The sequence below is a fragment of the Micromys minutus genome (assembly GCF_963924665.1).
Source record: "Micromys minutus genome assembly, chromosome: 8".
Lineage (NCBI taxonomy): Eukaryota > Metazoa > Chordata > Mammalia > Rodentia > Muridae > Micromys > Micromys minutus.
In genome coordinates this window covers 47,085,207-47,208,694 of record NC_137977.1, presented here as the reverse complement: position 1 = coordinate 47,208,694, position 123,488 = coordinate 47,085,207, and the positions used below count along the sequence as shown (strand labels likewise).

The 123,488-nt window shown below is 47.5% G+C and overlaps 4 protein-coding genes across 5 annotated transcripts; 3 read left to right on the top strand and 1 right to left on the bottom strand.

The window, feature by feature from the left end:
- Window positions 1-1,911: 1,911 nt before the first annotated feature.
- AFAP1L1 (actin filament associated protein 1 like 1) lies at window positions 1,912-58,021 on the top strand. The gene is made up of 19 exons (XM_080919694.1): window positions 1,912-2,035; window positions 29,774-29,902; window positions 30,789-30,872; window positions 31,674-31,768; window positions 32,869-32,977; window positions 35,735-35,833; window positions 36,360-36,571; window positions 39,031-39,210; window positions 40,976-41,068; window positions 42,515-42,608; window positions 42,842-42,994; window positions 44,456-44,667; window positions 46,865-47,010; window positions 47,377-47,449; window positions 48,610-48,721; window positions 50,210-50,374; window positions 52,720-52,898; window positions 54,562-54,690; window positions 56,988-58,021. Exons 1-19 carry the CDS (start codon window positions 2,020-2,022, stop codon window positions 57,009-57,011), a joined length of 2,304 nt encoding a protein of 767 aa, XP_080775820.1. The 5' UTR covers window positions 1,912-2,019; the 3' UTR covers window positions 57,012-58,021.
- Window positions 58,022-61,426: 3,405 nt separating this feature from the next.
- On the top strand, window positions 61,427-74,843 carry GRPEL2 (GrpE like 2, mitochondrial). Its single transcript, XM_080919720.1, has 4 exons — window positions 61,427-61,515; window positions 67,141-67,294; window positions 68,198-68,279; window positions 71,153-74,843. Exons 1-4 carry the CDS (start codon window positions 61,442-61,444, stop codon window positions 71,515-71,517), a joined length of 675 nt encoding a protein of 224 aa, XP_080775846.1. The 5' UTR covers window positions 61,427-61,441; the 3' UTR covers window positions 71,518-74,843.
- A 3,065-nt stretch (window positions 74,844-77,908) lies between these two features.
- PCYOX1L (prenylcysteine oxidase 1 like) lies at window positions 77,909-87,857 on the top strand. Of its 2 annotated transcripts, none has more exons than XM_080920042.1 (6): window positions 77,909-78,011; window positions 81,865-82,071; window positions 83,219-83,393; window positions 85,841-86,052; window positions 86,338-86,478; window positions 86,899-87,857. In XM_080920042.1, exons 1-6 carry the CDS (start codon window positions 77,924-77,926, stop codon window positions 87,558-87,560), a joined length of 1,485 nt encoding a protein of 494 aa, XP_080776168.1. In that variant the 5' UTR covers window positions 77,909-77,923; the 3' UTR covers window positions 87,561-87,857. The 2 variants fall into 2 exon arrangements, with proteins under 2 accessions (XP_080776168.1, XP_080776169.1); XM_080920043.1 differs by lacking the exon at window positions 77,909-78,011 and adding an exon at window positions 82,196-82,237 and having other exon boundaries at window positions 81,944-82,071.
- A 5,270-nt stretch (window positions 87,858-93,127) lies between these two features.
- IL17B (interleukin 17B) lies at window positions 93,128-97,290 on the bottom strand (the record flags this gene model as incomplete). The annotated part of the gene is made up of 3 exons (XM_080920567.1): window positions 97,255-97,290; window positions 95,173-95,462; window positions 93,128-93,359 (listed from the first exon to the last, which is right to left on the bottom strand). Exons 1-3 carry the CDS (start codon window positions 97,273-97,275, stop codon window positions 93,128-93,130), a joined length of 543 nt encoding a protein of 180 aa, XP_080776693.1. The 5' UTR covers window positions 97,276-97,290.
- Between the last annotated feature and the right edge of the window lie 26,198 nt (window positions 97,291-123,488).

The following is a 123,488-nucleotide window of genomic DNA, read 5'->3' as shown; positions in this document are numbered from 1 at the left end:
TTAACTTTATTCGTTCTCAGAGCTGTGCATAGATTGAGTTCACTCCCATGTTTATATACTTAATGGGCCTTCGCGGGTCATCCCACAAAAACATGCAAATTCTCATTAGATCTTCGCTCCATTTATTTATCTGAGTAAAAACTTCAAGATCCTTTAAAGTTTCCAAAATTTCTATTTAAAAATGTCTACAAAAGCCACCATCTATTGGACAATGGCAATATTTTATACTGTCTTTTGAAAATGATTTCATCAGAGGACATGGTAGACTGTCACTGTATCCAAACCTCTGGAGACAAAAGGCAAGGTGGGTGAGTTGGAGGCCAACCTGAGCTACTTAGGAAGAACCCTGTCCCAACAGGAAAAAGAAGGGAGGGAGGGAGAGGGGGGGAGAAGGAAGGAGGGAGGGAGGGAAGAAAGGAGGGAAGGAGGAAGGAAGAAAAGAAGGAAGAAAACTTGGGGTGATGCTCCATGGTAGAGTACTTGCCTTGCATGAGGCCCTGGGTTCAATGCTCGGTGCTGCAAAGTATTCTGGGTAAAATGTTGATTTAGCATGCTAGCCTGGGAACTCGGAATGTACTGATGGCTTCCCAGTTCCAAAGTTCAAGCAGTGAACTTGGGAAGCTGAATCCAAATTGTTGGTTAGCTGCTTTAGAATTGCACATGACCTTTTCAAATTGGAAAAGTGGGTAGGACAAAGAGGAACTTGGGAACTCACAATGGCTCACATCTTCACAGCTATTTATGGTTTGTAAAGTGGGTCTACAGCATCCTTTTGCTTGTCCTGCCAACAGTTCTGTGAGGTCAGGAAGAGGTCTCTCCCTCAGCACAGAAGAGCAGACAGGCTTGAAGATGGGACATCACATGCTGCACCTACTGAGTAGAAAGGAGACTCCGAAAACACATCTTAAAAATTATTTTAACCGCACCGGTGCTCTCTCTAAGCACTCTACACACAAATGTACAGAAGAAACGACTGAGGTCATTTGGCCCAGGTAATGTTAATTCCAACCTACAGGTAAAAACTCTGGAAGAAATACTTGGAGGTGAAGAAAATTCAAGATGCCTATTCCTGCATCTGGTGCCTTTGCAGAAGTTCCAAACATTGGATATGCTACAATGCAATCCCTCCATCAAAGCTGAATACTGGGTAAGGCCCACAGTTGGGGAACTGTGTCTAGTCACTGACCTTGAATGGCATTCACAGACTCAAATTCAGGGCTTTCTGGCAGTCCACAGTCCTGCCCAACCAGTAATTTAATAAGTTGATACCCTCACACACCTTAACACTCAATCTCTCGGCTGCAGCAACTGAGAGGCGCGCACCGCGATGCGTTTTCGGTGCTGTTCCACTCCGCGGTGTTCATCACGCGCGATTTTAGCATCTCTTCACAGTTTAACGCATTAGGAACTTGGAAAGTTGAAAGCGGGCCCCATCCACCACCTGTCTTTTTAGCAATTTAAGACCTTTGTTTAATATTTCTCACTCCTTTGTTGTCTTTTTATTTTATTTATTTATTTATTTTTTAACCAGCCTGGCTCAGGAAAGAACTTTGGGAGCGGACATGATAAACTCAAAGCCAAAAAGGTGGGCCAGGCTGAGTCCTTGGGAGGAATGCAAGGAATCCCCACAGGAGAGTGAAGTGGCTTGCTTTCCTGTCACTAGTGGAGGGCAAGCAAAACTGAGTGGTCTAGGCAGGTCTTCCACGCGGGCACGGAACCAAAACGAAGCCTGTGGGCTGTGAGGCTGTCCCTGCTAGCCCTGCAGGAGGGCGGGGGCGGGAGGGGGGAGCAGGGCGTGGCGTTGGCCAGTGTGGGACCGGGACACTCGCAGGGGGCGAGGCGTGCTCGGGTCTATTCCGGGAGCGCGCAGGGCGGGGCGGGGGCGTCCTGCGAGCATCCTGTCTGGGGGAGGGGACGAGCCAGCCGCCCGCCCGGGGCAGCCCAGGAGAGCGCACGCCGCCTGGTGCGGCAGCCGCTGCTCCCTGGGCTGAGTGCTCCAGGATCCACGCCGCCGGAGCCATGGACCGAAGCAGGGGTAAGTGGTTCCTGCGGCGGGGAAGGGAGGCCTGGCAGATCCGAGGTCGGATAAACACTTGGACACAGGTGCCTCCTGCAGCTGGAGTAATCTCTTGTATGTCGTTGATGCTTCCCCCCCCCCGCCCCACCCTCGTGGCCTAGGTCTCAGTCCCCTCGTTGGTGGGAAATTGGCATGTTTGCAGACTCTCCTTCCTAACTTTATGAAAGGCTTCCCAGGATTCTTGAGGTCATCGAGCTACCCACTCCTCGCCACATATAGAGAGAGTGTGAAATCCAGGGTACAGGTTAAACTCCTTGAACAGCCACCCATGCGGCTTCTACTATGCACCATAGGAGAAACACCCCCCCACCCCCGCTGCTGAAGAATGTAGCTGCCTAGAACTTTGGGAAGGCGGAGCTGCGTGAGATGCTTCTATGCAGCTGCCTCTGTTTGGTGGACATACTAGTCCTGAAGACTAGTCAGTTGGGACTGCCTAGTGCAAAGATAAGGGCTTCCTGGGACCCAGGGGTGGGGACAGCAAACATTTTAGTAAAGAGGACAGTACCTGTGCCTACTTGAGCGTGGGGGTAGCTCAAGACTTGGGTCCCGCTAGCACCTCTGGAATCCTGAGATCACAGGTGTGAAGGCACTTGGCAAATTGCGTGCTGTGTCTTTACAAGAAGCAGTTTCTATTGTTGTTGCTGTTAATGGAAAATTCCTCTCCGTTCCAACAACCATCCTAACAGCCCGCCCCCTACTTGCTCTGCTGAGGCCCCAGGGGCAAAAGGGAAGTGTTTGGGCCAGGATGAGTGCTTGAGCAGGTGTGTGGGGTTACCTTCCTCACGCTGTCAAGGACCCTCCACCCCATCCTCCTCATCCACCCCGCTCCAACACAAAATTCAGCACCCACCTTCTCCTTCAGGGTCCCTAGAGAGCAGGGGGACATTAGAGGAAGGGCTCACAGATGATCTTCAAGACTGAGGCGTGATTTGAAGGCAGCTCTCTCCCTCACCTGTTAACTGCCATCAGGGGAGTGATACACCTCCCACCAAGGCAGAAAACACAATGGGCACCTCTTGTCCCTTCTGCTGTCTCCCAATGCCCTGGCCTCCCAAGGAGTGCAAGGCAAAGATCGTCCTCAAATTCACATACACTCTACTTCGTTCCCTGAACCAAAGTCTGTATGGAGAACTTAGGTTTTAATGTTTCATAAGCAATGTGCTCACTTCAAATAGCAGCTTCCAGACACTGTAGTTAGGAGGTGGGACCTCCCAGGAGTTTCTTGGTGCCTGGAGCATTCAAAAGCTCTGACCTTTTCTACCCTCCTCTCCTTCTCCCTCCCAGCTCTTGTCACAGGGTCCTGTTAGTGCTGTGGTGTTAGCTTTCTTAATCTTGCTCCTGCGAAGAGAAGTAAACTTCTAGAAGCCAGGAAGCAGAGCTTGTGAGTGTCTAACACATGATGGGAACTGACCACTGGGACTGAATGAGAGAGAGAAAGTTTTTGTGCACCTCAAGTTAATTAATCATGTTTGTTTATTGTTTGGGGGTGGGGTTAATTTGTTGTTGTTGTTTTTGCTTTTGTTTTTTGAGATAGGGTTTCCTCTCTGTAGCCTTGATTGTCCTAGAACTCATGCCTTAGACCAGGCTGGCCTCGAACTCTCTCCTGGCATCTGTCTCTATGTGGGGATTAAAATTGTGTGCCACCACCACCTCCTCGTAATAATGTCTATTTTTTTAAAAAGAATCCTGCAAAATTCTCACAAAGGAACTTTTCCATGTGCTGCCAAAGCCAAGTCAACATGTTGACATGCACACAGACCGTGTTATCTCGGTTTCCTACATTTCTAATACCGTGCCGGGAGCAAAAGGAGCTGTATTGTGGGTTAGAATGCAAAATTCTGTCTTTGTCTTTTTTTTTTCTTTCAATAAAAACTAGAATCCGTCAAGTTGATAAAGCCAGCTATTACAGTCTACCGATGTAGTTTCTGAAGTCTTATTTGGAGGCAGTGTTAACGGACACATTCTAGAATCACCTGGGAAGAGCTTCATTGTGGGATTGTCTGGATTGGGTTGGCCTGTGAGCGTGCCTTTGAGTGATTCTCTTGATTCTGTTAGCTGATGTAGGAAGACTCAGCCTCGCAGTGGGCAGCACCGGTCCCTAGATTTGTGCTGTGGGCCGTATAAAAAGGGAGCCCATGAGCTGGGAGCAAGACTGTATGTTCTCTCTCTGCTCTTGACTGTGGATGTGACTCGCTGCTTTGGGGTCATTTGGCCTTGACTTCTCTGCAGTGATGGGTTGGAACCTGGAGTTGTGAGAAGAAAAAAAAAAAAAAAAAAAAAACACTGCCCCCAACTAAATTGTTTTTGTGGGGGTATTTCGTACATCAACAGAGAACAAGAGTAAGACATAGCCTTCCTTGTGCCCCTGCCCTCCAGCAGACAGAGCACTCTCCTCCCACGCCCATGTCAAGGAAAGTTTTAAATGCAGGTCTCACTTTAGCCTCTTCCCACCCAGGGTGGGATGATCTTAAGCAGGATAAGGTTGCCCTGGGCAAGAACACTCATCATCTGCATTTGCAGCAGTTACTTTAGAAATCACCACTTCCAATCACCAGGCAAGAGGCTCCCTGTTTAGGTTCTCACTCTGGTTTTCTCTCTGAACAACTTCAGGCTATACCATGATTCCCAAAACCAGGTCTCTTTAATAGCAGAAAACTTTCTCACAGCACTCCACGCTGGTAGCCCAGGAGGAGGCCCCTTCCTAGCTTTCCCTCTTCTCTCTGTATTTTCACACGCCTCTTCTCTGTGCTCTTCCAGAAATCTGCCCCATCAAATTCGGACCCCATTCTCATGACCTCATTTAACCTCATCTGCTTCCTGGAGGCCCTGACTCCAAAGGCAGTCACCTATGAATGGGTAGATGGAAAGGGTAGACCGGAGACACAAGTCAGACCACAGCAGCCACTGATGTTAAATGCTGACACTTTCTGTGATACACAGAGCAAGATTTGAACACAGCCCTGATTTTAAGCATATCACTTAGCTGCCTCCATGGTGACAAAGGACTGGGCAAGTTCTCTGTCACAATGCTGCCATCAAACCCCCACATGGAGAATAGGAACAAACATGGGAGACAGGATTTCTCTTCTCACGGCACAGCGTCTTCCAGTGAGCAGAGCAGGATTCCCAGAGCCCAGTCACATACATAGATACCACTCTACAGAATCCCTTCCCACAGGATTTCCTGGTGTAAGCCTGTCACACAGAGAGAGCTGGCGTACCACTAGTGAGGTAGTACACAGATAAGCCTCACGACTCCATCTTCTACAAGGCAAGCTAGCAAACTTTCCATCCCCAGATGAAGCTAAAATGTGCAAAGTGAGAATACCTTTTCTTGGAGGTGTGGATATGACATGTAGCCAAAGCACAGCACGCAGTTAGTGCAGATGCTGCTGCTAACTCCCTCAGCTAACCGCCAAGGGCTCACGTTCTAAACTCTATCATTCCCCACCATGTCAGACGAGCCTGCCGTGGCTTCTTCTCTTGTGAGCTCAACTACATGAAGAGCTTTAGAGGAAATGGGGGTGATTATGAACAAGACAAAACTTGAAGGGTGAGGCTGGTTAGTATTCCTCTGGGAAAGGTAGTAGAAATATCTTCCAGAAGTTTCTATTAAAGGAGAACCAAAAGGCTGATGTGGACTCCACTTAGAAGTCTATGAATAAAAGAAGTGTTCAAAGCCCGAAGCTGGGTGTGGTGGGGAATTATTGTAATTCCAGGACTCAGGAAACCGAGGCAGGAAGAGTTCTACAAACAGACCAAAAACAATAAATAAATAAAGAAATGAAAAGAGATTTTTAAAAAAGCAAGTGCTGCCCTGGGGCATAAGGCAAGGGTTAAATCATCCTAAACGAATATATAGGCTAAGGACTGCCCTCACCTACACCTAAAGTTCCAAATTCCATAAACACCTTCCTTCACAGTGGAAAGAACAGGGCTCCCGGGTGTGTGTACTTGGACCTAAAACATTCTGCTTTTACTTAGTTGTGTGCTACAGTGGATTTAATGGAATTTACGGATCAGAGTGTGAAAATGGAATCTGAGGAGATGGGGGTCTTATGCGGTTCAAAGTGATTGTTGAAAACTAGTGGACTGGAGAGATGGCTCAGTGGGTAGAGACAGTTGCCCACAAACCTGACTACACGGTGGAGGGAGAGAACTGGCTCTCGGGTTGTTCTCTGATCTTGGCATGTGGAGCATGTGTTCCCTCTCCCTCTCTCAATAAAGGAAATGTAAAGAGAAAAAGAAAGAAGGGGAAAGGGAGATGATCTGTTGGCCTGAGCAGACCTTCGGCTGGTTTCTCTCTCTAAGCTGCAATCCTTTGTCCCCTCCATCAGCTAACTTCCTCTTGCTGGCTTGACTCCTTCCAGCTCTGAATGCTCTGTGCCCATTGCTGGCTCACTCCACTAGCCCCAGTCAACTGTGCAAACATCTCTTCCCCGGGGCAGTAATTCCCAGTCTTCCCAGCTGCCTCTGCTCGCTGACGCTCGTGCCACTAGTGTTCATTTCACAGCCGCGGTTCATGGAGGCTTGGAATGCCCTGTTGGAGCTCCTTGAGGACAGACATGCCTTTCCTAGCTTGTTCATACTTCTTCAGTTCCCCCCGCCATACCTGGCACTAAAGCCAGGAAGTGTCTATCAAGATAGTGAAGAAAAGAAAGTAAGAGGACCAATTTTGAGTGGATCCTGGATTCGTCATTTTTGGCACCAGGATTTGCCATGTCACTGATCGTGACTTGAGGGTCAGAGTTATGGCTTTGTCATTCATTATCCCTTGTTTCCTTGGCCTTCCTCCTTTGTATAGACAGATCCCAAAGCCTGGTGACTGTTCCTGGGAAATGGATCTTGGGTGGCTGTTTCTTCTATATCCTGTTCCCCAACACAGAGTCTTCCTATTTCTACTCTTGGATTCTCCATAGAGTCTTAAGGGCCATTCCCAATGTGTCTAAAGTTGTGCTTCCCTAATCTACCTGGGCTCCAAATCGTACCATGTAGAGCCCAGAGGAAACATACTCCCAACATCTGATTAGTAGTTCTGGGGTGAGATCTGCCAATCTGCATTTTTAAACACCCCTGGATAAACTTGTCCTCACTGGCAAATACCAAAGTTCTTATGCACTGCGCTGCCATGCCCTTTGACCCTGCTCACACAATCTTCCTGGGTCCCCTATTTGCCAGCTCTAAGTACGTGAGGGGCTATAAAGGCCTTTCCCACTTTGAGCCAAGTGGAACTCTGTGGTCTGTACCTATTACTCAATGTAGACTCCTTCAGACTAAAGTTCTCTTAGATTAACTCTTAAATCACCAGGCACAAAGTGGTGGCACACACCTTTAATCCCAGCATTTGTTAAGCAGAGATACATAGATCTCTGTGAGTTTGATCCAGCCTGATCTACGCATAAAGTTCTAAGTCAACCACAAGTACATAGTGAGATTGTCTCCAAAAAAAAGGTAAATAAATAAAAAGCCATGCAAATTTTTTATTATAGCCCATGATATATCTAATTCTTGCTAACCCTGCCCTGCATTTTTTTTTTTTAACTTTGAAGGGCACTTGACATCTCCCCAGTGGTATTTACTTCATCCTGCCTCATGGATGCTAAACATCTATAGAAAACTTTTGTCAAAGGCTAGACTTCCCTATGCCCATGGTCATCATGTATATTGTCACTTAGCAACCATTTATGGGCTGGGGAGGGCGATGCAGTGGGCAAGAAGGAGCCATGTGATAGTCATCAGACTGAGAAATAATGCTGGAGCCCTGTCTCAGACACACTTTTATCCTTGCACTTCTCTTCGTTGGCTCTTCCTAGCCGTGGCAGTGGGCCTAGGAAGTGGACAAGGCAGCCATTCTCCCTGTTGTGCAGGCGATGAGATTGAGCGTGTTCCAGAAAGAGACCAGTGCAGCATCACCAACCTGTGGGGTCTTATTACCGTACCCCCTTTTAGTTCCCCTAAGGCTTTCAGTTACCAATCCCTCCTCGGAAGTCTGAGCTTTTGTCTTCTTTGTACATGTGAATCTCAATGCTGAGGACTGTCGTCTGCATTACATTTCCAGGGTCTATCCTATGCCGAATGCTGAATATCTGTAGTCATATCCTATTTCCCCGTGACTTCAGTCAATGTAGATACCATCGTTACCTGCATCTTACAGATAAAGATGTGGAGTCTTAGCGAGTCTGTGTGTCTACTCATCTCTGCCTGCCTCCAGATCTCAGTTTCTTTCTTATCAGTATATGTTTATCATACAAAATAATAAGCTTCATTGTGGCATTTTCACACAGGTAAGTAATGTACTATAACAATAAATTCCCATGGTTACCCAGATTACACAAATATTTCTTCTACATCTGTGTTTGTTTGTTTGTTTGTTTTGAGACAGAGTTTCAATGATTAACCCTGGCCATCCTAGAATTCATTCTGTAGACCAGGCTGGACTCAAACTCAGAGATCTTTCTGCCTCTGCCTCCCAACTGCTGGGATTAGAGGTGTGCACCACCACTGCCCAGGTCCTGTGTTATTTCTTAAATCTAGATTACCCATATGAGGGGGGAAATACATATACATTTACCTTCATGAGTCTGGCTTTCTTCACTCATAGTTCAGTTCCATCCATTTTCCTGCAGGTGATACAGTTTGGGTGTTGTTGTTGTTGTGGTGGTGGTGGTGGGTTTTTTGGGGGGCTTTTGGTTTTGTAGCTGAATAAAATTCCATCATGCATACGCACTTCATTTCCCCCGAGTCATTCACTGATCGGCACCTGAGCTGATTTCTTGCTTGGCTGTCGTGAAAATGCCACAGTAAACATTGGTGTGCGGGTATCTCTGTGTTATGACTTAAGAGTCCTTTGGACACACACTCAGGAATGGTCTAGTCAGGTGGTGTAGTAGTTCTAGCTTTTGTTTCTTGAAGAACTCCTGCCCTGGCTCCCATTGTGACTGCAATCATGTTCCCTCCCGACCCCCATGGGTGTATATAGGCCCCTTCCTCCCCACCTCTTCTCCAGCATTTGCTGTCATTTTTTTCTGGCCATGGTGGCTAAGAGTATTGGTCATTTTTCCCATGTGTGTGCTAGCCCTTTGTACTTCTTTTGAGAACTATGATTCATTTGTTCATTTATTGGTTGTTTAATTTTAATGTTTAATTTTTGGGTTCTATATCGTTTCTCCAGTATGAATTAATCTCCTGTCAGATATGTAGTGGGCACAGTGGTCACTGTGGATTATTTGCTTTGAAGCGCAAAAAACTTTTTGGTCTCTTGCTGACCCATTCACCTTTAACATAGTTCTTTGCTGCTTTGCATAAATGTTGGAGGGAATCACCAGGTAAGGACTGCCAAGGTGGGGATGGGACAAGTGACAAGAGGAGGAGACTTGAACCATTCTTGGGGACACCCTCTATCAGTGAAAGAGTACAGCCAAGTACCCTATGCACTGAGTTAAGTCTTACCCTTCCTAACCTCCCCACCATAACGGGTGTTTAAAATTACAGCAGCCACCAAGGAGGCTGGCCCAGGAGGGCCACAGGCTAGGTTAGTCCTCCATGTAAAGTGCCTTCGGAATTTGAGTGGGAGATAGAGGTGCGGAGCTGGCCAGGCGTGATTCTTCTCCTGGCACAGCTGTCAGGCCACGGTGGGGACAGAATGTGGCACCACATTGCAGTCATTCCAGCTAGGGGGAATTCACCAGCAGCCTGCTGCCCAGGAGGCAGGCCAAGGGGCTTTTTATAGCCCTCCAGGAACCTGGAAGAAAACTGATCTGACAGAGAGAAAGGGGGGCAGGGCGGGCAGCACATGTCCGGGTACCTTCCTCTCAGCGTGGAATTCCCAGAGGCCCTCAGTTCCGCTTAGAGCAGGAGAGTGAGTGAAGAGTGTGATGGTCCCTGACCCAGCCCCTGGTTCTTTCAGTCCTCTTCTTTGGCTTCTGCATCTGACAGAATATTGTGCCGTGACTCTGCTACAGTGCTGAGGTCAGCAGATCTCAGCCCACGGGCCGAATAACAGACTTAATAGTGTTATAGATACAGAGCCATGCCCATTCCTTATACATTTTGGATGAGCTTCCTCGGTACAAAACCACAGTTGAGTAGTCGAAACAAAACATAAGCATCCTTCAAAGTCTATAAACCATGAACGGTGGTCACGGCCAGCCTTTCTCAACCTGTAGGTCATGATGATGACGCCTTCAGGGGCCAAACGAACCCTTTCACAGGGGTTGCCTATCAGATATCCTACACATCAGATATTTACATCTTGACAGTAGCGAAAGTAAAATTATGAGGTAGCAACAAAAATAAGTTTATGGTTGGGGGTCTCCACAACATGAGGAACTGTATTCAAGGGTTGCAGCATTGGGAAGGTTGAGAACCACTGACCTAGGCCTTCCCTAGTAGAACGTGTTTGCCTACTCTGAGGAAGGCTGTAGGGAGAGTGCAGACCCTGCTGGGAGTACTGTGCTGGGGTGTATTCCATACAGACAAAGAAGCAGTGTGCCCCAACAGTGCAGGGAATGGGAACATTGTTTCTCTCTGTTTTGCAGATTACTTTTAGCCTCAAAATTATTTTGCAAACAAAATTTAAGCAATCAAGTCACAGTGGGTGGAGTGAGGGTCCTGAGCAGCCTCCCTCCCACATAATCCCTACGTAACCCCTGTGGAAACCAAGCAAACCCCATGGATTTTGCCAAAAGAGCAGATGAAAGCCATGTGTCCCCGCACCCCACCACTTTTACTGTGGGGACATGAGGTTCAAGGGCAGTAGCTTCCCTAACCATGTGGCAGAGCCCCCAGATGACCTTGTGCAAAATCACTAATGTCCCAAGCAGAGAACAGGCCCATCTCTTCAGGGGACAGGCCTGTCTGTTAGCTGGGCAGAGCCTGCTGTGTGTCTGCACTGCAGCCAAGGCCAGCCCTGCTGATCCAGAACCTCCAGAGGTCAGATCTGGGGCTCTGATGGACACTATGGAAACCGGCCTTGCCTTACATCACTACGGCTGAGTCAGGTTTGAGAACCTCTTTTCAGAGAGACCCAGAACCAAAAGAAAAATATTAAAATCTTTATTTTATTTTCCATTTCGTTGGTACAAAGACTTTAAAAAAAAAAAAAAAAAAAAAAAAAAAAAAAAACCTCAGAGTGTATATTACAATTGACATGTTAATTTATTCATTCTTTTCTCCCTTTTCTAAAAAAAAGCTGTTATTCGGGAGATAAAAACATCTTCAAATCAGTAGCATCTTAAGATGGAGAAATTATGATAATTTATACAAAAGCTTTCCTTTGAAGATGGAATCAGATTCATTCATTTGTAGAATAAATATTTACCCTTCCTGCCCATTCTTGTAGGAGGGTGTGCTGAGGGCAGATCCCGCTGATATGTGACTGAGGAAGATTTTTTTTTTTAGCTCCACTCCAAGAAAACTGATCTCCTGGGACAGTGCCAGGAAACCAGGGAGACTAATGGCTTTTCCTCTACTCTAGCTAGCAGCCAGGTGTGTCTCTGAAGGGCTGGAGGGAGCAAGCTCGAGAAAGAGAGACTCTGCCTGTGGCCCGAAATCATATCTGGTCGCTCTGCATCAAACAGAATGTGTAAAGGACCAGAAGGCTCAAGGGACACTTTGTAGCCAAGACTGTTGGAAACTCTGCAGATGATGTTCCGGGTAGGGAAAGTGATAGAAAGGAAAGAAGGGCCCAGAAGTTGCAAAATAAATGCCTGAAGCCCAGAGGAGCAGAAGGAAGCAAGCTAAGCCTTGAGTGGCTCCAGAGAGGAGGCTCCCTACTCCCAGGGTCTCTAACAGGGTGTGTCCCTACTCTTGGAGGTTAGGGTGCTTGTGATGTGCCTAATTATAGAGACAGATAAGGTCAGAGTCAAGGACCTTACTTAGCTGCCTGCTGGTGTCTGGTTACCTCTTTTGGATCCGGTCTGTACCTGCTTCTATATAATTCAGTTTCTTCCCCTGAAATGGTCAAGAGGCTCCAGACAGGCATGGAAAAAAATGCCCTGCCTACAGGATGCATTCTGGTTTAGTTTTTCAAAGTGAAGCTTGAAGTACAAGTTTGTAAGTGATTGTATTTCTTTTTATTTATTTTTTAATGTTCATTTATTTATTTTATGTATGTGAGTACACTGTCGCTGTCTTCAGACACACCAGAAGAGGGCATCAGGTCCCATTACAGATGGTTGTGAGCCACCATGTGGTTGCTGGGAATTGAACTCAGGAAGAGCAGTCAGTGCTCTTAACCGCTGAGCATCTCTCCAGCCCTCACCTTCAAGGCTCTTATTCTTATGCGCCCTTTATTGGCGCTGAAGGAAGACCACAGGCTTGGAGATGGCCTTGGAATTGGGTGAGAGGCCATTCTTGTCTAGTCTGGCAAGAATCTGGCTACATTCTGCCTGTATCCTGGGGTCAGGCTAAATTCAAAAGTAATGGGTAATGTATTTGCTGAAAGGTAATTTGAAGACAGGGGCATTTGGGCTGGCTCTTGGAGCTCTTTATTCCAGTCTATAAAGAGAGAAGACAAAAACAAACCTGAAGGACATGGAAAAAATGTGCAGTTTGGCAAGAAAAGGAGTTGAGTTTAGAGTTGCTGACAAGGGTGAAGAGCCACTGAATTGTTAGAGGTTAGCATTATTCCAGAATGTCTGTCTCTGTACCAGGACAACGGCCAAGGTGCCAAGGTGCCCTTCACCCATCCAAGGCACACACAACCTACAAAACCGGGAATTCATTTGAAAGGAGAGAACATGAACTCGGTATGCCACCAAAAGGTTCCCTGCTGGAAAGGAACTGCTTAGGGAAAGTGTTTCTCTGATTCAGCCACCAAGGCATATAGAGACAACAGTTTGGGTCCAAGGGGTGCCAGGTTACATCTTGAGCTGGAAGTGAAAGGTGGCAGCATTGTCCTTATGGTACTGAATTTGTAGGCAGAACAATGTGGCTGTATGTTTGTGACTTCACAATGGACTGTCCCTTCAAACTGGGGGCCAGAATAAGCCCTTTCTCCTTTAAGTTGCTTGTGGTTGGGTATTTGATTACAGTACTATCAAAATTAACTAGTGCACTCTGTTTGGGTGGAATTTGAATGATTTCTGTTTTTGCTATGTCTGACCTACTTTGGTGAGTGTGCCCAAGCATGTGTGTAGAGGCTCACACCTGTCTGTGCAGGCATTTTAGCTAGCATTCCTCAATGCCATCCACCTCCTTTTCTGAGAGAGGGTATCTCTCTCTCTCTCTCTTTTTTTTTTTTTTCAATGTGAAAGTTGATCTTTTTTTTCAGACAGTATATTCTGGATGCAGTTTCCCCTCCCCAAACCCCTCCATGTGCTCCCCATTTCCCCAACCACCCAAATTCACCCCTTCTCTCTGTCATTAGAATACAAACAGGCATCTAAAATAACATCATCATCTACAAAAACAACAAGAAACAGAAAAAAAAAGAGTAAAAGGAAAAGCCCAATAAATCTACACAGATGGTGAGACACATACATTTACACACAGAGAAAAACCCACAAAAAACAAAATGTATGGGGGGATAGCACACACCTTTAATCCTAGCATTTGGACACAGAGACAAGAGGGTCTGTGAATTCGAGGCCAGCCTATTCTGCAGAGTTAGTTCCAGGACAGCCAGGGCTACACAGAGTAGCCATGAATGAATGAATGAATGAATGAATGAATGAATGAATGAATGAATGCCATAATATATAAGAAAAATATCTGTAAGGTTTCTTTTGTGTTGGCTATTCAGCCTGCCCCTAAGTATGGTTTGTATACCCAATGAGACTTCACCAGTAAAAAGTAGTTTTTCCTTTGAGAGCAGTTACCAGCTGCAGGTTGCTTCTAGTTAACAATACGTAAGCACTGGGACCCCATCTGGCTTAGATGTGTGCCGGCTCTGTGCGTGCCATAGTCTCTGTGAGTTCGTGTGCCTCAGTCCTGTTGTGTCTAGAAAGCTGTGCGTTCTCGGTGTCATCTGTCCACACTAGCTCTTACACTCTTTCCATCTCTGCTTCTGCAGTTTCCTGAGCCCTAAGGGGAGGAATTTGATTGAGATGTCTCCTTTAGTTCCAAAGTCTCTCCCTCTCTGCACAATGCCCAGGTATGGGTCTATAGATCTGTTCCCATCTGCCCCAGCAGGGATCTTGCTGAGACAGCGTATCTCATTGGCCCATGACTTGCCAAGTAAGCTAGACTGGTGGCCAGTGAATCCCAGGAAGCAGCCTGACACTGCTTCCCAGAGCTGAGACTGCAAGTTCCAGCCAACATACGTAGCTTTTGTCTGGTCTCCTTTTTAATTTCTGAGATACTTCCCAGTGTTGCCTCCTACCGACCTGTGTTCCAGTGGTCACTGCCTACAAGCTATGTCCCCTCAGGCAAGATTTCTAACGTCTATGTGTCTGTTGCCTCCTCTCCCAAATGGAACTGAATATTGCCGTGAGGATGCAGAACGCCACAGGTGGCTTCACACAAACCAGATCACTCCTCATTACTGCCTGACGTCTCCCGCTTTCCTGATAGTTCCTGCTCCTCCAAAGGTTTCATTGAATTTGATCACCAGCAACTATGGTGTAAGGAGAGAACTCACACCTGAGAGTTGTGCTCTGACCTCAGGTCGTGTGCCATGGCATGTTATGCATGTGTTCACACACACACACACACACACACACACACACATTGGATGGCCAAGGATGGCCTTGATGTAGAGACTTCTGCCTTCCTCCCTTGTGATTCTGGGCTGATGAGCCTGCACCTCCACACCATCCTGTGAGAGTGTTTTAAACACTTGTGCTACCCGAACAGGTAAGGTCACCCTGCTCTCGGTTGCAGAACAGAGTTGCCCCACGTCCTTTTCTGACAAGCTGTGAGCCCATGAGGATAGGAACAGTGCTTCACTTAGTGTGTGTCCAATTGGCATGGTGTCCAGCCAGCAGGGGGTCACAGCAGGTACCCTTGGAGAGGGGCCAGGGGATCCTCTTAAAACAATCTATCCAAGGATGGAAGGGCTCCCAGGAAGACAGGGCATCTTGAGCAGAGTGCTTCTTGGGTAGTAGAGTAGGGTTGACTGCATTGAAGAAGTTTTTAGCCATCTGGACTAAAATGAGAAGCAGATGCCCAAGATGCCTCTGTGGAAAGACTACAGGTCAGCACGGCTAGTAGTGACTAGCACTGTGAACTGAGGTGGGAAGTGCCCAGAATCAAATGGATTTCCCTTCCTTTCCCCGGCCATCTGGGCAGCTGACATCCCTCAGCAAGCCTTTAGTTTCTCACCTGTAGGACAAAGATCACTAAGAAACGTGAACAGTGTCCAGTCCATCAAGCAGCTGGGAAGCCTTTCTATTATTGACAGTAATGCTTAGTAAGTGAGATAGATGGTCCAGGTGGGATGCTGAGGATGAGCTCAGAATGGCCCTTTGGACTGTCCTCTAGTCTGGAAATCTGTTTCCCTGCTTCCCTTCCTCTTGCCTGTAGAAACCTAATGTGCCTTGAATTGCTGTGAAGTTGGCTGTGAGTCAGGCCCCCAAGGCTTCCCCTGAGGAGACCTCAAGGGAGGGATTCTTGTATCAATAACAATAATGCAGCAACTTGATTACAGGTCATGGGAATAGATGGCCTGAATAGGCACTCAGAACCTCATTTCCCCATTAGACTTGAAGTTCTACCCCTTTAACTCCACTTGAAACAAGGCTTTGTGGTTTCTATTCCTCACAGCAAGATGACTTTATTTTAGGCAACTGTTCCCATCTGAAGTGTTTGTTCAGTCCTAATTAGCCACTTCTGTCCAAATGCCCTCTTTCTACTCCTCCGTGAGTTCCTTCTTGCTTTAACAACTAACCCACACTACAACGTGTATCCTAACTTCTTCCAGCCCTGCAGGGCCCAGAACACCATTTTAACTTTGGGACCCAAAGAATTAAGAGTCCTTATTTCCCTTGGGAATCCCATGAGTCAGGCTTCTGCTTGTCTGCATTTCCCACCTGCTTTGTCTTCCAGACTCCCACTGGAATGGCCCACGAAGCTCTGTTTATAGCATTTTAGGGTTTCTTCAGCTCCTAGCTTTTCCATATTCCTCTGGGGGAAATAAAAACAAACATCAACAAACCTCATAGTTAGGTTTATTACATAATAACCCCACTGCTGGTACCCGTTTTATGAATTAACTTTTCTTGTTATTGTGACAAGAAGCAGCCTTTTGGCTTGCAGTGTGATGTGGCTTTAAGCCATAGTAAGGCTCGGCTTGGTTAGCATGAGGATGCTATGCAGTGCTCTACTGGATGCTCACAACAACTTTATTATTTCCACTCCACACATGACACGTAGGAGTTCAGTATTTTGCCCCAGGCCATATATCTTGTAGGAAGTGGCCATTGGAGCATGGGTCAGTAAGAAGACACATCATACACGGACAGAACTGAGAAGAGGTCTCAGATACTAAAAGAAGGTCAGACAAAAGCTACACAGAGAAGTCATGACTGTGAGGCAGTTGGTGACATTGGTCTGCAGGTGAGGAGTAACTGGGGGTAGGCTATGAAATCTCAAGGCTTACCCCCATCCCCACTTCCTCCAGTGATACACTTCCTCCAGCAAGCCTTTATATCCTACATCTTTCCAAAATATCTTGTTGAGGACAAGGGTTCAAATCCCTGAGCCACAATGCAGAACAAGGCTGTATGCATGGTCACTTCTCATCCGTGCAGTCTGCGGCACTGTTGATTCTTCTCTGGATGCTGAGGTTCTTGGGTGCCGACCTCCACCTCAGCCTGAGCCTGGGCTGCTGCTTAGCTGCGCTTCCTGAATCTTCATGGAGTCTTTCACATGATTAGAACCTTTATTGTTCACCACATCTTTACCGTTCACTGAAACTGACCAGTTTCCAAATCTCAGTTCACAGAGTGCTTTCATGTCATGGCGATGTGGTAAGTCTCACACATTTAAGCAGGCAGTTAAGAAAACTGAGGATTTCTCAAATGCACAAACCAACTTGGCCAAGGCCTGTAGTCAGTAAGGAGGTAGCCAAGCTTTGAATCTCTGGATTCTGGCTCCAGTACCTGTATCTTCTCTACTATACCAAAACACAACACACCATGGGTGGCCAGAAAAATTTCACTGTGGCACCATGACCTGCAGCAAGTTCCAGAACCACACTGTACTTCAGTAAAACTGAATTCCTACAGGTCATTAGAGGCACATACCTTTAATCCTGGCACTCGGTAAGCAGAGGCAGGCAGAGATCTATGAGTTTGAAGCCAGCCTGGTCCACAGAGCAAGCTTCAGGACAACCAGAGCTACACAGAAAGAGTGTCTCAAAAAGCAAATTAGACAAACAAAAAAATGCAAAACTGAGTTTCTACTATATAGCAATGTTACAGTTTCTACTATATAGCAATGTTACAGTTTCTACTATATAGCAATGTTACAGTTTCTACTGTATAGCAGTGTTACAGTTTCTACTGTATAGCAGTGTTACAGTTTCTACTGTATAGCAGTGTTACAGTTTCTACTATATAGCAGTGTTACAGTTTCTACTATAAAGCAGTGTTACAGTTTCTACTATAAAGCAGTGTTACAGTTTCTACTATATAGCAGTGTTACAGTTTCTACTATATAGCAGTGTTACAGTTTCTACTATATAGCAGTGTTACAGTTTCTACTATATAGCAGTGTTACAGTTTCTACTATAAAGCAGTGTTACAGTTTCTACTATATAGCAGTGTTACAGTTTCTAGTATATAGCAGTGTTACAGTTTCTAGTATAAAGCAGTGTTACAGTTTCTACTATATAGCAGTGTTACAGTTTCTAGTGTATAGCAGTGTTACAGTTTCTAGTATAAAGCAGTGTTACAGTTTCTACTATATAGCAGTGTTACAGTTTCTAGTATATAGTGGTGCTAACAGTGGGAACAAGCACAGAGTGAGGCACAGAGATGACCCCGTGGTAGAAAAGCACACAGCCGTCAAAAGCAGGGAATTCAAGGAACATCAGCATCATGAACAAGTCCCTCTGCAGCACAATAATAAAATAACAACAGGTTATTTATAGCGTCAAAGCCCCCTTAGTAAAGTTCGACACTAAAACTTTAACATGGGGATTTTCAGTATCTCATCTAGTTACAATAAAACTATGAAGAAAGGCTTTTTCTCTCTCCGTTCCCATGTGTTCCTGGCTGGACTCTCTTTCTAAACCCATTGTTCTTCTAGGTCTCCACTTCTCTCCCCTCGTGACTCTGCTCCTGTCTGTCTGCCTCCACCCCTTCTCTCCCTCCCCTTTCCCCAGATATTCCTCCTTTATACCAGGAAAAACAAACAAACAAACAAACAAACAAAAGCCATGAGGAAGGGAAGCAAAGGCAGGCAGAAAACAGCTCTGAAGATGACGTCAGGGGTCACAGAGACCGGGGCTGTCAAGATCCTGGCTTTCATGTGACGTGCTAGGCTGTTGGATGCTTAGGGCAGATAAAAAGTAACCAGTTACAGAGATAATAAAAATAACTGATGACATAAATTAACTAAATTAAAAAATGGCCTGTGTGTGTTTGGTCTAGTGTTGAGAGTAACTCCTGATGCCAGAATTAGAATTAATCCAGTTTTCATCCCCCTGAGGCTCCCTGTCCCTTCTAATAAAGGAGATAAACATACTCAACATAGAACCTCCTTGCAGGAAGTGCTAAGTAATGAGATGGGCCAGAAATGATTATCTCTGGGGACATGAGAAGCTTAAACTGAATTGGGTATACGTGTGAATCATAGTCTGTGCTCTGGGCATCTAGGGAAAATGACTGTGGCCTTTGAGCCTCCCCTGGTCCATGCACAGAATAGCAGATTCTACCTCCTGTGCAGGATGAGGAGAAAACGAGGCAGCGTAGCTCAGTGCTTAGTGCAAAATCTGGACCTCCACTGAAGTGCTGCAGATGCTAGCTGTGTGTCTCCACCCCCACTCTGCCCGCCTTTGGTGAGGGAGACAGTTTAGACTGTCCAAACGGAAGCAAGCTCCCATCTTGTGGGGGAGAAGGAGCTGGTGTCACAGTTTCCCACTTCCTCCCAGAACTGTTTCCGTTGTGAGCTAAACAGGGAGAAATCCACAGACAAAGGAACAATTATGGGAGAGCCCACTTCTTCCACAATCAGAAGTTATTTCCTCAGAAGTGAGAAGTCATCAGTGAGCCCCCACCTCCTCCCATGTGCAAATGGCATGATGTCAAGGAAGCTGAGGCTTCCCTGGGGCCCAGAACTAGGAACAGGTTCCCCAAGCAAGAGCCCTCAACAGGAACAGATTGCTGCTGGGATTGGCTATGAAGACACTGAATTTCCCTGAGCCTGTCCCCAAGCCTGGCTCAGAGACAGAGCCCGCAGATACTCCCAGTTGCCTGCCTGCCCACTGACTATGGCCTTCCCGGCTTCTTACCTTCCTGTCTCGCTGAAATGATAGCAGGCTAGAGAAGTGTGCTAATGTACTCCCCTGATAATAACCCCTGCTTTAAAAGCGCAGTCACTCCCCCATCTCTCCGAGCCGATACATCTGTGAGTTCAACATCCTCAAACCTAGGAGGAAACTGATGCTCAGAGATTGAAGTCAAATCCTCAACTTACATACACCTTCCCTCTGACCTTGAGCCTCCTGCCTACAAAGTCAAACCTACCCTCTTCTTCCCAGTGGGAAACAAATGCTCAACTTAACATACACGAGCCTCCCAAGGTGTCTTCATCGGGGGCAAAACTGAACTCCTTGAAGATGCTGATCACCAGGACAAGGCTGGGCATATGGGATGTCTCTGTTGCTCCTTCTGCATTCCATTTTCACCATTGTCTTCCTGTGTAACGGGACAACAGGAAATGTTTACTTTGCTGGAAAAACAAGACTGCTAATCCAACCAATGCGGTCACGTCCAGCGTTCTGCCCACTGTGTGGCTGTTCCTTGGTCTTAGAGAGAAGCACTTACAAAGCCTCGGGAGAAAGCATGATCCCCTGTGGCCTCAGCCAGGAAGATCTGCAGCCAACTGGAGGGCAGCTTCCTCAGAGAGGGAGAGCGTTCTGAACCTACGGATTGAAGGGACGGTTCTGCAAGCCTTGCCTGAGGTGCCAGTGGCCTCTGCTGATCTACCCTAAAACTAGACAAGCGTGAGAGCAACATTCTGGAGGAAAGGCGCCACAACCGGCCCCTCCCTTTCTGCCGTCCTCAAACCTATGAAGCATGGTTAGCCCACCTTGTACAAATTAGTGCATGTGAATAACGTGTAAGTCTTGTACAGTAGGTAAACCACCCATGCTGGCTGAGTGCCTACCACGTGCTAGATACTAAGTTCTCTTGTGTCAAATACATTCCTACAGAGGGGGCATATTGTGGGTTAACAGTGGTACATGTGGAGCCGGGGGTCATTTGTCTCACTCATGCATGGCCAGGAAGTGCAGCAAAAAGAGCTGAACTTTGGGTGGGCCAGGGGATAGAGTTGTTACTTGACTTGTTGCTGTGACAAGAACAACTTTTAGAAGAAACCGTTTGTTTTGGCTCCCGGTTTGAGGTCACAGACGATCATGAAGAGGACATCACGACAATGGGAGTGACAGGAAGCAGGAGAGGTGGATCCTGCTGCTTTCCGTTTTATTCAGTCCAGTTCTGCAGCTTACAGTACGGTACCACGTCTAGGGCAGGTTTGCCCACCTCAGCCATTCCACTCTCCAGCTACAAACTGCATCACAACTGTGTCCAGGGATTTGTTTTCGAGGTGACTCTGAATCCCAGCAAGAGAACAGTCACAGGCCATTTCCACGGTATCTTCTGATTACTACCATCCCCTATATATGTGTTAGAATTCACACCTACCACCAACACCCCACAATCACAGCACAGTCTTTGGGAGCTAAGCCAAAGGAGAACTTGGGCTTCTGCTTCCTATTATAACCACAGGTCTTGTGGGTTTGCTTTTCTTTTTTCCAAGCACCTTTCTACTCTGCAGAGCAGCTCTCAGGGTGGACGTGTTTGTTTAAACCACATTAGCAGGCTGTTAGAGTTTATCAACACAAGAGAAAAGTTTGTGCCCATAATTCATTCATTTCAGGCCCAAATGAGAGAAGTTAACAGAAGGAAGGGAGAGGGGGAGGGAGAAAGAGTCTATTCCAGCACTATATAATATAAAACAGCCAGCATGATGCTGCTCCTGGCACTTGTCTGGAGGATCAGAAGTTCAAGACCATCCCCCTGTCTGAGGCTACACAAGAATACACAAGACCCTGTTTCCCTGAAAACAAACAAACAAATAAAAAATGGTAAGGAGATTTAAATGTTACAACGTGAAGGCTGGAGAAGGCTCAGCAGGAACAAGCACTTGATAATCGTCCATAACATCAGTTCCAAGTCTGACTTGCCCTCTGACCTCCTCCAGGCCCAGGCACATACATGGTGCACACACACACACACACACACACACACACACACACACAAAGGCAAAAAAAACACATACACTTAAAAATAAGTAAATAAAAATTTTTAATAATTTACTTTTATTTTTATGTACTTTAGTGATTTAACTGCAAACAGTCTTGAGCTACCATGTGGATGCTGGGAATTGAACCCAGGTCCTCTAGAAGAACAGACAGTGCCATCTTTCCAGCCCCCAAATAAATCTTTTTAAGACAGTCTTACCACATGAAATGCCAGAGAGAACTCAAGTTATGACAGCATAAATTAGGAGAGATTAGTGTGGTCAGGAAAACAGAGCTTTTCCCAGGGAAACACGATGGGGTGGAGAGCAGAAAGCAGGAGAGGGAAATCCTCGGGGGTCAGAAATACTTGTGCACTGGGGATCCATCCCATATGCAGCCACTAAACCCACGCACTATTGCTAATGCCAAGCAGTGCTTACTGGCGGGAACCTGATATAGATGCCTCCTCAGAGGCTCTGCCAGAGCCATACTGATACAGAGGAGGATGCTTGCAGCTAACCATGGACTGAACACAGGGACGCCAATGAAGGAGCTAGAGAAAGAGCTGAAGGAGCTGAAATAGTCTGCATCCCTATGGGAAAAACAAAATTATCAACTATCCAAACCCACCACAGCTCCCAGAGAATAAAATACCAACCAATGAGTTCACTTGAAGAGACCACAGCTTCAGGTGCATATGCAGCAGAGGACAGCATTCTCTGGCATCAATGGGAGGAGAGGCCTTTGGTCCAGTGAAGGCTCGTTTTCCCAGTAGGGGAACACCAAGGTGCTGAGGTAGTTGGGAGAGGGAACACTTTCATGGAGGAAATGGGAGGGGGAGGGAGATGATGGGGGGGGAAGGATATAACATCTGAAATGTAAATACAGAGAATACCAAATAAATAATGAAAACAAAGAAATACTTGTGCAGAATGCCTGAGCTAAGAAGCTGAGGACCAACATGGGGTGTCAGGGCAAGATCTCCCTGGGTCATAGGAAGACTCTTCTTCCCTTTATCTCCCACCCCAACACTCAGTCTCACATCTGATAGGCACTCTGCCTTCATGGGCAATGGGTGGGTAACTTTCCGCCCAAGGTTCTTATAGGCCATACCCCATTAATGGGCCTGCTTGTTAGAACACAGCATACAAAATTCTTACTTCCTTCCTCTCACCCTCTTTTCCTCCCTCCCCTCCTCCCTTTCTTCCTTCATTCCGTTTAGGTTTTTTGAGACAGGACCTCTCTGTGTAGCCCTGGTTGTTTTCAGACTTACTATGTAGACCAGGATGGACCTCACAGAGATCTGCCTGCCTCTGCCTCCCAAGTACTGGAATGAAAGGTGTTCACCACCACAATGGGTTCAGACATCTTAATGAAACAGTTTTAAAGAAATGGCTTGGGGTGGTGGTGGAATACGGTTTTAATTCTAGCACTTGGGGAGAGCAGAGGCAGGTGAATCTCTGAGTTCAAAGTCAGTCTACAGAATAAGGTCCAGGACAGCCAGGACTACACAGAGAGAACTCGTCTTGAAAAAAACAAATTAATTAATATTTTTTAAATGGCATGTTCTCTTTCCAGACAGATGGTTATAAGAAGGAAATTGGGACATTTTGCTGCTTAGAACTTTGAGTAAATCAAAAGAAAATTCTGCAGACCCTTCATAAAACCTCACAATGGCGCTCTTCTTGCTTTCCGTTTAAAAATGTGCTGTATCTGCTTTGACAGCAGACAGAAGTAATTTGACTCTGTGATTCGTTAAGAGACCTGTAAGGTAGCAGATTGAAAGGTGGGCCGGACTGACCTCAAACCTGGAGGAGCCCAGTCAGGGTTTATTATGCCTGTGGTTTGCAGAGGGGTTTTGAGGTCCACTGGTTTTCTCTTTCATAATGGAAATTAGATGTATTACCTTTGAGCCCTTCTGTAAGTCCCATTTTCCCAGTATTCTTACTGGAGTTCTGTGCTCTCTACCTGCGAAGAATCCTTCTGGCTAAAGCTTTTGTTGAGGCTGCATTAGGGCCTTGGGTTTACTCTCTGATACACGGCATCCTGTTTTTATTTTGTTTCAGTAGGGAGTGGTGAGATCTTAGTCCGGGATGGGTTCCCTCCAGAAACAATCAGAAGTCTAATCTTAGGTATGTCCCCCAAATTCCAATTTTATCTGAGAACCCTCCCTGTAACAGGGAGAATAACCTCTCCTCATCTTGAGTTTCTGTGTCTGAAACCTTTGCCTACTCTCACTTGAAAGATCAAAGTTCTGTGGACAATCAGACCATTTTTTTTTTTTTTTTCTGTTTCATTTTAGTCCTTAGAATTCACTGAACTACTCTGGAACTAAACCAAGAGCGCTAGAGAAATGTATTCTAAATAAACTTTAGACATGAAGATTAGTGTGTTCTGTTCTGATTTGCTGAGTTGTAGAACAGTTCTGTGGACTTGACTGGACTAAAGACATGGCAGACAGACAGACAGACAGACAGACAGACATCAAAAAGCTGGGATCAGGTAGACTGGACCCTCTGGTTGAGGAGATGCAGAACCTTGGAAGCTTGGTGTGTTTATTTTGTACAGAGGTGGCAGGTGTTGGGTCAGGGAGACAGGTGTAAACTCTATAGGTAAGGCGCAGTCAGTCTCCAGATCATAAACGTGGACATACGGCAAAAAACAAACAAATCTATGGTGTATGTTTTCTGCGAATGTGGTCAATTTCATACCTGGGCTAGAGGAAGGCATTTCTATCCCTCTGAGCTCACCGCTGGGGAGCAGAGAGACTTTGCATTTTCCCATGGGTCTGAGGCTATTGTCTAGATATGGCTGTGCCCATGTCAACAGCACACATTCCTGTAGGGTCTCCCCATGCTGATACCCTAGTCTCTCCACAAAAGCCCATGTTACCTGGACCAGGAATAAAGGGGAGAGACGGGTTATAAATGTAACTGGGAAGAGTAGAGGCCTGTCCCATGGGTGACATTGCTGGTTCCTCTAACTAAAGAATCGTGTTCCCTCTTTGAGCACCTTGCATGAAAGAAGAAGCTCTGCTGCCTCTGCCACGACCATTGCCAGATCAGCCAGGGCCAGATCTGCAGAGTCCCCGTTCTTACACACACACACACACACACACACACACACACACACACACACACACACCTGGAGTACCTTCCTGGGGGCAGACATGGATACAGACTGTCTGATGCAGTCACGCCTTCATCGTCACCGTGTGGGGAGTCACTGCTAATCTACTGTTTGCTAAGACATTGGGAACTTTAAAAGGTTTAGAAATGTTTCCAGGATCTCACTGCTGGAAAACGGCAGTGACCGGAGGAGGACTCTGGCTATCTATAGCCTCTAGCTTTTCTGATGCGATTCATCTTAAGCATCAGGCTCAGGTAAATTGTCTGTCAATTTTACACTGGATATTTCTTTTCCCTCAACTGACTGCTTGACCAAGTCACATAACCTCTTTGGCCCTCACTTTACAAATCTTTAAAATGAGAGAGCTGGGCTAGGATCATCCAAATATCACTGCCATTGATGACTGTTCATTGGACATCTGCCCTGTGCCTTGAGTTAGAACTCGGATGGCTCATCATCCACAAATATCTGGTCGGTGCTTTGGAACCCAGAAGTTCTTGAGGGTGTTAATAGACAACAACAATTCTGACCACAACACACAGCACAGCAGTTGTTGAATGAGTGTTGGCCACAGGCAGAGCAGGAGCTTACCTAGTCCCCTGGGGTTGGGAGCTCGCCAGTTCTCACTTTGCATACTGCAAAAGCAGAGCTCAGCACAAGTGCAATATGAAAGTACAAGAATCCAAGGACTCGTTATGCATTAGACCCAAATTGTCAGCCACTAGGTGAGACTGCCCTAAAGCTGTTTGTCATCATCTGCAGGAGTGTCCATCCCTTGCCTCTGTTGCCCCAGAGGAGACAGTCGATGTTTCTTAAGTGACACAGGCTTTCCTGTAATTACTATAGTTTATAGATGTTTGATAACATATTTGGCAAATGTTGGACCTTGCATTGCCAGGGCAAAGCACCTGAGTCTTTGCTAAAACACCAGCTTCTGGGCCCTGGTTCAGGCCTGCTGAGTCACTCTTTGGCCAAGGGACCAGGAGTCCATGTTTCCAACAACTCCAGGGTATTGGTCTACCTAAAAATCAAGGTGACCTGCTGACCTGGTGACATGTAGTTTGTCATCTACATTATACACAGAAGCTTTCTCTTTAATTAAATTCTCTGATAGTTAAAATATCTGGTAGAAAAATTGCTCATAGAAGGAACACACTTCTGAAATCAACACTTTGTAAGAAAGAGCAAGCTTCCTGGTGTGAGCTCTATTGCTCTGGAAAAGCCTAGAACAGGCTAAATGGTTCTGTATATACCTCAGTGTATATATAGCATCTCTGGGATGTGATCCCTGCCAAGTAACTGTTCTGAGTGCTAGTCTCTCAAGCAGTCAAGGCTGTGATGTTTTGGTAGGCTGACTGAGAAGATGGCCATGCAGAAGAAACCTCAGCCCTTTAGAAAGAGTCTCATAGGTAAAGCAGTCACCTAGCACTGTTAGCAAAGAGGGCTTGGAGAGAAAACCAAGCCAACCATTGTATCTGCAGTCCCCCTTCCTGCCCTGGCCTCCAAGCTGCTTGGTTGAGTTGAGTGGTAGGATCTTAAAGCACCAGAGTTAGCTTTGATGATAGGTCCAAGGCCTATCCCTGACACGTATATCTCTTTCCCTGAGCTTATACTTCCTCTTTCCTAGGTCAGTGGAGGTTGTCTTAGTTACTGTTCTATTGGTGTGAAGAGACACCATGACCAAGACAACTTATAGAAGGAAGCATTTAATTGGGAGCTTGGTTACAGGTTCAGAGGATTAGTCCATTGTCATCACTGCAGGTACCATGGCAACATGCAGGGAGGCATGGTGCCCGAGCAGTAGCTGAGAGCTCACACCTAGTCTGCAAGCTATAGACAGAAAGAGAGAGAGGGAGACTGAGCCTGCCATGGGCTTCTGAAACCCCAATACCCAACCCCCAGTGACACACCTTCTCCAACAAAGCAAAGCTTCTAATCCTTCCCAAACAGTTCCACTAACTGGGATGAGCATTCAAATATATGCGCCTATGGGAACCATCCTCATTCAAACCACCAGAGGTTTAAACAAAATAATGTGCAGTAACTGGCCAGTGAAAGATGACTGACCAGCCCTAAGGAAAAGCCTTGTTCATTTACAGCAAGCTGAGCTTTCTCTCTGTAAACCACTGCAGCCTGGGTAGCAGTCCACACTGTCATCTTCCTCCTGTCTGTTTTAACTTCTTCCTCCTCCTCTCTCTGGTTGAATTCTAGTGATCCATCTCTATTATTCCTTTAGGTCTCAAAGGGAACCCCAGTGGTTCCCTAGGCTGTCCAGGTGCCCTGAGTTTAATCCCCAACAGGAGGGGGGGGAGTAACTAGAAGTCAAGGTGTTGTGTGCAGGATCCCATCAAAGACCAGAAGGGAAACAGAACTCTCCTTGCAGAGTGTGGTACTAAAGCCCAGATTTTAAGGTCAGAGAATTCACTCAACCTAGTTCCTAATTAGGGTGGCCAGGCTGTGTTCAGAGCAATAAATACAAGCATGACTTCTGCAGAAGCCAGAATGATGCTGCCCTTGGGCACTTGCAGGGGGACTGGAAACACCCGAAGATCCCAAGACATCATCAAGGGGACCACGAGATCAAAGCAACATTTATGTGGCCTTTTTGTTGTTTGTCGGGATCTTGCTATGATTTCAGACTGGACTCCCTGGGCTCCAGTGATCCCCCTGCCTCAGACTCCTAAGTGCTGAAATTTCAGGTGTGCACTGTCAAGCCTGGCTCAAAGCCATTTCAGATAAGAAAATATGTCCCTTCTTTGTGCTCCTTCTGCACAAGTGTCCAGGGCTGGTGTCTAGGGGCACGTGAAGATGGCAGCCCTGAAGGCTGCTGGGATGAGTATGTATCCTTGTGGTATAAGGATCTCTTGGCTTAGCCTGTCATGGTGGTTCATATCTTTAATCCCAGCAGTTGAGAGACAGAGGCAGGGGATCTCTGAGTTCGAGGCTAGCCTGGTCAACAAAGTGAGTTCCAGAACAGCCAGGGCTATAGATACCTATAGGTCTACTTGTTATGTGGTATTGATTGGCACAACCCCCACAGAAAAACAGAGATTCGGGGGACCCTCAAGAATTCCTGAAAGTATAAAAGAATTTTGAGACCAATAGAACCCAGAATGTCGGGTGTAAGGCTGTTCTGCCCAATAGCTCTGGGGTGCTAACGAGCAGGGCAGCAAGACTGTCCTGTTGCCTTTTCACCATGACTATCGCCCTTGTGAGTGGTTAGGTATGAATGTGTGTGTTTGTGTGTGCGTGCGCGTGAGGGGGGGGGATAAATTCTACAGGGAGACAATCTCTCTCCGGTGGCATTGGGGACTCGGGCCCTGAGGACAACAGCTCTCTTCCTCTGCAAGCTTGGAGCTTACAGCTGGGAAGCAGTGGGTTACACCCACTCCTTTGAAGCTGTACAGGTCTCTTCACTCTGCTGGCTGCTGGACATCCTGGAAAATGGGTCTCCCTGCCAGACCACTCATGGCAGCCTAGTGGGGATGAGTTAGAAAGTACTCAGAAAGTGGTACCACAGCGTCCAGTGACTGGAACATTCTGAGGCAGTGGCCCTGTCTGGATTGGCAACCTTGGTTCATTTGCTTCAAACTTGGGTTAATGCTTAATGCCACAGAGAGATGACATTGCTATCTGTCCCCAACAATGACAGTGTGCAAAAGTTCAGCATGAAGCGCTCTGCTGAGCAGGCTACAGCCTAGATACTTAGAAAGTGAAGCACCTGGTCTTGCTTACACTTCGGAAGCCTTTTGAGCATCCAACCTAAGTGGGGTGAATTCCAGAAGCAATAAGAACAGCTGAAACATGGCATAAGAAACCCTCACAGCCCCACTACAAGATGTGTTGTGGTTAATCCCTTTAGAGAGGAAGAAAGTGAGTCACTGGGAAGATAAAGCTTGTGGAAGGCCCTGTAACCCCGAATTGAACCAAATATTCTGGCCCCAGAGTCTCTAGAGCGAGGGTCTTCCAAGCATCTTCAGCCTTCACAGGTTCACATCCACACCTCCTTGCCTCCTGGTGGATCTGAGAGTTGGGTCCCATGCAGAAGTCCCAGCTCTTCTAGTTGCTTCTGTGTGACCTCTCTGTCTTAGTTCCTTTATCTGAAAACTGAGGTGATCCCAACACCTACCTCAAAATCATTGGTAGGATTAAACAAGACACCAGAAGGCACTAAAAGAATAGGGTAAGAATTCAATGGAGATGCTTGTAGATGTTTTTATCTGACTTCCCGAAGTCTTCCCTTCATTTCTTATATAATGGTGACAGTAAAATGCTTGATCTGGGGTATAAACGATATAAGATAAATGCTTACTAGCACAACTTGTAATAACTGCTCAACACAAGTTACTATGTGCAAGTGTCTGTCATAAAGCAGGCCTATGTTACTGCTTCGATGAAGCTGCCCCTTTAATACAAAAGAAATCCTATATGGGACAGAGAGATGTCAATGACATAATGTTCTTGGCATGCTTCTGTCTTTAAAGGACTCTGTGCTCTGAGATTTTTGCGATTTGCTGGGGTCTCTGACCTGGGAACTTATCAGAAACACAGAAACTCAGTTCATGCCGAAGACCTTCAGAGCCAGACTTTGCATTTTGTCAAGAATCCAGGTGATTCCTGTGCACACGTAGGGTCAAGATGCACCGGTGTACGGATGGAAGGAGCAGCCGTGATAGCTTTGGGCATGGAGAAGGAAGGGTTAATGTTTCATTTGGCTCTGGGACAGGAAACAGAAGGTTCCAGAGATTGAAGCATGTGGATGATGAAACAGGAAGACTCCCTTCCTGCCTGTGTTCTGGGCAGCTGGAGGCTGACTGAGATATGTTCAGGGCCCCCGTGCCTGCAAATCAGGCTGAGGCAAAGGAAGCCATTCTGCTCCTGTTTAGGGTGGCCTGGACTAACAAGGGCCAACATGAAGGCCCTGTCCTCAGGCCAAGGCCATCTGAAGGCTAAGGCAGAGGAGGAAGGCCAGAGGAAAGCCACCTGGTCTGAAGTAGAGCCCTCCCTAGAAAGGTTGGTGACCAGCCATGGGACAGCTTGTGTATGGGTCCCTGTGTCTCCCTGGTAAACAGGGCCCTGCCTTCTAGCCCCTGCTGCCCCAGCCTCAAGGGGGGGCATGGACAAGATCTTAACTCAGCCTGCCTGTCTCTCCTCAGTGCTGGAACAGCTAATCCCTGAGCTCACTGGGCTCCTCAGCCTCCTGGACCATGAGTATCTCAGTGACAGCACCCTGGAGAAGAAGATGGCTGTGGCCTCCCTCCTGCAGAGCCTTCAGCCCCTCCCAGGTCAGCCCTAAAGAGTCTCACTTACACAGACAACAATGGTAGAGTTCACCCCATTGCCTATATAAGGGGATGTCTAAGCCTCGGGGTTAGCTCAGGATAGCACAGTGGGTTCTAGGCTGTGACCCAATATGCTCATCCACCAAGGCCCTGCCCCTCCGCTGCAGACTTGGTTGTATTGTATGTCCTCCTCCAACCCAACCCTCCAGAGACTCTCACAGAACATGCACATGCATATTCGCCATTGTAATCCAAAGCATAACTCTCATGCATAATATACCATATATACCACACAGGACACACAGTAAGCAGTCTCATACACCATATACACATATAACAATACATATATAAATACATCTCTGACTACATTATAAGATACACATGCATGTAGAGCGTGCAGTTGCAAACAGACGTTCACTCCTGCATGCTCTCTGACACACTCATCCACACAAGTCAAGACAGTTCCCACCTCTTTCCTCGTGCCTCCTCAAAAACCATGTACTTTTGCCTCACTGCCTACCCAGCAGCCTGCCTCGGCCTCTCTGAGACACCCCAAGTCAGCAGACAGCGGACATCTCTGCATGACTGACAAGCTATCCCAGTCTTGCAGGCCTCTTGGAGCGTGAAGGATAAGGTTGAAAGTCACCATTCATAGCTCTGGGCCATACAGTCCCCAAACAGAATGTTCCCTGATGCCTCACAGGTTCATTGTGGGGATGCAAGGGGCAGAGGTTCCTCCTTGCTGGAACCCGTTTTTCTGGACATCCCTTGCACTGCCCTGTGGTGTGGAGACAGAGCACACAATCACATTGACAGTGCGAGCAAGTGGGAAGAGGTGTGTGAGGTGGCCTTCCCTACTCACGGTAGTTTGTCCTCCTCCCTCTCTCAGCAAAGGAAGTCTCCTTCCTGTATGTGAATACAGCTGACCTGCACTCGGGGCCCAGCTTTGTGGAGTCTCTCTTTGAAGAATTTGGTAAGTTGCCCTCTAGCCATGAAACTTAGCCATGAACCATCCCTCTACACACACGCACACGCACACGCACACGCACATGCACATGTACACAAAGGTGTCTTGTGCTGCTCTTGGCTTTCACACTGAGCCACTGGGTCTCCGTGGGGTCCTGTGCCCTGGCAGCTCAGTAAGCTGCCTCAGTCTGTAGGTAAGGTCTCACCCCAAACTTGCAGAAGGGAATGTGCAAACCAGGTAGCAAAGGCCAGGGTGGTTACTTTACAGCCGCTGCCGCCCATCAGTCATGGCCGCTGAGCTTGGCTGAGAGGTCCAGCAACTCGGGAGAAAGTAGGAGCTGTGACGGGGGAGAGTGGCTGCCTGGGCCTGAGAGCAGCCATGCTGGTGTGTATGTGAGAGAGAGAGAGAGAGAGAGAGAGAGAGAGAGAGAGAGAGAGAGAGAGAGAGAGAGAGAGAGAGAGAGAGAGAGCGCAATCTGACCATCATAGAGAAGAAAGCACTAAAGAGAGAGGTATGGTCTAGGGAAATTTTTTGAGACTACAGTCCCTGTCCAACAGTCACGGCAGCCCTCCCCCACCTCCGTGTTACACCATCAAAGGCCTCTAAAGCACCTCACAGGCATAGTCTACTGTACTCTCTCCAGAAGCCAGGCAAGTGCAGCCAGCCTCCAGAAGATGCGCAGGGCACTCCATCAGCTGCTTGTTCAGATGATGGAGGAAGTCGGGCTGGTTTCACAGGCATGCCTCCTGGACCCCAAACCCAGCCATCTTTCCCCTCTGGCATGTTTGTCCTTGGTTTTCTCTGTAGACTGTGACCTGGGTGATCTTCGGGATATGTCAGATGATGGGGAACCCAGCAAAGGAGCCAGCCCTGAGCCAGCCAAAAGCCCATCTCTGAGAAGCGTGAGTCCTAGCCCCATCTAGCAAGGGTGACAGAAGCTCTTCCTGTAACCCCAGGAGCCACTGCTGCTATACAGGACCATCTTCTCCACGGTGATGGTTAAGGACACATATGATACCATGTGGACATATCACTGACCCAGGACATGCTTACAGTGGTTCATACAGAGTTGGAAGAAGGTAGTGAGCCTAGTCTGGGCCCTCTGGCCCAAAGGACTTCACCCAAGCCTTGGGTTATATATACAGGCGAGAGGGGAAGCCCTGGGCCAGGAAATGTGAGCTTCTGCCAACCCTGCTGCGCTGCTCAGAGGCTGTGAGCCAAACACCTTTCTTAGAGCCTGAGTTTTGTATACTTACAAAGTAAAGGATTAGTTCTGGTGGTCTCAATCCTGGGACTACAGTTAGGGACAAGCTTTGCTTGTCAACCACAGAACCTTATCATCATCACCTTGGTCACAGGTACGAGTTGCCAACATGCTATGTATGCCCTTCATGTGTGTACGGCAGCCAGATGTACGTGGCACACCTGCTATCCCACTTTACAGATAAGGCTCTGAGAGGGCAGGTGATACACCTAGTGACCCCCAGCTGGTAAAGGACAGCGCCGAGCTGAAAAGCTGAGGTTTCCCGACCCCAGGCTTCACGGCTCACTCAATTACATTCTTCGAGTTCACTTGTTCCGTTGCTGCTCATGGGGTGGCAGAGCCCACGCTGGTGTTGGAGAACTACAGGTGTGCACAGTCGAAAATAAATAAATAAATAAATAAATAAATAAATAAATAAATAAATAAATAAAGGTGCCACAGCCATTCTGGGCAACAGCAGAACTCTCTGGCGCTTGCAGAATTTACAGCAGCAGAAAAGCACAAATAGGCTCTCGGGTTGCCAGCTCCCGGCATGCAGGAAGGAGGGATGGGAACACTGCAGCTCAGGGCCAGCCTGGGCTACATAATGAGACCTCAAAACACAAAAACAGCTCAGATTCACATTCTGACTGCCTCTGGCCTCCTGTCCCACCAGCCTCCCTCCCTCCCTCATGTCCTCTTCCCTTCTGCTGTGTTCACAGCCACCTTGTGTCACAAACCCTATTTGTTCCACCGCAGGCAGCTGACGCGCCTCCACCCTTGCCCAACAAGCCTCCGCCTGAGGACTACTATGAAGAAGCCCTTCCCCTGGGGCCCGGCAAGTCCCCCGAGTACATCAGCTCTCACAGTAAGCTCCGGTCCCCTCATGGCTTACAGGATTCTCTCTCTGAGCAGCAGCAGGTCAAGAGCTACTGCCCCACCAGCTCCATCACCCTTTCCTGGGAGGGGCTATCCTGAGCTTCTAACCTTAGAACCAATGGTGTGGCTCAGGAGCCTGGTTTCTAGTCTCAGGTCTGTGTGTCTTCTGAGGATCTCGGTTTCTCCACTCTTAAAACAAAGAGGCACTAGATCCATTCATAAAAGGGCGTTGGGACCTAAGTGACAATCATTAGATTAGCCCCGCTTATGGCTTCATAGTTTGTCTCTGTTGTGCATACGAATGGGTCTTATTACCAAGATATAGGATGTGACCCATGGTCCAACCCAAGCTTCATGGTTCAGCCCCAGGGAGCCAGCCATTGCACACAGTGGTACAGGCAGAGGTAGTAGAGGCTTTATTTATGTATAGTTCAACCCTTTTTTAAAACTGTGAATATTTTGTACTTATTACAGTTTTCTTATAACATAGTGCTTATAAACAGCATATATGTAATTTGTACATAAATATATACAAAAAATATGTGTATGTATTTTTACTGATGGTACAAACTCTTAAATTAGCCTCAAAAGAAAGTCCTTGTTCTTCTGCTGACTTTCCCAGTGTACAGCATCCTTTGCATGAGGATCACATGGAAGCCCTTTAGCCAGCACATTACACAGGGAGACTGTGGGTTGGGATGTCCAAGCATGCTCAGCTGAGTCTGTAGATGGCAGTGTCGGTGGTCCATTTCCTGGCCACTCTGCAGCTCAGCAAAACGTTCTGTACCCACCGAACTGGAAATCAAGCAGATCTGCTGTGATCCAAAGCAAACTCGCATGGCACATGTAAATAGCACCATCATGAAAGAAAATTAAGCACAAAATACTTTGCAGACATGATTTCTTTTGTTTGTTTGTTTTTTTCTAACAGGGCGTGTGTGTGTGTGTGTGTGAGTGTGTGTGTGTGTATACATTCATGCCTTGATTTTAACAGTTTTCCTAGGACATGCAAGAACCTAGTAATAGGGTTGTTTTTCTATGGGGAATGAAGAGAAATCCAGGTGGGACACTGGGCAGATAGGTCAGGGTCAGAGCACTTGTATAAAGTAAATTAATAATAATAACAACAACAACAACAACAATAGGTTAGTGTGATATGTAATTTGAAAACATCTTATTGATGACATCCACTAGAATCCCAGCCACTAGGAATCTGAGGCAGGAGGATGGCTTCAGCCCAGAACCGCTTCTCAAGAGAAGATAGTGAGGCGGAAGGGGAAGAAGGGAGTAAATCTGTGAAGGGAACGTGTTTGCTCTTTACAATGGTATTTGCCCATGGGCAAAAGGTTTTTCGTTATGATAAAATAGAAGATGACTGCCACACTGGTTTAGAAAGGTGTCCAGCTGTGCATTTAGCATTACTCGGCTACCATTGCTATCTAGTCCCTAAGCATTTTCCCCATCCCCAAAAGAACCTGGACCAGGACACACAGTCCCTCCTCATTTACTGCTTCTGCATCCTGATACCCCAGCCTCTGCCAGTCATGTCTCAGCTTTCTGACAATATGGCTTTGTCTGTTTAGGACATTTCTTATAAGTGAAATCACCTGACACATGACCTTTCTAGCGTGGCTTCTTTCACATTTGCAAAGTCCGTCCATGTTGCAGTGTGGGGCAGAGTGGCTTCCTCTGTGCTCAACCCCCTTTGCTAAGGACATGATGGCACACGAATCTTATCTTTCCATTGCCTGATGACATTTAAACTGTTTATGCCTTTTGTCACACAGGTGAAGCAGGCAACTTCTCCTTTATGGTCCATTAAGGGCAAAGGAATAAGGAAGGAGCAAAGTACTTACTGGGCCCCAAGTCATATGTCAAGAGCCCTGGTGAGAAGAGGCTCCCTAGCCTTTCCAGAGAACTCACTTCCTTTGTACAGGGCAGAGAAACTCCCTCCTGAAAGGCAGGCCTCAGGAGAGACCACGGACACAGTCAGAGCCTACAACCAAGCCAGCCAGTCACAGTGTTCTTCCTCCTGCACACAGCATTCAGGCATGCCCCACTTCACGTACCGCTGACTCCTCCAGTCCACCTTTCAGGTCATGCTGCCAACACGTAGGCCTCAGAGAGGCAAAGGCAGACTCCGAGCCCCGCTTGAGGAGTGAGCTAGGCATTCTGTAGCTCGGGACTTCAGTACAGCTTTTCTCAGGAAACATGGACAGGTGGGACCTAACAGCCCAGAGTGGGGCTCTAAAGAGCGTCATAATGAGAGAGAGACCTAGCCTGCATGAATGAAGGTATCCTGCTCGGTCCTGATCCAGGTTCCGCCACTAGCAATCTCTATGGGGCCTGTCACTCTGTGTAAAATGGAACCAGAGCCTACCTTTAGCAGCAGGTACCCCAACTTTAGTACAGAGAGCAGAGTATGACTTGGGACATTCACAGACACTGAATGCCATTGGGAGATGATAGGGGACATCTTTGAGCTAGGTCTCCAGGGGTGCGGAGTACTCCTATGATGAAAATGTAAGAAGAAACAAAAGAGTAGCCTGGAGGTCCGACGGGGCTCAGCAAGGCACGTTGTGGTGACGGATATGTAGAGTCAAGTGGGAAGTCAGAGCATACGTAGGGTCCTACACCCAAGCTGAGGCTGCCCTGAGTCCCTACTCTCTATCCCTGGGGCTTTTCCAGCCCCACCCTTGGATTCTGCCCATATTTCTATAAGCTCAGCTCTCTGACAACCCCACAGATGGCTGCAGCCCAGCACAGTCGATTGTGGACGGCTACTACGAGGACGCAGACAGCAGCTACCCCACGACAAGGATGAATGGAGAGCCGAAGAACTCCTGTACGTACTGGGCAGCTGTTCACACAGCTGTCCTCCTGAAGAGACCCTCGGCATGCACACACCCACCAGCCCTTACCAGGCTGAGATCACTGAACAGGCCCCAGAGCTCTTGTTCTCTCAGTGGGTTGGGTGGGAAGACCACAAGTTCAGTTTCTTTATCTGTGCTGGGGATTTGCCGGCTCAAGAGGATGCTCGGGGGACAATGGCTGCAGACAGTGATGAGGTCAGAGCAACAACAGTTCACTGAGCAGTTATTGGTATAAGACACTTAGCCAAACATTATCCGTATGAAGTAGAATCTGGTGTTTATCGTGACCACGTATTGGTGAGGACAAGGAGTGACTTCTCAAAGACCGCAGCACACAGGCTAGTCCAAAGCAAAGCATTTGAGTAAAGCCTACAATCTATCCTTGTCATTCCTCTGCCTTCTATGGCTCAGGTCCAGAGCAGGCCGCCTGCCAGGATAAGAAGGGGCTTTCCTAGGAGTGGCACAGAGACTGAGGGTCCTTTCTCATAACGCCCACAGACAATGACTCTGACGCCATGAGTAGCTCCTACGAGTCCTATGATGAGGAGGAGGAGGAAGAGAAGGGGCGGCAGCCCAAGCACCAGTGGCCCTCAGAAGAGGCCTCCATGCACCTGGTTAGGGACTGCAGGATATGTGCCTTCCTGCTTCGGAAAAAGCGCTTCGGGCAGTGGGCCAAGCAGCTGACAGTCATCAAGGAGGAGCAGCTACTGGTGAGTGATTCACTGGAGGCCTGTGTGTGTCCCTTGCGTGTCTGAGGGTATAGCTGGTCTCTGCACAGAACCTTGGGGCATGATACATGATACATCAGAGCTCCAATGCACACGTGCACACGCGAAAACACACACACACACACACACACACACTTGAAAGCCAGATGGAGGCTTGCCTAGATTTTTTCCAGATTTTTTAAATTTCTTAAAACATCCATTGTTCTTTATTATGCAAGTTAGTGTACTTACTCATAAACTAGGTGAAAGTTAGGAATGTAACTCAGTATCCAAGTACTTGCCTAACATGCACCAGACCTGAAATTCAACCCCCAGTATCACAAAAACAAACAAACAAACAAACTCACTAGACTAAAAAAAGAAATGATTTGAAGAAAAAGATCTTTGCTTTTAACTCCAGCGTTTGGGTGGTGGAGGCAGGAGGATTTTCATGAATTCAAGGCCAGCCAGGGCTACACAGCAAGACCCTGGAGAGAGACAAAGCAAAGTAAATAAATGTCACTGACTAAGAGATAATCAAGATGGCTCAGCGGTTAAGACCATGGGCTGCTCTTGCAGAGGACCTGGGATAGATTCCCAGCACCCATGTGGTGGCTCACAGTGGTCTGTATCGCCAGTTCCAAAAGGATCTGAGGCCCTCTTCTGGTCTCCTGGGGCACTGCATAAACACCCATAAACATGAAACTAAAGTCAGACACACTCCCCGTTTCTGCTGTTGTTTTCACACATGTGTCTATGCCGCAATTCCTTCCTACACATACAAGTCTATAAGTCTCTAAAGGAAGCTTTTCTTTTAGTGTACCATTTCTAGTTATCGTTATCCCTAAAGAATTAGGGATAATTAATCCCAACACTCAGGAGGCAGAAACAGGCAGATCTCTGTGAGTTCCGGGACAGCCAGGCCTACACAGAGAGAAACCCTGAGCACTGAGAATTCCAAAGTAGGAAAGTGAACAAAACTGTGGGAAAAGATAATAGCTATTTCTCCTTAAAAATAAAAAGTGTTAATCTGTTTGCCGGCCATGATCAATACACATGGCTTTGGTACTTTTCAAACCCTGGGCAGTGAAGACTCACCACAGGCCAGGGCCAGCCTAAGGGTCACAATGGGGGTGTTTCCAGTATTTACACCTCCCTTTCTCTGCTCTGCCTGACTGCCTGCTGCTGCCAGGCCGTCCATCCCAGAGATAGAGAAGGAAGAAGGCAGCCAGTCTTGGCCCAACTCCAAAGGGAACGCCTTAGTACTTCTCAAGTATGGGTGGCTCTTACTAAGGTGTTTGTGAATGTTCTTTTTGTCTCACACGCAGGACAGTCCCCTCCTCTCCACTGATTCCTTGCTCTATAACACATACAGTCCTGAATTTTATCAAGTACCTGATTCTGCCTCTCTTGAGTTGTGCAACTTTTCTCTCCTCTCTCACTATGATGAATTATGTGGCTAATTTGACTGTTAAGCCACCCCTGTGTTCCTAGAATAAACCAGTGACGGCCCCTGTGTTTTATAAGCAGCTAGATTTTCTTTGCTAGTGTTTCATTTAGGATTTTCAGCTATGTTATCAAAGAAATTAGACTATGATTTTTATCTTTAAAGTTTTTTTCATTTATTTATTTATGGGGGGGACACCCACTGAGGCAGTGTGTGTAGCCTCCAGAGGACAGGTTGGTGGAGTTGGTTCTAAGCTTCCACCATGTGGGTTTCGGGGATCAAGCTCCAGTCGCCAGGCTTGGTAACGGGTGCCCTGACCCACTGGGCCACATTAACCTTTTTTGAAGCTTTTAGTAGCGTAGTCACAGGTTTCACTATGAAAGATGTATCTACGCGTGCATAGGCTTTGCTCACAGTCACCTTGGTCACCTTCTCATCCAACTTGAGATTATCCCCTCCACTTCCAAGTAGCACCTCCCACTGCTCTGTGTGTGTGTGTGTGTGTGTGTGTGTGTGTGTGTGTGTGTGTGTGTACCAATCCAGTGTGCTTACTTATTCAGGATTGCTTACAGGCGTGTAGACACCTTACCAGTGCAGACACTACTGAAGGAAATGTCCCTCCCTCCCCTGGCAACATTATCCCTTTCTAGATTCCATTTCCATCCCATCATAGAGCTCTTTGTGTAGCATTGTGGTCCAGATTAAGGCTGGCCTTATTATAAGAAAGCCTGCTGCTTCAAGGTCAGCTCTGCACACCTCCTGCAGCCCTTCGAGCTGACGCCCTCCCAAACCAGCCTATTTGTTCTCTGGTTCTTCAACCCACATGGTCTTCCTAGTATTGTGTTGTAGTCTGCCTTTTCCCCATGGCCAGCAGTGCTGGAAGATTCCCAAAGACCCTACCCCCTCCTCGGGCTTCTCGCTGTGAGATATGGCTCACAGTGGGACTGGGTGGGGCCTCTTCTCTGTATGGGAGGGTTTTCTGCAGAAGGTTCTGACCCCATCTCTCCCTGTGCAGTGTTACAAGAGCTCCAAGGACCGACAGCCACACCTGAGGCTGGCACTAGATGCCTGCACCGTCGTCTATGTGCCCAAGGACAGCAGACACAAGCGGCACGAACTGCGCTTCTCCCAGGGGGCCACAGAGGTGCTGGTGCTGGCTCTGCAGAGCAGGGAGCAGGCTGAGGAGTGGCTGAAGGTATGCACCACAGGACACACAGGAAGCTGCCATCCTGACCTCCCCGCCTTCCTTTCTCTCCCCAGGCCTGGGGTCCTAACCTTGGGAGAAAATGGATCCAGGTTCCATTAGCATGATTCATCAAATGGGTCTTGGGTGTGCACAGCAGACAGACCTCATGAGGGTGGTCTTTCAGCTTCCAGTTATTTAACTCCTATCTAGCAACCTACTGTTTGCCCAACCTACACTTCTGGAACAGTGAGCTTCATGCCTTTGAAAACTGGTTTTACCATTAGACCAGCTAGCCTTTTTAATATTTTTAAAGGGGGGGTAGGAGGAAGAGGGATGGATCCCTTTCTTGTTTTTAGATGGAAATGTACATTGTTGAAATGTCTACTGGACCCCAACGTCTTTATAGTGTCACAGACCCATGAGGCGATGTATTAATCACTTTGTGCCATGCAATGTGCCAAAGGCCTTGTGTTGTTACTAACATTCCCAGGTGAGTAAACGGGGGCACAGGGGACTTAATGTGACTGCCAAGGATCCCAGACAGCATCAGGTGACTGAGGCCAGGATTTGACACTAAGTAGATCTGCTCCAAAGTGGGCATGGCGGCACCGTGATGGCAAGGGACTTTGGTGGTGCACGGATCTGAGTTCAAGTTCTAGAACTAAACAACATTTGCTGGCTGTGAGACCTTCTGCAAATGGCGTTGTCCCTCCCCTCCCCCCCCTCCTCCCCACCCCTGTCCTTCCCAGCAGACCTTCTAACCCTCTTCTTAACTCCACTGGACAACCTGGTCTCCCCTCCTACCTTCCTGTTAGAACAATGAAACCAGGCCCCTCCTGCTAGCCCCTCTTCTCCCTTCCTCCCTTGATAACCAGCTCTCCCAGGAATGTTTGGTTTTCTCATCCCTACCTTCGTGTCCTGGAAGGAAGGAAGGAAGGAAGGAAGGAAGGAAGGAAGGAAGGAAGGAAGGAAGAGAGCTTGCCTTCTGGGAGCCTCAAGCCTCAGGCTCCATGAGTTGGAAGCTGGAGCCTGAGGCCTAGGGTTCAGAGGAATCTGCCTGCTAGTCTAGCCCAAGGCAGTCACATAGCCTACTTTGGTCTGGCTCCGCAGCCTCCGACCAGGGCCTTGACCTCCCTGAGTCACATCATCTCTCCTATAACTGGGGGATCACAGACTGCTGTGGGGATAAATGCTGCTGTCTCGTTGAGCATCAGATGGTGCCCTCTTTGTTGTTGCTGCTGTTTTATTTTGAGACAGGGTTTCTCTGTGTAGCCCTGGCTGTCCTGGAACTCACTCAATAAACCAGGTCGGCCATGAACTCAGAGGCCCACCTGCCTCTGCCTCCAGAGCGCTGAAATTGAACCACGACCACTTTAGATGCTGACTTCAGATTGTGTCACCTGCATGCATTTTCCTACGACCTTTAGTAAGGGAATCAGTTTCCATGTCACTGAAAGCAAGGTGACGACTCTAGCCACCTGGAGGCTGTGACAAAAGTCCTAGTTCTCCCAGAAGCAGGCCCTGCACCATTGTGAGTCTTCAAGATTCACACCACTCTTCTCCAACAGCAGAAAGCAGTGTCCTTGAGGACATAGAAAGCCCTTTCAGACAGACTCAGACATGCCCATGGTTATGCAGATGCCTAATTCAGCCCTACTCTGCCTCCTGGTGGCCTTAATCCTCTTCACAACAGTCTTGATCCCACAAACACCAGCAGCCAGGCTTCTGTCCCCGGAGCTGCGCACCTGTTCCCAGCTCTGTGTCTTCCTCACAGGTTATCCGAGAGGTCAGCCGGCCCATCGGAGGAGCGGAGGGCTTGGAGGTCCCTAGGTCCCCAGTCATCCTGTGCAAACTGGATCAGGACAAGGTACGTCTGTCCTCTGGGTAAGGTAGTGGACACTAAGCCACAGACTCACAGGCATGTGGTTGAACACACACACACCATCCCTACCATAAACAGCTAACGGAGGAAAGCTTTGCTGTGGGCCAGCCCACAGTCAGCCCACCGGATGTGTGCTACAGACCTTAGGCGATGCTGAGCATCAGAGTGCTATTGCAAAACTAGGACTAGGTGGGAAATGTGTAGGCAGGCAGTGCAGCTCCTCATAAAAGACCGGAAGCAGACAGGGAGGCAGGAAGGGACCGGGTGTATCTTCTCTCAGGACGTGCCCTCCAGAGACACCTGGCCTAACGAGTTCGGCCGCCTCCCTCCGTTTCACATGGTTTAGCCACAAGTGAATGCACTGAAGGAAGAGCCCTTAGGATCCCTAGTCCTTTTTCAGAAGCCCCACTTCTGAAATGCTTGTGTTGCAGACAGATTTCCAAAGGAGAAAGCTGTAACACCAAGTCCAGTAGTAAACGAGGAACAAACCAGGGTTTAAGCCCACAGGCTCTTCAGGACTCTGCTTATGGCAACAGAGCACTTTAAACAACACTTGGCAAATCCTAGAGAGGCTCCACCCATACCAGGCTCCATGCAGGAACCAGTATGACCCTTGGCCCCACAACACCTACAGCCCAAGTCAGGCAGACAGTGTGTGTGTGTGTGTGTGTGTGTGTGTGTGTGTGTGTGTGTATGCATGTCAGTGTGTGTGTGTGTGTGCATGTATGTCAGTGTGTGTGTGTGTATGTCAGTGTGTATGTGTGTGAACATGTGTGTGCATGTATGTCTGTGTGTGTGTGCACATGTGTGTGCATGTATGTGTGTGCACATGTGTGCATGTATGTCAGTGTGTGCATGTATGTCAGTGTGTGCGCACATGTGTGTGCATGTATGTTAATGTGTGTGTATGTGTGCGTGCACGTGTGTGTGCATGTGTGTGTGTGTTCCTTCACCCTCTCACTCAAGGCAGGATTATGATGGACTCCTAATGATCTTCGGGGTCTTATGACTCCTTTGTAAACACCCTCTAGCTCATTCTTTTTCCTCTGTGCCATCACCTCGGTCCGTCCCTTTCTGAAGCTTAATCCTGATCACTCAGGACTGCCTGGTGGCTCTTCAGCATCTAAGGTTGTCCCCTCTCATCCATCCCTTCAGTGCTACTGGATTATATCCACATCCCACTTACATGCTTGCCCAGCTCCCTGTCACGTGCCGGACACGGTGCGCCTTCCAGACCTTGCTGTCAATGCATTATGATTAATGGCCCTACTCCCCCAGTTGAGTGTAACCTGAAGACAGTGCCTAGGTCGGTGCCATCTTCCTGGTCAGATACATGATAGGTGCTGCTTGGAGAATTGGAGGAAGACTGGGAGGATAAGAGAGTCCTTCTGAGAGTCCCCCTGATATGAGGCTGGCTGTGTCCTTCTCCAGAGATTGTCCCAAGAGAAACAGAACTCGGACTCCGACAGCCTGGGCATGAATGACAGTGGTTCCACTCTTGGCCGCCGTGAAGCCTCTGAACATGGTAGGAGCTTCCATGAGTTTCCCCTAGTCCCTGCTGGAGAATGTCAAAGGTGGGGGGACTTTGCTACAGGTCCACAGTGGCAGAGCAGATCCTGGGGACCAGAGTAAGGTCTCTGGGCCTTTTGTATCTAGTAATTACAGGCAGGTTGCAAGGGCTTCTGGGAAGGCCAGAGATGGGCAGAAGTGGGTCCATGGCCTCCTTCCCTATCCCGTGTCTCACTCCTGTGCCACCAGGCAAAGGGAAGAAGAACAGCCTGGCTGAGCTTAAGGGCTCCATGAGCAGGGCCGCCGGCCGCAAGATCACGCGCATCATCAGTTTCTCCAAGAAGAAGGTGCTGTCTGAGGACCTGCAGACATTCTCCAGTGAGGACGAGGTTCCGTGCTGTGGTAAGTACTGACTCTGAGAAGAAGGGCAGTGCAGATTCTTGAACCTGGGCTCCTGGGACTAATTCCAGGGAACTCCTCGTGTCCTGGTCCTTGCCCCCTTCCTCTGGATAGCTAGGCTCCCCTCAATCAACATCCATGGTATGCATCCTTCGCTCCCATGGGGGAAAGGATCACCTAGGAAGGAAAAAACAACGGACTATGGTATCTGATTCCTGGGTACCACACCACTGTCCACCCTAGGCCTCCATTTCCCCAGCTAATATGAGATAGGAGTAAATTCACGACATTTAATGTGCAAGGCCTTTTCTGCACTAGGTAGTACAAATCTAATTCCAGAACCAGTGAACTGGAAGCAAGAGGGTCAGGAGTTCAAAGTCATAGGTCATCTGTGTCTACATAGTAGGTTTGAGGCCAAAGGCTTGCCTGGAGCACATGGGACCCTATCTCAAAAACAAACAATAACAACAAAGAAGCGATCGGTGTATTGGAAGCAAATGGATATGCAGCTTATATCCTGGCCCTTTTAAGCTAGAGAAAAAAGTTACTTAAAAATCAAGACTGCTACTTTTATGGAGCTGGAAGAACTTTAACTCGGTGTGGGGAAACTCTTCGTAGATGCTGGAGTTGCTTGCTTGGAGGGTCAAGCTTCTTGAATGGCAAAGGTTTCTGGTTTATAGACATGTACATATATGCATAACTATGTAGATTACAGCCTAGTCTGGCAAGGAAATTGGGATTAAAAATATTAAGTACTTTAAAAGATAAATGCATGTTAGTAGAAAGTGTCTGGTAGAGAAAGGGTTATTTGGTTCATACAAGTGCTGTGGTTCATGTACTGTGACCCAGTAAGGTAGTCACCTGTTTTAAAGCATATGAGGGTTCGTCTAGTGGCAGAGCACTTGCCTAATCCCAGGTTCCATCCCAGCATAGCAAAAAAATAAAAATAAAATAAAATAAAATCATCTATTCTGGATATGCAGAAGTACTCTATTAGTGTAAAATCTATGGTTATAAAGAAATAGTTCATGATCATTGAATCATAGCATGGTAAAGAAAAAAATACATACATGCTCAAAGGAGAGTGTAACTCCATCTGTGGTCCACCGTCTGCTCCGGTTTAATAATCCTGTGGCAGGATGGTGGTGTTTCTACATCCTGCCACTAGGTGTCAGCATCGCCCAACATTTTCCATCTTTCAGTACCATTTATTTTGGGGGAATGAAGGAGATAGTTGTAGCTTTTGTTCTAGTGTAGGCCATTTCCATTCCATCACACTTGGTGTGGTCCTGAGGCTGAATGGTGTTTACAACATACACTAGGCTGCTGAGACACAAGGATGAGGGTTCCCAAGGTGCCAGGCCTTCCTGCCAGCTAGATCACAAGGTTTGCTTAGAGATCACACCACTCGGAGCCTTTGCCAAAGGAGCTATAAAGAGGTCATCACACTGTCTCCTGTCCCAGGCTACCTGAACATGCTGGTAAACCAAGGCTGGAAGGAACGGTGGTGTCGCCTCAGGTGCAACACTCTCTATTTCCACAAGGACCGCACAGACCTGCACACCCACGTGAATGCCATTGCCCTCAGGGGTTGTGAGGTAGCCCCAGGCTTTGGACCCAGGCACCCCTTCGCCTTCAGGATCCTGCGCAATCGACAGGAGGTGGCCATCCTGGAGGTGAGAGAAGGGGGTCCAGGTAGCCCGGGGTAGTGGTCTTATTGCTACTCTACTCCAGGAACTTGGGGGAAAGAACCCAGGGGGCTTGTGGGATAGCACCGGGGACACCTTGTATGCTGCAGTTCCAGATAAACAAAGAATCCTGTTATCCCAATGAAAGTATCCCAGGCAGTCTGGAGATGTGCCTAGACTGAAAGGTTATATGTTGTTTGTCTGAAGTTCAAACCCAACATAGCACTCTGTGTGTTTGGTATCCTAATTCTGGCAGCCCCAACTCTAGAGCCCAAGGTTTGCTTATTTGCCCTGACTTTAAAGTTCCAGATCTAACAGGCACCTCCCATGGTCCAGCTGAGATCTGACTCCAGCGTTTTAGCTTAACCTTCCCACTAGGAGTCATCGACTTCAGAAAAAAAGCACTGTCCTTCAGGGTGCCTGTCCCTCGCACTGAGCAACTCCAGGCTCTGTGAAGGGTTTTCCCACGCTGAGTTAAAATCCTTCCAGCTCTGTGCCGGCAGGGCTGCAGCCATGCTTCTGTATATATTTATCGTTCCTACCCCATGTCCAGCACACGCTGCAAGCTCAGCTAGTGCATCTTAAACAATGGATGGGTGGCACTTGCTCACTGGCCTTCCTACCCTATGGCACTGCAGGTACTCTCGGATTGTTCAGAGGACACGGATAACCCTCCAAATGACAGCCCTTTGGATATTTAGAATTCAAAATGTTGACCCAGGAGGCAAGCTCTTATGCCTTCCTCCCTGGATTAGACAAGAGGCCAGAGCAGCCACGTGATCTTCATGGCTCCCCAAATGCCGGGAGCCTCTCCCTCTGCCCCTCGGAGTATCACTGTCAAGAACTGTGATCTCTGCACTGTACTTTTGAGTCTCTCATTTCCCTTGCCTTACACAAGAGTTTTCTGGGGTTCCTCCTTGTTAATTTTTTAAATCAAGTTTGCCACTAGTAGCTGTGTTAGTTAGGGTTTTATTGCTGTGAAGAGACACCATGACCACCACAGCTCTTATAAAGAAGAATATTTCACTGGGGCTGCCTTACAGGTTCAGAGGTTTGTTCCATTATCATGGTGGAAGGCATGGCAGCATCCAGGCAGACACAGTGCTGGAGAAGGAGCTAAGAGTGCTGTAACTTGATCCATGGGCAGCAGGAGACTACTGCCACACTGGGTGTTACTTGAGCATATAAGACCTCAGAGCCAACAGTGACACACTTCCTCCAACAAGGCCACACCTCCTAATAGTGCCACTTTATAGGGCCAAGTATTCAAACACTTGAGTCTATGGGGGCCATACCTATTCAAACTACTACACTAAAAAATAAAATAAAATTTTTTTATCAAAAAGCTAAATTGACTTTATGATAATGCTTTTTAAAAAAGATTTAGTTAGTTATTTAGTTAATGTATATGAGTATATTATAGCTGTCTTCAGATGCACCAGAAGAGGGCATCTGATCCCGTAACAGATGGTTGCTGGGATTCGAACTCAGAACCTCTGGAGGAGGAACAGTCAGCGCTCTTAACCGCTGAGTCATCTCTCCAGCCCATGATAATGTTTCTTAAATGAGAATTAAGTATGTGTTTAACTCACCAACAGTTTATTTTGGGAAATTTGCCTGTAAATGGTACTATAATGGTTTGTTAAATTCAGTCTAAGAAAAAAAATATGGAGGCTGAAGAAATAGCTCAGCAGTTGAAAGCACTTGCTGCTTTGGCAGAGAGCCCTGTTCTGATTCCCAGCACCCACGAAGTGGCTCGTAACCATCTGTAGCTCCAGTTACGGGGGATCTGGTGCCCTCTCCTGCTTCTACAGACACCAGACATGAATGTGCATGCATGCAGGCAAAACAATCAGTCATACACATAACATAAAAACAATTTTTAAACAATATGTTTCCTGGCTGGAGATGTGGCTCAATAGTAGAGGCCAGGTCTTGTATACACAAGGCCCTGGGTTTGATTCCCCAACATGAAAGAAGAGGGAAGGAAGAAGTTTTGAGAACACTTACATGCTGCTTTTATATCAAAAATGGTTGGATCTAAAAACGCAGAGGTCAAGGGTAGAGGTATGACGTCATACAGAAGTAATCAGAGATCCCCCATTTATGGGTTTCTCCGATGTGAGCAAGCAGTCAGAAGGCTTCACGGTGGGACAGTGAACCCCACTGTGCCTTCTCTCCCCAGGCAAGCTGCTCAGAGGACATGGGCCGCTGGCTCGGGCTGCTGCTGGTAGAGATGGGCTCCAAAGTCACCCCGGAGGCGCTGCACTATGACTACGTCGATGTGGAGACCTTAACCAGCATCGTCAGTGCTGGACGCAATTCCTTCCTGTAAGGGTGGCTCCGTGGCCTGCTCCTGCTAGGGTATTCTGCCTCAGCTCCATTTCCAAGGCTCCGCATGCAGCCTTGAGCACAGGGACGGAAGGAGAGGGGCAGGCACGGGAAGTCTGATTCCCTGGGAAGAATGGCATGTTGCTTGCCATTCTGGAGCTTATCTTCCAGCTTACAGAGGATGCTGGGAATGAGCCACCTGTGGTCAAACTTGTGGTACTCACACATGCTTATGTGGTCCTCACAAGCACAGGACCTTTTTTTCGGTCGACATTAAAAACTGCTGCCAGTATCACTTGAGAGAAGTCAGGAAGGCAGTGTAAGCCACAAACTGTTACCAGGATCATTGAACTTTTCATGTTCTAGGTATGCACAGTCCTGCCAGGATCAGTGGCCTGAGCCCCGCATCTACGATGAGGTTCCTTATGAAAAGGTGCAGGTACGGGCCACAGCTCAGTAGCATGGCAAAGGCCGCTTTTCATTTTCTTCTTTCCCCTTCACGGCCCACTTCATCCTTTGCTTCAGAGAAACTGCCTTCACTAAACTGCCTGCTCTCAACAGCATGCCCTGTGCCTTCTCCTGGGAAAGAACTAGAAGGCAGGCATAGTGCAACCAGTGGGTGGGCGGCATCTAGAGGTCAAGGAACAAAGCTGCTGAGAACACAGCCTGTGAGTCAGGACCCTGGACTAGAAGATACTCTGCATTCGCCCCTCCACGATCCCCCTTTTCTAGAAACACTCCCAGCATGCCCTTTTGTTCCTAAGGCCTTCCTTGGATGCAACTTGAAGGTTTTGCTTAGTTGGAGAGAAGCTAGTTGGTGTGTGGCTTTAGCACTTCAGATACAAAAGCTGGAGCAGGGGCGACCTCAGCCTTTCTTCGCAGCCCCGGCTTTCCACTCTCTGCCTCCATCCTTCTGAGGAGTCTTTTGAGAACAAAATAAAATGATCTGTGTTGAAAAGAAGGCAATTAGCAGAACTCCCAGACAGGGAACGTTCTGTTCAGAGAGAGAGAGAGAGAGAGAGAGAGAGAGAGAGAGAGAGAGAGAGAGAGAGCAGAGCTGTTTGGAATCGATGTTAGATGACTGTAATGTACCACACCAGGCTCCCAGCATGTTGGCTGGACTTGGAGCATGAGAAATACTCTTAAAGCACAAATATGCAGCCAGTTTGATATGTTGTATCTCCTGTCATTGGCTCCTCTTATCCATGGCATGGCTTTCCTCCTCCTCTTCTTCCTCCTCCTTCTCTTCCTCCTCTTCCTCCTCCTCCTCTTCCTCCTCCTCCTTCTCTTCCTTCTCCCCCTTCTCTTCTGAGGGAAGACTGTGCATTAGCAATTCAGAAAATAGGAGCATGCTTTTAAATGAAATGAGGACAAAATGCCTATAATAATGGTCACCCACAGTTTCCTGAGCCCTCTAATTTGTCCTCTCAGTCCAAAGAAAGGTATGAGGTTTGAATGATGCTCCTAGTGAAGGTGGCCTGTAAACTAAAGTGTTGCACAAATCTGTATGTCTAAGGCCAAGCCCTCAGAGGCGCTGCTTGCCTCAGTGGGTTGAACCCTGTGCACACTTAACGTTCTTCCTCTGTGTTCCTTGCCCAGGATGAGGAGGCCCAGCGCCCGGCTGGAGCTCAGGTGAAGCGCCACGCCTCCTCCTGCAGTGAGAAGTCCCATCATGTGGATCCACAGGTCAAAGTCAAGCGCCATGCCTCCAGTAAGTTCTGGGTTTTTCCTGATGAAGGGGATAGCATCAAGTATTTACAGGGGTCTCAAGGCCAGATTTCCCCAGGAGTGAGGGATCAAGATGATCAAGTAGTGCTGTGAGTGCACCAGGATGCTCTACCCTAAGGAAAGTAATGGGACTGGGCGGTGTGGGAGCACTTGGCGGGTGTGGTAACACCTAAGCTCCCAGTCCTCAGCACAGCAACAGAAACAAAGTAACATAAGCAGGGTGGTAGAGGGCAGGGGGTGGGGAGATTGCAGAGGTAGAGCACTTAGGTCCCAAATGCGGAGATAGACCCTGTGTGGCTTCCCCAGGACACACCTTGCAGCATTTGAATAATTTGCAGATTATTCAAAAGGCCAGAAATTAAACTTCACATAAATTGGGTGGAGGGTTTTGTATTTTTGAGATAGGGTATCCGTGGATAGCCCTAGCTGTCCTGGAACAAAGAGAGATTGCCTGCCTCTGCCTCCCTGGATGCTGGGATTAAAGTCGTGTGCAAGCACCACCCAGTGTGTGAATTCTTAATATTAGCTGATAATTTAAATGTTTTTTAGAATACGTTAGTATTATCTGTATAACAGTTGAGCGTTTAAATCTGTATATGCATATACAGATATATGTAAATATGTGTGTGTGGAGGGAGAGAGGGAGAAGGAGAACGCTCATCTCTAAGCCTGTCTTTTCTAGAAGACCAGAGTTTTGGTCTCTGACCTAGGGTAGTATACAAAGTACCAATCCCTCTGCTGTCCCTGGGCAGGTATGCCACCTGTCCACAGCTCACTTCTGTGCTCTCCAGACCTCACAGAGCTGTCATAGAGCAAGTCACATTCCTACAAAACAGTGTGTTTCTTTCCCCTGCACAGGGACTTTTCAGTCTTTGCTTTTTGAAGATTTCTTTAAGAAACAAAACAACACATTCCTGTCCCCTCACTCCATTGATTGGTATAAATCATTGCTCTTGGGACTCAGGAGATCGGCTTCTATTCCTCACTTGGCTGAGACAATTGCTTTGAGCAAGTCCTTTCTCCTGTCTGGTTTGCTCAGAATGAGGGATGCATACTGTTATTGAGAAGCTTCTCAGATAGGCACTGGAAATACAGGGCTTTATAAAAGCCTGTATTATAAGAGGAAATGGAAAACCTTGTGTAATTGGCATGCCACGGTCCCCAGGAGGCTGAGACAAGAGAATCACTACAAGTTCCAGGCTAGCCCGAGGGATGCAGTGCGCATGTACCACACACGTAACAGCCCGCTCTCGGGGCATGCTGATGAGATACTGGAGGGCACACCAATCAGGTAGCAACACGAGTCTCCTGGGCATATTTAAGCAGTGCACTTTGCTTCCTCGGGGTCCCCTGCTCAAGAGTACTGTACAGTAAAGGTTGTTCTCAGAAGAATCCTGTTGCCGTGCGTCATTCTTGCTGGCGAGACGTTAGGCGCGCGACACAGACCTGAGGACCTCTTGCTTTCCTGTAGGTGCCAATCAATACAAGTACGGCAAGAACAGGGCGGAGGAAGATGCCCGAAGGTACCTGGTAGAAAAAGAGAGGCTGGAGAAAGAGAAGGAAACGATTCGGACGGAACTGATGGCCTTGCGACAGGAGAAGAAAGAGCTGAAGGAAGCCATTCGGAACAACCCAGGTACCTGCCAAGGTGTTGTCTGGAATGCACAACCTGGGTTGTTCAGCCTGAGCACTTCCCCTGGCAGAGTAAGGGGAGGCCTCTTACACAGATCTCCTGGTTTCCCAGCCAGGAGGGGTCCCCCCAAGCCCCATTGCCTTCATTCACCCTGTGTAAAGAAAGCCTGGCAGTTTAGCGACTGTTTCAGATAGAGGGTGGGACCATCCCTGTATGGTGGAGCTGAGACAGATGCTTGCCCAGCATCTTGCAAACACCACTATTTTGGGCCCTGCATTCATTCACTCTGAGGTAAGACAGTGGCCCAGCTCTTGGTTTGGTGAGCAGTGATATTTCCCAGGATCTCTGAAATCCAGAGACCTCAATAGGCCTTGCCTGTTCTGCGTGTCTCTAACCCCATTTCCCAACTGTTTCTTTGAATTCTTTACCTCTAGTTGCAGTTCACCACTGGGTTTCTCCCATGTGTTCTGGGGTACAGGAAGTCCTCCCTTATAGAATATGCATGGCCCTTACGGAGCATAGAATCTATGGACTCTTCCCTAAGGGCAAAACACACATCAGAATGGTAGAGGGAGATTCAGGGGGCCAACCTTAGAGCCCACCCATAGATGGGCTTAAGATGAGGACTTCTGGTGTAGAGAATGAACACACGGAGCCAGGCATGGTGGAACATGCCTTTATCCTGGCGCTCCGGTGGCGGAGGCACGCATATCTCCATGAGTTGGAGGCTAGCAAGTTCCAGGACAGCAAAAGTTGTGTAGTGAGACCCTGTATCCAGAGAGAGAGAATGAACACACAGGAGGATGGCAAGGGAAAGCCATTTGATTTCAGTATGAGGAATTTGGGGGGTTAGGGATGTAGCTCAGTGGTAGAACAGTTTTCTAGCTTATGCAAGGCCCTGGATTCAATCTCCCATACCAATAAACAAACAGACTCAACCCCCAATATAAATAAATTAATAAATAAATAGCAGGAACTTTCCAGAGGTAAGAACCACAATTTAGAACAGACTATCCTTCATACCAATTAATTAATTAATTAGTTAATGACAGTAACTTTACAGAGGTAAGAACCACGATTGGAACACACTATCTTACCAAATATTCTTGTCTGTATCTCTTTGAAGTATAGATATGTTTATTATATTCATTACTTTTCCTTATATTTGTCATTTATTTCCATATAATATAAATTATACCTTTACTTATATTTATATATTTACTTATATATTTGTCACACGTGTATAGAAATAAGGCAAAGATCTTCTCTGATCCATTCCAAGGGTCTAAATCAGTGCTTGGTATGTAGTAAGAATTCAGTAAACAACTACTAAAGCATTTAGTATGGATGAACCATTTAGCATGACCTTCTAATGTAGGTTAAAGGATGGAGACGATCCGAATTGAGATAACACTGTGGCTCATTGGTATACTGCTTGCCTGGAATTCATGAAACCCTAGATTCAATCCCCAGTACCACATAAACCAAGCTATGGCAACAACACCCTAACCCCAGCACCCTAGAAGCAGGGACATTTCCCAATACATAGTCTGAAGCAAGTGGGCTATAGGAGACCCTGCTTTTTAAAAAAGACGATTCTTTTTTTTTAATTGAGAGCTATGGGATAGTTCTGAGGCAGAGCCCTTCTTAGTGTGTAAAGCCTTAGGCTCTGTCTCTACCACTGCTTCACCACACACACACACACACACACACACACACAGGAGGTAATGGAGCTTGTTAGTGTGAGAGAAGTATTAATGAAAATTTGGCAGCTTAAAGTAAATAAGCAGCAAGGTCCTCTTGGAAAACCTGCTCTGTGGAAAGCTCCATGCTGTGACTCTAGTACACAAGTAATAGAAACCCAAGTCACGCCAGCACGAGACAGACATGCAAACTGCAAACTGAGAGATCGGGTGTAGGGAAGTACAGGGAAGCATGATTCCATTCTGTCTTTGTGGGGACATAGTGGCTGCATAGTACAAGCCTTCACCCAGTCCTTTTGGACACTCCAGCGGGGGTGGGGGTGCGCTTGTCTCTTCCCAGAGGCCACCACTGAAACCTCAGGATTCCCTCCACTTGAACTAACTCTTAAACCAATCACTGTGATTATGGGACAGGCCAACCCACTCAAAGCATAGAGATGAGAGGGCAAGGATGGCTTTGTGGTGGGATGTTAGGGTACTGTTTCCTGAAGATGGAGGTTGGGCAGAGAGACCACATCAGTGTGGTTGTTGACGCACCTCAAAGTCCATCTTTTAACTGGACCCATAGTGCTGGAAAGGACCTCCAGGAGAGACAGGTGGGGCCTGCAGTCCCCCAGACTTTCTCATCAGTGTCTCTGGACTCAGGAGCAAAGCTGAAGGCCTTGGAAGAGGCTGTGGCCACTCTGGAAGCTCAGTGTCGTGCCAAAGAAGAGCAGAGGATCGACCTGGAGCTCAAGCTGGTAGCTGTGAAGGAACGCTTGCAGCAGTCCCTGGCCGGGGGTCCAGCCCTCGGTCTGTCTGTGAGCAGCAAGAACAAGAGCCAAGTGAGTCTGGTGCCTCCTCTGTGGTGAGCCACCTCTGAGTCCTTCACACTGCACACACCCCCATGTATGTTCTCACTCCAGTTCTGACACTCAAAAGTGTCATCCGAAAACCAGATGTACCTGGGAAGGCAGGATTACCCACTAGGAAGCTATATATTGCCAATGGTTGTATCCATTCTTCATCTGCAAAGTCCTGAAGCGGGGGATGGTTGGGGGGAATGTGTGTCCATCTTTATCTGTATGCTCTCGAGTCCTGCCCCGAGTAACTGGTTTTATTAAGAATTGAGGGAATTGGGTATGGTGCATAAAGTACATGCACTGGTATGTATGAGGCTTTAGGTTAGATCGCCAGCACCAGGAACAACCACAGGAGCTAGACTGTTTATCATATCCCTCTCCTCAGAGTCTGGATGAGAGTATACCAAGTGTTTGCTGGATGATTAGATGCCCTCCCTGCTCTCAGACAACAGCCCTGACTTGTCTGATAAGTATGAGCTGATTCTGAGAGCTGTGTTGCAAGCCACTCTCTATGGGCAGACCACACCCCATGATCTGAAGCCACCCACCTCTTCCTCTTTTGGCGGGGAGGGGCGGTGTTAGCCTCACTTTACAGATGGAGAACCTGATTTGCAGAGGGCTGGGGAAGCTTCGAGAACCATCCGCTCATCCCAGCTGCTGCTTCTCAGCAGCACGCTCGGTGCACTTCCCACTACCTCTGATCCTTTTGATGCCCTTTGGAGTTAGAAAAAAAAAAGTATTTTCTAAATGTTTTGCAGGGTTGCCTCAGTTAGGGTACTGCTGTAGTGATGGAACACCATGAGCAAAAAGCAGTTTGGGGAGGAAAGGGTTTGTGTGGCCAGGATAAGAATTCAAATAGGTCCTGGAAGCAGGAACTGATGCAGAGGCCATGGAAGGTTGCTGCTTACTGGCTTGCTCCCCAGCCTAGGGATGGCACCACCCACAATGGGCTGGGCCCTCTTCTGTCAATCACTAATTAAGAAAATGCCCTACATGCTCAGCTGCAGTCGGATCTTATAGAGGCATTTTCTCAACTGAGGCTCCTCCCCTCAGAAGCTTGTGCTAAGTTGACAGAAAAGTAGACAAACTTACAATGCTGAATGTTAAGCAGTGATCTGGAAGATTTAAGTGTGAACACAGTGTAGGCAGTAAGAACACTGGGCAGAAGTTAGGTGCATATGCGTGAAGCTCTGTGTTTAATACATGAAGCTCTGGGTTTCAGCACTAGCAGCGCCCCACCCCCAAAAGTAATAGTACAGCTATGGGATTCAAACCCCAGCTCTCATAGTAAGCAACCACGTGACCTTGCACAGAACCTTGACCTTCCTGATTTTACCTATAAAATGGAGTGATTAATTAAGAGTACCTATTTCACAGGCTCATGGGAAAACACTCATATTAATTCCTTAATGCCTGCCTGATGCATAGAGAGGCATTTTTTTTTCTGTGATTTTGTTTGTTACCGCCTTTACTCCAGAGTCCCCAGCATCTGCCCCCAAACCCTTCTTGCCCTATTCAGTGCTGGCATATTTGCCTAGTGCTTTCTAATGTAAGGTTTGCTTATCCTTCTAAATGTAGGTTGGGTGCAAATAACCACCACTGTATCTCACCTACTTAAGGGTTTTGTTTTGTTTGCCATTAACAGGAAACTCCAAATAAACCCCAGAGCAATGTCCCAGAGCAATCTCTCCCTGTCAACTGTGTTTCTGAGATGAGAAAGAGGAGCCCATCCATTGTAACCTCCAACCAAGGGAGGGTGCTACAGAAGGCCAAGGTAAACTAATGGCAAGTCACAGACCCGGATCTTTTTGTACAGGACCTATACCCCAAACCTAGACCCCCACCTGGGAAGGCAGGCAGGGAACCGCTGGGATGGTTATACAGAAAAGCCAATATCCCACCCTTCACTAACACAATTCTACCAAGTTGTCATCTGATTTTGGGGTAGTAAGGAGACAAGAATGGGAGAGAAAGCCTGGCCCAAGGCTAAGCAAGGAGCCAACATAAGGACAGAGAGACTCAGGGCTCACTTTTTGAAGCTGGTCCTCAATCTCTCCTGTGTAATTCTTGGAGGCAGCTGATAAGAACATTCGGGGCTTTAAACCAGCACATTTCTTAAGATATGAAAAATTCTATAGTAGGTTGTAAGAATACACACACCATAGAGTAGAAAATTCCTTTCCTCAGGTTTTGCCACCAAATAAGTTTGTGCCAAAACACCTAGAAAATATGCCTATTTCATTGTTCTCTGAATTTCAGAAGATACAGGTAAGATAGTGTAGAACTAAAAATACAAATGTTCAACATTGGGCACAGTGTCACTTCCTGCAATTCTAGCACCTGAATCTGAGGCAGGGGAATCATGATTTCTAGAGTAGCCTGGACTGTGTAGGATAGCAAGCTCAGCCAGGGTGTTCAGTAAGCCTCAGTGGAAGCTAACCCTGACATCTTGGGTAGTTTGATCTAGAAGTACCCAACCTAAGAGATGTGGAGACCAATGGGATTTCTCTACTTTAAGATGAAAACCTAAAGCTGGCCGAGGTGGTGCATGCCTTTAATCCCAGCACATGGGAAGCAGAGGCAAGTGGATCTCTGAGTTGAAGGCCAGCCTGGTCTACAGAGCGAGTTCCAGGACATCCAGGGCTACACAGAGAAACCCCAATTCGAAAAGCCGAAACAGAAAAGAAAAACGTATAGCATGGAAGCCAAACAGTCTGTCTTTCTTTAGTGGACTCAGGAAGATACCACCTCACATACACACATAAATGAAAGCTATGATGCCAGGCCATAGTAAGGCCTCTGAAGTGAAATAAAGCAGAGGAAAAGGTGACAGGTGACTACCTGGGGTGGTTATTTTAACCATTGATAGCAAACGCCTTTGCAGCGGGTCACACACAAGCAGAGAGCTCAGTACAGTGTGAGGGAACCAAAAGGGATTGGAGGGAAGGGTAATCCACGAAGAGAAAAGCCTGTGCCAAGTCGATTGTTTGTGGACAATCAGACAGAAGGCTGAGCACAAAGAGTGAGACCGAAGAAGGACCAGCCAGGCCGGAGCAGCCAGGCCCAGGAGCCAACAAACTTCTCCTGGGAGGGACAAAGACAACTACTAACTCGAAGAATATGGCTGCCTCCCAGTAAAACTTCATTTCATTGAAAACTGAGATTTCAATTCTGTGTTGCTTTTACTTGTCACAAAATACTGCTATTCTTTTGGTATTGTTTCCAAGTGCTTAGAAATGTGACCAAACATTCTTAGCTGATAGTTTGTTAAACTATAAAAGCAGACAAGCCAGACTGAGTCTACAGCTGATGCAGGTTCCTCATTTTATAAACTTCAGACTAGAGGAGGAACTGTGGATTGTAACATACTGGACAGACTTGAGCAGACTTTTGGGTTTATTTGTTTTGTTTTCTGGGAATTTTATTTGGTTGGTTGGTTAGTTGGTTTTAGGTTTGTTTGGTTTTTCAAGACAGAGCTTCTCTATGTATCCCTTATTGTTCTGGAACTTGCTCTGTAGACCAGGTTAGCCTCAAACTCAAAATCTACCTGCCTCTGCTTTCCAAGTGACAGGATTAAAGGTATTCCCTACCACTGTCTGGCTTGAGAAGACTTTTGTAAATACCAAGTACATGTTTCAAAGACCATTCTGGGATTTGGAGAGAGAGATGGTTCAGAGGTTAAGAACAGTTGCAGAGGATGCAGGTTCAGTTCCTAGCACCTATATGGTTGCTTATAACCATCTGTATACCTCCAGTACCAGGGTATCTGATACCATCTCTCCTAGTCTCCATGGATACCATGCACAGACAGGCATGCAAGCAAAACCCTCATACACATTAAACAAACAGACAACCCTGGTTAGTTAAGTAATCCCAGCACTTTGGAGGCTGAAGCAGGAGTTTGAGGCCAGCCTGATCTACATATTGAAACCTTGTCACCACCACACTGCTGAGATGAAGAAAGGGACTGGTTTGGGGGGGAGGGTACATTCAGAATACAGTGAGTGTTCCAACCTACAATCCCACTAGAATCCTCAACAAACTTATTTTTCTCATCTCTCTGTGCTTTAGGAATGGGAAATGAAGAAGACCTAAAAAGGGTGAGAATTCCATCCTGAAGCTGTATCAGCTTGTCCATCTAAGGAGGAAACGCTTTCTTCAAAATGACATCAGGAAAAGACTGGGGCACCCAAAAGACCAGCTTGACTGTCTGGCATGATTTTAGGGATTATGGGAAGGGAGAAGTGGAAGCATCCTTCTGGCTTTACAAAGGGTGGGAGTGTTGAGAGACAGAAGCATCCACAGTTGTAAAGGTTTTATTAGGTATCTTTGCCTTCTGATGCAATGAAAGCACATAAGCCATTCCATCCTTTCCTCGGCATACCAGTCCCAGTCCTAAGGCAAAGGAAGCCAGTGTTGACGTGCTGCTAGTGTTGTGATAAAAAAACACTCCATCACCTGATCACATTTAGGCAGGCTGTATTCCTATTGGGCATTACAGACAACTGTGGGCAGGGGTAATGGACTGGAAAATCAACATATCCCTGCCTACACAACAGTGAACAAAAGCTACTGAGAATGCAAAATTCCCAGTGTTCTGTTTTAGAGCCAGACAGACTACAACCACTAGAACCTTCCAGGTTTGGGCATTTTTAAATCAGATTATCTGAGAATTCAGAGGGTAAAGGGAGCTGATCAGCTGGCACATTTTAAGCACAGTGACAGAGGTATGGAGTTCTAATGACAACACTGTTGCATGCATTGGCGGGTGGAGTCCTTTGCTGTCCGTCAAGTCCTTACCTACTTAATGTGACACTGAAGCTCCTGGGACTGTGGTTGGAAGACTAAGTCTCTGGCCTGAGGAAGTCTTTATCTTGTACTAGGAGGCCCACAAGCCTGTTTCCTTATCTGCTACAAAATGAGACTATTAAGGAAAACAAACAGGGTGGTGGCTCCAGTCTGCCACAAGGGTGCTAAGCCTTTTCCAAACACTTGATATTTTTATAGGACCTTTTCTATGCCACTCATGACTGTCTCAACACTGGGCTTTTAGGTCTGTTTTTAACATATTCATCTCCAATAAAGATGAAACTGTTCAACTCTGAGAGGTCAGAGGGTAGCTGGCACTTGTGTGTGTGGGGGGGGGGGAGTTGTGTGTGCCTCAGAATAACCAGTGGATGGGTCTACTAGTCTCAATATGTCACCACACTAGCCTCACTGAAACCTTACCAGTCTTTGAAGTAGCTGGAGACCAGAGCAGGAAAACCACCTCAGCAGTTACCTCACCAGTAGGCTTACACATTGGGGCCATGGTCCTGGGTCCAGTTTGGGCTGTCTGCTGCTGAGGATAACCTCAGCCATGTCATTGAACGCCTCTGGTTTGCATTAGAACAGGCTGTGATTGTACTCTCACCCCAAGACTCCCGGTGGATATTTAATGAGATAATTGAGAGGAAGCATCTTATACTGTTCAAAGTTGGAAATGCTCAAGTCACAAGAGGATTTTATTATCAGCTGGATGAGAAAAGTGTGACTCAGAAACCTTTGTTCTTGCTGTAAAGGGAAAAAATGATTTAAATAGTAACAGCTATCAAAAGATATCCAATCCAAAGGGAGGGTTTTCATTCCAACTCTTACCTCCGTGTCTTCAGTGACAGAAATGTGGGTTACAGTGCTCTCTAAAAGATTCTGCGTTGGTGCCTACCACTGTGCCTCAAGTATCTGTCACATTCTTTTTTAGGCAGTTATTTTAGGGTTAAATGCCTTTTGCACAAGTAGATCTTGAGCTCCAAGAAAAAAGGGCCCTGCATCATTAATCATTAACATGAGAACATGCCACCTGCTTGGCAAAAGCCTGTATCACCTGAGGCCCATGTTCAGAGCACACCCTGTGTTTGCCTTCTGGAAAATGTTTCTCCTTAATCATGTTTGGACAAGAGGTTCTGCATTTTACTCTCGTTTAAAGAGTGCATCTGGAATCCAGCAACATGGCTCAGGATGTAAGGGGGCTTGCTGCCAAGCCTGAGAACCTGAACTTGACCCTCAGAACCCACACCACCGCTGCATACCGACATACCACACACAAAATAAGCATTAAAAACAAAATTTAAAAAGCAGCCAGCCCTAGTATTTATTACCCGTACTTTTACACTAAGCTTCTGTGAGACCAGTTAAAATAACTTTTTTTTTTTTTTTTGTAGTTCAATGTGTTTCTAGAACTCTTATTTCTTAAATCTAAATTTGTGGGTCTCCATTCAGAAGCACACTTACACCTAATAAATGAATAAAAGCCAAATTTAAAGTCAGCCTGGTCTACATTGTAAGCTTTAGGCCAACCAGGGCTACACAGAATGTCTTAAACCCCCCCCCACACACGCACACAAGGGTATGTACATATAAATAAGTGTATGCAAGTACTTGGTCTAAGCCTTACCACTAAAAGAACTATAAGTACAACCACTCAAGCAAAGACCAGCTCCTTCCTAAATCTGAAGAGTTACAGTCCTAGGGCCACTCATCCTCTGGGATGGGGAACCTTACACAGGCTCACGAATTGGTCAGGGCCTCAAGTTCCTCATCCTAATTACATTCATATAAAACACCACATGAGGGCGATGATACTGTGTTAGGTATCCCATCTGAGCTGGACCTTAGATGAGATCAAAGATACAGAAGACTCTATCTGTCTTCATAAAACTTGAACAAGTAGAGTACAAAGTCTGACCAAGTTGCCATAGTCAAAGTAAACTTTATTTTAGCATTCAGACTGCTGAAGGAGCATGTCCCATTCCTTTTTTAAAAAGTAAACTCAAACACGAGCTCATTTTCACATTCAGACATCCTTTCATCAAAATTTCCTAATTTTTTTCCTAAAAGAAAGGTCACATTAATCCCAGTACTTGAGAAGCAGAGAGAGGAAGGAAGATCTCCTGAGTTTGAGGACAGCCAGGATCACACAGGAAAGCCCTGTCCGGAGCGGGAGTCATGGGAAGCAGCTCTGGCTGACCTAGAATTTAATGTGTAGACCTGGCTGGCTTCAAACTGACAGAGATCTGGTGCTGGGATTAAAGTCATGCAACACATCACCAACCAAAACCCTAAAATGTATCTAAATTTTGGGCTGGTGAGATGGCTGAGCAGGGAAAAAGGTGCTTGCCACCAAGTCTGGTGACCTGATTTCAATCCCCAGAACCCACATAGTTTTAAAGACAACCCTGACTACTGCAAATGATGACTACACGCATTCCTTGGTGTAGGCATATACATCCATATACACACGTATTAAAAATGAAATTGACCTATATCTTCACAGACATCATTCCACTTCATTCATTCAACAAGTATTTATTGGGCAAAATATTAGTGATCGAGGCCTACTACAAAAGTCAAATTCTAAACTGCAAAAGAGAAGCAAGAGAAAATAGGATGTAAGCACAGCGACTTGCATCGGGTTGTCTACGGTGGTAGGGCAGAGATGGCCTGCACTGCAATCCCACCCAGCACTGAGAGTTCAGGGATGCATAGTAAGACCCTCTGCCGGGAACCAGAACCAAACATTCCATCCTCTCTTGCCTGGGCTCTTCCAGCAGAGTGTCTCCCCACTCCTCCCTTCGATTTGCTCTGAACAGCAAAGTGACTTTTTTCCAATACTGAGGAAAAGCCTGGCATGTCCTAGGCAACCTCTAGACCACTGACTGAGCCGTATCCCCAGCTCTCTGGTATTTTGAGACCGCCACACTAAGTTACTCAGGGTGGGCTGGATCTTGTGATCCTCTTGTCTTAAAATGAAGTGGCTGGGATTACAGGCCTGAGTCACTATACCTATTGTCAAGTTACTGTAATCATAAGTAGCACTGAAAACGCTTAGATTTCAAGAGTTAACAACATACACCATTAACACACAAGAAAAACCGTGGGAGTGACCAATTTTCCAGTCTTAACGTTACCATATACCTTCCCCATATTTGAGGTTTACTCCTTCCATCTTTCCCTCTTCACTGGCTTTCTTTACAAAGGATGTCACTCTGTGAATCACTTTTCAGCCTGTATTCTAGTCTTTCCTTTGCAGTTTTGTATGTGCATGGTGCATACATGACTGAGGTGAGAGTGAAATCAGAGGACAGGTTGAGGAAGTCGATTCTCTCCAAGTGAGTCCCAGGATCGAACTCACGTTGTTGAGGCTTGGCGGCCAGCTCCCAAGCCCGGGTAGCCATCGCATCGGCCCTGAATACTACTAAACGTTCACAACGTAGTGCCCCTCTCGTTTAAGCATTGGTCACATACATTTTATCGCATGTTCGCTTCTGGAGGATGAGGTGAGAACCCACTTCGCTCACCGTGAACCTCGCACCTACTACGAGCCTCTTGGGACAAGCAGCCTGGAGGGTGGCGCCATGCCCGGAAAAGCAGGGTAGCGCACAGGAAACCGGAAGTTCCGCGCCTACTAGGGGGCGTGACTTCCAGAGAGCGCGACTCTCCACTTGGCTCGAGTGCGCACGCGCAGTGTCGGCGCTCTAATCTCGAACATGGCGGCGCGTTCGCTGTGGGCGGTGCAGCGGCTGCAGCGCCTCCTGGCCTCGGGGGCTGTTTCTGAGAGCAGGTAAGAGGGGCGGCGGGGCCGGGAAGGCAGCGGCGAGAGCGCGACCATGGGCAACCATGGGAAGGAAGACGAGGGCTAGCCGGGCTTTGGCGAGGACGGGCCTCAGGTCCCATGTCCCGGCGTCCACGCCGCGTCTCTTGCAAGGAAGGCTAAGGCCCATAGGCGCGATTTTCCCGGTCAAGGAAGATAAGTGGATCCGAGGTCATTCCTGGGAGGTAGAACCCTGAGCATGACTGAATCGGAGATGAACTCTTCCCTAGCCCCTGCTCACCTGTTTCTTGCAGTGATGGATATTTTAGGGTTCTTAGCCGGACTCCATGTGGTCTTAGGGCAGGCAATCTACACCTTCTCAGGGGTGTTCTTCACCTGAGTGCAAAAGGAAAGCACTAGACCTGGCTTCTAATGGCCATCCCATCAGTCTTAGGGATACTTTACATTACAGTTGCCATCAGTGCGCTGCCGAACTACGGTTGGTTCTTTTTATTATTTCATGTTTAATACATGAGGGAAACTGGAATTTAGGAAATTTTGCAAACTCCTCCAGACTTAAATCTTAAGGAAGTTACCCTGTCAAGAAACCAGTTGTGATTCACGAACAGGTGTTTTGTGTTAGTTCATTCCTGTGAATGAATAAAAAGACTGTCTATGAGTTAGAGTACTCGGACTTGTAAATTAGCCTCGGGGAAATCCAGGAAAGTTGCGTGGCTATTTGTCACTCCCCTTATTTTTATTTTTATTTTTATTTTTTTATCTTAGTGCACCTGACCTCACACCCGCCATACCAGAGCTGTGAGATGTTGTATTGAGTGCTTAGGGCAGGGTGGTTTGTTTCAAACCTTTGGCAGTTGGTTGGGTGAGGTAAGGAAATAAAGGTTAGTTTCTTCTGAAGGAGTAACTATTCTGAGCAATGGCCTTTTTCTCTTTAAATTGTCCCTGTTTTGACCAGCCATTTGTTTATCTAAGATAAATGTAGTTTTCTAAGTGGATGGTCTTTGACCATGTGTACTTTGCTCAGACCTATCTATAACTATGTTTTCTGAGCCAAATATTTGGAACCATGTAGAATTGGATATCAAACCATAATAAAATCCGATGCCAGCCTGAAAAGTCTGGGAGATGGAAGTTCTCTCATCTGTGTCTTTAAGTTAGCTCTGCACTCTGCCTATAACGTCCTCTTTAAAGCACACTTTTACCTCTAACCCTTAAACCTTTGTTTAGATTTCAACCATCTCAGTGACCACTGTTCAGTATATCCCTGTTCCCATAAATAATGAACTGCTTGCTTTAAAGGGCTCTTGGACCCACAGATTGATTAACCTGGTAGCTTTTTTTTTCCACTTGAAATAATTACCAGGATTTAGGAGAGGATGACGAAAACTTCCTTAGAGGTCAGGACTGCCAGACTCCAAGATCTTCTCTGAATGAGGTCCTAGTCTACACTTCTATGTAAACTGAATTATTTTAGTAATGCCAGGTGCAAGGGCTCACTTCCATATGCCCATAGAAGCCAAGGACAGGTACACACATAGTTTTCTATGGTTGAGGAAGTCAGGAGCAGAAAGTTTACCTCTTTTCCTGGCCAGTTGATAGGGGAATTCTAGGGAGAGGTGTTTTTCTTGTTTCATTTTGGTGGTGAGCGTGGGAAGGACTGTTCTTCCGTGCTGATGTAAATGTCATCCTGCCTCTTCACAAGTTGTGTGTTTTTTTCTAGAGGTTGATTATGTTTTGTGCTTGTGATTTTGAGCTTGTACTATCAAGTGTCATTGTCGAGGCAAATTGGCTTGTGGGAATGTCCTGCCTTAAAAAGCCTGGGTGAAAGTGCTTGTGGGAATGTCCTGCCTTAAAAAGTCTGGGTGAAAGTGCTTGAAAGGATCCTGGGAGCAATTCCCGAATGTATGCTCCATTGTCGGGACCTTAGCCATTTCATTAGCTGTGCAGCATTTTACCTTACATAACTAGTTGAACAAAACCCAACAGACTAAAACAAAATTCTGTTTTAGTGACCTGTGTCCATAGGCTGTATCAGTCGGAATTCCTCTCTCACATACTGATCCTCTTTCCTCCCTGAAAGCCTTACAGTGTGTGGTCACGACCTCTTAGCTAAGTAATTTTCTACTTCTGTAAGATAAAAGAGTTAAACCAGAACCGTGTTACTTTGTGTGAGTTTGTGTGCTAAATATCCTGGCTCAACAGAACACTAGCTCTGTGTTTCTTTTGTTTTTGGTTGAGGGGAGGGTGGTGGTAGTGGTGGTGATCTTTTGAGGCAGGCTGTTAACCATGCTACCAGAAAGGTCCACCCATATCTGCCTCCCAGTACCTGATACTGCAGTGGTCACATGCTGCTATGCCTAGTTTAACTCTGCGGTCCATAACAAGTCATTAAACCTCAAGCCTCTCACCTTGAATTTTTCATCACTAAAGTAAGGTTTATTGTGGGAACTGGGGAAAGTCCTGAGTGAGTGTAGTCCTGAGTCTTGCATGTGTTGACAGGGACCAACCAGCCCTCCCCAAAACTCCAGAGTCTCAGACTTACGGAGGAATGACAAACCTTCCTGAGGGGACAGAGTGCTAGGTGTTGACTACAATGGACTGTCACAGACCCACCAGTTATATTAAAAAATGACATGGATCTTTTTAATATTTTTAAAGCTTAGGCCTTTTGCTTGGGTAATCTCTCAGCTAGCTCATCTTCTTAACCTAACCAATCCTGGTCAGTATCTTTGCTCTGCCATAGTCTGTCCTGTTCTCTCCATGTCCTCTGGCTTCTCCCAGACACCCTTCCTCTGCATGGAAATTACACCCTCCACTTCCTGCCTAGCTAAAGCTCTTTTATTAAAGCCATTCAGCAATCGAGGAATGTGAAATGTTTACACTCTCTGCCAGTACAGAACTTAACAATTGAATATGCAGGGATACACCTTCACATAATGCATCCCAACAGTTAATGGTGGGAATGCAGAAAAGGTCTACTATAGCTTTCTCCCCCCTTGATGTTGACTGGTCCCCTACAGAGATTGTTTCTACTGAGACTAACTAAACCTGCCCCCTCTATCCAGCTGCATACTATAAGCTCTGTCTCATTGTTTATCTGTGAGAACCTCACCTTGTTCAGCTTTATGCCATACCCTGCCTCTCTATTCAGTCCATATACTAAACTGTATATAATCGAAGCTTCCAGGATGCTGAGGTTTCTCCAGCCAGGAGACCTGACTAGCTGATCCCAGCTTTCTATCTCTTCCTGCTCTCACCAGCCCAGCCATCTATCCCTGGAGCCATTTGGATGCAGCAACTGGCACATAACCAGGGACATGGACAGTGACTTTGGGAAACTCTTATTGGTCAAATGAGGGACCACTTCCACGAGAAAGTGTGCTTGTGCAGGTGAAGGGGAGGGGGGAATAAGGTAGAAAAAGATAAGGAAAAAGTGAGAAAGACATAAAGCTAAAGAAACAAAGGGAGAGAGGGCATGCAGTCCTAAGCGTTGGGCACATAGATTCTAGAGATAGACAGTTATATTTCAGTACTTAGAGATGTTGAGAAACCCTGGAAGCAGGATAAAAAACATTGCAGCCCCATCAATGTACGACTAGGAGACAGGTATTCCTTAATAGATTCTTTTCACTAGTAGCCCCCCATCAATACTACAAGGCACACCCCCCCCCAATGGAATTTTTTCTCCTAGGGCACTTGACTATCAGAGAAACTGGTCTATAGATAATTGGCCATATCACAGCATCGGTTGGAGTATTCACAGCAACTACTGCTTTGGTGGAAAACAATTACAGGCCTAACAGAATGGTCCGGTAGTCCCCAGAACACCCAATCTTTGTTATAGAAAAAAAGAAAAGAAATGGGGTAAGTGAGGGTTGTTACAGGGTTTAAGAGCCATAAAGTCATGCAGACAGCAGTGGATCCCTACAACAGGATTGACAATCGCCTACTGCTATACTGTTATGTTTCCATTTAGTTAAGAGATTTGTTTTCTTCCCATCAATGTTTACAGTGACAACACCTATATAGTTAGAATAATGCAAGCCTTGGAAGTGGGTACAAGCCTGGATCAAGAGTTATACCATCTTTTATGTAGGACCCAGAACTCTTGCTTTGTCAGTCATATTTGGTGACACTGAGGTCTGACTCTGCCCTGCTTCCCTGCTGCTGTGTAGTCTGGCTTAATACTAGCTCTTTATAGTCATGCTCTGTACCATCAAAATGATACCTCTTTATGCCATGAATTTGCCACCTCCCCAGAACCGGCTAGGCAAACAGTTAAGCAGTGCACTCACTGTGTTCTTTTCCAACCTGTCACACAGGAAGTGTTAACCCCAGGGGGTGACATCACAATGTTCTCTGGCAGATGGATGTTACTTGAGTCTCTTCCTTTGGGAAATACAGCTTGTGTAAGTTTAATGCTGATACCATTCTCAGATTGTTTATGCCTCTGTTCACACAGGAGGCTGCAGAGCACACCACACTGCTCGCTGCGTTGCTGCGTTTGCCATTTCGAGCTATCCACAGCATCTTTAGGTGGAAAATATTACTACTTATACATCTTCTGCCCAACATAAACTAGCTCACAACACAAGCATTTCTTAGAACCCCAAGGGACAGGCTGTTGTAGAAAGATCCCATAGGTCTTTCTACAACAACAACCTAAAAGGAGTAGAGCTCCACCCCTACCCAGTTATCTAAACAAGGCCTGTTTACATTAAAACTTTTTAAGTTTTAATAGTAGTAGACAACCTCACTGTGTAGAATGATGCTGGTCACCAAAGGGCAGAGGAGTAAAACCTAAGGTGCTATGGAAAGATGTCGTGGCAGCAGAATGATCTTATTATGATCTGGCCTGTGCTCATGTGGGGTGAGGGTTTGTGTTTTTCCTGAAGGGTCAGAACAGCCATGTTGGGTACCTTCGAGGCCTGTAAAGGTTCATGGATCTAATGAAGAGCCTGTCTCCAGGTCGATGGAGTAATGGCAAAGCCTTCCTCTGGGGACTGGGTGTGAGTTGGGTGTGAGTGTTGGCAGTGTATGCAGAAGCGGTCCGCCATAGCTTGTCCCCTCTGGTTATTTATGACTTAAAGACTGCTCCTCTACAAAGACTACTGGGATTAACTAAACCTGTCCCCTCGATCTACCTGTCATCGCCTAAATTCCCGTGTAAGCTAATATTTTCTACTTGTCAGTAAATTCATTCTATTCCTATTCTTTTTAATTAGAAAGCTTGTTAGTATTTTTTTTTTCCTCATCACAAATACATGAATGAATCTGAAACACATTCTATGGGGAAAACTGCGTTTGAGTGACCATCTGTTATGGTTTTGTCAACACTAAGCATCCATAAGGCATGTCTGTAGAAAACAAATTATTGTCAGGCTTCCCTGGGACAGACATTTAAAAGGAAATGACAAGTGCTGTAATAAGTACAAGAGTACTTTAAAATCTAGTCATGCAGGTATTGGGTGATTAAAAACATGAGGCAGACCGAGTAGAAAAAAGCCTAGGAAGGACTTCATCGTTTATCACCAAGACTGATTGAAAACCGTGGAGAGTGTCAGTGTGGGTGCTTTGGGCTCTAACTGTTGTGGTTTTGTGTTTGTGTGTTACTGCCCTGCCCTACCCTCTTAGGGGATGGCTACACCCATTCAGCACTGCCACCCAAAGAACTGCTGGGGAAGACTGCAGTTCTGAAGACCCTCCTGATGGACTTGGTCCCTCCCTTGCTGAACAAGCCTTAAGGCTAAAAGCTGTTAAACTGGAAAAAGAAGTTCAGGATTTAACAGTGAGTAGTAGATTTAATGTGATTTGTTGTTTATGTCTCTTTTCTGGTTTAAATGTGAAGTGTGTGTGTGTGTGTGTGTGTGTGTGTGTGTGTGTGTGTGTGTGTGTGTGTGTGTCTTTTTAAAAAATAAATTTTCCTCTAAAATGGTCCTTTGACCTCTTCTTCCATGGGCTCATTAGGCCAAAAAAATAAATAAATAAAGTCTGTGGTTTTTAAAATGCCAGGTGGCTAAGGATGTGCCTCCCCTTTGTTCCGTCCTGTATTGCAGCATTAGATAGCTGGTGGCTCAGCACAGTAAAGGTGATGTGGTGCCTGCCAGTGAGGTGACAGAGCAAATATTTGTTGGGTGTGTTGGGTCTCTGTACTCTACTAGTCAGAGAACATCTGATTTACAGGACACAGTCATGATTGGGTGCTTTGAGAAGAATTAAAGCAGAAGAATTTCAAAGCACAGCAGAGCTCCTTAGGACTAAAGGGTGCTGGGAAGCATGTCTTAGAGCAATTAAAGACACCAGGAATTATAATCAGGAAGATTAAGCAGACTGAGAACTACCTTGAAATAGGTGATAGGTTTTTAAAACTTACTTTTAGTCATATTAGAGTTCAAATTAATGAAAGAAAGCTTAGCAGTGTTACCTAAATTCGAAGCTCTTCTCTGAATAATGAACTTGAAAACTGGTGTGTTCAAGCTAGTCGGAATTACTTACAAGCTACTGAAGAGGAAGTAGATTACCTCTTCATTAGTTTGGAGAGCAGCCAGCTTCACCCTATTTGTTTTTAACAAGTAGTTTTACTGGAACCCTTATGCATGCAGAGAGCCCTGTCACTGTTACAAGCATGAGATTTATAAAGTAAAAGCATTCTTACCTGATGATTTCCCATCCTTTGAATTTTGATATTTAGCTGAGATACCAGAGAGCCGTTGCTGACTGTGAAAACATAAGGAGGAGAACCCAGAGATGTGTGGAAGACGCAAAGATATTTGGTAAGAGATGATTCACAAATAAATAAATGTAGTTGAAGAGGATGCACCTTTGAGCACATTTGTAAACTGAGCGAAAGTAGAAATATATGAGTCCCCAACTGATCTCACCCTCCCACTGTCCCCACAGGCTTTTTCTGCTGTTTGTGGGAATGCTGTTTGTTCTTGTTAACCATTGCAATAATAATGCTGGCCTTTGTTTTTCTAAGTATGTATAGTTAGTAAATTTCCAACATTCTAGTACACAATGTTTTCTGACATTAATGAACCAGTGAGTCTTTAAGACATTCAGAGGAGAATCCAAAGACTAGTGCATAACCATGGAGGCTAAATTTTGCTTAATGTAAGCAACATTGGTCTGTATCCACAGGAAAGTCTGCGCTGCTGTGGACAAGAATTCTGTTTCTATCAGTATTCCACAAGTTGGTAATTTATAGGACAGCCTTAAGGAAGCTAAAATTTGAAAGGGAGAGTGAGTATGTGCGGGTGTGTCTGTATCTGTGTGTCTGTCTGTCTGCCTGCAAGTGTGTGTTTGTGTCCAAGTTTATAGCAAAACTCAACAGACCATAGCCAGTTAATATATACAGTTTTAAATTTCATGATTTTTTTTAAATCCATATAAACTTGTTTTCTCTTTACCTACAGAACATAAAGTCCTTGGCTTTTGCCTCTTTTCCCACAAAGCCTAAAATGCTTCCTGTGTGGTCTTTTACAGAAAACAGTTGTTGGCTGCTGAGTTATGGAAGTGTCTGTTGCAAATAGCACAGTTTTAGCAATGGGAGAACTTCTGATGTTCCACCTGCTTGATGAGCAAGATGGATGGACACCAGAAGTCAAGCTTTGAGTTAGAACTAGTTATTATCAGTTTACTCAAGAAATGGTAAGACATCGGGAACAAACTCATGTTAGTTAACTGCTAGCCATTTTATTAACTTAAAATGTATCTAGCCGGAGAGTCCATAACAGTCATTAGCCGAGGGACTTTCCTCCTGGTGACCAGAGTTACTTAGGAAACCATAAGGGTTTTTGGATGATCGTGGAGGGAGAAGGAATGTACAATGGGTTTTTTGTTTTTGATTTTTGTCTTTTGAGACAGGGTCTCTCTATGTATCCCTGGAGCCCTCTATGTAGACTAGTTCGAGGCTGGCTTCGAACTTACAGAGATTCCTACCTCTGCCTCACAAGTGCTAAAATCAAAGGTGGTGAGCTATGTGCCTGGCAGAAAGTGTAGCATTTTTTACAGATATACCATGACAACTGTTTCACCTCCTTGCATGCATGGTTTTAACCTGTAGTCTATCTGGGTCACAAACATTATTTTTTCCAATAGATTACTACCTATTAAAATAATTAACAAATTGAGACTGAGGAGATGGTTTGGTGGATAATTTCCTTGCAAAAATGAAGACCTGAATTGGGATACCCAGAATTCATGAGGGAAAAGAAAGGTCAGGTGTAACTAACCCCAGTGCTGGTGGGGAGGAGACAGGCAGATTCTGGAAACTCACAGGGCACTCAGTTTGGCTGAAATGTCCAGCTCTGTGTCCAGTAAAAGACTGAAAAACCGAGGGCAAGACATCCAGTGTTAACCTATGATGACTTCTGCGCACACACAAGAAAGCATGTGTACACAATACACACACAAAACAATCCTCATGCAACAGTGAGAATGCAGTCAGAGGCTGGGCCTTGGTGTAGCAAAGAGAATTTGGGCTTCTGTTTAGCCACATTTCCACCGCTTCACCGACTTAGAAGCAAGGTCTTTCTTGGCAGTACACAGGTCAGCACAGAAGCATGCTTTCAAACTTGTGCTGGAGGGCTGGAGATGTAGCTCAGTGGCTGAGCAACACTGAAAACCCACAGCCTGCTCTCAATCAGGGCTTGTTTGAAGCACCTTCTTCTCACCCCTCTCTCTCCTGCCTCTTGTCACTCTAAACTAGATGATACCACACTGTTTCACGTGCAGTCGAGGTTGTTCCTTCCTTGTGAGCCCATTTGCATGCCTGTAAATCAGCAGGCACGGTGCTGATACTGCTGCCGTTGGACTAGCTTGAATCACATTCCCAGTGTTTTCCTCAAGGAACTCTACAGAATCTTGTTTACTGGCACTTAAAGGGAGAGTTTCTTCTTCCTTTCGTCTGCCACGTTCTGGCCAGCTTTCTCAGATCTCTCTGACAATGTTTTCTGTTGCTTACATGTGGCTAGTTTAGGTAGCTGTCCCTTTGGCATTGCTGTAAATCTGTCCATGAAGTCCTTACTCTTCACCTATCCTTGCTGGGCTTTATGCCCTGGATGTCTAATGATGAGTGCTTCTTATCCCAGTCAGAGTGCCAACAGTAGGTTCTCGGCAACTGAGTTTTGTTTTCATCTTGTAACAGTTCACATTGCTCTAAAAGTTTTCTGTGGACCTTTTCCAGTACCTTCCTGATAGGCCATAGGAAGGACTATCTAGCCAGCCTCAAGAACAAGTGGCTCTTGGCATCTTTAGCATAAGGTGTTTTTCCTATTTGGTGCTCCCAACCTGTACCCTCCCAATGAAATCTTCCTATCTTACCTGTTGAGAATGGCCCTTGTACAGCTAAGATAAACCTGTTTTTGGTCTGCTTTATGTGGACTTACTTAGTCAAGTTGTAACTTCCCAGTTTCCCAGCAGGATTCCTAGAGATAGCTGTCTATCTCCAGACAGACACACTTTACAGAAAAGGCACTGACTTGTCAGGTGAACTGGGATGTTTAAGCTGATCCCAAGTCCTGTGTGGCAGCCTTCACATTCAGAACTGTGAAGTATAAAGTGTACTAGCTGCTTCCCTGGGCCTCCTCCAGATTCTGCCCCTAAGGTCAGCATTGTTCTCAGATGTGTTTTGGTCTCTCTATAGGAATCCAGAGCTTCTGTAAGGACCTTGTGGAGGTGGCAGACATTTTGGAGAAGACTGCCAGGTGCTTTTCAGAAGGAGCTGAACCTGAAGACCACAAGCTTACTCTGGAGAAAGTCTTCCAAGGGCTGTCCCTGTTAGAAGCAAAGCTGAAAAGTGTGTTTACCAAGCATGGCCTAGAGAAAATGACGCCCATCGGTGACAAATACGACCCTCATGAGCATGAACTTATCTGTCACATGCCAGCAGGTGTTGGGGTGCAGCCTGGCACCGTGGCATTAGTTCGGCAGGATGGCTACAAACTTCATGGCCGCACCATTAGACTTGCACAAGTGGAAGTGGCAGTGGAGTCTCAGAGACGGCTGTGAGCACTGGAAGCCAGCCCTCTCCCAGAGTCAGGCACCCACGCCTCCTTTATTTATTAAGCTGGTTTGTATTATACATGAGGTCCTTCGTGTGCTCTGTTTCGGATTTAGTCACATTGGCTGTATCTCTACAGTGTCTTAATGAGTTTATGTGACCTGTTTGGTCTCATCAGGAATCCTGCCACTTGGCATTTGAACAATGTGACAAGTGTCATGTGGCCTTTATCAAAATGTTTACAAAAATCATTTAAATTGGTACTCTGGTGACTGAATCCAAAATCTTCCCTGTGTTTTCATCCAGCTGCTGGATTAGTGCAGCATCTTGTATTTTTTTGGGAAAGGGAAATGGTAGGGATTGGTTTGATATTTAGGTACGTAGATGACGATGCCTTACCCTTGTGTAAATTTACATCATTTGGACTGGCATGTAGAGCTTTCCCAAGGCTCCTTTTTTATCTCCTTTTTCATTCAGTCATCTCTTGTGCTGTATTCCCGGCTAGGTTCACACTCACCGTTTCTCAGCCACTCCTTTCCACAGGGCTAAAGGGTCAGGCCGGTCTTCCTTTTTGTTGTTGGTAAGGTGAATACATTTATCATTAAACTGGTCTCAAGTCTAAGAACAGGCAAGCCCTGGTTGCCTTGACAATACAACCCAATCCCAGGGAGACCAAAAGCCTCCATACATCAGAAGTTGGAGAAATAGACTTTGAGGACCAGGCATGATGGCTGTCAATTCAAAAATAAAAACAAAATATTCAGGTGGATAATTACTTTTTTACAGTATGATTTACATAAACAACGCTACTGCCTCCCTTGCATGGACTCTTCCATTCTAGATTAGGGGGAGGGACTACTCTGGAGAGGATGTTAAAGTTACTGTCACTTTCACCATTCCAGTTTTTAAATCCTGAGTCAAAAGCACCAAGAATAAGAATTTCTTTGTGTATGTATAATTGACAGAACAGAGTTGTCTCAGTTATGCATATGTTTTGTTAAGAAGGGCTGTGCCGTAATTTCATCACTGTCCACCTAGAGCATTGGCAGCGCACAAAGGAAGGGCCGCATTCCTTGTGTTCTTCCTTGGTATACTACCTGCTGAAAGGCTGAGGTGCGGCTGCCCATCCACACAGAGTACTTGTTCATGGAGAGCAATAATGTTGATTTTCCTGTAGTAATCAGTGCCTGAGTACATGGTGGTACAACCAGCCAGTACTGTGTTGGCTTTGAGGTCTTTGCTGACATTGACACCACACATGTCACATGATGGAATAGAAGGTAAGTTCATAGATGCCATCGTGTTCCACACCCAGAAAAGAAGGCTAGAAGAGCAGCTGGGGACAGTAGAGTTGGTTCTTGCCAGTAACAGTGACCTGGCCATCAGGCAGCTCATAGCTCTTCTCCAGGGAGAAGGATGCAGCAACAGCAGCAGGTATGTGGTAAGTTCTGGGCAACATGGCACAGTTGGCCATGGTGAGGCTGTAGCATGCTCGCTCAGGAGCTTCATGGGTAGTCTATAAGGTCTTGTCCAACAGGGTCGCATAAGGAAGAACATAGTTCCTGTCAGTAGATAGTGTGGGTGAGCTTGTCTCCAGAGAACATTGGGATGCAAGTGGTACTGTCAAGACAGCACAGCCTTGGTGGCTGACTATGCATGGCTGGGTGTTGATGGTCCTGAACATCATCTGGGTCATCTATTCATGATTGGCCTAGGGTTCAGGGAGCCTTGGTAAGCAACACCGAGTGCTCCTCCATGGCCACATGTGTCTCATTGTATAAAGTATGGTATTGTCTCTCATCCAAGTCGCTAACAATTACATCCTCTGGATACCTTGGGGTCAGAGTGCTTCTCTTGCTCTAGGCCTTGTCACCCATGTAGGAAACCTGGCTAGTGCCACCATCACACCCAGTGCGTTGGGCTACCACCAAGAAGCAGGAGAGACTTAGAAGCATCTTTGCCTTTGAAGCCAGCTTTGTTAGCCCCAGTACAACAATATCTGCTGCCATGGCAAATGGTGACAGGTGGGGATCCAGCAGTGGAGGATCTGAGGGAAGCCTGTGATTGCCAGGTAAAGGTGTGTACTACAGAGTAATTTCCCTTATACACAAGAAGCTATTTTCACAGCATCTTGTGTATGAAGTAATTTAGGCAGCACCAACAGCAAATGACCCAAATACAATTGTATAGGTAATTAATTACCTACAGTGGCTACTTCTACCAACCCTGATTCTTAGCCTTTGATTAGCCCTGGCATCCTATATTAGATTATATGGAGAGAAGACAAAAATTCTGGATTCTATAATTTCTCATTAAATACGGTTGATGTGTGCCTTTTTCCCCCATTATAGGGGCTGACAAATTACTACCTCTCACATCAACAAAAATTGTTTTTAGAACTGGGGATTGAATACAGGGTCTCTTGAATGCTAAGTAAGCTCTCCACAACTCCCAGCCCTAACAATGTTTTCTAGTTTTTGTATCTACCTTAGGCCTTACTTGTATGAACATCTACCTTGTAAATTTTGCAAACCTGTATGATTTTTAAGTCTCACTATCTGATGGTTTGTAAAGGATTTGCCTAGTAAATACCTTAATGCATGAATAATACATGAGGTAAACTTTATACAGGTTTTAATATAAGAGATCTTAACTGACAGGAGAAAACGAGAAGTTGATGTCATAAGCTTGCTTAGGAAGTACTAAGTAGAATTTAGCAAAAGAAGCACTCTGATTCAATATTTCTGCCAGGCAGGTGGATGGCCTAGGGTTAACAGCTACCTGAAAAAAGCAGTGCTGGTCTGTCTTGATATAACCGTGGCAGTATCTTACGTTGTAAATTTCTCCTTTTGTCCAAACAACCAAATCTTGACATTTCTAACTGCGAAATATAGTGAATGACTCGAAGTATAACCTGGAGCCCGGAAACTATCGGTTGGCAGAGGTTTCTGTTCAGGGCCAGTTCTCCAGGAGCCGGCGTGTGCTGATCCTAAGTTTTCCCTTTAGTAGTCTCTGAGATGGCGTGACTTCTCCTGGGAAGACATAGCAACTCTATGACATCACCATTCTGCTTCTGAAGCTTAAAAATGGAGTCTCTTCTAAGACTAGACTGGAGACAACCCTTCTAGACAATTTGATTGGATCACAAATTAAATTGGCACCAACCAACTGGATTGGAAGAACCAAATTCTGTTGTATACATAAATACAAGAATCCCACAAAATCTGAGACTGTCAGAAAATTGGTGCTTAGATCCTGTCATCCACAGAACAGGACTGAGGTCTAGAAACTAGAAGAGCAGAGTGAACTATAATGAGTAAAGGTCTTGTAGACATTGTCTGGGGAGTCCTTTGATACATGAAACAGCTGATTGTAATTATACAAATTTTCAACTTGTGTATTAAAAAAAGGAAAAAGTCAGCCTCTTGAGTTCTCTGATGATTGCAGTTTTCCAAAAATAATACCAGCTTGATGTGTACCACACAATGAGGTGGCATATTCTAGTCTCCGCCCTCCAGTTATTTTCAGGTGGGACCCTCATAAGTAAGATGTGTTTAAATGAAGCCATCTTTCTTTGGTCTCCACCAGATCTAAACATTTGGGCAAAGGTAGGGCTTGGAGTTGGTAATGTACTGAGAGCAGTAAATAACCACTTTAGAAAATAATTATTACCATCTTATGTGCATGGTTTGTCTCTAAGTCTGTCCTATGTACACCCCTGGTGCCTGTGGAGGCCAGGAGAGGATATCAGATCCCCTAGAACTAGAGTTAGACAAGGTTGTAAACCACCATGTGGATATACATTAAAGGTACTACTTGCTGGGGGCTGGGACATGGCTCAGTGCTGAAGAACACTGGCTGCTCTCCCAGAGAACCAGGCTGTATTCCCAGCACCCTCTGCAGTCAAAAGATTCTCTTGGCAAGGCGTTAGTTTACTCTTCCACTAGGTGCACATTGTAAATCTAGTGACATCCCACAATTGGAGCTTGCCCTCATTTCTGCAGGACAGATGGAAACAATGAAAAATGAGCCATGTCTATTTTGGAGTTACTAGCTGCCCTTCACAGGAAACTGGGACGAACTTTAATTTTAGGAATTTCTATTGATCTTCTTTCCATGTAGTTTTACAAGTAGATTAATACTATGTTCTTTTACTGTTCTGAAGTTTTTACAGACTTCAATCATAAATTCAGAATGAGATGAAACTGTAATAGCAAAAAGTTGGAAGAAAGGAAGGAAGCCAGAACAGTGTAGTAGAACTGAGGCTTGGTATAGACTCTGAGCCCTGTTCTGGTTCCTGTGACTTCTGGTTCTAGTCCTTCCCCACTTATAAAATGGTTATAATTTGTGTTTTATCTGCATTTTTATGGTTGCCTTAAAGACTGGTTGAGTGAGAATATTAATAATAGTTTAATAGTTAATAAATTGTTAGCTAATCCGTGACCTGTGTGGCTTGAGCCCTGAAACTGTGGCAAGGGAGGGAGTAAAGAAAGGACAGACATACACATGTACCCATACCGTGAAGCTGGAATTGGATGGGGCTCTAACGTTGCCACTACCACTGGAACCTCTGGGTATTTATTAGATACAGCACAAGGGGGGAGTTAATTAGTTACTTATAGGAGATGTCTGGAGGCCAGCAATCTCAGACTGTAAGCATCCAGGAGGATAAAACCACAGTTGTTAGTCTTCGCAAACACTGAGTCTTCCATAGACACTCAAAGACCAGAGAAAAGTTTTGCTAGTTTTCCATGGGCAGATTTGTCTTGGAGTCTGCTGCAGGCTGTATCCATATCAAAATACACATTCACTCAGAACTTCACTCACTCAGACTTCCCTATCGCTACACTGACTCTCTTAGGGTTATTATTAAGATGAAATACCATGAACAAAAGTTGGCATAAAAAGGTTTTAGTCTGCTTACATTTTCCTATTGCTCATTATTGAAAGAAGAACAGGAACCTGGAGGTAGGAGCTGTTACAGAGGCCATAGAAGCTCACAGAGACTGAATCGACAGTCACGGACTCTGCATGGCCCTGAGCTAGGTCCTCTGCATATACATTATGGTTTTATAGCTTGGGTTCTTGTGGACCCCTAACAACAAGAATGGGGGGGGTGTCTCTGACTCTTTTGCCTGCACTTGGGACCCTTCTATGGGGTTGCTTCAGTCAGCCTTGATAATGAGGCTTTGTGCCTAGTCATATTTGGTTGATATCCCTGGGAGGCCTGCTCGGTTTTGTTTGGTTTTGTTTTGGGTTTTTTTTTTTTAAGGAAATGGAGGAGTGGATCTAGGGGAGGGGGGTGTTAAGGGCTGAGGGACTGGGAGAAGTGGAGAAGTCAATATGATTAAAAAAAAAAAACTTAAGTAGTCAGCACATAAGAGAACCTGACACAAAATGATAAGTAAATGCTTATTTTAAAATAAGGACTAAGGACTGAAGAGATGGTTCAGTGGTTAAGAGCTCTTGTGCATCTGGGACCCAGGTTCGGTACCCAGTATGCACATAGCGACTCACATCCATGTTTAATAACTCTGGCTTCGTGGAGTCCCACGTCCTCTACTGATTTTAAAGAAGAGCTAAGCATGGTGGCTCAGGCCTGTAATCCCAGCAGCTGAGAGCCCGAGGGAGAAAAGCCATTCTAGGTTACCAAGTGAGACCCTGTCTGTAAAGATACGGGAGAGCATCCCAGCATCTGAGGGGTGGAGGCGGGAGGCTCAGGAGATCAAGATCATCCTCCACTACATAATAGGGTCCAGGACAAAGCTACCTGTATCTAAATTAAATAGTTAAAAATAAAGGAGGGGAGAGACGGTAGAAGGCAGGTGCAAAATGTTGAAACTGGAAGGAAATACTAAAAATTCAGGATCTAACGCAGACCCGCTTGTCTCAGCACATGCTAGCACGTCTAGTCACGCAGGTCGCCAGCTTGGTCAACAATTTACAGCACTGGAAAGACAAGCCCCCAAAGGACTTCCCCCTCTGATATCTCACGTGATCATCACAACCTAGAAAGATAGAGCGCAGATTATTCTGTTCCCTGGAAACAGACATAGAGAAGGGACATCACAAAGCAGGTTGGACTCCCTTCTGTGCATCTTTCTGCAGCTGGGCCCTGGTCCTGATGTTGAGATCCAAAGTGGCACACCTGCGCCTGAGCAGAATGAGCCAACCAATGAAGAACCCGCATCCAAGGAGGAGGGACAGGGGCGCTACCAATGACTGAGCTCTCTCTGAGACAGATGTAGCTAATGAGGACTTCGTACTGCAGAAGGACGGTTGCTCGACCAATGAAAGACAGAGACCAGCCAGCCGGCTAGGCCGGATCGCCAGTGGGGCGCCAGGGCGGGGCGCACAGTCGAGCGCCAACCGCTAGAGGCCGATCTGCAGCGTGCCGCCCGGTCACCACCCGCCATGGCCCGCGCTGCCCCGCTGCTCGCCGTGCTGGCCACACTCCTCACCGCCGCAGCTGCAGGCGGAGACGCACCTCCGGGGAAAATCGGTGCGGGAAGGATGCGGTGGGGTGCTCACTGAGGACGGGCGGGAAAAGGGTTCGCAGCTGACCGGGGGTAGGGGAGGGCTGCTCCGGAGATGAACCGGCTGTAGGAGAGGTTAGGGGCTGCTGAGCGCGGAAGAAAAGTGCATTGGGGAGGAGGTGATGGCGAGGGTGGCTTGAGCAAAAGGTGAAGGCCACCTGCGGAGGAGGAGGCCTGGGTTGTAATAGCCACTGACGGCTTGCTGTCTGCAAAGCACATGGTCACTGCACATTTGCTCTAGAGAAGCTCTCGGGTGACAAGACAGAAGCAGGGCGGGCGGTGGCGTTCCCAGAGGTCCGCTGAGGGCCTTGTGTGTAGCAGAGGCTCTGACTGTGGTTCCTGCAGGACCAGAGGCCCTTCCTTAGGATGTGAAAGTTCCGTGTCCGGAGAGCGCTTGGCAGGTTCTACCAGCACTTAAAAAGGTTTTGGAAGAGTGACATTTAACCAGAACTTCCGGTCTGTAGAAGGCAGTCCCCTGCACAGGACAGAACAATAGGTTGCTGGGGGTGGATTTGTTGAGTGACAGAGTGGGGAACTTTTCCCCCTCAGGCAAGCTAGGCAAGCACTACTGCCCAGCTCTGCAGCCCAATATAGAGAACTCTTAATGACAATTTTTTTTCAACTATTATTTGTGTGGTTCCCCCCAACATTCATTCCGAAGTTCCTCAGGCATACGGCAAAGTTGAAAGAATTTTACAATCTCGTCCACGTGCCCGCCACCCACTCTTGACATTTGATATTAACACCACTTACATTTCGGTGCATTTCACTTGCACAGGACAACTCACTAAATACGCTGTTGTGTAGTCGTGGTCACTAGTTGTGCGTTTGTTGACAACTTTTTTGTTTTGTTTTCACTCTGCATGACTCAGAGATTCTCAGAGCTCTTTGTATGTGAATTCCTCCAACCAAAAATGCTCAGCTTCTAATTGTGGGCGAGCAGGTGGGAGTGCCTTCGGTCATCATAGACTTGCCTGGACCAGTAGAATTCTAAAGTCTAATTGTGTCAGAAAACTCCCAACAGGCCACAAAGGGTTAAAGCTGACCAAAGCATACTGGAGATCGATTTATGTCTGAGAGTCCATGAAAGAAAGAATCATGGGGGTTGGGTATTAAGAGAAGGCCTAGTGGAGGTTGACTTTGCAGACTTGGCAGGATAATGAAGAGTTGGGAGGGCAGGGACCAGGGATGTACAGTACTCATTTCCCAGCAAAACCAAATGGGGATTCCGAAGCTTGCATCCCCAGCTTGTCTCCAGACACACCTCACTCAAGTCCTTCCCTGTTGGTGACAAGCTGCCCTTTAGTCGTTCAATCTGAATGTCTTCAACCCCTTGGTGATTTGGACTGTGCCTAGAAAGGAGGAAGGAGAGGGTGCTTCCTGTCTGAGGGCGTAATCCTCGGTCTCCAGCAGGGTTTTATCTCAATGCTTCTGGGTGGCTCTAGGACCCTTTAGAGTGTCCCTGATGGCCTGCTCACGCTGTCCTTTCTGCTCTCGCAGCCATGCAAGTTTTCCTCAGGATACCCTGAAAGCCTGTGGTCCTACTTGGTTATGGATTGTTCTAGCTGACTGTCTCTGCCCATTGGCTGCTTAGGCTCCTGGGAACCAAAACCCTCTTTGGTTCATCTCTATTTTTTTTTTAAGATTTATTTATTTATTATATGTAAGTGCACTGTAGCTGTCTTCAGACACACCGGAAGAGGGCATCAGATCTCATTACAGATGGTTGTGAGCCACCATGTGGTTGAACTCAGAACCTCTGAAAGAGCAGTCAGTGCTCCTGAGCCATCTCTCCAGCCATCTTTGGTTCATTTTTGAGCCTTGGTATAACTTATAGGACAAACAATGTTATGTATATTACATAAGCCTGTTCACAGTGGTGTGACATCTTACTCATAGCCTGGGAGACTTGGAGTTGAGTGACACCCCCAGACTCTGAAATGAACATTGCTTTGGAGAAAATGGTTAATTTGGGACTCTCAAGAGGAAGGGAGAGAGCAAAGAGGTTAAGAAAAAGCTAGGGTATTTCTGGAAGTGACTTGTTTGTTTGTTTGTTTGTTTGTTTTTGAGACAGGGTTTCTCTGTGTGGCCTTAGCTGTCCTGGAACTCTGTAGACTAGACTGGCCTCAGAGCTCAGACAGCTGCCTGCCACTGCCTCCCAGGTGCTGAGATTAAAGGCGTGACTCAGTCTTAAGGACTGAGGAAAAGGAGTTGGTTATTTCAACATTGCAACAGACAATTGGTGGAGTTTGCTACCTGCCAGGGTCTGGGAACAGAATAACCCTGCTTCCTCCCTGTCCTCAGACCTTTTGAGTTTGCTGTGGCAAAGGCAGAGCTGCTGCTGGTATATTTGTGAGAGATCCCTGCCTCTCCCTAGAAGGTGGCTCTGAGTTTTAGAGAGTCGTTCTCTTCTTGCCTGACTGGGTAGTAATACTGGGCTGTCAGTGGGAGGAAAGCAGTGCTTCAAATAGAGGACAGACAGAATTGCAGGGAAGGCAACAGCCCAGCCCAAGGGTTTCATAACAAGTTCTCCCTCCTCCCTCGGGGCTGCTTGTTGACTCCTGTCTAGACAGTGGTTCCCAGCAGCATCAGGTGGTAGGTTGGACTTTAACCAAAGGTTGACACACTTTGCTTATAGAGAACCAAAGAGTAAATATTTGGGGTTTTGAAGGTTATCATGACAGTAGGTAAGAGAAAGGGTGCAGGCTTTATTGGCAGGTGTCAACAGCATCAGGAGACTGAGAAGGAGGCTCACCTGAGTGTAGGAGTTCAAAGCCCACCTGAGCAGCATGGTGAGACCTATCTCAAGAAAGACAAGACCAGCCAGGCTTAGTGACTCATACCTTTAACCCCAGCACTGGGGAGGTAGAGGCAGGCAGATCTCTATGAATTGGAGGCCAGCCTGGTCTATATAGGAAGAGCTTGTCTCACACACACACACACATACACACACACACAAAAGGTGGGGGGAGGAAGGAAGACCTACGCCTGTAAAACTTCTAAAACAAGCCTGGACTTTGATTTTGACCTTTGGGCTGTAGTGTGCTGATCCTGAGCTAAGGAATGGTTTCCAGCCACCAACAGAAGTGTTTGGTCAGTAACTTTTCACCAGTTAATTCTGAAATAAGCAAAATGGAGGAGATGGGGAATTGTATAAAAATCTAAATTTATTATCTGATTTTTTAAAAACATTGATTGATTGATATATATGGAGAGGGCGTACTTGTGTGGAGTGCATTTCATGGCACTTGTGTGAAGATCGGGGGACAACTTGCAGAAGTTAATTCTCTCCTTCTACTACATAGGTTCTAGGGACCAAACTTTGGGTCAGCAGGAGCCTCTACATGGAATCATCTGGTTGGCCCACTTTCTCCCTCTCCCTCTCTCTCATTGTTTTATTTGTCTGCTTATTTTCAAGGAGTTTCTTCACATAACCATGGCTGTCCTGGAACTCACTCAGGCTGGCCTCAAACTCAAAGATTCATCTGCCTCTACCCCATCCCCACCCCACAAGTGCTGAGATTAAAGGTGTGCACCACCACTGCCTGGCTCAATCGAATATTTTAGAACATTCTGAATTTTGAGATTCTCTCCTCTTCTGCTAGGGTCTTCCTTTGTCTGCTGAGGGTGGTAGTAGATACAAGAGGTGAGGGCAGCCCTTTAATTGTTGGGCTTAGAGTGTCTTAAAACTCAGGCCGAAATTACCCCTTTGAAATCTCATAAGCCTGCTAAGCACAAGGCCCAGGAGCCTGTTCTCTGCACAGAGTGGTGTAAAAGTAACCAGCCTCTCTCTTGTGCCTTGTTTGGACTTGCTGACAGCTGTTATTGGAGCTGGGATTGGGGGCTCTGCTGTGGCCCATTTCCTTCAGCAACACTTTGGACCTCGAGTGCAAATTGTCGTCTATGAAAAAGGGACTGTAGGTGGCCGCCTGGCCACCATCTCGGTCAACAAGCAGAACTACGAGAGTGGGGCCGCCTCCTTTCACTCTCTGAGCCTCCACATGCAGGACTTCGTCAAGCTCCTGGGTGAGTGCCCATCACGGGGGGGGGGGGGGCTCCAGTGCCTGGTGCCTCGTGCTCCAGGGGGCCCAGACGTCCCCCAGACCCTTAAGGTCAGAGAGTCATTTAGCTCAATCTCCTCATTTTACAGATGGAGCAGCTGAGACCAGAGAGGGGAAAGAACTTGCCTGAGGTACACAGTGAGTTAGTTGCAGAGCCGGGATTAGAACTCAGGTTTGACTTCCAGACCAGTCTTTCCCTTTCAGCTGACTGCCTCTTAATTATACAATTACATCAGTGTCCACGTCCTGTTGCACACCAGATACCTGGTGCTCTGCTAGGTAGTATGTAGACAGTGACCTCAAACCCTACCAGCCTTCAGGATGAGACAGATCTTGCTCTAAAGAGACTGGAGCTCAAACCATTAACATACTTCAGCTGAGACCACAATGCTATATAGGTAATAAAGCTGGGACTCAACGCCAGCACCATCTAAACTCCAAATACACACCCTGTTTGCTCAAGAAGTCCCAGCTCTCAGAAGTGGTCCTGCAGGATCTTGTAGATACACAAAGTGGGTACATGCAAATTCACTCACCACATCAGGGTCTGCCAAAGCACAAGGTTGACATGTCCTCTCTGCCCACCCTCTCTGTACTTGGGATCAAGCACAGTGTCATGTAAGCACACAGACTATCCAGGACACAGGATGCTGTTGAGGAGTATAGTGTATGTTATGTCGGGGGGGGGGGGGGGGGGTAGGGAGGGACTGAATCATGGCCATATACATACATATTCATGAGTTGAGTGTCCTTTGGAATGCTGAGAAGCTAGAACTCATGTGAGGTCAGGGCCCCATCTCAAAGCCAGCCCTGTCACAACAGCCTTTAGACATTCTTGAATGGTAGCCTTTCCCCCACTTTTGGCTAAACAGATCGCTGTTGAGAGAAATACAGAATGGTGTTGTTTTCATCTTCATTTCCGTATTCACTAGGAAGAGCAAACTTTCTTTGTGTGTATTCATTAGCGTGCTGCTTACAGACAAGTAACATATAGGAACAAAAGACAGTTCTAGCCATTTGTATCAGGAAGGCCCCAGCTCAAAACTCAAGGCACTGCTTGGGCCTCCTGGGATCCTCGAAGGGGAGCTGAGGGGGCTGCTGGTCTCCCGCAGGCCTGAGACAGCGACGCGAGGTGGTGGGCAGGAGCGCCATCTTCGGAGGAGAACATTTTGTGCTGGAGGAAACCGACTGGTACCTGCTAAACCTCTTCCGCCTCTGGTGGTACTATGGCATCAGCTTCCTGCGGCTGCAGATGTGGGTGGAAGAAGTCATGGAGAAGTTCATGAGGTAAGGAGACCAGGGACACTCTTAGGCAGGAATTGATATGGTTGGAAAGTGTGAAAGGGAAGGGAAGGTAAATCCCAGGGCCCTGGCACAATTCAGTGCAGGCTCAGAGCAAGCCCCAGCCTGAGGAGTGTGTAGAGCAGCTCCCTGCCATGTCTTACTAATCTCCACTCTTCCTTCCTACCAAAGTTCTGAAGCACGGGTTGCAAACTCAGAGACTTAAGAAGGCAGAGATGCAGCATGTGTGTGTGTGTGTGTGTGTGAGGTGCTGGGGTGGAAGAGGGCAGGGAGGCAGAGTAAGGTCATCTGAGGCAGCCAGCTGCAGCGCGCCCATGGCCAGCCACAATGAATCGTGTCATGAAAATTTCCAACTTTTCAGTGTTATCTCCAGTTGGTTTTGTGACCCACACAAAACACTTATGCAGGCTATATGCAACCTGGGGTCACTCGCTGGCAAGCTTGCTGTTTCCACTTTTTTGTCTCTCTAGAACAGTGGCTCTTCACCTTTCTAATGGTACGACCCTTTATTACGGTTCCTCGTGGGGTGAGCCCGAACCATACGATTATTTTGGTCGCTACCACATTTTTGCTACTGTTATGGATCTTAATGTCAATATCTAATATGCAGGGTATCTGATATGCCAAAGGGGTCACAACCCACAGGTTGAGAACCACTGGTCTAAAACAATCTCTTTTCTTTCCTCTTGAGTGCCAGCCCCTTCCTATTACCTCTAGACACCAGGGACAAGTGGTCTGAACCCACTTTGTACTCACACGCCAAGCAGCCACGCCTTTTCTGTAAGCCCCCTGCTTCCTGGATCCCTGAGGAGAGGCTGCCCTCCTGGCCTCATCACTGACCCTCTTCAGTGTCAGATGCCCAGCTGTGTCCCTCTCCGCCCTCCTCCACACCCTTTCCACTCTATGGTTAGGCCATGCAAGGTGACATGCCTTTCTGACATTCTCAAGATGTCCCCCGGAGATGCTGCACTTCTGCTGTCTCTTTCTTCTTCCTTTTTAAATTACTTTATTCTTTGATAATTTTACACATGTATGTAATGCATTCTGGCCACAATCCTTCCTCCTCCTCCCCTCTCCTCCCTCTTCCCTCCTCCCTTCTTCCTTCTTCCCTCCTTCCTTTTTCCTTCTCCCTCCTTCCTCTTCCCTCCTTCCTTCTTCCTCTTCCCTCCTTCCTCTTCCCTCCTTCCTCTTCCTTCTTCCCTACTCCCTCCTTCCTCTTCCCTCTTCCCTACTCCCTCCTACCTCTTCCCTCCTTCCCTCCTCCTCCCTCTCTTACTGGCCTCTCTCACACTCCTACCATGTCTTTGTCCCACGTTTGTGTCTTCTGCCTTGTTTTTGTGTTTGCTTTGACATCCACTGTTTAACCAGGGCTGCTCACAAGGGGATTGGTGTGGAGCTGTCCTCTGGAGAATAGGTTTTTCTAGTGAAGACAGTAACGTCCTTTTCTCCAGCAGCCCTGACTTGCCTTTAGCTTCCTAGGGTAGACTGGGGTTCCGTGAGCTCCTCCCCATCTGTGACCGAAGGTTTATAGGGCTCCGTGTAGACAGCCACAGTTGCTGTGAGTTGTGCCCATGGCATGCCCATAAGACTACTTCACGACCCTACTCCCCACTACCGAGCTTTTTTTTTTTTCCTTTTTATAACTTTTCTGCTTTTGCTTGACACAAAGTCTCACTCTGTAGTCCAGCCTGGCCTCAAACTCACAATCCTCCTGTCTCACCCTCCAAGTCCTGGGACTGCATTACTTCTGCCATGTACACAGTCATGTTCCACCCCCTCTTTTCTTCCATGACTTTTCTCTCTTGTTAGTTTTAAGTAACCCTGCCATGCTGATTGTTCCCTATTGTGGAAGCAAGTTCTACCTGTCTTCTGGTCCCTTACTCCTATCCACCCTCTCGATACTGCTGTCTAGTGGCCCAGTGGAAAGCCAAGCCATTCAAAGGCAAGCTAGTTCAGAATTGTATCAGCATGTGGTTCCTATCTGTGCTAGTGAGTGGGGGGCGGGGAGGGGGGTGAATGGAGGAGGGATAAGACAGGAGCTCTGAGCAAGTGAGATCAAGCCAGAGGGGAGGGCAGTAGTGGCATGAGGCTATTGCCATCAATCCAGCTTGGTCCTTGAAGCCAGAGCAGATTTAACGCTAGAAAAACAAAATCCACTTGTGTTCAGAGACATATCAGCACCTGAGGCAGGAAGTGTGACATAATTGTCATCCAGCAGAGCCACACTAGGAAGCCAGGTCCTGTGGGATCCTGGACTGTGTGTCTTTATCTCTGCACTGTCTCTGGCCACCAGTGATGAGATACAGACAAGCCTAATATAAACTAGTACAGACATCCCTAGGCCAAAGGGATGGAGTGGCAGGCCTACAGGAGGATGGGTGGTCAGCCCAAAAGCTTTCCTGCACAGGGCTCCAGCCTCTTCCTTCTCCTAGGATCTACAAGTACCAGGCACACGGCTATGCCTTCTCGGGTGTGGAAGAGCTGCTCTACTCACTGGGGGAAGCCACCTTTGTCAACATGACCCAGCGTTCCGTGGCTGAGTCCCTGCTCCATGTGGGCGTCACACAGCGCTTTATTGATGATGTCGTCTCTGCTGTGCTACGGGCCAGCTATGGCCAGTCGGCATCAATGCCCGCCTTTGCTGGTGAGTGTGCGTGTCCTTCCTACCCATACACTTAGAACAAGCTGGGTCCCATGAAAACCTTCTGGCTTTTTATCGTTATCCTCATTCTCTTCCTTCCTTCCTTCCTTCCTTCCTTCCTTCCTTCTTTCCTTCCTTCCTTCCCCCCTTCCTTCCTTCTTTCCTTCCTTCCTTCTTTATGTTTTTAATTTCAAAATCACATTGTATTTAATGTTGGCTATCCATGCTCATGGTTGGGAGGAGTTTTGTCCTGGGATGAAGGCCCAAGATCTCTCCTCTCTCTCCCAGGAGCCATGTCACTAGCTGGGGCTCAGGGCAACCTGTGGTCCGTAGAAGGGGGCAACAAGCTGGTTTGTTCTGGTTTGCTGAAGCTCGCCAAGGCCACCGTGATCCATGCTACAGTGACCTCTGTGACCCTGCACAGTACAGGTACGTGAACGGAGCAGAAGTTATGTCTACACCTTTCCTAGCCAGCCCTTCTTTCTCTTCTGTGCCTCAACCTACTGGTCCATGTAGGAAGTATTTTTTCAGAAAATCAGTGGAAGGCCTATCAACACTAGAGGGCACTGTTTGGTTCACTGAAAGAGCTAGGACGCTTCCTTCCATGTATCTAATTCCTCTGAGCACTGAGAATTCAAGCGACATCCTTACCCCAGCCAGTCAGCAGCAGAACCAGAGGAAGGGCTTGGGCTTTCTAACAATCCGATCAGGGCTCACCCAGCAGCCGCATCAATACGGACAGGAGACAGCCCAGTGCCCCTGTCACCAGATTCTCACTGCACCCCCAGTGCTGGGTCCCAGAGGAAAGGTGGGTGGGTATAAATGAACGTTTATGTTCTCTCCTGCTAGAAGGGAAAGCCCTGTACCAGGTGGGGTACGAGAGTGACAAGGGCAACAGCTCTGACTTCTACGACATCGTGGTCATCGCCACACCCCTGCACCTGGACAACAGCAGCAACAACATCACCTTTGAAGGTTTTACTCCACCCATTGATGACATTCAGGGCTCTTTCCAGCCCACAGTGGTCTCCCTGGTCCATGGCTACCTCAACTCTTCCTACTTCGGTTTCCCCGACCCTAAGCTTTTCCCCTTCTCCAGCATACTCACCACAGACTTCCCGAGCTTCTTCTGCACTCTGGACAACATCTGTCCTGTCAACATCTCAGCCAGCTTCCGGCGGAAGCAACCCCAGGAGGCTGCAGTGTGGCGAGTGCAGTCCCCGAAGCCCCTCTTCCGGACGGAACTGAAGACCCTCTTCCGTTCCTATTACTCAGTCCAGACAGCGGAGTGGCAGGCCCACCCCCTCTACGGCTCCCGCCACACCCTCCCAAAGTTCGCACTCCATGACCAGCTCTTCTACCTCAACGCCTTGGAGTGGGCAGCCAGCTCCGTGGAGGTGACAGCTGTAGCTGCTAAGAATGTGGCTTTGTTGGCTTATAACCGCTGGTACCAGGACCTGGACAAGATTGACCAAAAGGACTTAATCCATAAGGTCAAGACTGAACTGTGAGGGCTCCAAGGAGAGCCCAGGAACTCTGTCCCACACTGAAGATGGAGGCCACCCCAGCAGCACAGGACTGGCTAGGCCACATTCATGGGCCACGTGGCTTTCTCTGCCCTCATGTATTGAGCAGGTTCCCCCGTGTGGATCCAGGTGATCTACTGTCTGCTTATCTAAGGATCCTCTTAGAGGGTTGCCTTTTTTTGTTTTATGAGGGAGAGCTTAAGAAAAGGGAAGCAAATTCAAGTCAGTGTTTTGGGGTTTTGGTTTTTTTTTTTTTTTTTTTTTTTTTTCTTTTACTTTCTGGAGTTTGGGTTTTACTTTGGTTGTTGGTATTTTGGGGTTTTTTGTTTTTGTTTTGTTTTTTGTTACTGCTTTTCAAGAAGAAATTAAAAATTTATCCTCTAAGCCACTCACTTCTGGCTTCATTTTTTCACCAGAAGGGGTATAGAGCAGAGAACTCGGTTTAATTTCATTTCTGTCTTCCATTCCCAACTTCCCAAAATGCACAGCCTTGCAGTAAAATGTTTACAACCAGCTACTAAAAGCAGAAGGCAAGATCAGAGAAGAAGCGTTTGGATGGGCTGTTTGGAGTGGGCTGTAGTTCAGAACGTCCTTAGACACCCATCTCCACACTTGCGACTTGATCCAACCCGATCTGACCTGAGGGACATTTACCCATCACCCCCTTCAGTAGAGCTCTGGGCTGCTTGTCAATCATTACAAATAGAAATAACTGGTCAGAAGAAGGGACGCTTTTGACATCCCCTGGAGATACTGGCCATCTCTTTATGCAAGGGTACAGGAGTCAAGTGACGGATCCGTATGCAAAGGAGTGGTCCTACCTCACTCCCAAAACCTTCTCCTAGCTGGGCAAAAGGAGGCATGGGATGGGATTTTTAGGAGCTTAATATGCTGTTTTCTCTAGCCCTAGCTTAAAAGAGAATTCCTATAACCTATAAAGATCAGTAGGTTGGAGCTGGAGATGTAGCTCAGTAGGAGAGTGCTGGCCTAGCATTTGGGAGGCCTTGACGTTGGCTCCCTGAACCATTAAATAAATAGATAAAAATTGATATTGAGTACCGGCATAGCTCACTGGAGGGCTTATGTTTGGCATGTGTGAAGCCCCTGGTTCAAGTCTCAGCACCACCACCACCCCCCTCCCTCCAAAAAAATTTTAACAGTGAAGTGAAACTTGTCTTCATTCCCTTGAATCTGGGCCTTTCTACTGAGGGAGCACAGGAATAAGTATAGCCAGGATGGGCTGCCTGCCCACACAGAAGCAAATAGATACATGCACACGCCACTCAGATTTGCTAAGGTGGGTTTTAGGGGAGATGCTTGGATGCACACAGGAAACATTACCACCCTAGGATTCTAGCGTGGAGGTTTGCCCAACAGATAGTCCTGAGAATCATCTGGCTGCTTCCTTCTGCAGGGAGGACAAAAGCCCCACATAAGTGAGAACATAACTTGTCTGAGGTCTCCACTAAGTTTTAAAGAACCCAGGCTTGGAGCTTCACTCTAATGGCTCCTTCCACGCAGTGGAGCTCCACCAGGTGACAGCAGTGGCAGGGCAGAGATGCTCTTTAGGGCACAAGGGATCTGCAAGTGGCAGGTGTTACAGAAGCTGGGACGACTGGAAGACTGGCTCACCAGTAAGACAAATTTGTTTGAAGTAGAGAAACAAATGAAAACTGCTGAACAATAAAAACAAAACTGGTCAAAATGGCTTGAGGCCACATGCTGAGCACTGGGAAATTCCCAGATTCTTCTGGAACAACCAAAGACTGTTGTCAACAGCACCCCCAGCCCCTGGGAAGTTCTTCCACAGCCACTGAGCCAAATTCCTAACAGACCATATAGACCAGCCCTGCTCCAACACTCATGGCCAGGAAAGAGCCAAGTGCTGATTGGTTGGGCTTCAGACACCCATCTAGCAATGGGGACAACAGAGTAAACTGATTTTCTTAGAATAACAGGTTCTGGTAATATAATCCCTGGAGCAGAATCTTACCCAGATGTTAAGACTGTGTACTCCCCCAACCACCCAGTCTCCAAGTTCAGTGACATCAGTCAAAACATGTGATAGTGTCTTTCCATGGTCAGATGGCTCAGACTGTCTTTGTATGTCAGAGGACCAAAGACAATGCAAAACATACTCTGTTAACCATCCCTCCTTCAGATCCCTACGGAGGGTATGGCTTAGACCCCAGGGCAGGTCCTGGGCTGGGCTGAGGCATCATGCTGAAGCTGGCTGCACTCAAAGCCTTCCTTTGCCTCAATGGGCTGGCCAAAACAGCTCTAATCCAGACCCATTCCCAATGCCCTCAGGCTTGCTTGCCCAAACCTTCAAATTGGGCTTCAACTCATAATCACAGCACTTTCAGGACAGATTCCAGACAGTGGAAAGCCGGTCCCAGGGCCCAATTTAGCCTTTCAGGTCAGAACTAGCACTCCCTCCTTAGAGGGGCTTGTGAATCTAGCCAGTAAAACAGAAAAGGCACCACCCTTGTGGTCCATAGTCCTCAATACAGTATAAGGAGCACTTAACCCTGCACATAGGCTAATCTCAGTGAGTAGAGTTCTTGCCTCGTATGCAGGAAGCCGAGAGGAGAGTCACGGTCTTTTCTGCTTGCAGTCCCAGCATTCAGGAGGATCAGAAGTTCAAGGTCATCCTTGGCTACATAGTGAGTTTGAAGCCAACCTGGGGTCCATTAAATTCTGTCTCAGAGAAAAAGAAAATTAAGGAAGGAAGGAAAAGAGACAAGAAGAAAAAAGAAAAACATAAAACTGCACAGATGTTCTACTTTCTACAGCAGATGACCCAAGATGGCCAACCTTTGGGGTGGAATGTAAAAGAATGCCTTGTTCCTAACCTAGTCATGAAACAGCACTAAGGAAAGCTAGGGGCGGATGGTAGGGCCCTCGAAGCCTGCCTTTATTTACATGTTGTGTTTCTGTAAGTGTGCTGTGTACCATCAAGGCAGAGGAGGCCACTACCTCACAGACTGGTAATTTCTCACGGCAAGTGGAAAACAGGAAAAGTATTTAGCTTTAGACCCAAGTACATTTCTGAATTCAGTCTCAGTTCACTTTTCCCAGTCCCTGAGTTATCCTTAGCCCATGAAGAGGCCAAGTTTCAGGCCAGCAAGATGGCTCAGTGGGCTAAGACACTTGCTGCCAAGCCTGAAGACTTCAGTGCAATCCCAGGACCCACAGGGTGAAAGGAATTAATTCAGTGAATTTCACAACTATGTGTGGTATGCAATTCATACACACATCCTCTCTCTGTTTCTGTCTCTCTCTCTAAATGTTAAGAAAATTACACCTTTTAAAAAAGATTTGTTTAGTACATATAAGTACACTGTAGCTCTCTTCAGACACACCAGATGAGGGCATCAGATCTCATTACAGATGGTTGTGAGCCACCATGTGGTTGCTGGGATTTGAACTCAGGACCTCTGGAAGAGCAGTCTTAACCACTGAGCCATCTCTCCAGCCTTACACTGTTTTTAAGAAGTGGCTACAGCTTAAGTCACAGAATTATAAAGACCGGGAAAGAACTTGATAGTGAAATTTCATCTGCTCATTTCACAGATGAGGACCCAGCACCATCCGCACATAATAAGTATATACTAAGCGTCGCCAAGATTCTGACACACCTCTAAGGATGGCTCCCTCCTACCTTCCCTACCTGTGCTCTCCCAGGACTTCTGCAGCTCAGCTTCTCTTAAGGTGACTTCCAGTAAAGCCTTGGACCGAGAGAGCACAGGGTTTTGTGAATAGGTAGCTCGGTGGCTATCTATAGTTCAATTGGCATATATAAAGCCTGGGTTTGATTGCCTCATATTTAGAGGCACAAGAGACCCGGATAGCATCTGTGGGAGTCTTAGAGACAAGCAACCCCTGCAGAAGGGCTGCTAAAGGGATCGGCATGAGCTGGCACGTGGAGCATATTTTCCATGTGTCTGGAATCAGGCCAAAACTTCCCCGGGTAATTTTAACCAGTATACACTCTACAACAATACCAAAAAAGGTAAGTTACTTTCCAGCACAGACAGGCACATACCTAACCATTGGCTTTTTGTGAACTAGACAATTAAAACACTGCACATTGAAGCTGCTGGATGCATAGGAACTCAAGCAACCAAGTGAAACATTCCTGCAGGGGGCTGTTGACCCTTTCCCAGAGGGTAACTCCAAAATGCTAACTCACTCACAGAAAATAGCCCAAGCCCCTCAGCTGTCCTGGGGGGAGGCAGGGTATTTTTAGAGCCCAGGACAGCTGATTGGGGATTTGCTGTAGGGTTAGAAGGCGGGGGGTGGGAGGGTGGGGGGGGAGATTCGATTACAAGGGGGAAGAGTTAGCATCAGGGGGGCAAAACCGCAAAACCTGTAGGGGCTTTAGGAAACTCATTCTATACTGCCTGTGATGGTCAAAAGAATGTCTTGCTGTGACCCAGAGTTTGGTCACAGATGGCAGCATAAACAGCCACCAAGACTCACAATGGCAGAAATTAAAAGAAGTCACTGCACTCAAGTGAAAAGATAGCAAGCCCCGGCTAAGTCAGCACCTGAGTGTCCGGGGCCAGCATTGGCTGAACAAGCTTCCCAGATGGCTGACTCACACTGACATATTGAGGATACATGCATTCAGCAACTGCAGATAAGTGGCTGGATCTAAAGGGAAAAAAAAGAAAGACCCGTCCAGTTTGCCTTACAACTCTTGAGTGTTTAACGAAGCCAGAGTTCATCTGCTGACACACACATTGCTCTCTGTGTGTGTGTGTGTGTGTGTGTGTGTGTGTGTGCACGCGCTAGTGATTGTGAATATTTTCTTGCCTTTTTGGCAAGCAGAGGTCCTTTGGGGGAGGTTAGGTCTGTTCCGCAAAGAATCCTGGGACTGAGGGTAACCTTTCCAGTCTGTGACAAGGGTCAACTCCACAAAAACCCAGGAGCGGCTGAGCCCTAGCTTGTCGCTGCAGAGCCTGAAGCCAGCCTCTTCTTACTAACTTAAAAGTCCTAGTAACTGAGTTAGCTGGGTAGCATATCTGCTTAAGACAACCAGGCTTCAATTACCCAGCTGCTACACAGACTTAAGAGCCCAAAGAAAGCCTGCCACTATCTTAAATGAGAAAAATGAGAGTAGTGTTTGTTTCCTGAGAGTCTCATGTATATCCAAGGCTCTGCTCATAGCCAAGGTGTCTTTGGCCCAGAGCACAGGGAATACACAGTGGACCACCCCCATCGGGTTTATAGAGTGCTAGGGATGGAACTTGAGCCTTCATTTGTGCTGACACTCTTACCAACTGAACTACATACATCCTCGGCACGGCATTTTCTAACAGCCTGGTTCACTGTTGGAGAACTTGGAAAATGCTCACTCATGCTGATCTGGAATCTGTGTCCCAGGGATCTCCAACTCCGACACAATTTTAGCTTCCTAGTCACAAGGAGCAAGCCCAACGCCTTTCTTTACAAAGAACATTTACTGTTTATCAGCCTTGAGGGTCACAGTGGGTGCAGGGAGGGAGAGGATTGTTGCAGTAGCCACCTGGTTGGGGGTTGGTGGCTCAGAAGATGCAGGTGCAACCCACAGCGATGGTCTCCATGACGACACGCTGGCGGCAGGGCCCAGGGCGCGGAGGTTGCGGACAGAGGCGGCGGCGCACTGGCACCTGGCTGAACACTGGCACGCTCACCATGGTCCGGTCCTCCTGCATGGTGAAGGGGTTCACGCAACCCAAACATAGGCACCGCGCCTCGGGCAAGTCCGCAGGGATGCGGCTGGGGTCGTGGTTGATGCTGCAGGGAGCAAGTGGGCCGGAGAGAACAGGGTGAGCACCAGGAGGAACAACAAAGGGCTCTGCCCATGCCAACACCAAGGGGTCTGCGCGGTTAGGGTTAGGGTTAGGGCTAATGACAAGGGGTTTGTGTTGAACGCCTCCTTCTCAAAGAGACTTAATCTGGAAGTTAGTCGCTGGTAGTCAGAGTCTGAAACCAGGTTCCTCCTTTCAGCCAGAAACATATGATGGGGATATGGGGGTGGGGGGTGTCATCTTTTTTCCTTCTTTAACCTATTTTTATGTCGTGGGAATTAACCTACAGAGATAAAATGTACACCATGCACGCATGGGTGTAGAAAATACATTACTAGAGAATCTAGGCCTGTGTTCTGTTGTGTTACTGAGCCTCGGAGATTCAACAAGCTTTGGAGTGTTGTGGTTTGGTTTGGATTTCTTTTGTTTCTTTCTTTGCTTTCTGTCCTCTTTTTTTTTTTTTTTTTTTTTTTTTTTTTTCTTCTTTTGTTCCATTTTTGAGCTGGTCTTGTTTTGCAGCTCTGGCTGACTTGCTTGCAATCCTTTTGTCTCAACCTTCCCAGTGATGGAGTTATACCAGGCTCAGCTCAACAAGCCATTGTTGGTTTGTTTGAGTCAGGGGAGACCTTGCAAGGAACTGGAGGACAACTTTTGGGAGTCAGCTCTCTCCTTCCATGCTGTGAATTCTGGGGGCTGTGTTTTTATACACATCCCAAGTTATAAGCATTTCTGTCCTAGACTTCCGATAGTCACCGGGGAGCAAAAGAAACAGAGCTTTCTGGGGATTGTTCCAGAATTTCTTTGCTTCTTTGTCTCGACTTCCTTCCTCAGTTAAACAGGAGTGAGAGAGGTAAGAGGATTAAACCCAGGAACCTATGGCCTCAGTCACCTCGCTTTGCTTGGGAGCTTCTTGGAAGTGAGTTGGAAACCTCCTGAATGAGCCTTCAGTTTTACAATCTCCCCGACTGACAGACACATTGGCACAGCCAAGTAGGAACAAGCTGTGACCTGAAGAATCCTTACTGGCCCTGCTGTCACATTCCAGGGCTACACCTCTCAACACAGTAGCCACCAGCTCCATACGCCAACTTGAGTTTCTATCTATACTAGTCCTTTAGTCTTAGTGGTCACGTGGCTACCACAGACTTTCTTAAAGGATGTTCTGGCAAACAGGGCTATTCTAGGGTCTTAGCAGCATTGCTGGGAGAGCTGTGGACTGAGTTTGTGAGTGAATTAGCCATTTCTTTATTCCATTTAACCCATGTATCTTGGACTCCTTCTGCATGCTGACCTAGAGGGTGATGATGGGCATAACAGACTCGATTGCTTCTGCAGCCCAGAGCAGCAGAGAGATTCCCAAATCAAAGCAGGGACTGTGCACCGTAAGCAGGAGAGACAGGTAAAAAACACTGTGGCTTGGGAATTGGTCCTAGGGAGTTTGGCTGGGTGAGCTCAGGAATGCTGACGTGCTTCTGAGGCAAACATTAAGAAGGCACCCATCTGGCGTGTAAGATGTGAGCCTCACCAGCCAGCGTCTAACTGTGCTGGACAAAATACCTTGGAACCCCACCCCCATTTTAAAAAAAGCACTGTTTATAATAGCTTACAAAGAAGTTTGTACTGCCTTCACTTCCATTGACAGCCGGGGAAACTGAGGCTCAGCAAAACTAATCAACTGACTAAAAAAGCCTCATAGTTGGTAAGAGGCAGACATGGGGTCAAAGCTCATCTGAATCCAAGGTCTTGAACACAGTGTTTGGGACAGTGGGAAAGGTGTCCCCTGTGCCCAGCTGACCTACCTGTATCCCCATGGAGACAGGCTCCTCTTGTTGGACAGCCACAGCTGCAGGTTGACTTCACATTTCTTCTTGGCTGGCTCAGAGCTGTTCCTCAGCTGGGCCACCATCTCTCCAAGGTTCCTTTCATACTCTTCGATTCGAGCGTAGGGCTTTACTCGAGACACCAGGTCCAGCGGCACTTGGTGAGGCCCAGGGGCCAAGGGGCCAGGCCTCCCTTGCCCCTTCCTTTTGCCTTTGGTGTTCCGGGGCTGGCTTGGCACCAGGAAGATGGAGATGGCAAGAAGGAAGAGCTAGAGAAAAAGCATACTGGTCAAAGGCCAGAGCCAAGTCTCTCTGGGCCAAAGCTCAGGGTTAGGTCACAGAGAAAGGCCTCTGCCTATGGACACCTGCTTTGTGTTGGGCACTGGTAACACCGCACTGCCCCCCACAGCTATCTTGAAGTAGGGTATCTTTTGAAAATCCCCCTATGCAGCCTACTTCCTCAATCTGTAGACCACAGTTGCTTCCCAGGACAACTCCACCACCTACTGTCTATCTGGCTTTCCCAAATCCATCTGGCTTCTAGTCAGCTCACCACAGCCAGACCAGCAGCAGCCATTGAGAAGCATATCTGACAATATCATGTTCCCCTTAAAGTCCTTCCTGAGGCCCTCAGGGGTCTCCTGTAACCCCCCTCCCCCACTCCTCTGTGCCTGTGCTCAGCAAGTTCCTTGTTGCTTTGGGAGGAATTTTACACAGGCCTCTGCCCCAGAGATCTACCTTTTGCATTTTCATTCTAACACCTTGCCCAGCTGTGGGCTCAAGTTCACTGCCTCAGCATCACTTCTGGATGTCTTGGAGTTGTCATGACCCACATGTCATTTGCACATCTGAAAGTGTTCTTGGACCTGCGATTTTTTTTTTTTTAACATCCTCTTTGCTGCCCCAAGTACCACACCCCCAAGGCACTGACTCCCTGAGAGCACAGAGCTCCTTCCCACACAATTTACCCCTCCTGTCTGTATCTTCACGGTGTCAGACATCCTGGAACACAAGAAGAGAGAATAGATTCCACTACCCAGCCTGCCCTGAAACTCAGTTGTGACCATTGTGGGGGTGGGGTGGAAAAGTACCAAGAATGACAAGTGGGGGGCAGGGAGGCTGGGGCTCACCCTTGGCTTGGTTCAGCAAGGTGGTTGGGCCCAGTTTTTCTATAGACTCATCCAGTGGAATAAGAGGGAGGAAGCCTGAACTCTTCCAGGGATGTGGAAGACTGAGAGGAGGTTTGGAGCTGCTTACAGCTGAAGGGAAATTAGTTGAAAGAGAGTGGGCGAGAAGAAGGAACACCACATGAAGCTGGCGCATGGTTCCTGTGAGACTCCATTTCCAGATCACGAACTCTCCTCCTCCTCCTCCTCCTCCACCACCACCACCAACCTCCCTTCCCCATTCCTGTCTGATTTTCCTCACTACCTTTCTGAGTCTTACCAGAGTCAATGCCTTCTCTGAACCTCTCAGTCCACAGGGACTGGGACTGGTTTTTGTCCAGGCTACCCAGCAAGCCTGGATCCTTGGAAACAAGTTCCAGCATAGCCCCTCTTGGCAGAGCCACTTGCTGGCATAAACGCCGCAGCAGTGAATCAGGATGCTAAATTCTTCCTTTTGGTCCTCTATTCTGCTGCAGAAAGACTTCCCTCACTCCAGGCTTTCTCAGGGACGCTTCCCACACACTCACCTTGTAGGGGAAGCACAGAGCAGACTCAACAGCCCTTCCCCCAGTTTCCAGATGGGAAACAAAGACAGAAGGACTTTCTAAGATCACCTATTCTGCCCAGAGTCCTGAAGCGGGGCCTGGAAAAACCCTAGTGCCTGAGTCTGTCCGGATCTCCCCGGTTGCTTTTGTCTGAAAGGGGTTCAGTGTTTCCAGAACTGGCGCCCTAGCCTTGGGCCATGACTGCAGGCTAAGACCAAGCTCTGTTTCTCTCTGGGCTTGGAGGAGAGGACAGAGCTGGTCCCTGCAGATTCCAACACAAACAGCCATTAATCAATGGGAAAGAAACATTTACAGAGAAGGTGGAGGTGGGGTGGGGAAGCACCACGTACCAGGCTGTGCGGCCAGTCCATCCCATCAAGTCAGGCAGCAGGCCTGCAGCTGCCACCCGCCAGGAGCCCCAGATGCCGTAGAGAGAGAATGGCAGCAACAGGATGGACCGAGGCAATTATAGCTCCACAGGGGGCTGCTGGGGGGTGTGGGTGGGTGGGCTCACTGTCAGCTGGGAGCCTTGGGCCCCCAGCCGGCTGTGTCTTAGCACAGTGGCAGGCGGTGAGGGGTGTGGGGGCAGGCCAGGCTGAGGTGCCCAGGGGCTGTTGACCAAAGGACAATGTCCTGTGTGTCTGGTGGGGCCCTGGCTGATGGCACCTCTGCTTGTGGCCTGCGGCTGGCTGACCAGCCAGCACCCACAGCGCCAGTTGAGACAATCAGCTTCGTTTGCTTTGGGGATGGCAAGGGGATGAGGGTGGAGGAGGGATGGGCTGCTGGTTGGTCAGGAGAGAAAATGTACTGAGGCCGGGTTGGCCCAGAGCCAGGAAGCACTATCTCCTAGAGAAACAACTCCAGCCACCCCAACCAGCCTCAGGTGAGCTTGGCTGCCCACCCTCTAGGTCACAGGCAAGGAAACTGAGACCTGAACAAGGAGAATTTCCCAGTATTCCATGTGAGTGAGCAGTGTCAGGGCTGCTCTTTGGGCCTGGTTCCTATCCAGAACTCAACACAGCATCCCACACTGTTTGTGTTGGGATATTTTCTGCACAGTTCTGCCCCTCTATGAACATGTTTCTGTCGGTGTGCTCCACCCAGGCCAAGGTGCAGATGCCTAAAAACTTCATAGCCCACTGTTCCAGCCTTCGTGGAGTAACGGGTGCCACCTTCCAGGAGAGATCTCCATCCCCTGTATGACTGACTAGTTATGGCCTTCCTTCTCTCAGCCTCGGTTCAACTCTCTATATAATGGGAAGAGTGGCCCTGCCGACTCCTACTTAAAGTCTAAGTCTGTTTCTACATCTCTTGACGTTCCTTCAAAGAATAGAGAAATGGGCCACGTCAGACCTGCCAAGGATTGGCACAGGGTAAGCATTCAACAAACACTTGACTGTTTATTATGAAATGATGCTGTGATAATTATTGTGGTTTTTTTTATTATAAACAACAGCTGTCTTCCAATTAGGGCTTATGTGTCTCAACACCTCTCCCGTGTACCCCTCAAACCCACCCTTTTGGCTGGGGTGCTGCACGCAGCCTTCCCAAAACAGGACATGGCTTCAAGAGCCCAGGTGACCCCAGGGTTCATGAGGGTCTCAAAAGCTAAACGAGCCATGCTCTGTGCCTAAGCACATTGTGTGAACAGCCAACTGAATGTGAGCAAGCAGCAAACATATTTTGTGGGAGGCAGGAATGGTGACAAGGGCAAAGGGGGTGAGTAAGCAGACAAGTTCCTCAGCCCTGTCTTGCTGAGGGCCAGTCTTGGCCATTTGCAAGAACTGGAGAGAGGGGGAGGGCAGGGTAAGAGGCTCCTGAATGTCACAAGATTAATCTGTGTAGGGCAGGTTTCCACAGCATAACTGGGGAGCTGGCTGAGGCATGAGCTCCTTGAGAGATACCACCATATTTGGTCAAATACTAGACAGGGCTCTGTTTTGTCCTTGGAAACTCTGGAGGGCGGGAGACTCTGAAAATACCTCTTTGGGCAACAAGCCCCCACCCCCAGCCCTGGCTGTCCCAGCCCCTCTTTAAACAATGAAAGAACCTGGCTAAGGAGTGAATGGGGACAGCTTGACTAGTTCTTCGCTTTCTTCTGCTGCTACAGTGGGGTCCGTAGACAGAGGAGGTGATTGAAAGATATACACTGGAATATGGGGGTTCCTCTGGCCTTCAGGACCCCACAAATACCCATTCCTCTTACTTGCCAGTGCATGCAATGTTCCTCCTGATTCTTGAGGATGAAAGAGCAGCTGCCCAGGACCCAGATACAGGGTGTGCTAATGGAGATTCCAAAATAACGGAGCCTGGCAGCGCAGCCCATGTTTGCATCGTTTGGGAAATTGAGGCAAAGGGATCAGGAGTTTGGGGATCTCTTCACCTGCACATCAAACTCAAGGCCAGTCTGGGATACAAGAGGCCCAGTCTTAGGCATAACAGAAAGAGGAGAAGGGTGTTGGTTGATTTCTAGCGTTTTAATCCAGAGATCTTGACAGAGGAGACTCAGGAACCTTCATTTTAATACAAACCCAGTCTGGGAGTATCAGAGGTCCTTACTGCTCCCCATCCAGGGATACAGCTCAGGGTAGGCGGGCCATCCCAGGTTCACAAGGGCTTGCCAGGGTCACAGAGCACTTGTACTGGAACCAGAAAAAGAATTAGCTCCCTGCTTCTATTCGATGCTCTTCCCTCAATGCTTAAACTGACAGACAGTCTTGGGCCAAGCTGAGCCTTCTTGCTAGTCTATAGTGGGCAGAGGAGCTAGGTCATTCCCAAGAGCTCACAATGGGCCCTAGGGACAACAGAGGAACCATCATTAATTTCCACGTTCCCCCATTCTTGGACCAGACAGAAGCCTCCTCCTCCTTAAGCCTTGACTTCGACACACCACAGAAGGGTCATTTTCCCATAGTAATGTCTGGCCTGTGGACACTCTCAGAGGTCGGTGCCAGGCTCAAGAAAAAAAAAAAAAAAAAAAAAAAAAAAAAAAAAAAAAAAAAAAAAAAAAAAAACGAGTACTTGGGGGCTCTTCTTGCCTCGTGTATGGGGACGGGGTCCTTGGGTTTTTATGAATAAGGGTTAGGAACACATGTGAGGAAAGGCATAGCAGATGGTTGGATTGGCAGCTGAAGTAAGTGTGATACAGGAATCTCTGGAAGGTCTACTGCAGACCTGCTGAGAGCCTCGTCCTACTTACCACTAGATGGCACCAACAGAAAGCTAGATAACCCTGAAGAGCATCCTGGCTCATTTCTTCCTCCTGGGTAACCTGAGGCTAAGCCGGGTCTCCAGTGGATAGACAAGGCCAGCGCTTGCTGCCTCTGGCTTCTTAGTAGCACTGTTGTTAGGAAGCAATGCTAAGGATGTCTGCTATATCAGAATAGGGATAGCCAGCCCAGCCTGTGGACAGCACTTCCTGAGAGTTTCTATCTGGCGACCGCAAGTACACCCTTTCCTTAGAGCAATGTAAGGCCTTTAGTATGTGAAGCCTGGTTACTATATTCTCAGAAAATGGCAACTATGGAGCTGGGGAGATAGCTCAGTTGATAAAATGCTTATGCCACATGAGCATAAGGGCTTTGGTTCCATTCCAAGAACCCAAGTAGAAAGGCCATGAGCTCTGGTGTACACTGTACTCCCTGAGTCAGGAAGGCAGAAACTGACAGATCCCTAGAGCTTGCTGGCCAACCAGCCTAGCCTACTTGGCAAGCCCTTAACCAGTGAGTGATCCTGTCTCAAAACACAAGATGGAAGCCAGGTGTGGAGGCACACTCCCTTACTCCCAGCACTCAGGAGGCAGAGGTAGGCAGATCTCTGAGTTTGAGGCTAGCCTGGTCTACAGAGTGAGCTCCAGGACAGCCAGGGCTACACAGAGTAACCCTGTCTGGAAAAACAAAAACAAGATGGCTGACTTCCGAGGGATGGCATGTGAAGCTGTCCTCTGGTTGCCTCCACCTACACATAGCAGCACACATGTGCACACATACATACACATGTACACATGATTAAGAGATGGGAATAGAGGGAAGAAAATAATGAGGAATAAGAAGTTATTGGTTGGGCATACCTCCTGGGTGCCAGGCAGGGGCTAGCTCCTTCAAGTTTGTTGTTTCATGGAACAATCCCAACACCACACCTGGAGCACAGACCTACTCTGCTTTCTATACCGAGGATGCTGAGGCCTAGAACTTCTATTTTACCATTTTCCCAAGGTCACAGAAGACACAAAGCAAGTTGATTCTACCCCTTTGTCTCCCGTGGTCCAGGTGCAAGACGCTGCCCCCCAAGTGGAGTAGGGGCAGCTCATCAAAGAGGGCCTGTAACACCTCAGCCTCACCTTCCAGTCCCAAACAAGCCAGTTGAGGCAAGGTTAGGAGCTCCTGGCAGGAACTCCAGTCCTTTGGAGACCTGAGAGCTCCCAAGTTTGGGGGCAGTTTAGCTGTAACATCTCGGACATACAGAAAGCACAGTGTGAGATATTTAATCAAACCAGTTGTAATATGGGATGGAGATGCTGGAACTCAGGGTGAGAGATCAGAGCTGTGGGAATCCAGAGGAACATGTGCACCCTCCAGAGTAGTTAGGACTACACGGGCTGATGGATTTTAGTCTTGGTCCTATCTTCTTCATCATAGCTGTGTGACCTCAGGAAAGAAGCTGCCTTGTTTGCACCTTTGTTTCTTCTGTTCAGTAGAGATAATAGCTTGGGGGTGGGAGTTCCCTTGGTAGTTAGAGTGCTCGCCCAGCTTGCATAAAGCCCTGGGTTCAATTTCTGGCAATGCATAAACAAGGTGAGGTGGATCACCCCTGTAATCCCAGCATTCAGAAGGCAAACGCATGAGAATTAGAACCTTAAGGTCATCCTTAGCTATATAGTAAATTTGAGGCCAACCTAGGCTACAAGAGACCCTGTCTCCAAACAGCAACCACTTGATTTTCCGCGGATCGTGGTAAGGATCTAATGAGAACGCTCGTTAAAGTGCTCTGTGCAATGCCTGGCCAAAGTGAGTGTCCAACTCATGGCAGCAGCAATTGGGATTGCTGTTAGAAAGATGACTTTTGGCTTGGCCTTTCCGGGATGCTTCCGAGGTGCTCCTGAGTAGAAGTTTGGCATTATGAAATGAGTGGGGATGGGGCTATCACCAGCGGGAGAAGGCAAAGGCTTTTCATTCAGGGTGTCCACCCTGCGTCCCCAGCCAGACCAGGAGAGGCTCTGAGGGATGCAGGCCCAGACCTTAATCAAGGAGACCCAGTGAGGTCAGGGAGGCAGGAAGAGACTCCCAGGCACTCTTGCAGGGCATCCCTCCAGGACGCCCGGCCTCTCCTGCCATGCTGCTTCTCCTCCCTCCTGGGTAGGAACCCTTCTCACAAGCCCTTATTTGCACAAATGCCTGCCTCACTACTCACTGCAGAGCCCCAGCCAAGAGGGGCTATTTTAAGCTCCAGAGACAGGAACATTGTTGATGGGAATAGCTCTAGCCAACAGGCTCCCAGTTCTCAAAAAAGGGAACGTAGCCGGGTAAATGAGACGTGTTGAGGAGCAGCCACGTCAGCAGGACCCTGGGCCTAAGCCAGACACTAGCATCTGCACCCCGAAGGGTGGATGTCAAACGAGTGTGAACTGGATTTGGGTTCTCTAGTGACTGATCCCGAGATGCCTGTCGGCCAGTGTTCAGCCCTGAGAACACTAAGGCCGTGCTTCTAAGCTGCCAATTGACTTGCTTTGTGTCTGGTTAGCACTCACTACCCAAAGACATCCCCATGGGCAGGGACGCCCTGCCAACCCATCCAGTGTAGGGTTTTTGCTGGTGACCTCCCTGCCTTCCAGAACATTCTTCTCTCAGGATACACATTCTACCTTTGATGTAGCAGGCACTTCGTATTTGGTCTCTTTGGGCTATTTTTATTGTAAATTCGTTTCTCACACACTTTCATCGGTGTGCTCTTGCTCTTTAGTTTTCGTGAAGGCTCGTGTTTAGACTTAGACTTTGAACCAAAGCAACCCGAACCCCAATCAGAGGCGTGCAGCTTCTGAGCTATTTGTGGTTCCCTGGGGCAGACACCCCAACTTCCATCAATGGAGAGGGAGTAACGAAAGTGAGCTCATACGTGTGACATGTCTGTAAGTGTGGCATGAATGGCCCAGCGACTGCTTGCTTGAACATACTGTTCTCAGCTCTGTCTAACCAGGTAGCATGGCATAAATCTAGTCAGTTCAGTTCTAAAACCGTCTAGTTCCCAGAGAGACCCCAAACAGAAGGAAGAGCTCTAGGGAAGAGTGGGCACCCCATATGTTTCAGCAGAGGCAAGAAGCCTGACTGGGGACACTGTGCAAGATGGGGACAGTGGTGGTGGTCAGGCTTCCTAAGCTTTAGAATCTCCCATAAAGAAGTCCCTGATCTTCCGTACAGGCCTCAGGATCCCATAAGCATGGTTCTTTAGCCAGTGCTAGCTCAGGCCTGGGTCTGGAAGGAGCAGGATATAAACAGCCTGTCTGCGTGGCCCAGGCACCAGGCTTCCTGCTCACCCACATCTGCACCTCAGACCTAGGGGATGTTTATAATCTGTTAGAGTCTCCAGAACTCTGACACCCATCTCCCAAGCCACCGCTCACCACCACCACTTCCTGGGTGGCTCTGTGTCTCTTTGGGGAAGGAGGCCCCACTAGCCAGCAGAAAAGTGGTGGTGGGGGGGGGCGGACAGCTGCAGAGCTCCAGTCACAGTGAAGGAACTAGCCAGGCTGTGGGGACAGGAGATGGCATCTTTTGCCATCTTACAGGGAGTGTTGGAGGGAGATGGGCTAGAGTGGGAAGCCGTGCCATAAGCAGGTTAGATTTAATGCTAGGCTCTAGCCGGAGCACTGAGCAGTTTTATTTGGGGTGGCTCTCTGTTGTGGATCTGGGGATGTATGGCCTTGAGGGTAGTGTCTCGGTGCTTCGCTACACTTCTGAAGTAAATATCTTCAGGGAGCACTGCTTACAAGCAATGTGTGTGTCTTATTCACCTGCCCTGGAGAGCCTAGGACCAGGATAACCACACAGATTTGCTTGCACTCTCCCCAAGGGCAGCTCACAACCCACCATTTGGGAAACAGACAATAACTCTGAGCACAGTCACTTACACTTGAGCAAGGAACCTTGGTGGCCATTGCTAGGACCTCTGTCCCTATCCTAGTGACCACTAGAAAGTTTGTAGGTGCTTAGGGCTACAGTGACTCGCAACTCCCTGGTGAGCTTGTCTATGTGCTCTGGAGGAAATGGTTGGTGATGATTAAATGTATCCTTTAGCTAGTGAGCGGTGTCCTTATTAAGCAACTGCTGGGTGCCCGGCATTGCTCTAGGCCCTGGGGGACAACATGGAACACTTATTCTCATTCCTAAACTTGTGCTCCAGTGGAGAGTGGCAGATGTGATGATGTCCATGCTGAACTCTTCTGCTCAGCCTTCGGTATCTCCTGTATCCATGACAACATCTGCATCTTCTGCAACATCCATGCTACACCTTCTGAGAAGCCTGACCATTCGCGCAGCTTAAATGGAGAAAAGTAATGTCCCCAGAAGGCAGAGTCTCACCAAATCTCCATGGGAGCTCAGTTCTCTACACAAGGGAAGAAGAGCCAGCCTAGTGATGTTGGCCATTTTCGGAGCCTGGCTCCCAGGAAGAAGCTTTGTTGTCACCTGATGTTGGAAGGAGTTTCATGGTCCCCAGCTCTGGAACACAGTAGTCTAGGTCCTACACAGAGGCAGGTGACCACTACCTGGGAATAAGACACTCCTCACAGGTATGAGGCACTCTACCTTTTAAAAGCAGTCAACTCTGTGACTTCATTTCCTCAGTACAGGAAGTGACGTCACTATAAATACAAGAGAAGAAGAAAGAGTCCCAGGGAGGAGAAATAACCTGCCCATAGCCATACACTGAGAGAAAGACAGACAGAGCTTGGGATGAAAAGCTGAGCCTATAGCTTCCCTAGTCTTTGCCCTGGGTTAGAGAGAGATAAGCGTACCAGGCCATCTGAGGTCAGAGGTTGGTGACCCATCACTAGATGGCTTCCACCAAGGGCCAAAGGTAGGATGATTTCAAACTGCTCACAGCTGCCTGTACTCTGTACACATCTGCAAGGGAGACAATTTATCTGTCGTCAGAAGGCTTTGTGCCAGAGTGCCAAGGCACTGAGTAAGCCTTGTAGAGATGCAGGGGTCAGGCTGACCCGGCTCTGTCTTCCCAGTGTGCTCTCCTGAAGACAGCTTGGCTTGTCTGTTATACATGGCTTTCTTCAGAGGACTTTCTCTTCTATACTAGTATCCCATTATCTTAGCCCCCAAACTAGGTCTGGCTGGGCATTGTAGAATCACATGTCTTCTTAAGGAAATCACTGATCTCCTCTTTAGCTCTCAAGCTCCAAGAGATCATTCTTCTGACATGCCTATCAAATGTCTTTTAGTCTTTCATCTGAACCTTTGCTCTGCTGCCCTTACATTGACTGACAATGCACAGAGCAAGCCTGATGCCTCTGTCTATGCCAAACAGGCACAGTCGGGACTACCCTAGTTGTGCTACAACAACTAGCAGACCCCAAACTGAAGGAGGCTGGTGCAACAAGATGCCCTCATCACCTATACCACATGACCTGTACAGGTCACAGAGCCCCTTCCATCCGAAGCATTCTGAGATGCAGAGATGGAAACTCTCCCATCATACTCATGACAGATTTGTAGGTGACCGATCTACAGAGGCCAAGGATAGGTTTTGGAATTTGTATTACAGTCATAGACTTCATTTGGGCAAGTTTCCTCTCTCCCCCTCCCCCAAGGCAAGGCAGGGAATCATACCCAGGGTCTAGCATATGACAGGCAAATGCTCTACCACTGAACTGCATTCCCAGACCTGTTTTTTTCCTCTGTGTTAGCTTCTTCTCTGTAAAATGAGGGTGATGGGGAAGTAGCCACCTTGTTACTTTGCTGGCGGTTGAGCTGGCAGGATGGAGGTTATAGTGGTTTGCACATGTTGTAGTCCTGTTGGAGTAGGTGTGTCACAGCCAGTATGGGGTCTAAGACCCTACTCCTAGCTGCCTGGAAGTCAGTATTCTGATAGCATTCTTCAGATGAAGATGCAGAACTCTCAGTTCCTCCTGTACCATGTCTGCCTACATGCTACCATGCTTCCTGCCTTGATGATAACAGACTGAACCTATGAACCCGGAAGCCAGCTCCAATGAAATGTTGTCCTTATAAGAGTTGCTTTGGTCATGGTGTCTGTTCACAGCAGTAAAACCCTAGCTAAGACAGAGGTTAAGTTATCAGAGTCTGGTTCAGAGTTTTCAGTCCACTCTCATTATAGGAGCTGGTATGACCGTCTCTCCACAGAAGAACCCTGGCTCTCCCCAAACCCCCCAATTTCAGGCCTGCCAGTCCCTGTCTCGTGTTTGTTTGCTTTTTCATTTCCTTTCAGTGGACGGAGACTGGGGACTGAATACTGAGGTGGAGGACAGTGTATCTATGTGTCTTTCCAACTTCCTCCCAGAGGTATGCAGCCCAAGTTCATTACCAAATTCTGTGTCATGGAGGGAAGGAGAAAGGAATTTGGAAACGAATCCTTGCTTGAGATGAAACTCAGTGGTAAACACGGAAAAGAAACAGCCTCTGTTGGAGCTGGAAGAGGCGCTGAGAGCAATACCCCTCGACTCTTACTTTAAGAATGGACAAACAGAAGTCCAGAGACGGAAAGAAACTGGTGCTGTGCCACACAGCTTTCCGTGTCAGCACTGGGAGGAGAGCCCACTACTCTGAAGCTTGGGGCTTTCTATATACCACTTAAGGGGACAACATGCTTCGCCATCAAGACAGAGCAAGGAGGGGACCATCTCGGAATTATGGCATGTCCTCTCTGCAGGGCTGTACTCCAGCAGAGTTACAAAGCTAAGAACCTTATAAACATTACCTTATTAAGTCTTCTTGGAAACCCAAGGTCACAGATCCTCTGGGTCATGGGACACCCAGCTGAGTGTCCAGGGAACAGAGAGAGGACAATGTTACATTTTTCACTTCGTCTAGCAAACCTGGTTTCTAATTATAGGATTTGTTTAACAGTCCTGAGTAGTTTACAAAGGAGATGGAGTCAGCAGGACTGAAGAGTATCAGATGGAAAGACTGGGCAGGGTATCTGGGGGGAAGGGAGCCCCTGCAGCCTGACAGAGGATGGTCTATGCACAAACCATGTAGGAGGGGGTGTTAATTTCCTCTAATTCCACTAGCCAGGTTGCTCTCAGTTGGAAACTCTGCCTCCCAACTCCTCTCTGATAGCATAACCCCTGGTGCCTGGGGAGAAATGTGGCTCTGGCCTATAGCAAGCAGGTACCATCCTGCTGTGATACCACCTCATCCATCACCATGGTCCAGCTCTGCATCCACAGAGATGGGGAGGGGATGCTCACAGGGAGGAGGAGATTCATGATGGAGGTGAATACCATTCTGCTCCTCTGCAGCCAAGCTGAGGGACAGAGAACTTGCCATGATGCCCCTCCATGTGCCAAGATGGGACCAGCCCATCTACTAACTGTCACGATCCTCCTCATTCAGGACCACATTGCTCGCTCACCACTTAGAGACCCTGCAAGCCCTTGCCATGTCTCCAGTCTCCCAAACCTCACAGCACATCCACCCATGAGTTAGCATACATGCGAACACCCCAGAACCTCTCAAACAGAAATGTTCTGAACTTAAAGCAAAGGCAGCATTCCCAAAGTGGGTGGTGTTCTATGCTTAGGGGGAAATATATATATATATATATATATATATATATATATGGGGTTTGTGGTTTTAATTCTATTCTAAATTCCACTTTTTAATTTGTGTTAAATAATATGATAGCACTTCATAAGGTGTGTAAATCATGGGGTGTAAATAGTAAGATGGCTCAGTGGTTAAATGCGTTCCTGCAGAGGAGCTGAGTTCAGTCCTTAGCACTCATATCTGATGGCTCTCAGCTGTCTGTATCTCCAGAAGTCACAATGCCTTCTTCTGGTCTCTACAGGCACCCATACACACATGGGATATGCTCACTTAGAAACATACCCATAAAAAATCTTTTAAACTTATGAATAAGGACCAGAGAGATGGCTCAACTATAAAGATATTTGTTACCAAGTCTGGCAACCTGAGTTCAATCTCCTGGACTCAAATAAAGGTGGGAGGAGAGAACCTTCCACCCACTAGGCAAACACTCTGCTGCTGAACTATGCTCCCAGACAGTATTTTGTTTGTTTGTTTGTTTGTTGGCAATGTCTCCCAGCTGGCCTGAAATTCATGATCCTTTTGCTCACCCTCTCCAGTGCTGAAATTGTGTGTATGTATGTGTGTGTGTGTGTGTGTGTGTGTGTGTGTGTGTGTGAATCCTTACAACAAGTCACACACACAGGGAACGGGGAAGAGGCTAGGGATTCTTTTAAAGCCTTTCTTGCCCTGTTCTGAATCCTTATAAACTGTTTTCCCAGAAGTTCCCCAGGCTTCCCAGTAGGAACTGAGCTGGTGGCATGCCCTTTACATCACTGTGACAAGAGAAGCGTAATTAGTAACCGGTGTCTACTGGCCTGCCTACTCCCGGGACGGTGACAGACCCTTAAATCAGGCAGTCTTTATCTTTGAAGCACCCCACTTGTCTTTATGAAGGTCAGACAGGAGTTAGCATCTCAACCCCAATAAAGGCATGGACAAATGCCTGAGAACATTAATCCCACTGCCTTCCGAAATCCTCCATGCTTCACCAGACCTCTCGTGTCTTCTGTGCAGCTCCTGACTGTGGCTGCCAGTGACATTGCTCCTCCCCCAACCCTTCCCTTTTTAATTTCCCAGAATGCATTCTCAGAGTACAAGACAGATGTCCCTGGATCCAGACGCTTCTAAGCTGAATCTACCCAAAGGCTTCAGTCACAAGGGCCCTCCAATGATGTTTTTGTCCCTGGAAGAAATGAGTTCTCCTTCTTCAAAAGGGAATATTAGAAAATACTACGCAGTAGAAATGATCTGACTTCCCTGCCTCTCTGAGGTATCCACCTTAGTACTCTGCACACAAGCAATACTCAGGCACGTTTGTCTAGGGCGGGGGGAGCAGCCAAAATATCTGCGGCCCTCAGCAAGTAAGCTCACTATTGAGGAGAGCAGACACCGGCAGAAAGACACATCCACACCCTCTTCAGTGCCCTGCTCCATCACACTCCACCAAGTGAGCAGGAAGCATGGGCCTTTCTCATGATTGGGTGACCAGGTCCCCACCACCCACAGCAAGGCAGTGGCCAAACAGATGGATAACCTGGCTCCCTGGTTCAGATCCCTACTCATCCATTTGTAATACACTGGAGGAGAGTGTGGTCTGGGCTGCGCATGCACTCAATTCCCAGGGCCCAAAGAAAGTGGTGGTGGCAGGAACTGTCACAGCTGAGAAAAGACTATTGTATTTTGAAGTAATCCTAAGATTAAAAATAATAAAGGGGGAGTACTGGAGAGATGGCTCAGTGGTTAAGAGTACTTGCTGCTCTTGCAGAGGACCTGGGCTTGGTTTCCGGAACCTACATGATGGCTCACAAACACCTATAACTCCAGTTGCAGATTAGATGCCCTCCTCTGTCCTTTGTGGGTACTGTACCCACATGGTGCATGCACATACATGTAGATGAAACACTCATTCACATAAAAAGTGAATACATCTTTTTTTTTTAAGATTTATTTATTTAATGCATTTGAGCATTCTGTCGATGTCTTCAGAGACACCAGAAGAGGGCATCAGATCTCATTACAGATGGTTGTGAGCCACCATGTGGTTGCTGGGATTTGAACTCAGGACCTCTGGAATAACAGTCAGTGCTCTTAACCTCTGAGCCATCTCTCCAGCCCAAGTGAATACATCTTTAAAATATTTTTTAAAATTGTAACAGAACAACAAATTAGTTATGATAGCCCTGTGTAAAGAATTTATAAAGTTAGTTCTCAGCATGTGGGATTAGAGTCTAGTCTAGAGTATGTAACAGCTCTGGGGTCCACATCGTCTTGAGTAAATTGTGTTCAATGGAGTTTCCCAACCAGTAGTGTTGTGTAAGAGACTTTTCCTAGGGAGAAGTGAAGCAACACCACACACACACCCACACCCACACACACACACACACACACACACACACACAGCCCTACTCATCCCAGAAAGGGAACCCATGAATGACTAAAGTAATGATTACACCAAAGTCCATCCTGGCGAAGCAGTGGGTTTTTATTAGGGTTATTAGCAGGAGTCTAAGTGAGTGGTCACTTACAGGAGCAGCAATGAGTCAAAAGCAGCTACATCACTGAAAAGCTCAGTACCAACAAGGTGATGACTCATGAAAGCTACAACCCTGGAACTCTCTGCACAACTTTTCAGGTCTAAGAGAGCCCTCTGCAACGTGGCTAGTCAGGGTCAACTTCCCTCGGCAGAACTGACTTGCTAGAGCTGCTTACCCCTTCTAGAAAGCCTGGTAGGAGTCCTTAGAATCTTCTGATCTTCTAAGTCTTCCCCATTACCCCTACCCCCTGCCACTCCAGACACATGACCTTTTGTCTACCTTGGGAGTCTTGAGTCTCAAACCTCCTCCCCACCCCACCCCCAGAGGGAATATTTCAACTCTGAGGAAACTATTAGTCAAGGGGTAGGTCTGATTAATGATGGCTGTCACTTGTCAATCATGAGTTTAACCCTCTCCACCTCTTGATTTCCGAGAACAGGGAAATTTCTAGTGGACTCATGTGCTCAAGATCTGAGATTGAGAATGACGGGGCAGATGAATGGTGTGGTAACTAGGGCCTATCGGGTTGAGGTTGAAGAGTCTTTAGAGTATCTTTTTCAACCCACTCAAACTAAAATCTAAACCGGAAACTACTTCACCCAAACTTCTTGGAGGAAGGCCATTGTTAACAGCTGTTGGAAGCGCCAGCACATGGTCATATTTATAGCAATGTCTCCTCACTCATGTCTTGTAGACCTTCTCTAAATTAGTATGATAAGGTCCTAATCATCAGCACCTCAGAATTTGGCCCTATGATACGACCAAACTCCTGTTACCTTGAATTCCTCACCATGACAGACTAGGCTTTGAACTATGAGACAAAATAAAGTATTTCTCCCTTAAGTTAGTTTTGGCAGAGTATTTAGTCACAGCAACAGGAAAGACATTGACCTTATTTGGAAATAGGCCTTTCCAGGTATGATTAGAATGAGGTCACATCAGCATCCAGAGAGACAACCGCCCCTTAAGATAAGGGGAAATTAAAGACAGACACAGAAGTGAGGCCACAAGAACACGAAGGTGGAAATGGGAGTAATTCATCTACAAGTCAATGAACTCCAGAGATTGCTTACTCCTCAGATGCTAAGCAAGGGTAAAAAAGGACCATCCTTTTCTCTCATAGTTTTAGAAGTATACCACCTTGTCAACCACCTGACTTCAGACATCCCACAGATACATGCATACATGGGCATATACCATCACCCCATGCATTTGGAAACTAAAAGTCAGGAGAGCTGCTGGTATCATATTCAAAGGCTGAGGAGCCAGGGTGCTGCTAGTTTCTTTCTTGGAGACCACAGGACAAGACTGGGATCTCCAAGGTCTAAGAGCAGGAAACGAATCTAGATGGGGGTGAACTCACTCTTCCTGCTTTCCATTTCACTTGCACTTCATTCGATTAGAAGGTGAGCAGCCACTCTAGCAAAGGTAAGCTTCCTTTACTCAGTTCCTGATAGAAATAACACCCTATGACACATTAGAAGAAGTGTTTTACCAGCCACCCAGCATGGCTTAGTCTAGCCAACTTGAATTAGAAGACTAACCTTGGCACTTCTTTCTGATGTAAAGAGTACCAATGGCAAGACAGCTCGGTTGCATTATCCAACTTGAACATTCTTTCAACACATTCTTTCCAACAATGCATTTTGGGGCACACTCAACCAAATCCAAACTCACCTGTATAACTGAAGTGTTCTTATTTCTGGTGTGTGTGTGTGTGTGTGTGTGTGTGTGTGTGTGTGTGTGTGTGTACCGATGCACACCCATGTGTGTGTGGATTCCTGTCTCTGTACTACATGCATTCATGTATGTAGTGTCCTCAGGGCCAGAAAAAGGCATCAGATCTCTTGGGACTGAACTTACAGTTGTCTGTGAGGCATCATGTGGGTGCTGGGAATTGAACCCATGTCCTCTGGAAGAGCTCTTAACCACTGAGCTACCTCTCTACTTCTCTAGGCCCTGTGATATGTTCCTTTGCACTATTTGGGGGGTACAGTTAATGTATCAGGGTTGTCCCTGGAGGTTCAACTGTTCAAGGCCCCGCCTCATGTTGGTAATATCAATAAGTCAGAAATGCATCTCCTCTGTTCTCTCCAGCTTGCATACAACCCCCCTCCCCTGTCCTGCTAGATTTTGGTGGGTGGTCTACAGATCATCTAAGCAGTGTCAGCCCCTTTGGTCCTGTGAGTTCATTCCCTGTGGTGAAAAACATGAAAAGACCAACTTAGGCTGATCTCGGCGAGTTACTGCCTGAGTTATGGGGTCAAATTCAGGACTGCCAAAGGGGCCAAAGGGTTGGAAGCCAGTGTTCCCACTATACCAGGAAAGGGTCCCACGCCAACTAATCAGAGTCTTAGAATGCAATCTGTTGCCATTTCCTGTCAGTGTCCCATGCCAGGCTGTCCTAGAGTTTTGGGAGAACTATGCTACACATTGTTTCCTTCACCTCCACAGCCAGTCTTCCTTGCCGAGCAGCACAAAGGGTCTGTTACATCCTTCTTCAGGACAATGGGCAGCTCACCCTCCCCTGCCATTCCCAGAGACGCTCCCTCAGGCACTGCATAGTCAGACTCTGTCTTGGCTTGTCTGTGCAGAAGACGATGGGAGGGACAAAATGAATTCAGCCTGGCTGCTCACACACTCACCCACCTCAACCCCTCACAATTATGTGTCATTCCAGTGAGATTCTACTGTGTGTCTTCAGTACTTGGCTTGATAGAAAACTTCATACATAGGGAAGCTCTCTAGCATGATCTTTGAGAATTAATGCATCCTCTACTTTTCCAGTTGAGCTGCTGAGGAGGTACATTTTTGAGAGGATAGTTTGATCACAAAGCAAGTAATAAGACTTTTGAGCCAGGTATTGGCGAGTTACACCTTTAATCCCAGCATTCAGGAGGCAGAAGCAGGTGGAATTCTGTGAGTTCTTAGGAGCCTGGTCTACAGAGTGAGTTCCAGGACAGCCAAGGCCACACAGTGAATCCTGTCTTAGAACAACAAAAAGAAGAAGATGAGGAAGGGGATGATAAGAAGAAAATAATAGAATTCTAAATTAACTACTTTCCTCCAAGAAGCAACTTGTTGGGACAATGCGACGGCTCAGCAGATAAAGAAATGTGATGATGACCTGAATTTGACCTGTGGAAGAAGAGAACAGACTCTGAAAAGTTGTCTTCTGACCTCCACATGTGCACTATGGTACTACACACACACACACACACACACATATACACTCCCATATATAATTTAAACTGTTTAGTGAAAAGATCTTCACAAACTCTCAGAGAGATGTCCACAGCTGTTCTAAAGCCAGTCAAGTTGACAGTGGAGACGAACGTTCCAAATTTCAGCAGTGAAGAAGCCACGTAGCCTCACCTCCCGCATTCAAACACCATTGGAGAAGGCGTGTAACATGTAATGGGGACTGAGAATTTTTTTAAGGTTTATTTTATTTTATGTATGTGAGTACACTGTGGCTGTCTTCAGACACACCAGAAGAGGGCATCAGATCCCATTACAGATGGTTGTGAGCCACCATGTCGCTGCTGGGAATTGAACTCAGGACCTCTGGAAGAGCAGTCAGTGCTGTTCAGAGAGGTGGTAGAGCCTTGCTTGGGGAAGTACTTCACTGGGTGTGGGCTTTGAGAGTTCATAGCCTTGTCCTGCCTTCAGATTGCTCTCTCAACAGAAAAGTAATTAATACACAGGCTCTTAGTAATTCTCCTGCCTCAGCCTCCTGAGAGCTGATATAGATGTGTGTCACCATGATTAACTTTTTTGCTTCCTTTTTTGTTTGTTTGAGACAAGGTATCCCTATAAAGACCTGACTGTCCCAGAAGTCACTATATGGACCTGGGAGGTCTCCCACTCACAGAGATCTGCTTGCCTCTGCCTTCCAGCAGATTAAAAGCATGTACCATGTACCACCACCACCCAGCTTGGAGCTTAACTTTTAACTTAGTTTCCAGTGTCAGAGAACCCCCTGCTTTACTAAGACAATCCCTCAAACCTATTATCCTTCATGTCTTCACTGGTTGTTTCCAGGTCCCTTCAGGGCTGGGGATGTATGTAGCTCAGTTGCCAGAGCGCTGGTCTAGCGTACATAAGCAGTAGGTTGGGTCCCTAACACTGCGAAAAATGCCTGTGATCCCACACACCAGTAATCTCAGCACTTGGGAGCTACAAAAACCTCAGGAGTTGAAGGCCAGCATTGTCTACATAGCAACCTTGAAGCCAGCCTGGGCTACATGAGACCCTATGTCTCCACCTATACAAATTAGAGCCCTCTTCCGTCCCCTTGCAGAATTAGAGGCAGCCCTATCTTCCCAGGTCTCTTTAAGTCCTGGGTCATGACAACGGATTTTATTTTTAAGAGTGGGATTTGGGTGAGACAAGGACCTTGTCTATTGGCCAGTGTGGCCTTCAATTCCTAGACTAAAGCTGTGCTCCTGGATCAGCCTCCCAAAGAGCTGGGATAACAGGTGTGTATACCATACCTGTACTGGCTGGTTCTGTGTCAACTTGATACAAGCTGGAGTTACCACAGAGAAAGGAGCCTCCCTTGAGGAAAGGCCTCCATGAGATCCAGCTGTAAGGCATTTTCTCAACTAGTGATCAAGGGTGGGAAATGCCCATTGTGGGTGATGCCATCCCTAGGCTGGTAGTCCTGGGTTCTATAAGAAAGCAAGCCAGTAACATCCCTCCATGGCCTCTGCTTCAGCTCCTGCTTCCTGACCTTCTTGAGTTCCAGTCCTGACTTCAATGTGGAAAGTGTAAGCTAAATAAACCCTTCCCTCTCCCCCGTGCAACTTGCTTCTTGGTCATGATGTTTTGTGCAGGGTTACAAATCCTGACTAAGACAATACCTGACTGGCCAGTGGACTTTCTGGTAATCACGCTGTTAGCTCACAGGTAGAGCCAGCTAAGCAATGCTGCAGAGCTGGTAAGTGGGGGCAATGGCATGTCCTCAGAGCTCACACTGTGGCTTCATCTTCTAATAAGCCACAATATGTGATGGAAGTTGCATGGTCTCCAGAGGGCTTTCCTTCATGGTTCTGTTGGGCTAGCTTTGCCTTGCCTCCTCGCCCTGTAGACAGTCCTTTATTGTACTCAACTGGAAGCCTGGGGCTGGAGAGGTAAAATTTCACTCTGGGCACCCTCAGATGGCTAACTCCCAAGCAGACACTGGGGAAGAGGACATCAGGAGCCTTCTTCACCCAGCACCTCTCACTTGCATTTCAGTGGAGGCATGAGTGTAGTTAACAGAGAGACACCAATGGTGACTGCTGTGTGGCAAGCCCTTGGGTGAGTGCTTCATCCGCTCCATTCTAAGGACAAAGGCCATCTCAGGCACCACAGGGGGTAGAGCTGAGCCCAGGATGACTCCAGCTCCCTCCCTTCCTGCTCTTACTACCTCTCCGGGATGCACTACTAGCCCGCCAATCCTCTCTGGCCATACAGAGAAGGAGTGGCTGGTACCCTACTGTCACAAAGATGACAATTCAGCGTGTCACAGATAACTCTGCCCTTACTCAAAGCTGGGTGTAGCAAAGAGAGAAAGAGGCACAGGCCTGTCCACATCCAGGAACTCTTCCTCAAGGACCAGTTCTTCAGTGAGAAGTGTTTTATTCTCCTAGTTGATTGGAAGCCAGTTAAGATCAATAGTGTGCTCCAGGTGTGGTGGCACAAGCCTTTAATACCAGCACTCAGGAGGCAGAATCAGGAGGGATCTCTGAGTTCAAGGCCAGCCTGGTCTACATATTGAGTATCAGGAAAGCCAAAGCTATAAAGGCAGACCCTGCTTCCTCTCTGACCCCAAAATCAACAGTCTGATGTCTCATTGAGACCCCCCTGGTTGGACCCACACAGGATGGTATGAGTCTGTTATTAGCAGGAACGTGTACTATAGGAGCAGATCATAGGGTCCCAGGAAAGGGAAAGCAGAGCAGCTGTAGGACTGGCCCAGCCTGGGGCCTGGGTGTCTATATCAGACTATGAATAGTCAGTGGGAAGCCACCTAGTCTGGACATAGAAGGGAAACCCTGAGCCACGAAGGGCCAAGACAGAGCGGTGGCCCTGAGTAGAGAAATTGATGGCCACTGGGAGGAGCTCTCTGCAGGCCTCAGAGCTGAGCTTCCCACTGGCCTTTCATGCAGCCCTTCCACAGGCATTTCTGACTAGCCCTGTGGGAAACCTGGAGGCTCAGAGCTTGTCCAGGAAGTCACCACCTCCTAGAAAAGCCAGCCTGTGGTAAACCAGGCAGACAAGTGTGATTGGATGATGTGAGTCCTAGGGGGATGTGAGAGGTCATGTGGTAGGGAATGAGATAGCCCACAGATCTCTCAGCGATGGCATCTGCCAGGAGAGCATGAGCAGGCTTTGGGCTGGGTGTGACGATGGATACCTGCAAACTCGGCACTGAGACCTGAGAGTCCCAGACCCCCTAGCCCATAGAGTAAACACTAAAGAGGCCGTGGTTGTTCCTTAGAGTGAGAGACTCTCCAGCAGAGCCTGCCTGGCGGCAAAAGTCTACCCTATCTGGGTAGTCTCTCTGTGTGGGCCCTGGACCTCCATTGCACGGGGACACGAGCGGCCGCTCAAGGTACTGACTGGGTTTCTGGAGAAGAGATTTTCGCCTTCCCTAGGGTCTGCCGTGTGTCGCTGTTCTCATCACCCGTTGAGCCCCAGAAGCTTCAATTGGTGTCTTTCTCTTGGGGGATTCTCAAAACATCTCAGGGCCCTTGTCCTGTCCTGGGACTGGGGCAGCAGGAGAAAAAGGAAGTTCTCACACACACACAGCTCTCTCCCAGGAGTTTGCTGCGTTCCCAGGCTGACAACTGGCAACCCTCAGAAATCCGTCCCCCACTCCCTTCCTCCTCTCCTCCCTGCCTCCTCCTCCCCCTACTGCCCTTCTCCAGTTTAATAACTTCCACATGGGCTCTGGGGGCTGGAGCCAAGCCCTCAGCATTGTCTGAAACCTCCAAATTTAGAAGAAATATGAAAATTGTCAACCACTCCTTCCTTAGGGGGTAAAAGCAACATTCGGCACCAGGGGCAGGTCAAGGCGAGGCAGTCACGTGGCTGGCGCCCTGGCCAATGGGGGACCCAGGGAGGACTCAGCACCCGCCTTGCCCCAACACCAGGCTCGCTTCTTCAGCTCATATAAGGTAAAAGACAGTGAGGCCTCGGTGGCCAGAGAGCCACGGACAAGGGACGGAGCAGAGGGGGGTCCCGTGCCAGTTGCTTAAAAATGCCCCGGTAGCATCAAGAGGTGCCAGACCCAAGTGAACTTAGTTGAGAAGCAGTAACACCCACAACCACACCCCAAATAAACTGGGCCTCCACTTCCGAAGAGTCATCCCTGGACCAGACACCAGTCAAGGTAAGGATCAGCCACAGACATGGGTCCCTGCGCCGGTCTCTGGGGCTTTCTTTCAGGGGCTTTCAAAAAGCCCCTGCTGGCTAACTGCTCTGTGCCTTCTGCCTTTCTAGATCTGAATTTCCCCATCTGTACCAGGGCTGCATCTGGTGATCTCTAAGCATTGGACCCAGCCCTGAGCAGCTCTAGTCCTATGGGCCTGTTGGCTGCTTCTGTTGAATGAGGAGTTAGGGGCTGAGCTGATGTCCTTGGCAGGCCAAGCTCCTACTGTGCCAACACCACCTGGGCAGTTTGCCCTGTCTCTACCTTATATCAGGTGTTCACGCCACAGCTCCAAGGACCTGGGGCTCCAGTTGAGGAAAACCGTTTCCAAATAATGGATCCATAAGCCAAAGCTGGCGAAGCAATGCAGTAAGCTCAAGCCCCCAGGGAGTAGGAAACACGGGGTTAAAATGATGGGGTGCTGGCTGCATGTAGAAGGGAAGCGGGGAGGGCTGAGCTATGATCCCAGATCTGTACTCAGTGCTGGATTGTGTGGCTCTGGGCAGGTACCTATCCCTCTCTGTGCCAGCTTGCCTATCTAGATGTGAAATGGTGTGGAGACATAGGGTGTGGTTTCTGAACCATTTGGGGGAAGTCCCCTCAGGAGATGCCTGGGCTACATCCATCTTTGACCATGGACTCTGAGTCTAAGCACTGGGTCAAAGCCCTGGGAGCTGTTGAGGCTGAGTTTAAGGTGATAGAGAACACTCCCAGGGCATCAGGCTGAAGGGATCTGTTTTCCCCAGGGTGCTGTGCTGCCTCTGGTGGGCACAGTGATGATGTTTGTGATGTCTGATGCAATATGCCATGAGTTCAGGGCCTCTGGGCAGGAATGGGGTGAAGAAATCACAGAGAGCTTCCAGGACCTTGGAAGGAAGGCCTGTTCTGGACACCGTAGGGGCCAGGAACAGCTCAGAGTAAAGCAGGGGCAGCATCCAACACCTTGGGCCCAGAATAGAACAAAGTCCTCCAGCTTCAGGGCAGCATCTATTCCTTCTTGTACCTGGTCACCCAAGGCCACATGGTTCAGAAGCATGAATCTGAACATCCATATCCCTGAGAGGGTCCAACTCTGCCTTGTTTACATATTAGAACCGGTGGATCCAGTCATCTGCCACCTCAGCTTGGGCTTCTTCTTCTGTGGAGCCTAAGTTCCAACAAAGGGACAGAGCCTCACCTATGTTTATGGAGAGGAAATGAGACAGAGGGGAGAAATGCCCAGAGCGTCCTAAAGAGAGAAAGGTAGAAACAAATCCAGTCAGAGGAAAGGGGCAAAGAGCAACAAGCTTAAGACAGTCCCTTCGCACTACCCTCTGCTTGGAGCTAGGAGTCAGCCCTGCAAGTCCCCAGAGCCAAAGAGCAATCAGAACACAGTTGGGCAACTGCAAGCCCAAGTGGAAGTGTAGTTCTAGCTGACAATAGAGCTGGGGCAGAATGTGTGTCTGCCTAGCCAGGGGGTTCTTCAGGTATCGTGAATAAGAAATACATTGCTTTGATTTGCTGAGCACTTACTTAGATCCAGGAACTTTTATATTTATTGAAGCCTTGCAGAACTGGGGAGCTGGGTGCGATGACTCCCACTTCACAGAGAGATCAGACACTATCTGTGTGCTGGCTGTCCCAGGGCATTGTCTCCACCAAGACCCTCTGACTTGCCGCTCTGCTACAGTCACCGTGGTCTCCCTAGGAAGTATCCAATAAATCTCACACATAGAATATGTAAGGGGCCATCCCCCAGAGCCAGACACTAGCTAAATGGTTTCTATTATTTTCATTATTCTCAGGAAGACTCAACTATTCCAACATCCCTGGTTATAGAGGAGGAAACCACAGCCCACCCAAAGTCTCACCACTAGAAACTAGGCAGGAGGCATCAACCCAGCCTCCACCTTCAGGCTCTCAACTGCCTTCCCAAACCCCTGCATGCTAAGAGGAGGAAGCCGGGCATGCGGGGGAGACTCCAGTCCCAGAGTTTGTACTGGGACTTGATGAAAGGCCCCCAGCTCTAAGGCTACTGCTAACTCTCAGCCATACCACTGTCCCAGAACAGAGGAGACTCACTGGTCACCGCCCCCCGCCCCCCAGCCACACTAAAGCTCTGTGGCCAACCTCAGTCCTTTCTCCTTCCGGGCTAGTTCTAGAGAAAAGCTAACACAAACAGCTCTGCTGAAGAGCAAGTTTCAGACCCCGAGCTGCCACAGACTGAACTCGCTTTGAGTGACTCCTTGGGTGAGATGACACCCTAGAGAAGGTCTCCAAGGTCCTTGACAGTGGCCTTGTCACTTCCAGGTCCTGAGTGGCTCAAAGGACCATGAGAAACCTGGGCAAGGTGACACATACCTTTAATCCCAACATTCAGGAGTTAGAGGCAGGGGGATCTCAGTGAGTTCAAGGCCACCAGGTCAGCCAGGGCTACATCCTGTAAGAAGAACAAAAGAGGAAAAAGAAGTGTTGTGAGAAATATCCTCTGCTTTCTGTTCAGTTTTAAACACACCTTCTGTACGCAGAGGCCAGAGTTTCTCAGCAGAGTTTCTCAGTTTGTACCTGGAGTGGGGTTTGTGGATTCCTGGGTGTGGCTGGAAGACAACATGAGAAGTCATTGGGTTATTTCCACTGAGTGGACCCCTCTCCTTGACCACACTAGAAGTAATGGGATTTCTTGAAATATATACATTACATACTTTATTTTCTGTGTGCCAAATAATGTAAGGAAGAGGGCTGAGGATATAGCTCAGTAGTAGAGCATTTGTCTGGCATATATGTGAGGCCCTGGGTTTGTTCCCAGCCCTACAAAGGAAGAAAGGAAGGAAGGGAAAAAGAGAGGGAGGGGAAAGGGAGGGGGGGAGGCAGGCACATTCATGTGTATTCTGTAGACTGCTGATCCTTGTCTACACAGGCACTTAGGAACACTGGAGGAGGCTGAGCAGCAGTTATCCTGATGCACTCTGGGTCCAGTACCTAAGGGTGAGCTGTAGGGCCTGGGTGGATAGAGACAGGGGACAGCCTCCGCTAACAGCCTGTTTAGACAGGCCCCACAGGGATCTGGCATTAGCACACATTTCGAGGGACGCTGTTGGTGGCAGCCTCGAAGCACCACAAACCTTTGTCCCACATGCCTGATGCACAGTGGGCCTTGCCCGCTCTCCTGGCCCACACAGCCCAGCTCCCTCAACCAGTTTTTGGGTCTATTGCAGATACAGAGTTCTTCAGAAGCTGGGGGTTGGGGTGTCCCCTGTGTCCAAGATGAAGGAATGATGCAGGTATAATCAAAGTGCTATTAAAAACAACGTGAAGTCACCAGGAGCTGGAATCACAGGTGGGCACAGGCTGCTTGGTTCTGAATCTTGCTTTTTTTTTTTTTTTTTTGTTCTGGAAGCAACTGTGGTTCCTTGAGCTTCTGTAACTCTGTCTATAAAGTAGGGAGATTGTGGTACTTAACAAGGGGAGTTTGTTGAGAGGTTTGGATTGGAGGAGCGGATACCCATGGAGGAATGACTGGTGACCAAATGGCTGCTACAGCCACACACAGCTTCCTGGGGAGGGGATGCCCTGCTGAGTTCTAGCTTCTTGGATACTAAGGAATAATACGCTTTTGTTCCTTCAAAAATAACAATTCTCTACACAATAACAACATGTGCCTATAATGGTAGCTCTTAGGAGGCGGAGGATGGAGGATCAGGAATTCACAGCCATACTTAGCTACTCCTCGGTGAGCTTAAGGCCAGCCTGGGGATGTTGTTAGCCCCATGGTACATACCATGGTAGAGCACTTGCTTGGCTCAAGGTCATGTGTTTCATTACCAGCACGTCAGTATCCCACATAACCCAAATTGCTGTGTATCAAGGCCTCCCTGCCTAGTACCCTGAGGTAAGTACCTTCATCCCTTGGAGGATAAGCCAGGGAGATAGATCTGAACACTTGCTCAAAGCCACACAGGTTATTAGGCAGAATTGGGATTGACTCCAAATCTGACAGTCTACGGACTCAGCTGCTATTTTCCAGAACCAGCCAAGAAGGCTATGAATCCAAATAGGTTTCAGCATTCTCCTCCTTTACTGGGGTACCTGACATTTTGGGGAGGAAGCTATGTGCCTTCTAGATTAAGAATAAATATACTGACAGGATGAACAGAGTCCCTCCCCACACACTGTGAACCACAGCCCAGCTGAGGGCACAAAATGGAGACCCTGGCCAGGTGGTGGTCTGTGTCTTCTTGGAGGCCTTATCAGCTCTTTCCCCACACAGCCTTTTGGAGTCTTGCAGAAGTAACGGTGAGCTAGGCCAAGGCTAGGAAAGGTGAACCCACCCTGAGGACCTCCCCAAGTGCCATGTCAATCTACAGCTCTGAGGACCCTGGCTGTATCACAGGGAGAACAATAGATAGAACCCTGCTTCTCCTGGTCAACTTTCCCCTTCCTCCTCTGCTTCCCCTAGCCAAACAGGAATGAGGACGGGTCAAAACAGGCTGCTGGCCTAGATACCGTAAGTGGTAGCCATGAAAACAAGTCCCACTTCCCTGCCTTCCCTGAGCCAACAGATCTCAGGCATTCAGCCACCCCACCTTGAAGAACCTTAGTTTATCCTCTGTGGAGAACTGAACAGGGCCCGGTCTTGGCTCTGCAGCCACTACACTTGAGGAAGCACCCTGCCCTCAGGTCCTGTTGCTATCATGTGGCATGGGACGGGGACAACTCATGGCCAGTCTATGTAGTCACCAAGACTCCATCTGGAAGGAAACAGCCAGGGGGAGGAGTGAGAAAAAAAAAACAGTGGAGAGGAGATGGGAGGGTGTCCACTCCTACTAGGAGGCAGAAAGGGCTTTCGATATTTCCAGGGGCTCTAAAGCACACAGAGGCTGAAAGCAGGCAAAGGGGCTTTGAAATGGCTTCAGCCGTCAGATAGCTTTTTGGTTCTGATGGTAAGTTTATGTTGTTTGTTTGTTTGTTTAAATCTTTCTGTGCCTGTCCCCAAAACACCATCAGACCAAGAGCCCCAGAGGAGCAGGGTCATAGGGAATATGGCTGAGGGATAATGCTCAGATGTCAGAGGAGGGAGAAGAGCCGGGACAGGGAGACAGCTTGCTACAATCACCAACTTCAGACATCTCAAGAGCTCGCTGAGGAACGGGAATTCTGCAATCCAGAGGACAGGGCATGGAGGCCCAGAGATGACATAGGCATCTGCACACTAGAGGGGGTCTCCAGCAGTCTGCTCAAAGAGGGAGGAGGTGACTTGGAAGGAGTAAGCTTCCTATTCCCAAGACACATGCAAGCTTAGCAATGATAACAGCAGTGGTGACCCTGGGAGGCCTTTCCCACCAGCAGCCTGCAACTTCACATGCCCACACAGGGTACCATGGGACAGCTAAGTCCCTGGCTGCCTGCATGTCAGATTCTAGCCAGATATGACGTCAATTCTGCCCTGGCTTTGCACAGGGGCTTCTTGGGCTCCCCCCCACACACACTTCCTTTTATCCTTCTGTGATCTTTTCGTCTTCCCAGGGGACTCTGGGCTTGACCAGAGAGACCTGGAGCCTATTTATGAGAACAAGGTCTCTGGGGAGACCATTCATCCAATGGTTTCTCTATTCTGCAGGAGTAAGACGTGGGGGCGGGGGGCAGAGTCTCTGAGAGCCTGTTCACACGCTCCAGAGAGTCTGTATGGAGATTCCAGCAGGGTCATAGGAAAGCAGCTGACTTATGACCAAGATGTCTCAGTTTTTTCCTCTTCTGCTCCTGCCTTTTTTCCAGCCATTGTGACAAGAATCTGGTGAAGAGAACAAACAGTCTCCCTGGGCTGAGTCAAAAAAGTCAGTATAGTGAGGTGGGGTGCAGAAGCAACTCTAGGTATCCCA

Coding starts and splice junctions, on each gene's coding strand:
- GRPEL2 (XM_080919720.1), top strand. CDS start 61,442: ATGGCGGCGCGTTCGCTGTGGGCGGTGCAGCGGCTGCAGCGCCTCCTG. Junction 61,516..67,140: donor GGGGCTGTTTCTGAGAGCAG/GTAAGAGGGGCG, acceptor CTACCCTCTTAG/GGGATGGCTACACCCATTCA. Junction 67,295..68,197: donor AAGAAGTTCAGGATTTAACA/GTGAGTAGTAGA, acceptor TTTGATATTTAG/CTGAGATACCAGAGAGCCGT.
- PCYOX1L (XM_080920042.1), top strand. CDS start 77,924: ATGGCCCGCGCTGCCCCGCTGCTCGCCGTGCTGGCCACACTCCTCACC. Junction 82,072..83,218: donor GGACTTCGTCAAGCTCCTGG/GTGAGTGCCCAT, acceptor GGTCTCCCGCAG/GCCTGAGACAGCGACGCGAG. Junction 83,394..85,840: donor GTCATGGAGAAGTTCATGAG/GTAAGGAGACCA, acceptor TCCTTCTCCTAG/GATCTACAAGTACCAGGCAC.
- AFAP1L1 (XM_080919694.1), top strand. Junction 35,834..36,359: donor TGGAGAGCCGAAGAACTCCT/GTACGTACTGGG, acceptor TAACGCCCACAG/ACAATGACTCTGACGCCATG. Junction 41,069..42,514: donor GCAAACTGGATCAGGACAAG/GTACGTCTGTCC, acceptor GTCCTTCTCCAG/AGATTGTCCCAAGAGAAACA.